General features: G+C 54.5%; 52 protein-coding genes across 52 annotated transcripts in view; 29 read left to right on the top strand and 23 right to left on the bottom strand.

The window, feature by feature from the left end:
- A1O7_05469 (uncharacterized protein) overlaps nucleotides 1-908 on the top strand; it is a gene marked incomplete at both ends in the record, with an annotated part of 984 nt that extends 76 nt beyond the window's left edge. The window contains one exon of the mRNA XM_007759479.1: nucleotides 1-908. This exon is cut by the window's left edge and continues 76 nt beyond it. Within this exon, the coding sequence (XP_007757669.1) occupies nucleotides 1-908 (908 nt within the window).
- Nucleotides 909-1,366: 458 nt separating this feature from the next.
- A1O7_05468 (uncharacterized protein) lies at nucleotides 1,367-2,805 on the bottom strand (the record flags this gene model as incomplete). The annotated part of the gene is made up of 4 exons (XM_007759478.1): nucleotides 1,367-1,427; nucleotides 1,493-1,916; nucleotides 2,012-2,726; nucleotides 2,773-2,805. The coding sequence occupies 4 exons, from the start codon at nucleotides 2,803-2,805 to the stop codon at nucleotides 1,367-1,369; spliced, it is 1,233 nt and encodes a 410-aa protein (XP_007757668.1).
- Nucleotides 2,806-5,421: 2,616 nt separating this feature from the next.
- Nucleotides 5,422-6,753, bottom strand: A1O7_05467 (pyruvate dehydrogenase E1 component subunit beta; the record flags this gene model as incomplete). Its single annotated transcript, XM_007759477.1, has 4 exons — nucleotides 5,422-5,893; nucleotides 5,941-6,288; nucleotides 6,382-6,448; nucleotides 6,501-6,753. 4 exons carry the CDS (start codon nucleotides 6,751-6,753, stop codon nucleotides 5,422-5,424), a joined length of 1,140 nt encoding a protein of 379 aa, XP_007757667.1.
- Nucleotides 6,754-7,936: 1,183 nt separating this feature from the next.
- A1O7_05466 (uncharacterized protein) lies at nucleotides 7,937-9,766 on the top strand (the record flags this gene model as incomplete). Its single annotated transcript, XM_007759476.1, has 1 exon — nucleotides 7,937-9,766. One exon carries the CDS (start codon nucleotides 7,937-7,939, stop codon nucleotides 9,764-9,766), a length of 1,830 nt encoding a protein of 609 aa, XP_007757666.1.
- Nucleotides 9,767-10,179: 413 nt separating this feature from the next.
- A1O7_05465 (uncharacterized protein) lies at nucleotides 10,180-11,225 on the bottom strand (the record flags this gene model as incomplete). The annotated part of the gene is made up of 2 exons (XM_007759475.1): nucleotides 10,180-10,848; nucleotides 10,905-11,225. 2 exons carry the CDS (start codon nucleotides 11,223-11,225, stop codon nucleotides 10,180-10,182), a joined length of 990 nt encoding a protein of 329 aa, XP_007757665.1.
- Nucleotides 11,226-12,107: 882 nt separating this feature from the next.
- A1O7_05464 (uncharacterized protein) lies at nucleotides 12,108-15,446 on the top strand (the record flags this gene model as incomplete). The annotated part of the gene is made up of 1 exon (XM_007759474.1): nucleotides 12,108-15,446. One exon carries the CDS (start codon nucleotides 12,108-12,110, stop codon nucleotides 15,444-15,446), a length of 3,339 nt encoding a protein of 1,112 aa, XP_007757664.1.
- Nucleotides 15,447-16,076: 630 nt separating this feature from the next.
- On the bottom strand, nucleotides 16,077-16,877 carry A1O7_05463 (uncharacterized protein; the record flags this gene model as incomplete). The annotated part of the gene is made up of 1 exon (XM_007759473.1): nucleotides 16,077-16,877. One exon carries the CDS (start codon nucleotides 16,875-16,877, stop codon nucleotides 16,077-16,079), a length of 801 nt encoding a protein of 266 aa, XP_007757663.1.
- Nucleotides 16,878-17,717: 840 nt separating this feature from the next.
- Nucleotides 17,718-18,697, top strand: A1O7_05462 (oxidoreductase; the record flags this gene model as incomplete). The annotated part of the gene is made up of 2 exons (XM_007759472.1): nucleotides 17,718-17,976; nucleotides 18,051-18,697. 2 exons carry the CDS (start codon nucleotides 17,718-17,720, stop codon nucleotides 18,695-18,697), a joined length of 906 nt encoding a protein of 301 aa, XP_007757662.1.
- Nucleotides 18,698-19,120: 423 nt separating this feature from the next.
- Nucleotides 19,121-21,355, bottom strand: A1O7_05461 (uncharacterized protein; the record flags this gene model as incomplete). The annotated part of the gene is made up of 1 exon (XM_007759471.1): nucleotides 19,121-21,355. One exon carries the CDS (start codon nucleotides 21,353-21,355, stop codon nucleotides 19,121-19,123), a length of 2,235 nt encoding a protein of 744 aa, XP_007757661.1.
- Nucleotides 21,356-21,862: 507 nt separating this feature from the next.
- A1O7_05460 (ADP-ribosylation factor-like protein 1) lies at nucleotides 21,863-22,601 on the top strand (the record flags this gene model as incomplete). Its single annotated transcript, XM_007759470.1, has 5 exons — nucleotides 21,863-21,940; nucleotides 21,995-22,033; nucleotides 22,086-22,132; nucleotides 22,185-22,413; nucleotides 22,467-22,601. The coding sequence occupies 5 exons, from the start codon at nucleotides 21,863-21,865 to the stop codon at nucleotides 22,599-22,601; spliced, it is 528 nt and encodes a 175-aa protein (XP_007757660.1).
- Nucleotides 22,602-23,458: 857 nt separating this feature from the next.
- Nucleotides 23,459-25,684, top strand: A1O7_05459 (thimet oligopeptidase; the record flags this gene model as incomplete). Its single annotated transcript, XM_007759469.1, has 2 exons — nucleotides 23,459-25,388; nucleotides 25,443-25,684. 2 exons carry the CDS (start codon nucleotides 23,459-23,461, stop codon nucleotides 25,682-25,684), a joined length of 2,172 nt encoding a protein of 723 aa, XP_007757659.1.
- A 1,363-nt stretch (nucleotides 25,685-27,047) lies between these two features.
- Nucleotides 27,048-28,396, top strand: A1O7_05458 (taurine dioxygenase; the record flags this gene model as incomplete). Its single annotated transcript, XM_007759468.1, has 5 exons — nucleotides 27,048-27,194; nucleotides 27,299-27,612; nucleotides 27,665-27,997; nucleotides 28,047-28,254; nucleotides 28,304-28,396. The coding sequence occupies 5 exons, from the start codon at nucleotides 27,048-27,050 to the stop codon at nucleotides 28,394-28,396; spliced, it is 1,095 nt and encodes a 364-aa protein (XP_007757658.1).
- A 193-nt stretch (nucleotides 28,397-28,589) lies between these two features.
- Nucleotides 28,590-29,505, bottom strand: A1O7_05457 (proteasome component PUP2; the record flags this gene model as incomplete). Its single annotated transcript, XM_007759467.1, has 4 exons — nucleotides 28,590-28,866; nucleotides 28,924-29,270; nucleotides 29,339-29,417; nucleotides 29,468-29,505. The coding sequence occupies 4 exons, from the start codon at nucleotides 29,503-29,505 to the stop codon at nucleotides 28,590-28,592; spliced, it is 741 nt and encodes a 246-aa protein (XP_007757657.1).
- Nucleotides 29,506-29,830: 325 nt separating this feature from the next.
- A1O7_05456 (uncharacterized protein) lies at nucleotides 29,831-32,578 on the top strand (the record flags this gene model as incomplete). Its single annotated transcript, XM_007759466.1, has 1 exon — nucleotides 29,831-32,578. The coding sequence occupies one exon, from the start codon at nucleotides 29,831-29,833 to the stop codon at nucleotides 32,576-32,578; it is 2,748 nt and encodes a 915-aa protein (XP_007757656.1).
- Nucleotides 32,579-33,815: 1,237 nt separating this feature from the next.
- On the bottom strand, nucleotides 33,816-35,394 carry A1O7_05455 (MFS transporter, SHS family, lactate transporter; the record flags this gene model as incomplete). Its single annotated transcript, XM_007759465.1, has 2 exons — nucleotides 33,816-35,135; nucleotides 35,194-35,394. 2 exons carry the CDS (start codon nucleotides 35,392-35,394, stop codon nucleotides 33,816-33,818), a joined length of 1,521 nt encoding a protein of 506 aa, XP_007757655.1.
- Nucleotides 35,395-35,671: 277 nt separating this feature from the next.
- On the top strand, nucleotides 35,672-36,394 carry A1O7_05454 (uncharacterized protein; the record flags this gene model as incomplete). The annotated part of the gene is made up of 1 exon (XM_007759464.1): nucleotides 35,672-36,394. One exon carries the CDS (start codon nucleotides 35,672-35,674, stop codon nucleotides 36,392-36,394), a length of 723 nt encoding a protein of 240 aa, XP_007757654.1.
- A 350-nt stretch (nucleotides 36,395-36,744) lies between these two features.
- On the top strand, nucleotides 36,745-37,701 carry A1O7_05453 (uncharacterized protein; the record flags this gene model as incomplete). The annotated part of the gene is made up of 2 exons (XM_007759463.1): nucleotides 36,745-36,767; nucleotides 36,813-37,701. 2 exons carry the CDS (start codon nucleotides 36,745-36,747, stop codon nucleotides 37,699-37,701), a joined length of 912 nt encoding a protein of 303 aa, XP_007757653.1.
- Nucleotides 37,702-38,445: 744 nt separating this feature from the next.
- On the bottom strand, nucleotides 38,446-40,005 carry A1O7_05452 (uncharacterized protein; the record flags this gene model as incomplete). The annotated part of the gene is made up of 1 exon (XM_007759462.1): nucleotides 38,446-40,005. The coding sequence occupies one exon, from the start codon at nucleotides 40,003-40,005 to the stop codon at nucleotides 38,446-38,448; it is 1,560 nt and encodes a 519-aa protein (XP_007757652.1).
- A 4,174-nt stretch (nucleotides 40,006-44,179) lies between these two features.
- On the top strand, nucleotides 44,180-46,237 carry A1O7_05451 (uncharacterized protein; the record flags this gene model as incomplete). The annotated part of the gene is made up of 1 exon (XM_007759461.1): nucleotides 44,180-46,237. One exon carries the CDS (start codon nucleotides 44,180-44,182, stop codon nucleotides 46,235-46,237), a length of 2,058 nt encoding a protein of 685 aa, XP_007757651.1.
- Nucleotides 46,238-46,519: 282 nt separating this feature from the next.
- A1O7_05450 (uncharacterized protein) lies at nucleotides 46,520-48,514 on the top strand (the record flags this gene model as incomplete). The annotated part of the gene is made up of 1 exon (XM_007759460.1): nucleotides 46,520-48,514. The coding sequence occupies one exon, from the start codon at nucleotides 46,520-46,522 to the stop codon at nucleotides 48,512-48,514; it is 1,995 nt and encodes a 664-aa protein (XP_007757650.1).
- Nucleotides 48,515-49,039: 525 nt separating this feature from the next.
- A1O7_05449 (ribose 5-phosphate isomerase B) lies at nucleotides 49,040-49,540 on the bottom strand (the record flags this gene model as incomplete). Its single annotated transcript, XM_007759459.1, has 1 exon — nucleotides 49,040-49,540. One exon carries the CDS (start codon nucleotides 49,538-49,540, stop codon nucleotides 49,040-49,042), a length of 501 nt encoding a protein of 166 aa, XP_007757649.1.
- Nucleotides 49,541-50,296: 756 nt separating this feature from the next.
- On the top strand, nucleotides 50,297-51,241 carry A1O7_05448 (triosephosphate isomerase; the record flags this gene model as incomplete). The annotated part of the gene is made up of 1 exon (XM_007759458.1): nucleotides 50,297-51,241. One exon carries the CDS (start codon nucleotides 50,297-50,299, stop codon nucleotides 51,239-51,241), a length of 945 nt encoding a protein of 314 aa, XP_007757648.1.
- A 261-nt stretch (nucleotides 51,242-51,502) lies between these two features.
- A1O7_05447 (structural maintenance-chromosome 2) lies at nucleotides 51,503-55,182 on the bottom strand (the record flags this gene model as incomplete). The annotated part of the gene is made up of 3 exons (XM_007759457.1): nucleotides 51,503-51,770; nucleotides 51,844-55,098; nucleotides 55,154-55,182. 3 exons carry the CDS (start codon nucleotides 55,180-55,182, stop codon nucleotides 51,503-51,505), a joined length of 3,552 nt encoding a protein of 1,183 aa, XP_007757647.1.
- A 267-nt stretch (nucleotides 55,183-55,449) lies between these two features.
- On the top strand, nucleotides 55,450-56,172 carry A1O7_05446 (uncharacterized protein; the record flags this gene model as incomplete). Its single annotated transcript, XM_007759456.1, has 2 exons — nucleotides 55,450-55,885; nucleotides 55,952-56,172. The coding sequence occupies 2 exons, from the start codon at nucleotides 55,450-55,452 to the stop codon at nucleotides 56,170-56,172; spliced, it is 657 nt and encodes a 218-aa protein (XP_007757646.1).
- A 210-nt stretch (nucleotides 56,173-56,382) lies between these two features.
- Nucleotides 56,383-56,562, top strand: A1O7_05445 (uncharacterized protein; the record flags this gene model as incomplete). The annotated part of the gene is made up of 1 exon (XM_007759455.1): nucleotides 56,383-56,562. One exon carries the CDS (start codon nucleotides 56,383-56,385, stop codon nucleotides 56,560-56,562), a length of 180 nt encoding a protein of 59 aa, XP_007757645.1.
- Nucleotides 56,563-56,942: 380 nt separating this feature from the next.
- A1O7_05444 (uncharacterized protein) lies at nucleotides 56,943-59,150 on the bottom strand (the record flags this gene model as incomplete). The annotated part of the gene is made up of 3 exons (XM_007759454.1): nucleotides 56,943-58,136; nucleotides 58,193-58,596; nucleotides 58,688-59,150. The coding sequence occupies 3 exons, from the start codon at nucleotides 59,148-59,150 to the stop codon at nucleotides 56,943-56,945; spliced, it is 2,061 nt and encodes a 686-aa protein (XP_007757644.1).
- A 747-nt stretch (nucleotides 59,151-59,897) lies between these two features.
- On the bottom strand, nucleotides 59,898-61,225 carry A1O7_05443 (uncharacterized protein; the record flags this gene model as incomplete). Its single annotated transcript, XM_007759453.1, has 6 exons — nucleotides 59,898-60,227; nucleotides 60,292-60,420; nucleotides 60,565-60,622; nucleotides 60,678-60,742; nucleotides 60,791-61,134; nucleotides 61,183-61,225. The coding sequence occupies 6 exons, from the start codon at nucleotides 61,223-61,225 to the stop codon at nucleotides 59,898-59,900; spliced, it is 969 nt and encodes a 322-aa protein (XP_007757643.1).
- Nucleotides 61,226-62,087: 862 nt separating this feature from the next.
- On the top strand, nucleotides 62,088-63,127 carry A1O7_05442 (uncharacterized protein; the record flags this gene model as incomplete). The annotated part of the gene is made up of 3 exons (XM_007759452.1): nucleotides 62,088-62,195; nucleotides 62,248-62,758; nucleotides 62,850-63,127. 3 exons carry the CDS (start codon nucleotides 62,088-62,090, stop codon nucleotides 63,125-63,127), a joined length of 897 nt encoding a protein of 298 aa, XP_007757642.1.
- A 771-nt stretch (nucleotides 63,128-63,898) lies between these two features.
- Nucleotides 63,899-65,913, top strand: A1O7_05441 (uncharacterized protein; the record flags this gene model as incomplete). The annotated part of the gene is made up of 5 exons (XM_007759451.1): nucleotides 63,899-63,998; nucleotides 64,056-64,230; nucleotides 64,315-64,853; nucleotides 64,903-65,735; nucleotides 65,791-65,913. 5 exons carry the CDS (start codon nucleotides 63,899-63,901, stop codon nucleotides 65,911-65,913), a joined length of 1,770 nt encoding a protein of 589 aa, XP_007757641.1.
- Nucleotides 65,914-67,631: 1,718 nt separating this feature from the next.
- Nucleotides 67,632-69,312, top strand: A1O7_05440 (acetyltransferase; the record flags this gene model as incomplete). Its single annotated transcript, XM_007759450.1, has 6 exons — nucleotides 67,632-67,677; nucleotides 67,739-67,763; nucleotides 67,817-67,876; nucleotides 67,932-67,959; nucleotides 68,013-68,358; nucleotides 68,411-69,312. The coding sequence occupies 6 exons, from the start codon at nucleotides 67,632-67,634 to the stop codon at nucleotides 69,310-69,312; spliced, it is 1,407 nt and encodes a 468-aa protein (XP_007757640.1).
- A 2,966-nt stretch (nucleotides 69,313-72,278) lies between these two features.
- A1O7_05439 (uncharacterized protein) lies at nucleotides 72,279-74,306 on the top strand (the record flags this gene model as incomplete). The annotated part of the gene is made up of 6 exons (XM_007759449.1): nucleotides 72,279-72,480; nucleotides 72,535-72,672; nucleotides 72,773-72,852; nucleotides 72,951-73,279; nucleotides 73,325-73,881; nucleotides 73,939-74,306. The coding sequence occupies 6 exons, from the start codon at nucleotides 72,279-72,281 to the stop codon at nucleotides 74,304-74,306; spliced, it is 1,674 nt and encodes a 557-aa protein (XP_007757639.1).
- A 1,550-nt stretch (nucleotides 74,307-75,856) lies between these two features.
- On the bottom strand, nucleotides 75,857-76,541 carry A1O7_05438 (uncharacterized protein; the record flags this gene model as incomplete). The annotated part of the gene is made up of 2 exons (XM_007759448.1): nucleotides 75,857-76,274; nucleotides 76,348-76,541. 2 exons carry the CDS (start codon nucleotides 76,539-76,541, stop codon nucleotides 75,857-75,859), a joined length of 612 nt encoding a protein of 203 aa, XP_007757638.1.
- A 378-nt stretch (nucleotides 76,542-76,919) lies between these two features.
- Nucleotides 76,920-80,993, top strand: A1O7_05437 (uncharacterized protein; the record flags this gene model as incomplete). The annotated part of the gene is made up of 1 exon (XM_007759447.1): nucleotides 76,920-80,993. The coding sequence occupies one exon, from the start codon at nucleotides 76,920-76,922 to the stop codon at nucleotides 80,991-80,993; it is 4,074 nt and encodes a 1,357-aa protein (XP_007757637.1).
- Nucleotides 80,994-82,744: 1,751 nt separating this feature from the next.
- A1O7_05436 (uncharacterized protein) lies at nucleotides 82,745-83,109 on the top strand (the record flags this gene model as incomplete). Its single annotated transcript, XM_007759446.1, has 2 exons — nucleotides 82,745-82,928; nucleotides 83,024-83,109. The coding sequence occupies 2 exons, from the start codon at nucleotides 82,745-82,747 to the stop codon at nucleotides 83,107-83,109; spliced, it is 270 nt and encodes an 89-aa protein (XP_007757636.1).
- A 1,271-nt stretch (nucleotides 83,110-84,380) lies between these two features.
- On the top strand, nucleotides 84,381-85,956 carry A1O7_05435 (L-lactate dehydrogenase (cytochrome); the record flags this gene model as incomplete). The annotated part of the gene is made up of 2 exons (XM_007759445.1): nucleotides 84,381-84,513; nucleotides 84,566-85,956. 2 exons carry the CDS (start codon nucleotides 84,381-84,383, stop codon nucleotides 85,954-85,956), a joined length of 1,524 nt encoding a protein of 507 aa, XP_007757635.1.
- Nucleotides 85,957-86,820: 864 nt separating this feature from the next.
- Nucleotides 86,821-90,848, top strand: A1O7_05434 (uncharacterized protein; the record flags this gene model as incomplete). Its single annotated transcript, XM_007759444.1, has 2 exons — nucleotides 86,821-86,870; nucleotides 86,936-90,848. 2 exons carry the CDS (start codon nucleotides 86,821-86,823, stop codon nucleotides 90,846-90,848), a joined length of 3,963 nt encoding a protein of 1,320 aa, XP_007757634.1.
- A 516-nt stretch (nucleotides 90,849-91,364) lies between these two features.
- On the top strand, nucleotides 91,365-91,865 carry A1O7_05433 (uncharacterized protein; the record flags this gene model as incomplete). Its single annotated transcript, XM_007759443.1, has 1 exon — nucleotides 91,365-91,865. The coding sequence occupies one exon, from the start codon at nucleotides 91,365-91,367 to the stop codon at nucleotides 91,863-91,865; it is 501 nt and encodes a 166-aa protein (XP_007757633.1).
- Nucleotides 91,866-93,070: 1,205 nt separating this feature from the next.
- Nucleotides 93,071-94,750, bottom strand: A1O7_05432 (uncharacterized protein; the record flags this gene model as incomplete). Its single annotated transcript, XM_007759442.1, has 2 exons — nucleotides 93,071-93,401; nucleotides 93,528-94,750. The coding sequence occupies 2 exons, from the start codon at nucleotides 94,748-94,750 to the stop codon at nucleotides 93,071-93,073; spliced, it is 1,554 nt and encodes a 517-aa protein (XP_007757632.1).
- Nucleotides 94,751-96,043: 1,293 nt separating this feature from the next.
- Nucleotides 96,044-97,420, top strand: A1O7_05431 (uncharacterized protein; the record flags this gene model as incomplete). Its single annotated transcript, XM_007759441.1, has 1 exon — nucleotides 96,044-97,420. The coding sequence occupies one exon, from the start codon at nucleotides 96,044-96,046 to the stop codon at nucleotides 97,418-97,420; it is 1,377 nt and encodes a 458-aa protein (XP_007757631.1).
- Nucleotides 97,421-98,475: 1,055 nt separating this feature from the next.
- A1O7_05430 (uncharacterized protein) lies at nucleotides 98,476-100,742 on the bottom strand (the record flags this gene model as incomplete). Its single annotated transcript, XM_007759440.1, has 2 exons — nucleotides 98,476-100,663; nucleotides 100,714-100,742. 2 exons carry the CDS (start codon nucleotides 100,740-100,742, stop codon nucleotides 98,476-98,478), a joined length of 2,217 nt encoding a protein of 738 aa, XP_007757630.1.
- An 890-nt stretch (nucleotides 100,743-101,632) lies between these two features.
- Nucleotides 101,633-104,122, bottom strand: A1O7_05429 (uncharacterized protein; the record flags this gene model as incomplete). Its single annotated transcript, XM_007759439.1, has 1 exon — nucleotides 101,633-104,122. One exon carries the CDS (start codon nucleotides 104,120-104,122, stop codon nucleotides 101,633-101,635), a length of 2,490 nt encoding a protein of 829 aa, XP_007757629.1.
- A 975-nt stretch (nucleotides 104,123-105,097) lies between these two features.
- A1O7_05428 (alpha-mannosidase) lies at nucleotides 105,098-108,459 on the bottom strand (the record flags this gene model as incomplete). Its single annotated transcript, XM_007759438.1, has 3 exons — nucleotides 105,098-105,716; nucleotides 105,764-108,259; nucleotides 108,314-108,459. The coding sequence occupies 3 exons, from the start codon at nucleotides 108,457-108,459 to the stop codon at nucleotides 105,098-105,100; spliced, it is 3,261 nt and encodes a 1,086-aa protein (XP_007757628.1).
- A 220-nt stretch (nucleotides 108,460-108,679) lies between these two features.
- On the bottom strand, nucleotides 108,680-110,218 carry A1O7_05427 (uncharacterized protein; the record flags this gene model as incomplete). Its single annotated transcript, XM_007759437.1, has 1 exon — nucleotides 108,680-110,218. One exon carries the CDS (start codon nucleotides 110,216-110,218, stop codon nucleotides 108,680-108,682), a length of 1,539 nt encoding a protein of 512 aa, XP_007757627.1.
- A 426-nt stretch (nucleotides 110,219-110,644) lies between these two features.
- Nucleotides 110,645-111,655, bottom strand: A1O7_05426 (uncharacterized protein; the record flags this gene model as incomplete). Its single annotated transcript, XM_007759436.1, has 3 exons — nucleotides 110,645-111,053; nucleotides 111,106-111,253; nucleotides 111,391-111,655. 3 exons carry the CDS (start codon nucleotides 111,653-111,655, stop codon nucleotides 110,645-110,647), a joined length of 822 nt encoding a protein of 273 aa, XP_007757626.1.
- Nucleotides 111,656-112,183: 528 nt separating this feature from the next.
- On the bottom strand, nucleotides 112,184-112,879 carry A1O7_05425 (uncharacterized protein; the record flags this gene model as incomplete). Its single annotated transcript, XM_007759435.1, has 3 exons — nucleotides 112,184-112,630; nucleotides 112,680-112,747; nucleotides 112,810-112,879. The coding sequence occupies 3 exons, from the start codon at nucleotides 112,877-112,879 to the stop codon at nucleotides 112,184-112,186; spliced, it is 585 nt and encodes a 194-aa protein (XP_007757625.1).
- Nucleotides 112,880-113,321: 442 nt separating this feature from the next.
- Nucleotides 113,322-113,870, top strand: A1O7_05424 (uncharacterized protein; the record flags this gene model as incomplete). Its single annotated transcript, XM_007759434.1, has 3 exons — nucleotides 113,322-113,517; nucleotides 113,561-113,715; nucleotides 113,772-113,870. The coding sequence occupies 3 exons, from the start codon at nucleotides 113,322-113,324 to the stop codon at nucleotides 113,868-113,870; spliced, it is 450 nt and encodes a 149-aa protein (XP_007757624.1).
- Nucleotides 113,871-113,900: 30 nt separating this feature from the next.
- On the bottom strand, nucleotides 113,901-115,391 carry A1O7_05423 (uncharacterized protein; the record flags this gene model as incomplete). The annotated part of the gene is made up of 1 exon (XM_007759433.1): nucleotides 113,901-115,391. One exon carries the CDS (start codon nucleotides 115,389-115,391, stop codon nucleotides 113,901-113,903), a length of 1,491 nt encoding a protein of 496 aa, XP_007757623.1.
- A 443-nt stretch (nucleotides 115,392-115,834) lies between these two features.
- A1O7_05422 (ATP-dependent RNA helicase eIF4A) lies at nucleotides 115,835-117,240 on the top strand (the record flags this gene model as incomplete). The annotated part of the gene is made up of 5 exons (XM_007759432.1): nucleotides 115,835-115,847; nucleotides 115,901-116,041; nucleotides 116,091-116,473; nucleotides 116,525-117,167; nucleotides 117,230-117,240. The coding sequence occupies 5 exons, from the start codon at nucleotides 115,835-115,837 to the stop codon at nucleotides 117,238-117,240; spliced, it is 1,191 nt and encodes a 396-aa protein (XP_007757622.1).
- A 635-nt stretch (nucleotides 117,241-117,875) lies between these two features.
- On the top strand, nucleotides 117,876-119,612 carry A1O7_05421 (uncharacterized protein; the record flags this gene model as incomplete). Its single annotated transcript, XM_007759431.1, has 1 exon — nucleotides 117,876-119,612. The coding sequence occupies one exon, from the start codon at nucleotides 117,876-117,878 to the stop codon at nucleotides 119,610-119,612; it is 1,737 nt and encodes a 578-aa protein (XP_007757621.1).
- Nucleotides 119,613-119,740: 128 nt separating this feature from the next.
- A1O7_05420 (acylpyruvate hydrolase) lies at nucleotides 119,741-120,510 on the bottom strand (the record flags this gene model as incomplete). Its single annotated transcript, XM_007759430.1, has 2 exons — nucleotides 119,741-120,392; nucleotides 120,455-120,510. 2 exons carry the CDS (start codon nucleotides 120,508-120,510, stop codon nucleotides 119,741-119,743), a joined length of 708 nt encoding a protein of 235 aa, XP_007757620.1.
- Nucleotides 120,511-122,947: 2,437 nt separating this feature from the next.
- Nucleotides 122,948-124,291, top strand: A1O7_05419 (uncharacterized protein; the record flags this gene model as incomplete). The annotated part of the gene is made up of 1 exon (XM_007759429.1): nucleotides 122,948-124,291. One exon carries the CDS (start codon nucleotides 122,948-122,950, stop codon nucleotides 124,289-124,291), a length of 1,344 nt encoding a protein of 447 aa, XP_007757619.1.
- A 3,158-nt stretch (nucleotides 124,292-127,449) lies between these two features.
- On the bottom strand, nucleotides 127,450-129,015 carry A1O7_05418 (uncharacterized protein; the record flags this gene model as incomplete). The annotated part of the gene is made up of 1 exon (XM_007759428.1): nucleotides 127,450-129,015. The coding sequence occupies one exon, from the start codon at nucleotides 129,013-129,015 to the stop codon at nucleotides 127,450-127,452; it is 1,566 nt and encodes a 521-aa protein (XP_007757618.1).
- Between the last annotated feature and the right edge of the window lie 2,674 nt (nucleotides 129,016-131,689).

Below are 131,689 nucleotides of genomic sequence, written 5' to 3'. Positions count from 1 at the left end.
CCGTCGACGACGAGGAAGACCCGTCTATGGACACCTCGTCGCCATATCCAACAACGGACCCCACGGATCCGTCCTCCTCCACGAAAGACTCGTCGTCGAGCCACGCCGCCTCCCCTTCCCAGGGCACAACAAACCTCCTAGGCCTCACTCCCACACGGACGCTCCACCTCCTCACGGCCCTGCAGAAATACTCCGTCGCCCCACTAGGGCTCTACCTAGCAATGCACTACACCAACACGGCGCTCATCCCGCTGGTCACCCCCTCCGTACGCGCCGCGGACAAATACCTCCTCCTCACACGCCCCTTCTACCAGACCCCGCCTCTCGAACCGCTCCTGATATTCCTCCCCGTGCTCACGCACGTCGTCTCCGGGGTAGCCCTGCGTGTATACCGCCGGCGGATCACGGCGCTCCGCCACGGCGCCGAGACGCGCAGCCAGCGCCGCGGGATCGCGTGGCCGAAACTCAGCGCCACCTCGGCGGCCGGGTACGCGCTGTACCCGATGTTCGCGCTGCACGTGCTGAGCATGCGCGTGACTCCGCGGCGCGTCGACGGCAGCTCCGCGTCCGTGGGCCTGCGGTACTTTGCGCATGGCATCGCGGCGCACCCGGGTCTGGGACTGGCGGCGCATGCGCTGTTGATTGTCACGGCGAGTTATCATTTCGTGAGCGGGGCGGCGCGGTTCTTGAGGCTGAGTACCGAGTATGTTGTTGGGGGTGGGGAGGATGGGCGGGTCAAGAGGAAGTGGCGGGGGAGAGTCATCAATGGCGTGGCGGCGCTGATGGCGGGGGTTTGGATAGTAGGCGGGTTGGGCGTCGTGGGGAGGAGTGGACCGGGCGTGGGCTGGGAGGCTAGTCACTGGAATGCGATATATAAAGAGGTGCCGCTTGTTGGGAGGTTGTTCTAGATTCCCGTATTACTGGCGTGTCGTACGAGTTCTGCATTTGGAAGAAGGCAATGGAGGGAGTTTTCGAGCGTCATGTAAAGTTTCATTCACGGGAGCATTGCATTAACTAGACGCAAGCGGTGGCGGACGAGACCAGCATTGTCGCCTCTCCCTCAGAATTCGAGACAACTTCGCCGAAAAGTCAACAGATCCAGGTTTCTTTGCATTCCCCTCTCGATCAGGTGACCGCACAGACTTTCCCATTGCTATAGCAGAGGAACAATGAGCGTTGTACCCAGAAGTTTCCAGCCTCGTCAGAGAACCACTCTCAGACCAAATCCCTCTTGCACAACATCCCCGTATCACAGAACTGTAAATGTCGCACTCGCAATACAAATTGCAGTAACAGCATGTTCGTTGATACAGGTGTTCCGGTGGGCGCGGAGAATGTCATACCGGTCCTGTTTCACTAAGGCACACTACTCGGGCAACATGGGCTGCCAGATGCCCCAGGATATCTTAAATGGTGATTCAATGGCCCTGGAAACCGTCGTCAACAAGTTAGTATCCATTGCCGATTACGATACTCGGTAGATTCCACTTACGTGTCCAAACGTCGAATCGGCAGACCGAAAGCCAAACGGTTCGATCCGGCCCCCTTGTCATCAGCCGACGTCTCGTGAACTGGATTGATAATGTGGAAATGGACGCATTGCAGGCATTTTAGACGATACTTCATCAACACCAGCCGGTCAATGATGGCCTGTGCTTGGTCCCGAGAAGCCACCGCTAGTTCAAGTCTCCTGACCGTGTTGGGTATGCAGTCGACAATGGCGGTCTCAATATCAGGCCACATTATGCGAACCTCTTTCATGTTTGTTGTTCCCAGAAGGAATGCGGACAGGTACTCAACGAAGGCCGAGGTAGGGATTGTGGTCGAGGAGATCGTAAGCGACCGGAGGCTCTCCCGGTGGACTTCATAAAGTGCTTTCATAGTCTTCTGGGTCAGGAAGACGTCTGCATCCATCCCTGAGTCCATAAGTTGGACGAGCGTCAGTTTTTCAGCGGTCGCAGGCGTTCGAATGTCTGATGATCTACGGACTGCATAATCTTGGTCTGGCTACCATGTCGTTGCAGCGTTTGCAGGCCCCGAGGCGGACCCACAACCATGAGCTCCTCAAGGTTCGTCAGTTTGCTGAGCACATCCGCTGTCCTCATTGGACTGGTCTCGGAATATCCAGTCATCTGTAACGAACTTAGCTCCGTGAAAGACCCCAGACAGCCAATATGGCACTGCTCGATGTCAAGTCTCAACGACCGGAGTATGGGGTAATTCTCGGCTGCCCAGTTGAGCAGATGTGTCATGACAATGCTGGATGGTATACTCGTTTGAAGACCGATCGGCCTCAGCAGCTGCAAATGTGTAATGCCAGGCAGTTCTGCGAGGGCAAAAGTGATTTGGTTGATTTCCATGAGATATGGATGCCGATGGATTAGCTCTGGGTTGCCACTTGCAATTGCCGCAAGGTACTCCTGCATGATTTCAGGTCGAATCTCTTCCACGCGCATCCGAAGATCGGTTATGCTTTGCAGAACGCTTTCCGGCCATCGCTCCACAAACTTGATGAGATCGTATTGAGAGTCACAGTAGAGCGGCCTCTGGTAGAAAGATTCTCTTGCCTCGCCGTGCACCTGCTTGTGTACGCACAAAAGGTTCAGATGGTCACGGTAGGGAAGCCTAACCATCAAATCATAAATATTGCAGCGGACCTCGAGGGGAAGCTCGAAAAATGGACTTCCGGTAGAGGCTGCGGAGGTACGGCTTGATGTGTCGGCCAACTGTTGGCGTAAGTCTGAGTTGACAAAGCTAAACCAGGTCACTTACTGCCTCGCACGAGCGCCGCGAGCCTGACGACATCTCTTGTAGCGGCGGACGAGCCCGCCTACTCTTGCTAGACATGCGTTTGTCTGCGTAGGCTACCCGGTAGAGTGTGAGGTCATCGCGCGGCGGTGGAGTCTTGCCGACGATGATGCCTACGTAGGGCGTCCTCCAGGTGGATCGCCCTAGCTACAAGTCCGAGTAGATTCGTGAGGCTTGGTCGATCAGGTATCGAAAAGAGCTTGCACATACTGGGATGATAAGGCCCTGGTTTCAGCATTTGTAAAGTATCGCGCTCCGATAGGGGCCACAAGCAGAAGAAAGACATGCGGCGGCACCCAGTGCCCAGAAACATCCCGATATCAGAGCGTAGCTCCGTTTGCAGGCCAGATCCTCATCCTGATATCAATCGGATGGCCTCTGCGACATTGTCGAAATGTCGATATTTGGCGAAAGATGGTGTGGTGGGGTGGCTCAAGGAGCATCAAAAGTCCCTTTCCCACATGACATACCCTAGCGGTGAGATAACATTCTCCAGGTTAAAGGAGGCGATCTGGAACTGGGAAGCAAGCAACAACTCAGAGCTGAGGGATTTGTCCGGCCGCAGTTGAAGGTGGCTGCCACATGGCGTTCAAGGATGGGATGCGGAAGGACAGAAGCGAACCGAAATGCAAGGGAAAGCTGCATGGCACAACCCCAGCCATGTGGACAACGGGGCCCTCATCTCTACATCTCGCCGGAACTCGACGTGACCGAAGCACTCGGTGACTAGCGTCAATGAGTTATCTGGTCAAAGGAGCTAGAAAAAAGCATGGATATGGAGCAATGAAGTGTGAAGTCCTGTACTCGTACCTATGGTCGGGCGACGTAGACCTGTCGACCCGATATCTTGGGTCCGCATATCTCGGAGATCATCACGTATATGAAGCTTCCAGCGCCATGCGGCCTTTGCCAATCATGACAATCCACTTCGCGCAGCTGCGAGTAACAAGACACGACGATAAGGGGCTCGGGTGGCGAAGCTCGTGGCAGGGGATGTATGCCACTCGATGCGTCAACCACGTGGGAATAAAGTGCAGATCTGGAAATTTTTCTCCATTCTCGCACGGGAGTTATCCTCGTATCCGAAGTTGGGGTATTGTCGAGCTCGCTTCGAGATATTTTAGTTATTTGACGCCTGATCGTTGGACTGACAGTTGGCGTCGTCCTAGACCAGAGCAAGATGACTGGCAAAATGACTTCAGTTAGGGGAGTCCTGCCGCGGCGGCTGCCTGCAGTATAGTATGATAGCTCCGGTTGGCTTCGTGCAAAGATAATTTTCAAAGAATGCTCAACCACGGGGTCTTCTGGCAGAGGCAAGATGCGAGTGGGTCGCCACGTGGGAATGGAAGAGGAGACACAGGATGGCCAAGGAGGGACGAATCTCGAAGAGGCCAAAGGAATGCTAGAGTCCGATCGAACACATGGCCCATCGGCACAATTAGATGCGGGACTCCCCCGACCCTTCTGAGCCCAGATCTGGGATGTCATGGGGACCTGCACCTCGAAGCGAGGGTGAGCGCGTAGGAATTTTTCCTTCCTCTACAGAACGAGTCGTACGGGGTTGCAACAGGCTGGCGGATTGTCCAGACATGGAGGTCCCCGATCCCAAAAAGCGTGAGTTATCAGGTTGACTCGAATTGATGGGCGTCCAGCTGGGGATCCAGGAACAAACGGTGTGCGGCGAACGATGGACACGAGCTCGACTGGAGGACTCCATTCGGGGTCTCAAGCGCCCTCACGGCCTCATGAAACCAGACTGAAAGTGGCGTGAGTTTGGGGACGTGTGAGAAAGCCATCTGACGAGAGCGAGAAGAGGAGGTGAAGGTGAGGTGAGGTGAGGGTGAAGAGTTGGAGAATGCCTGCAATTCCAGACCCCAATCGATGACAACGCTTCGTGTCATTTGCATTTGAGATCCAGCCGCGATCCAGCCTCGTCTGGCCTCATCCACGCAGACGCCGCAGAGACATCTGACCACCTTGTCAGGGATTGTCGACTTCGCAATCAGGCTGCATGGACATCATCAGTTGTCATGTGGCCGCCATGTTCCGGAAAGGTGACCATGCATATCGAAGGGCAAAGCACCATCTTTTTACGACCTCTGAGCGATGCGTGTCACACGTGGTCTCAGACATCTGCTTCGAGCTGCACCAGGAATGCAGGCCACGTTGGCCGTCTTACACAAGTTGTGACGGGACCATAAACTCAGATTGGGATCGTGTGTTCGAACCCACGCGATGAATCTGGCCTGGCAGGTGCAGTCTACCTCATTCTGGCAGGGGCCATCCCGATCGAGCATGAGAATGAGGACAGGACAGGCAATGTCATATTGCAGTGTACTAGGTATCGTTTCACCGAGTGCTTAAGCGAGATCACTGCAGCACGATCCGTGCATCTGGATCACGACCACTTGGGTTGCCGGAATAATACATTGCATTCATGCTGAACCGAACAAACTCATCCTGGTATCCAGGTGGCAGCCACCTGCACCATGAACTAATTCTCATTCCAACCAGCCCCTGCCTTCACCTTACATGAAGAAGCCGCTTGCGCTAATACACACGTGGGAAAATGCTTTTTAGGGACTTCCGCCGAGAATGCCCTACCCGTCCAGACTACACCCTCAGCAACTTCGCGGCATAGCTCGTGATGGTATCAACCTGAGGGAAACTCATCTCCTCCAATTTCTGCGCGTAGGGAGTGGGCACTTCAGCCCCCGTTACGCGCACTGGTGGTGCCTGGAGGTAGTCGAAGCCGTATTCGACTGCGAGGGCCAGAATCTCGGCACCAACGCCAAAAGCCGGGAAGCCAGACTCTACCGCCATGAGCGCACCGGTCTTCTTGACTGATTTTATGATGGCCTCCACGTCCATGGGCTTGACTGAGCGCAGGTTGATAACCTCGGCCTCGACGCCATAGTTCTTCTTCAGTTGTTCCGCAGCGTCCAGCGATTGGCCTACGCAACGTGAGAGTGTAACGATGGTCAAGTCTTTGCCTGGTCGTTCGATCTTCGCTTTGCCGAAGGGGAGAACGAAATCGCTCTTCTGTGCCTCTGCACTCATAGGGAATGCCTGACCGTACAGCAGTCTACGTGGGTTAGCATGGTTCCAGCACGACGCGTCGCCTACACTTACTCATTCTCTAGGACAACCACAGGATTTGGGTCGCGGATAGCTGCCTTTAGCAGACCCTTCGCATCCTCTGCGCTCCAAGGTGCAACGACCTTGAGACCAGGGATACTGCCATACCACGCCGAGTAGTCTTGTGAGTGTTGAGCTGCGACACCAGCCGCGAAACCGTTGGGTCCTCGGAAAACGATCGGACAAGGCTGGATACCGCCAGACATGTAGTGCGTCTTCGCAGCCGAGTTGATGATCTGATCAATTGCTTGCATAGCGAAGTTGAACGTCATAAACTCGCAGACAGGATGTAGACCGGCCAATGCTGCACCGACGGCAAGACCGCAGAAGCCGGATTCAGTGCTGATCCCTCGTTAGCATCGAAGACAGATTCAGGCGGAGGGCGCAGCAAAGTCTCTCGCGGTCTCGCTGTCGCAAGGCTTATGGAGGACTCACATTGGAGTATCAATGACCCGCTTGGGTCCGAATCGATCCAGAAGGCCCTTGGTGACCTTGTACGCGCCTGTTGAGAATCTTGAGCTCCAGCGTTAACCTGCGAATAGAAATGTCTTTACCATTGTATTGAGCCACCTCTTCGCCTAGTATGAAGACCTTCTCATCTTGCTCAAGCTCCTCGGCCAAAGCTTCGTTGAGGGCATCACGGACTGTTACCGTCTGCTGCGCCTCTGAAGCATAACCTCTAAAGGAAGCAGGCAGAGAAGCCCAGGGCGCGAAGTTACGGATTGACGGTCGTATCGAGGAGGAAAGTGCAGGTCGCTGAGAAACAAGCCGTGAAGCCGCCCTGAGGACTGATCTGGACGCGGCCATTGTGAGAAGGGAAAAGTGAAGCCGACGAGTAGCTCGCTGCAAGGCAAATGTGCTTGCCGGCGGTCAGAGAGAGTTGCTTGGTTTGACCGTGAGGAGTGAAGCCAAAAAGTGCTGTAGATCCGGGTTGAATTGAATTGGATTGGATCGAATTGAATTATTTAATTAGATAGAATCGAGATGCGGACTTTCAACACGGACTCAGGAGCTTCGGCGATCCGTGGATTGGGATCCCAACAACGGAAACTGACATCCATCCCCGAGAGCCTGTCAGCCCGCTTAACTAATTCGGCCTCCTTGGCAATTTTGCTTCTCTTCTCTACTTCAGCTCCTCATCAGACCGGCCCTGCGAATCACTCGTTTGTTCCAGGGTTCTTCTGCTCGCTCTCACTTAACGTGGTCCCAGCACGGGACGGTGTGCAGGGTGCTACCTAGGTATCCTAATAGCTCTGATTGGTGGTGTGCATACCAAGACGAGCTGAGGGTATTATCATGAGGTCTGCAAATATCCAAGTCAAGGGCCTGGATATCTTGTAACTCTGTTGATCTTCTGACATGGTCTCCTTCCGAATGTATTATCTCAATGTGGCAAGATGAGCAGCCGGTGCAGGATGATGATGGGCTGTATACAGTAGCTCGCTCCGACCATGTACTCGAAGAGTGGGTGAAAGGCATTGAGACCTGAAGCTGATACGTAGAATGAACCGAACCCGCTGAGCCAGTTCGCCCACAGCAGTCTCTGCAGACTACTTGTCTCTCCAGTAAGTGGCGAGAGGTACGTCAACGTTATCACGGCTCAAGCCTTAGACATTTTGATAGTAAGCTGAGGGTCGAGCGACACGGAGAAGACAGTGAAGTCTGGGAAAAGCCTGTCCGTCACCGCGCTTAAGAGATTGTACTCTGTGCATTCTTGGTGCAGCACAGTCGTCATTGTCGGTAGAGATGAGATACCCGTACTGTATCCTCAATAGCTGAGAGAGCCACCGATGGTTAAGCCTACGGGGACTGAGAACATGACACCAAAGGTGATCACCAGGACACCAAAGGACACAACACCTTATGTAAGCAATGCGGGTGGACCGGAGTCGCCGAAGTTGCCCTGGGAGACTAAAGACCGCGACTCCGAGATGCCGTCTGAGTGTGAGTGCTTCTCCACAAGCATCGCCAGAGTCAACAGACATCGAGAATGCTTCCCTCGGTGAAGCTTAGCGTGGTCCTGCTGGCGGTACCCGCGCTCTGCAAGCAACCAACAGCACCTGAACCGCTTGCCGCTCCCTTGAGAGAATTGGAGTTCGGGCAGCTCAATTTCTTACACACAACGGACACCCATGGATGGCACGCCGGCCACCTCTTAGAACCCTCTTTCGGGGCCGACTGGGGCGACTACGTCGACTTTGCTTCTCGATTACGAGAAAAGCTCGACGGGGACGGGAAAGACCTGTTGATTGTCGACACTGGCGACCGTGTCGAGGGCAATGGCCTCTACGACGCCTCGGAGCCCAAGGGCCTCTTCACCTTTGACATCTTCCGAGAACAGCATATGGACATCATCTGCTCCGGGAACCATGAGCTGTACAAGCAGAACTCGTCCGAGAACGAATATCGGATCACTGTCCCTGCGTACGCGGACAGCTATCTGGCATCGAATCTCGACATTCGGGATCCGACCACAGGCGAGCTGGTGCCCCTAGCTCCCCGGGCGAAGAAGTTCATCACCCAGAACCAAGGTATCCGTATCACGGCCTTTGGCTTCCTTTACAACTTTGACCGGAACGCGAACAACACTGTGATCCGGCGCGTGGAGCACGCGATCCAAGAACCGTGGTTCCAGGCCGCGATCCGCGACCGCGAAGTCGACCTGTTTGTCGTGATCGGCCATTCCGCCGTGCGCTCGGCGGAATTCGACATGATATTCACGGCCATCCGCGCCGCGCAGCCGGATACGCCCATCCAGTTCTTCGGCGGCCACTACCACATCCGGGACTACCGCAGGTTTGACCGCAACTCGTACGGCCTGGCGAGCGGGCGCTTCATGGAGACGCTCGGGTTTCAGTCCATCAGCGGGCTGTCGACAAAGACCAGCCGTTCAGCCTCGACTCCATCCTTCTTCAGGAGATACATCGACAACAACCTCTACTCGCTATATCACCACTCAGGCCACAACGCATCGACCTTCCACTCCGACCGCGGCCGCAACATCACGCTGGCGATATCAGAAGCCCGGGCAGCACTCGACCTGGATCAGACCTTCGGCTGCGCGCCACGTGATCTGTGGATGGCACGGGCACCCTACCCGAGCAAAGACAGCATCTTTTCCTGGTTAGAAGAGGATGTCTTTCCCGGCATCGTCAATGATCCAGCGCGCAGTGATCGTCCGAGACTGGTCATTTCGAACACGGGAGCCATCCGCTTCGACATCTTCAAGGGCGCCTTCACCAAGGACTCGACGTACATCGTCTGCCCGTTCACGAGCGGGTTCCACTACCTCAAGGACGTGCCGTACGAGAAGGCCAAGCATCTGATCAACATGCTCAACCGCGGAGGCGAGATCTTTGAGAACGTCGACCCCTCGTACGCAATGTGGAAACTGGGTCCGCCGGAACAGATGGGCGTGAAAGAAGACGTTATCGCAACAAATCCGCTACAGCTACACGACCTTTCTTCGTTATCTCAGGTTGCGATGGCCAGCGGCGTTCGCTTGACGCCGGGGTACACCACGCGTGATGACGCGGGTGACGATGGCGACGACACGATCCACTCGCCGATCTCGTTCTATCGGGTGCCGAATTGTATTCAATCCACGATCAACCCGAGTCAGGTCGCTCTGGATGGTGAAGGTGTTGTCGTGGACGTGGTCTTCAACGAGTTTATCGAGCCTTGGATCTTGCTGGCGTTGAAGTTCCTGGGTCTGGAGTACACAGACGAGGATGTCGGCAAATACATGCCTGAGGATAACTTGACGACCCTGATTGCGAGGTGGGTGAGCGAGAATTGGAAGGACAACTGTAAGGATTGAGCTGGCTCGTCCAGGCGTACTCGGGATGGAACATGACCTCGGAGTGTACTATACCATGTTGTGACATACCCAGCACATGATAGATTATATGGTGCTAAGGGCCGCCATCGTCATACTCACATTATTTCCGTTGTGTCAAATTGAAGAATATTCTTCCACAGAAAGACTGATCAAAATTGAAGAATCTTCCTCCATGAAAATTCTGGTCATAAGTGGAGAATATTCCTCCATGAAAAGACGGGTCAAATTGGAAGAATATCTCTCCAAGGAAAGACATATCCGCCACCTATACCAAGATACCATCCCTGGGAAGTCGGCCGTGGAATGGCATATCTGCCACCGTGACAGGATACCAATCACTGGGAGCCGCCCTTCAGCCGCCAGTTCCCCGCTGGGGTTTGCAACAAGAGCATTTAGAACTTTTCCTTCAGCCACCCGACAATGGCCTCCCCAAACTCCTTCGGCTTGTCCAAGTGCGCCCAGTGCCCCGAATCAATGACCACATTGGTGCAGTCGGGAATCAGTCCAGCATCGAGACTCGTCTGCAACATCTCCGGGCGGCAGACATAATCTCTCTGGCCCCCGAAAAAGAGGAACGGCACGTTAATAGGGATGTTCTCCTTGGGAATATGCCTGCTCGCTTCGTCCTGCACGCCAGATGTCATCGCGCGATAGTAATTCAGCGGGGCGTCGAAGCCGGGCGGTTTCTTCAACGAAGCGATCCATTTTTGCTTGCGCTCCTCGGTGGCGTAAGACATGGTCGGCTGCCTCTTGTCGGCGACAAGGAAATCTCTCACCCCGTCTTTCTTGCACAGTGTTTCGAGCCAGGTCTCTGGGTCACCGTGCGCGACGTCCCACATACTGTCCAGGTGCGAGCCCATGACCTGCGCGCCGTCCTCGGCGGTAAACAGCTTCCAGTACCAGTAGATGCCGTAGCCGAAGATGCCTTGGGTGAACTGCAGGACGCCGTCGAGATTGAAGGGCTGGTCGGGCGTGGGGATAAGGTAGGAGACAGCCATCAGGACGAGGCCCGCGCACCGGTCTGCGTGGAAATTGTAGAACCGCTGAGCGACGCCGGAACCCTGTGGCCCAATGATGAATGAGATCAAGATGGCTTGCAATAGATCTGACAACTCACCCAGTCATGACCCACGGGAACAACCTTATCGAGACCTTCCTTGTCGACTATCTCCTTGAGGTCCTGCGCCATACCTTGGAAACTGTACGACTCCGTGTCTGTCGGCTTTGATGTTCCGTTGTAGCCTAGACAGTCAATGGCAATGACGCCGTAGCCGTTGGGCAGTAGATAGTCGCGGATGGCATCCTCGAAAGTGTCAGGTGCATCTGGGAAGCCGTGGATCAGCACAAGGGTCGGCTTATTGCCCTTCGCGGGGCTAATGTAGTAAGTGTAAGTGAAGCCTCGGGACACGTCGAGCGTTTTCTTCTCGAGGTTGTCCATGATGGATGCTCTATCTGCGACGAATGAGCGGACTCTGTTGATTCAGGCTGGACGAGAGGGAGGAAGATTCGCTTGTCAGCCGCCTGCCGAGGGCAGAGCCCGTCCGATCTTATATCTTGCTGGCCAGACATGTGACATGGTGCACGCGGCCCAATCCGGCTGTCCATTGCTCCTGTTGGCAACTGTTCAGCTGGGCTGCTGAATCTCGATGCAATGCGCAAAGGCATTACCGTACAAGGATAATGGGGAATGCCGTCGGCCATGTCTAGCCAATCCGCATTTGCGGGGAAACTCGGAGAATCGTCCAATGCTGGGGAGTTGCGCCAGTGGAGGATCACGGACTCGACAAGCACAATTCGAGCTTGGTTGTGTAACACAGCGCGATAGGAGCCCTGGAGAGAAGCGCCGTCCGCCAGGCAACGCAGCTGCTGCCTGCGGACTTGCAGCCTGCAAATTACTAAGAACCATGGATGAGATACGACCGAGGGTTGCGTGTCTTCGTTTACAAATCCCATTTACAGTAATTAGCTCCAAGCAACACGGTATCGCGCTCTCCGATTGGCTCATTGGAAAACACACATGCACGGTTCTGGCTGTGAATTTCGAAGCCGCTCAATGACATCTGCGAAAGGTAACGCACGGATTCACATCTTGCGTGCTAGACACATGTTGCAAAGATGACTGGAGTAGGTCGACATGTGGACGCGTTCACGGTGTGCAAGAGTACGAGATGCCTGCTGCTGAGCCTCGAGATGCCGGAATTTGCTAACGTTTCTAACCCAGGAATTGCAACCGTGCGGTGCACGATATATCACTCGCCGGAGTCATGATTCTTCTCCCTCGCGGTATCCGCACGCTTGTCGTGGGGTAGAGAGCACCTACATGCCACGATTCGGACGCATATGTGCCGCCTTCGCACCACGAAGACAGTCCACCGTCCGTCCTTTCCACTATGGGACCAGAGATGCTCAAGGAGCCTCGTCTCCGGTCGTGGCTCCCACGGAGGTCGATAACGATGAAACAAATACCACTGAAGCAGTGCCTATCGAGGACGAGGTAGAGAAGCACAACTCAGTGGAAGAAAAGAAGGCTAAGCCACCTACCTTCAAAATCGAGATTCCGAAAGTCAATATCCAGTCCGCCATCAAGACGATGCAATTGGCACATACACACGGCCTTACAACTGAAGGAGTGATTCTTGGGTCTTCCCCAGAGCCCGCGAAACCGTCGAGATCTCCTATATCAGTCAGGCAGGACGGGGCCTTGGCCGCTCGTATGAAGAACGCTCATGCGCAAGCTAGACGAGGGGCAGGGATGAAGGCAACCCTGTCCCGGAGACAGAAGCTGCCTTTGATGGCTGAGGACACTCTGAAGGCGCTCTTGGAGCTGGTCAACGACAATGACGTGGCTATCGTCTTGGCCAAAACTGGCTGTGGAAAGACCACTCAAGTCCCTCAGATCCTGCTCGACGACATGATAATTTCCAGTCGGGGTCCGTGTGCAAACATCGTCTGCACTCAGCCTCGGAGGCTGGCAGCGACCTCGATTGCGCAGAGAGTGGCTCAAGAACGTCATGCTACCATTGGTGGCACAGTTGGCTATCACATTCGCAACGAGGATCGGTTGCCCGTCTCTTCCGGTTCTATCACGTATTGTACCACCGGCATTCTTTTGAACAGACTGATTTCCGATGCAGAGCGTGTCTTGTTGGAGCACTCCCACATTATCATTGATGAGGTGCATGAACGTGACATACAGATTGACCTCGTCCTGTCTCTTCTTCGCAACGCAGTCCGTGCCAGCAAGGCAGCAGGGCGACCGCACCCAAAAGTTATCCTCATGTCTGCTACAATTGACCCTTCGAGCTTCCTCGCTTATTTCACGCGACCAAGCCATGACGGCACGACCCTTACCGCTGACTACGTGGATGTGGAAGGGAGACATGCGCACATTGAGAACCACTATCTCCCAGAAATCCTGCTGGATATGTCGCAGGAAGGTGCCTTACAGGAGCCAATGTATCAATACATCCAGGGCAGCCATGTCATGTCCAGTCGACGTTTCGTCGAGCATGAGATGCAATTTGCTGCGAAACGAGCTAAACTTGTATCTGCCTTGGATGGTGGTGGAACGAGAGACAGCGACGAGCCACCGACTTCCGTCGGGGACGACGAGTCCGCAGGACCCACTGGCCCCTTGTATGTCGGTCTGGCAGCGTCGGTAATTGCTCATATTGCGCTCACCAAACCAGAGGGCGACATCCTCGCATTCTTTCCTGGAGCTACGGATATGGAAAATGTGGAGCTCTTGTTGCGTAGCGGCCGGTTTGTCGATACGGGACTTGATGTCCAGGATCCGAAGAAGATCAGACTGTTCAAACTCCACTCACTACGCAGAGAAACCAACAATCACGTCTTTGACCCAGTCCCTCAGGGCTGTCGAAGAATCATTTTGGCAACGAACATCGCTGAGACGTCGATTACGCTGCCAGAGGTTGTTTACGTCGTTGATACCGGCAAGGAGCGTAATAGCCTTTTCGACCCGTCTACGCTTGCGAAAAGCCTGCCATATGCCTGGATCAGCAAGACAAGTTCGATCCAACGACGAGGGCGAGCTGGACGGGTACGCAGTGGCCACTACTATGCCCTCTTCACCAAGGAACGGCATGACTCGTTTCGACCAATGAACCGCCCTGAGATTGGCGAATCCGACCTTGCCGAAGTAGCCCTGCAATTCAAGGCTTTTTCGCAGCACGCCGATGTCGAAGACCTTCTACTTGACACTCTGGAGCCACCCAGCCGTCCCGCTGTTGACAACGCGATCAGACAGCTGCAAGGTTTAGGCGCTTTGACCGGGACTGGCGACATCACCAGCCTGGGCAGACTTTTGTGGCAACTCGGAGTACATCCGGCCCTGGGAAAGGCGATCCTTCTTGGATGCCTGTTTGGATGCCTGGAACCCATGCTGATCATTGCTTGTCACGACGCTGGTAGCCCGCTCATATCGAATCTCGAATTGAGTATGGAGAGAGTACGAGAGGTAAGGAAGCGATATCTTCCTGAGTACGAGACGGACTTTGCTTGGATTATCGAAGCGTTCAGAGAGTATCACGCAGCCAAGATCGCTGGCGACGGCAACCTCATGCTAGAGCTACAGGAGACCAAGCACATCCGACACCGCGCTTATCTTGACATGATGATAACGTGCGAGGGTCTCCATCATGTCCTTGCACGTAAAGGCTTCGTGCCGGCACCACAGCCCGGCAAGACGCTTTTTGAAATGCTTCCCGCGGCTCTCAATGCCCACCGCAACGACATGGTGCTCGTCAAGGCACTGCTTATCAACACCGTGAGTGCCGAGCTGGCTGCCTGGTCTGACGCCCAACCCTCTGGCTGGACAGTCGATAGCCCCGAGCTCAGGGGCTTGACCTCGAAATTCGGGGTCAACGAAGCGAAGACAAATTCGGAGCGGCGTCGGAAGAGAAAGTACCGTACCCACGGCCGTTTGATGGCGTACACATATAAGCGAGAAGCTTCCGACGGACCTGACGACGTGGTTTTCCTAGAACAGGCCTCGATGGTGACACCCCTGATGGCGCTCCTGTTCTGTCAGTCGCTGGCCCTGCAGAGCGAGCACACCCTTCAGCTCAACCGCTGGCTGTTGCTTCAACTTAAGGCAACTGCAGACGTTCCGCCCGCGGTTGCTACTAAAGTCGCGACCATCCTGCTGGAATTGAGGAAAACCATCGACCGCCTCGTCAGCCTTGCATGGTTGGACCTAGAAGGGCTCGATCAAACAGCAAATGGGAGCGACTTTTGGGGTGATTCTCCCCAACGACAAGATCAAAAACATCAACTTCGCCTGAGCCCGACATTGCGAAAGGTCATGGTCGATGCGGTCGTCGAAAGGCTCGTTCAAGCAGCACCCGAGGAAGACTTTTCTGATGATTCTCCACAAGGACAAGACCAAAAATATCAGCTTCGTCTGAGCCCGGTACTGCGAAAAGTCATGGTCGATGCGGTCGTCGAAATGCTCCACGCGGACGCAGCATACTGGTCCGACTTCAAGTCGAGGCGTCGGAAGTGGATCGATCGCGAAGTCGAGCGCCTAGCGAGTGAGAAGATGCAGGCTGCCGCTCTACTTGAGGACGTGAAGGCAGACATCGACCAGATCGACGAAGATGATGACGGACCTGAGGCGGAGGGTGAATCTGATGATTAGGCCGTGTGCAGCAAGTGTTTGAGAAAGAGCCTGGAGACGGGCCCTCTGAAAGCAAGGCACGTGAAGACCGATGAGTCTCCTACGGGGCATACCCTTCTTGCTATTACTTCCCACTCGGTTCGTGTACAGTATTTGTATCCTTATAAAATAGATATAGACGAAACGACGAAAGCTGGGAATTTGTACCTCACACCAAGTATCAGTGTATCAGTGTATCGTAGAAGAGTTCCGCCATCTCTCACTGCTACTGCGGCTTGTACGTAGTGGCAACGAAGTCCCGAGGACTGATATCGTACGAGTATGCATGCACAACATACGGTATCTAGCAGGTGTTGTCGTCTGCCCTTTACTGGCTTGCATTGCCTGCCTGCCTGCCTGCTTGCGTCAATCACCCACCACCAACCTACTTACAGGTACTGCGTCCTGTGCACTGTGCGCTACGTAGGGGTACTCGTGCTTTACTTGGTTGATTGTCAACCTGATTACTTAGGTACTCACTTCTGTGCTTTGTACATTCCACGCAAATCCCTCTCGACTGCCTAACTAAGATACGTGTAGCTCGTCCTCGGTCCTGCCCCTACTCCTCCTCCTCCTCCTCCTCCTCCTGCTGCTGCCGCACCTCATCTCACCTCAATTCAAATGCTCGTCCCAAATCATGGCCCACGTCCTCACCCCCTCGCCCCCCTGCTGCGGCCAGCCGTTCCCATCGACGCGGCCCTTCCCGATCACGACCTCCTCACAAACCCGGAACCCCAACTTCTCATACTCGTCCCTGGAATTCTGGGCAGCCGTCTCCAACCACACAGGCACGCCCTCCCGCTTCGCCTTGCCCAAGAAGTAATCCATACAAGCCCGCCACGCGGCGGTCGCCCTCTCCGCGGGGACATCAGGATCCCTCGCAATCATCGCGAGATGATAAAACGGCCGCGTCTCGACGTCCACGTCCTTGTTAAAGTCCGCCGGGTAGGGATCCTCGCTGGGCGCGCCGCTCGACTGGCTCGGCGCGGCCGGTTGGTCGTAGCTGTGCTCCCCGCTGTCCGGGATGCTGAGGTATTTCGCCTTCAGTCTCCGCGCGGCGGACCGCCACTCCTGCAGGATGGGCCCCGGGTTGCGCCGTGCCTGGGAGGGCGGGATGCCGCAGAAGTCCGGGGGTTCGAAGAGCGCGGCGGCCGCGAAATCGCCGGCTTCGCAGAGCACGACGTTGGATTTCGCCGCGGCGGTGATGCCCAGGGTGAAGTGCTTGGAGAGGCGGGAGGGGGTGATTACTTGGGAGCGATCCGCCGAAGGATCCCTGCCGTCGATCTCGGTGATGAAGGCCGTGGTGAGGGGCGTGGCTAGGTAGGCGCGTGAGAGGAGGGAGATGAAGCTGTCGAGCCATTGTTGGTCGGGTGAGGAGGTCGTGCGGACGTGGACGGAGGCGTCTGTCGACATGTTTGGAGGCTGCGGGAGTGTAGCGTAGCTGTTGTAGAGGTGCGGGAGGAGTCTGGCGGGCTGTCTGTGGTGTGTGGGTGGGTGTTCCTCTCTGCCTCGCCCAGGCCTGTCGCTGCGAGGAGAGGATGTATGGGAGTGATCGGATGGTGAGACTGAGTAGGGACGAGGTATAGGCAAAGAAAGCTGGTCCAGAGTCCGACAGTCGTCTAGTCGTGCATTACCTGCGCGTTATGCGTCTTGTGTGTTTGTGCTGCGTGGTGCGTAGAGAAGAGACACCGATGGGATCAAAAGAGGGACGACGGAGGCCGTGCTTATGAGCTGAACACCGACGTTTGTGTCGAAGTAGAAGCTGACAGGAGAGGGCACCAGGTGCGTCATTGGCCCACGGCATCGTCTGGCCTCGTCCCCGTTACGTGACTGTCCCTGTTGATCTCTGTGCCCACCAAGGGTCCGAACGTTACGGCTACCTCCGCTGGGCACAGTAATCTGTAAAGGGAGCACTGCAAGAGGATCGAAGCCAGGCACCCCCAAGTGCGGGGTGATGGAGAGGGGCCGGAGGCACCAGGGCGGCACTAGCACAGTACCTCGTACCACAGTAGGGGCTTGCTCCAGGAAGCTCGCCCTCGACCGGCTTCGATTAATTATTGTCGCAGGCAGCCAATCGGTGGGCGGTCCCAGTCAGAGCTTTAGGAATGGCCTACCTCGTACACAGTACTAGTAGTTACCACTCCGAGTAATCAGTTAATTAGTCTTCCTTACTGGGGGGGCCCTTTTCGACATAATTGAAGCCTCCAGAGTTTGAAACGCACGAGTACGACATCTATATTACGAGGTCATCTCATGGCGCCCAACGACCGCCGCAAAACCGTCCTCATCACAGGCTGTTCACCCGGCGGCATCGGCCATGCCCTGGCTCGAGCCTTCCACGCCCGAGGCCTCCGCGTCTTTGCGACGGCTCGCACGACACAACAGATCAACGACCTGTCTCTTGTTCAGGGCATCGAGACCTTGCCACTGGTCGTGGATGACGATGAATCCATCCTCTCATGTTACGCGCAGGTCGAGCAGTTGACCGAAGCGCGAGGCCTCGATTACCTTGGTTAGTTTCAGTGCATATGACCTCCTTGTACTCCGTACGGAGTACTGTACTGGGGCTGACTGTCTGCCCACAAGTCAACAACGCCGGCGTCTCGTACATAATGCCCGCACTGGACATCACGCTCGACGAAGCCCGAAAAGTCTTCGACGTCAACGTCTGCGCAGTCATGCGGCTATGTCAGGTCTTCGCGCCCTTGCTGATCACAGCCCGTGGCACGATCGTCATGATGGGGAGCCTTGCGGGGGTGATTCCCTACGTGTTCGGTTCCGTGTACAACGCCTCGAAAGCGGCGTTGCATGCCTACGCCAATACCTTGCGCGTGGAGATGGCGCCCCTGGGCGTCAAGGTGGTGACTGTCCTCACAGGGGGCGTCAAGTCGAATATCAACGCGCATGTCAAGCGCGTCTTGCCTCGCGATAGCGTGTACGGGGCGCTCGAGGACAGCTTCGCGCGACGCCAAGTCCACTCCCAGCAAAGTGCGATGCCGAATGAAGCGTTTGCCGAGAGTGTGGTCAGGCAGGTTCTGCCCGGTACAGGTATTGGAGTCTGGCCTTGGAGGTGGCTTCCCAGCAGAGATGCCAGGAGGAGATGGATTTGGGAGGGTAGCAAGAGTTGGGTCGTGTATTTTCTTGCGGGGGGGTATACGTGGACGGGGATCTTTGACTGGTGGATGACTCGTGCGTTTCAATTGTCGAGGCTGAAGAAGGGGAAGACGGTTTGAGAGTGAGGCACGATATCGCGGCATACTAGCAACCGGCCTGCTGGAGGCAAAACTCATCAGCGCCGTCACGGACCTTAGGCGGCTGCCATGGGTACGACACGGAATCTTGGCAGCACACACAGAAAACAAGTATGGAAGTTTGTGTGATACGTGGCAGCGACATCAAAGCACACGCTGAGGCTTAGGGTGGACAAAGAGTGGCAATAACGGTGAGTCAACCCGGCGCACACTGTTCGTGTATGTCATTCACCAACGGAGTAACATTTGAGGATACTGTGATACAGTGGGGACGGCAGAGCATGCGAATAGTGAAAAAGGTCTGCCGAGACGGAGCAAGCAGTCAAGAAGAGGAGGCCAAAGCAAGACCTTTCAAGACGACTACCACAGAGCCACCTACCAAAGAACCACCCTGTTCTGCGACGTCTACCACGCCCACATCAACTTATGAGCGAGTACCCGCTCCCCGAGCCTCTCGTATAAGAAGGCATTGATCCAACTGTCGTTCGTGCGACTCATCCTGCCAAACACCGCACCGCCCTTCCACGCAACGACCTGCGGATCCAACTCCCGAGGTGGCCGTCCAATAAGGATGTCCTTGCTATATCCTGGTAGCATACCCTTCAGGGACTCCTCGAGATGACCGGCAAGCCCGGGGATGATGCTTGTTCCGCCCGTGAGCATGATCCCGGAGAGAAGGTCGGACGTTTTCTGGCTCGAGCCACGTGCAGCGTGGGTTATACTCGTCACGATTGCAGCTGGGAGAGGGTAGACGGGTAATATGTCGTCACGCCGCTCCAGTGGGAGGACTTCTTCCTCCTCCGGTTTGGGGAGAGGTGGTGCTGTGTTCTGTTGACCGATGCTGCCAGGAGCCACGCCGTCCATGCCGTCCATGATCGTGTCATCGGGCGCCGGGGAACCGTTGTCACCGTTGGGGGCGCGGGCGGGGGAGCTCGCGGCCGACGGTTGCGGCGTGGAGTCCATTTCTTTGATGTTGCTGAAGGAGGGCCGACGGGATTCTGGGTTGAAGGATTCTTGATTGGTGGTGATTCCGTTGGTAAGGAGGCCGTTGGCATGTCCGTTCATCTTCGGTCCCGGTTTGCTGGTGGAGTTCAAGACTTCCTCGGGTGCGATGGAGGTAAGGATCTCTGCTTGGGCGGAAGACGTCGGGTCATTAGCTCTCCCATCGTAGATATCGTAGGATCGGTCAATGAGTTTATGGCGGCCAACGAGTTTGCCATTGTCGTCAAGGACTTGAGGCCTGAACAGGCCCATAGGGGCGAGGATGACCTCGTCGTAGATTTTGAACGTGTACTTTCTCGTGTCTTGGCCGGGCGCGCGGAGGTGGAAGTCGTAGAGCTGTACGGAAATGTCGGCTTCGGTCATGGTGCAGTACTTTTGCTTCAACTCCTCTGCGAGTTGGAAGTCGTATCGGCGGTTGAGATTGAGTTCCGAGTACGGGAAGTGATTGTAAATAATCATCTTGACAAACATGTCCGTGATGTCTCGGCCCCCATACTTCAGATTGACACGCGAGTTGTCAATGATCATGCCATCCTCCACACAAGAAATCGCAGTTTTCTGTGCTCCAATGTCCACGATACAGCATGTCGTGAAGCCCGCACCAAACGAAGAGGCCAAGCTCTCCTGTATAAAGCACACCCGGCCGAACCCGAATTCTGTGATGGCCATGTCAAGTAAACTGGTCACGTACGTGCGCTCGTAGTAGTCGGGTATGACGATCACAATGCTATACTGAGCCCAGTCATCCCTAGTGCGCAAATCCAACTCGAGTTGTGATTTGATCGCCTCCTCGAGGATGATCCGAATGTCGTCGTACAGGAAGCGCTTCGAGTCGTAGTCTTGCTCGTTCATCCAACCATGTCTGATCGGCCAGTACAGCTTGTACCGTGGTGTGGACTTGTCAGGTATTCGCAAGGCAGCCTTGCCTGTGATGTATGCCGGCGAACCGCTCGTGTCGGTCCACTCAATGCGCATGGTGTCGTTATGTTCAGTGATGGTGTCATATGTGTTTCTTCGGTTGTAGCTGGTCACCATATCCCTCGACTGCGGCAACACTTTTCTCTTGTTCATCCGCATCCTGACCTTCAGGTCTTGTGACATGCCTGAGAATCTCTTTGCGAAATCCTCACCGAATCGCTTCTCTGGCTCAGGAGGCGGGTGTCCGTTATCCAGTTTTGCTCTTTTGGGCGCGGGTTCTCCATCGTTTTCCTCGCTCTCGGACTTCTCTGCTCGCCGTGCAATAACCATTGGTACCGTCCTGGGTAACGCGTCATTGGCAAGGCCGATCCGTAGATTTTGGGAGCCAATGTGTATCACAATCGTCTTTGCGCCGCTCGAAGCTTCGTCTTCAGCCCCTTCTTCGCCCTCATCCATATCGACATCCCCATCGGGTTCCACTAGTTGCCCTTGCGCAAGTGCCCGATCCCTATCTCGAGCTTGCTTGATCATCTGATTGCGGTCTTCCTCTCGCTGTGACCGGTAGGCGAGGATCTGTTCATCTCGTTTGAGGTAGTCGGTGTAGTAGTTCTTCTGGTTGATGGCTTGAATGATCGGCCACGATGTCATCTCCATGTTATTATCAGTCCTTTCGAGGCCTTCCTCCCGGAGGAGTGCCTTTCCACTCTTTTTGCCCACCATCTTCGCGGTGGTCGCCGTAGATTGAGGATGCCCTTGCGACGAAAGGCTGAGGTACGGAGGTGTCGACGACTGCGGGTTCAGAATATCGTCTAACTAGGACATATCGTGTAAGGTAGACGCGGAGGGTTGCAGAGTGCTCTCTTGTCGCAAAGCGGATATCTCACATGGTCAGAAATTCGTCTAGATTGGGAGTGTGTAAAGGGTAGCGAGTTCAGACTCCGCAACATGTGGCGTACCATAGAGAGGCCGGAGTAAGTTGGGGAAACAATGCGAGATCCGGTTGTGGCTCGTTGCTGCCAAGTGGCTTGACGAGGCTTCCGCGTCGACAACGTCAACGTCCCACGTCTTACCATGCCATGTATTAATTTCCGGTCTTTGATCCGAGCGACGGAAATCTGATTGTATAGAGTGAGACACGGAAGTTCGCTGGACGTCGAAGATATGATTTTGTTGTGACCGCCTCCTCCCATTCATCCCGAAGCGAACCAAAGCAGACAACATTACAGAATGGGTGGCTCGATATCAAAGCTGCTGGGCAGCCTCATCTGGGGGAAGAAGGACATACGGATCTTGATCCTGGGACTTGTGCGTCGCCAGGTGCAGTAAATTTGGCGCCAACCAGGCCTGACGGTGCACTAGGACAACGCTGGCAAGACCACCCTTCTGTACAGGCTCAAGGTAGGCTCTGTGCGGCAGCACTCTGGTCTCTATCTCTAACACTCATGTCTAGATTGGTGAAGTGGTCACTACAATACCCACGATTGGATTCAATGTCGAGTACGTCGACGGATGCTCAGTGTTGGCCCCTGCGGACTGACAGCATCACCAGATCCGTGCAGTATGGCAATCTGAATTTTGACGTCTGGGACTTGGGCGGACAGACCTCAATAAGGCCATATTGGAGGTCATACTACGCCAACACAGCAGCTGTTGTTTTTGTCATTGACTCTACCGATATTGAACGATTGGAGATAGCAGCGGATGAATTGCGGTCGATGCTGAACGAAGACGAGCTCAAAGATGCCGCCCTCCTGGTGTTCGCTAACAAGCAAGACCAGGTACGCGACAGTCCCAGCGCCACATTCTTGAATAATGCTAACCAACAATACAGCCAGGCGCGCAGGGCGCCGGAGAGATCTCCGAAGCCCTAAAACTGGGCGAGCTGAGAGATCGAAATTGGAGCATTGTTGCCTGTTCGGTGATTGACGGCAGAGGCATCAATGAGGGAATGGATTGGCTTTCGTAAGTTTATTGACGTGTTGCAGGTCGCCATCTTGCTCACCATGCCTAGGCAAACGGTCCAGGCCGAATCATAATGGACTCCATGATATACCCTGCATCAGTATCGGCGCGTTTGGTAACATCATATACTCATGCTCGCGGATCGCCCGCGCCTGCATGTCACCACGATGAACGACATCGTGTAAGACTCGCTGGCTTCCATTCTGCGCAATTATCCTCGTGAAAATTCCGAGTACAGTAAGAATAGTGCTCCACTATCAAGCACTGGGCTTTGAGAGGAACCACCTCGGATCTACACTGATCCAAATTCCGATGTGCTGTAGTTGTTGTGGCCCGACAGCCAAGTTAGACTATGTAACACGCGACGACCTTCTGACGCAGCACCGGGGGGTCCTTTGCTTTCTGCAATTTGGCCTGGCATTTAACAAATCGTGTTGCGGTGAAACAACACTGAACAATCCATTCCGCCTCTCACGCAGTCGGTGCGGAGTAGAAAATGCGGAGAGTACCGAGTATGTAATACAGAGGTCGTGCTTTGGTATTTGCGTTCCGTCTCATCGTGCCGTTCCACGCAACGCCAATTTACTGTTGACTTTGGACTATAAGCGCGGCATCTAAGTCGCTCTTTGCTTACTTCCCATGTCTGCGGCTTGAATCTCACCCATCGCCTCTGTCACGCTGGCTCGCTCAAAGGGTTTCTTCATCCTCCTCGCCTCCGCCGCCCTCTTTGTCCTCGTGACCTTCATCACTCTGGCTCCCTTTCGTGCTCCTCCTCGGCTGGGCGCAATCTTGAATCAGGTCCGACCTTTCAAGCCGACGGCGTCCTCTACGAGCTCCTTCAGACCTGTTACCACATCCAGTATGTCCGCGTCAAAGTTCAAGAAACCGCCTCAGGCACCGCCTAGCTTCACGGCCACTCCGGAGTCGCTGATCAAGGATGCCAAAGACATGCTGGCTGAGTCGAAAAAGGTCACAGATGACATCGTGGCGAAACTGTCCCAGAAGGATGCGAGCTTCCAGAACGTGCTCCTGCCAATGGCCCACGACGAGAACCAGCAGACACTAAAGGCACATATTCTTGGCTTCTATCAATCCGTCTCGACCGACCAAGCACTGCGGGACGCCTCTACGGAAGCGGAGAAACTCATGGATGACTACAGCATCGAGGCAGCTATGAGGGAGGATGTGTTCAACTTGGTGGACGCCGTGCTCAAGAAGGGAGACAAGCTGGATCCCGAGTCTCAGAGGCTGCTGGAGAAAGAGCACAAATCGTTTGTACGGAACGGGCTGAACATCCCGGCAGGGCCGCAGCGAGACCGCTTCAAGGAGATCAAAAAGAGACTCAGCCAGCTGGGCATCGCTTTCTCCAAGAACCTCAATGAAGAGAAAGGTGGCATATGGTTTACCGCCGACGAGCTCAACGGCCTCCCAGAGGATGTCCTGTCATTGCTGAAGAAGCAGGACGACAAATACTGGCTGACGTTTAAATACCCCGACCTGTTCCCTACTTTGAAGTATGTCACAGACAGCGCCACCAGGAAGAGGGTGTTTATTGCCAACGAGAACAAATGCAACCAGAACGTGCCGCTGTTCAGGGAGGCCATTCTCCTCAGAGACGAAGCCGCTCGCTTGCTGGGCTATCCCAACCATGCGGCGTTCAGGATCGAGGACAAGATGGCTAAAACGACCAAGACCGTCGATGACTTCTTGGCTGATTTGCGTAAAAGACTAAGTCAGGGCGGCCTCGACGAAATCGACACTCTCAAGAAGATGAAGGAAGACGATCTAAAGTCACGGCGTGAGCAATTTGACGGCCGGTACTATCTTTGGGACCACCGATTTTACGATCGGATGATGGAGGAGAAGGACTACCAGCTTGATCAGCAGTTGATTTCAGAGTGGTTCCCGCTCCAAACGACAATCAGAGGCATGCTCGAGATTTTTGAACAACTGTTCGGCCTTGCCTTTGTCGAAGTTGTTGGCAAAGACCGAGATGCCATCTCGTCCTCAGGCAAGGGTCAGGACATTGTCTGGCATGAGGAGGTGCAAGTCTTCAGTGTTTGGGACGATGAAGGCGAGGGAGGCGGATTCGTCGGTTATCTTTACCTCGACCTTTTCCCGCGAACAGGAAAGTACGGCCACGCCGCCAACTTCAACCTACAGCCTGGCTTCATTCAAGAGAACGGGACAAGAAGATACCCAGCGACGGCGCTTGTCTGCAACTTCTCCAAGCCAACGGCGAAGAAACCCAGCTTGTTGAAACACGAAGAAGTCACCACTCTCTTCCACGAGCTCGGCCACGGCATCCATGACCTTGTCTCTCGAACGACATACTCCCGCTTCCATGGAACCAACACCGTTAGAGACTTTGTCGAGGCGCCCAGCCAGATGCTGGAGAATTGGTGTTGGACGCCTTCACAGCTGAAGGCGCTAAGCAGGCACTACTCGACATTGTCCTCCGATTACTACGACTCGTGGAAAGAGTCGAACGGTTCACAGACGAGCAAGCCTGAAGAACGCATCCCAGACGATCTGATTCAGAAGCTGATCAAGACGAAGAACCTGAACGGCGCTCTGTTCAACTTGCGTCAGTTACATTTCGGCATCTTCGACATGACGATACACGAGCCGAAAGATCATGCTAGCCTCGAGGCAATGAATATCTCCGAGACATATAATGCGCTGAGGAAGGATATCAGCAAGATCGACGGGCCCGAGGTTTTGGGCGAGGGCAATGGCTGGGGTAACGGACAGGCGACGTTTGGCCATCTCATGGGTGGCTATGATGCTGGTAAGGCGTTCTCTTTTGCTGCTGCTGTTAATGCTGATGCTGACTTTGTCCCAGGCTACTACGGCTACCTGTCGTCCCAAGTGTACTCGACAGACATGTTCTACAGTGTGTTCAAGAAGGATCCCATGGATCCGAAAGAAGGCCGACGGTACAGACACACAGTGCTGGAGAAAGGAGGCAGCCAGGATGAGATGAAGACGCTCATCGACTTCCTTGGCCGAGAACCCAAAACAGACGCTTTCTACGAGGAACTTGGTCTCACCAAGTCGACGCAATCCGGTGCGGGCACGACCTAGACGTAGACTGTATGAGCACAAGTGGATTGTATGACTGTCTTGTGGTTACAATGTGTACAGTACTGCGCCTCGTAGGCGAAGGTCCGGCTTTCTCCATGTCTTACTGCGACTGTAGGAGGGGGCTGCTGGTGCGTGAGCAGCATAGATATCTAGTCAAAATCTAAACAATCGAGCAGGACCAATCCACCAGCAGTGAGGCCTACCAGTGTCAATATCTACCTAGGTAGGTACCTTACTCTTGCTCTTATCGTGTACAGTGCTCCGTGCTGTACCACGCCACGCCCATGTATGCTGCCTCATGGTCCCCGTGGCCGTGTCTGCCTCACATGGCAGATGCAGGAAGGGAAAGGGAAGGCGTGCCCGCCACAATATGAGTGTGAAGAGCAACTTGGCCAATTAAAAGACGCTCCCGCTCTCCTTGCCATGGTCGTCTCTGACCTGCTTGACTGGTATGGCCTTGTCCCCTGCGGATCAAGCCGGTTGTCGTTCTGGTTTCTGCTCCTGGTCGCCCTCGTTCATGGCTCGTTGTTCGACCAAGCCGTCGAGCGCCTTGTCGCATACATATACACACACGTAGCCAACTTACGTACGAGTACTCATGCTGTTACCCGTCCGAGTACCACGATTTGAGGCCGGTCGATCACATCGCATCCCACGTGGCCGCCTGTGAGAACCCTTCGACGGACAGATGCCCGAATCCTACTTGGCGAAAACGGCTTATCAGCACGACATACGGAATATGCGGACGGTGTTCGTCGGTCTCCTGGTATCGGTTCACGGATCTGCGATATGTGATGCCTTCGTTTCGTCGCGCTCGCTTTGGACCTTCCCACTTCAGCGATCACGCAATATGGACCGAGAATTCGTGAGCATCCGCGCACCGCACCTCACCCACTCACCACTGAGCGTGTATTCTGAAAGACCAACGGCAGCGTCGCGATTGTCTTGCAAGTCTCTCTGACTTTTTCACATATGTCGCCATCATCGGAGAAGTGCACATACGCACACGCTGGGCGGACGCTGGCCTGACCCTGGCATATCCTGCCCTGCCCTGCCCTGCCCTGCGGGGTTCATGTTTCGGATCGGATGGTGGAAAGGAACAAGCTTGGATTCCGCAAACCATGCGTGAGGGAGGAATATCCCAAGAATTGGAGAATGGCGCAAGAGCACGCACACACGCTACACGCTGCATGCTGGCTGGGCGTAACTGTGCCGATTATCCATGGCGTGGTATAAAAGACCGGGGTTGTCACGCTTCGATTCTACATTTCGAGGCGTACAACACACTCACTCACTGTTCAGACTGTAAAATCTTTGTACAGGACGAGTACCTTATAAGTGAGATACCCTGTACATTTCGGACATGGCGACGGCGTCTATACCTACCGCACTCAAGGGCGCGGTTGGTGCCTACAAGGACATCCAAACAGTGAGCTATGAAAAGGACAAGGAACTGGCCGGCACAGACAAGTTCGCGCCTGTGAGCTTTCCGCACTATCTTCCTGTCTGGGTGAGTACTTAGTTCCGTGCTTTCGAATATCGGTCCCGGTTGTCGGAATGTCGGCCGGCATCGTTTGGACGAGTACTCCTCATACTGACGGATCGTGACGCCAGGACAACGAAAAAGGCGAGACATATAAGCCACTGGAACCATTTGAGCACTATGAGCACGGCAAAGATGCAGACCCCTCGTTCAAGAACCTCCTCAAGGAGGGAAGCAAGCTGGAAGACATCACTGCCTCGATCGGCGCAGAGGTCACTGGCGTCCAGCTCTCGCAACTGGACAACAAGGGCAAGGACGAGTTGGCTCTGCTCGTGGCGCAGAAGAAGGTCGTTGCCTTTCGTGACCAGGACTTCGCCTCCGTCCCTATCGAGCAAGCGTTGGAATTCGTTCGATACTTCGGAAGACTGCACATCCATCCCACAAGGTACGCTTGCGTTGATGAGGTTTCGGGATACGATTGCTGACCTGTGTTGCAGCGGAGCTCCTGAAGGATTCCCAGAGGTCCACCTCGTCCATCGAGCCGCCGACGACAAGACCTTTGCCGATTTCTTGACCAGCCGAACCAACTCGATCGCGTGGCACAGTGATGTGACATACGAGAACCAGCCACCTGGGACGACATTCCTTTACGCTCTAGATATCCCAGAGGCAGGCGGCGACACTTTGTTCTGCAACATGGCCAAAGCATATGAGCGACTTTCTCCGGCGTTCCAGGAACGTCTGGCTGGACTGCAGGCTGTGCACTCAGGCTATGAGCAAGCCACGGCCGCCAAGAACCGAGGAAGCATCTATCGTCGCGCCCCAGTTTCGTAGGTTTGGTATTTTACCAAAGACTGTGGAGTTACTGACGTGGCACAGATCCATCCACCCAGTCGTGCGGACTCACCCGGCTACCGGAGAAAAGGCGCTCTTTGTCAACCCCCAGTTCACCAGGTATATCGTGGGCTTCAAGCAAGAGGAGAGCGATTATCTCCTGAAGTTCCTGTATGAACACATCGCATGGAGCCAGGACATTCAGGTCCGTGTTAGATGGAGGCCGAACACCGTCGTGGTGTGGGACAACCGCGTAGGTCGAAACGTTGATTCTTCCCTGAAGCTCGCTCACACTCAACCAGGTTACTGCGCACTCGGCCCTCATTGATTGGCAAGACGGCCAACGACGACACATTGCCCGCATCACTCCTCAAGCCGAGCGTCCGACCGAGTAAATAGATCAGAGACTAACAGTAGTCAATGGGCAACCGGCCATAGATCTAAGATAAAATCATTAGCAGAGCATTGTGAAAAGATGGCATGAGTTGTCGAAATGTCTTCAATTTGGATGCCCTGAGCATCATGTTTTCTGTCCATCCCTGACGCCGAACGATGCACATGATATTACATGCTGTTTCGCATACCAGTCTAATCCCCCTCGAGCCTGGCGACCACCGTGCTCATTTGTTCATCGGTATAGATTCGGAAACCCTTCTCGCGCGTGACGCTCGCCAACTGGACGTTCTTCGAGTCCAGCTTCTCCTCCATGACCTGCTTCAAAGTCTTCAAGACGAGCGTCTCGGCCTCTTCCAACGTGAGCGATCGGTGGTACTCTGATTGTAACTCCGCCTGGGCCCCTTCGCTGCCGGATCCGATCGCCTTTGCGTCGTAGCGGTAGAACGTGCCTGACGGTTCTGCGTGGTACCTGTCACGCCGTAAGCATATTGGTATAAATCTCCCGGGGCAGGTTGTATGTGCTCACAATTGAGGCCCCTGGTCCTCGTCCCAGCCTGCAATCAACAGAGCCACGCCAAACGGACGACTCATGATCGACTCTTCACCCTGGGCACCTTCGCCAAACCTCAATGCCAGATCGCAGATCGCCTGCGTGCAGCTCTCCACGCCGAGCTTCTCGTTGAAGTTGAAGGCATGGTTCTGCGACTCGACGCGGGCGTGCTCGATCATACTCCGCGCGTCGGCTTGGAGACCGGACATGGCGCAGCCAATGTGTCTGTCGATCTCCACGATCTTTTCTATGCTGGAGGAGACGAGCAGGGGGGAGGTGACGCGCTTTTCGACGCCGAGAAGGACGCCGTGCGACGTGGCAACCTGGACGGGACGGGACGTGTTAGACTGTAGATTCTGCCGAGAGAGAGAGCATTTGCATTTGAGCGTACTCCGATGGCTGTGGAGCCGAGCTTGATGGCCTCTAATGAGTATTCCACCTGGAACAGACGGCCCTCGGGCGAGAAGGTGCTGCGTTATGTTAGCTCGGATATTTCTGGGTGGATTGTGAAGCCGCTCACTTGATTCCGCGATCATATTCAGATCTTGCGATAAACATGGTAGGAAGTCGAGAACGGGGACGGTCTGGGACAAAAAGGTGTTGCTGGGGGGGTTTCCGTGGTCTTGAGAGGAGTGAAGACCGGGTTGTGTCTCGCAAAGCACCAGATGTTGCAAACGAGGTCGGTGACTTCGGAGGACAGGCAAGCTGGGGGATGCGCAATGCAGTTCAGCCTTGCGTCTGCGTCCGCGGCCAAGCTTTCAGCCTCGTCAATGCAGAGCGCGACGCGCTCCGCTGCCACTGACGAACAGCCCCCCCACCACATACACTGTAACAAGTATTATGAGCACACCACGAAGGCGACGATGATGACCATCCACCGAATATGACCTCTCTCCACTACAGAAGCGCCTCTGCTACTGACCGGAGAAGTACACAGTTTTCGAACGGCACCACGCGCGTGAACTCGAGCAGAGCCACCAGAGACGAGCGACCATTCGCCCGCGACGCCGGCTCTCCAGTCCTGCCCGATGGCGTTGCGGATTCGGTGAATGGCGCACATGGAGCCTCCAACGCCGAGAAGCGAGTCAGTGGTCTCGAACCCAGACGAAGGGAGAAGTCGACCATCACGACAACCGAGGCAATATACACAAGGAGAAGTCCAAAGAAGGAGCCCTCGAATAATACTGCCGCCCGACATGGCGCGAGGCGGAGCGTGGTCAGTCCTGTGCTTAAGCAGCCAGAGGAAGATGCCAGCACGCCTTCCCCGCCATGGGCGCCTTCAGTATCGCTCATCCCCCATTCTTCCGCACCTCTTGCTGTAAGAGTGACGGTGCCGCCGTTGTCGCGCCATGCTCCTGCAGACCTTGACCCTCTGCCGCTTGATCACTTGTCCATGCAGGAACAAGAACATGCACTTCTGGATGATCTACTGTACGTGTTTATGGGCTTCGAAGGGCAGTACGTGCGGTTCCAGGACAGCTACGACCCTGCGGAAGAAAAACACCGCCTCAATGGGCCTTCATTCCACCCGCTTCCCGGCCTTGATCCGAGCTTGCGAGATCTTACTACGTCGATGCTTTCCATGGCCACACATCATTGCGCGATCGAAGCCTTTATCGAGGTGCAGAGTCGCGAAGAATTTGGTTCGGTCAATCACGCCCTCTGTGCAGCAATCCGGAAGCTACTCAAGGACTACTTGATCTTAATTGCTCAGCTGGAGATGAAGGTACTGACAGATCCGAAGTTCACATTGCATCAGATGCATATCGCCGTCATCCCCACCGCGCAGTGTCTGGCTCAGTTGTATTCGTTGGCCCAAGAACTCTTGAAGAAGAACTCCCTCCTCGAAGAAGACATTGACGATTCCATCGACGACTTCGACGCGGACAACATCATCGAGAGGCTCAAGGAAGGTGGGGATCTGCTACCAGGCAGTCTGGCCAAGAAACGATGCATTGGCGGTAATGTTCTGGGGTTGCTGACCACCCGACTGTCCACGTTCTCAGGCGATCCCGCTGCCAGATCAATCCTGGAGATGCTTCTCCGGGAGTCGAGCAGGCCTTACATGGTCATGCTCAACGAGTGGCTTCACCATGGAGGTATCAACGATCCGCACTCGGAATTTCTCGTTGGTGAACGTGCCAGTATCAAGCGCGAACGACTTGATGAGGACTATACCGATGAGTACTGGGAGAAGCGATATTACATCAGAGAGAAAGAAGTACCGCCACAACTGGACGCGATGCGAGAGAAAGTCCTCTTGGCGGGAAAGTACCTGAACGTGGTGCGCGAATGTGGTGGTGTGAACATCAGCAGCAAGATCGTCGACACTCCGGCCACATTCGACGACCCACGATTCCTTGACAATGTCAACAACGCATACTCATTCGCCAACAAGGAGCTGCTACATCTGCTCCTGACGAAGAACTCTCTTCGGAGTCGGTTGAGGTCACTGAAACACTACTTCTTCCTAGACCGGGCCGAGTTCTTTCTTTATTTCCTCGAACTCAGTGATTCCGAGCTGCGGAAAAAGCACCGAGACGTCAATGTTGGCAAGCTGCAGTCGTTGCTGGATCTCGTGCTTCACCAACCAGGGAGCATCGCAGTGGCTGACCCATTCAAAGAGGACGTGAAGGTGGAAATGAACTCTGTCGGACTGACGCAGTGGTTGATCAAGGTTGTCAACGTGCAGGGCATGGACCAGGACAACCCGGATTCGGTGATCGACCAGTACAAAACGCCTGCGGCTTCACAGATCTCCGCAACCGAGAGACTAAAGGAAGAGAAGAAAAAGGAGGAGGAGGGAAAGGACATCATCGGATTCGACGCACTAGAGCTCGACTATCAAGTGCCCTTCCCCTTATCCCTGATCATCAGTCGCAAGACGGTGAAACGCTACCAGCTCATCTTCCGGTACACCCTCGCGCTTCGGCACCTCGAGACTCAGCTGGTGGGATGCTGGTCCACGCACACCAAAGAGAAAGCCTGGATCCACAAATCCTCCGACAAGAAATTCGAGCTCTGGAAGCGGCGCGTATGGACCCTCCGGTCCAGGATGCTCGTCTTTGTCCAGCAAATGCTGTTCTTCGCCACAGCGGAAGTCCTCGAGCCGAACTGGCAGAAGCTGATGAAAAAGGTGGACGACGCCGAGCGAGACGACTCCGCGGAAGAGATGAGCAGACCCGCCGGACTCAACCCAAAAGCCAAACCGACAGTCGACGAACTGATGCAAAACCACGTCGACATGCTGGATTCATGTATGAAAGACCTAGGCCTCACACAGGCCAAACTCCTCCGGCTACACACGAAGCTCATGACGGGTTGCGGCATGTTTGCGTCCTACGTCGAGCACGTCACAAAGTCCATCTACGAGGCCGACACGAGCATTCAATTGAAGGCAGCAGGGCCTAAAGGAGGCGCGACGACGCCTGTCCCCACGCCGACGGATTCAGCGCGCATGAAGAGGATCGAAGAGTCGATCCGCAAATACGAGGAGCATTTCAACAGACATTTAAAGATCCTGATCGATGCGCTCAATTGGTTCGCCACGACGGAGACCGTGTCGTTGCTCAGCCTGTGCGGGAGATTGACGAATGCGGAGGTGCAGAAGCGGGATGACTTGTTTCTTTGATTGTTGCCAACGGCCAGAGAGACGCCGTAGTTTGCAACCTTGCCACTGGGATATTCCTTACGACCTTTATGAAAAATGAACTCGGGATTGGCATGGAATGTACTGGATGGATCGGACGTGGGAAATGTGGTGGCAGGTGCCGCCTGGTGTGCTTTTTTGGCACCAATGCTAGTGCGGCCTTTGCACAGACTCCTGGCTAGTACGCAGTAAGTCTGTATTCAGTCAATCGATGAATCAACCAACAAACACTCGAAGAAGCACCGTGATGGTGTGGCGTACTTCTAGCCGGGAAAGAGTGGAAAACCACGCAATGACAATGATACCCATGCCTACCTACACGGTGGATTTTCTTCCGACCGTACGGTAGTCTCTCGATGTGTACCGTTGGTCGTTCTGTTATGAGTTCCAATTCTTACTACCACACGGTCGTATTTCGCTGCGTCTTTCTTGTCTGTCTACCTGTCTGTCTGTCTGTCTTTCGCCACCTGAGTCATGCAAAGTGGATTTTATGCCCCGGAAAATGTCGCGTCCGCGCTGCTTGCTGCGATCATCAAAGGCCTGCCAGTCATGCCGACGAGATGATATTCCCTCCCAATCAGTGCGGCTCTCCTTGTCTCTCCTATGGCGTTTACCCATGAAGTGGTCTATTGAAACATGCATACTATGTGGTCGCTTGCCGGTTCGCACAGCCAATACCGCTATCTCTGTACTGTTAGGCGCGCATGGGGAGGCGTTATAAACTGGTTGGTCAAGGATCGATGCTGTGGGCAAGAGGAGTGAGTGCCGCCTATTGCAACTTGTAGCAGAAATCATTAGGGTGTGTTTTATTGGACGACGTTATGGGTAGACTATAATTAGCAGATATGTAGAGGGATCTGTCACTGTAGCGACCGGCCTCTCCTTTTGATGTACGTGCTACGTGTAGTGCTAAGCATATTTGCGTACCTGTATGTGTATATACCGGTGTATACTCCGTATGTACCGCGCCGTGCCCGTGCGTGTGACTTAGGCTCCGGAGGTAGAGAACAGCGTCACGTAGACTGAGCGCGTGCGGATGAAGAAAAGGGGGAATCTACGGGGTGAGCATGACTTCGGATTAATCTTTTGCATTCGACACATCAAGTGCACTAGGTGGCAAGGCCGGAAAACACCCATAGAACCCACGGGACCGCTTGCTTAATTGTTCAAGGAGACCGACGCTTTGCAGGCTGGCTGGCAGGTTGGCTAACTGGCCGGCTCACTTACTTTCAACGCCCGCCTGCATTTTCGACTTCTCCAAAACCTCATCAACCTGGACGTCCTGCCCGACCGCCTGCTTCATGTCGCCGTCATCCTCGACGTTGAGGCTGACGCCCTTCTTCTCCGGCCCAATCAGCACAACAAGGACATTGTACAGCAGACAGCACGCCGTGAAGATGCAAATCACCTTGCCGTAGTGATAGCGTGCCACGCCCGCCTGTGTGGGTTCCAAGGGGAACCGCTCGCCGAGGGTGGCCTCGATGGTGGAACTCGCGGACGAGACGAGGTTCCCCAGCTGGAACGCCGTGCCGATGGAGAAAGTCCGCAAGGACCCGGGCGACAACTCCAGCAAATGGATGGGCACAACGCCCATGGCGCCCTCGATGAAGAACTGCTCGAAAAAGCCCGCTGCGGCTGTGGCCCTCGAGGAGACAAAAGTATACGGGTACAGCAGGGCCGCTGAGACGAGGAACGTGACGATCAAGGTGGCGCGGCGCCCCAAAATATCAGAAATCCAGCCGCAGGTGACGCCGCCAGCGAAGCCGCCTAGGTTGGCGACCACGTTGGTGATGGTCACGTCGTCGGCCGAGAAGCCGTACTGGCTCTTGAGCATGAGTGGGTACAGATCCTGCGTGCCGTGCGTCTGAAAGTTCAGTCCCGCGAGGAGCAGAACCATGTACACGAGGAGAAGCCAGTGGTTGGTGAATGCGAGTTTGAGCTCGCGCGCAAAAGTCGACATGGTGGCTTTACTACTTGCGTTGCGTACCCTCTCACGGTTAAGGTACGTGTCCGTTTCCGGCAAGGTAAGTCTGAAGGCGATGATCAGGACGGGCGGACAGGCACCGAACCAGAACAGTGGGCGCCAGCCGTGTGAAGTCGTGTCCACAAGGGCGCGTGCGAAGACCGTCGCGAGCAGATACCCCAAAATGTATCCCATCTGGAGGATGCCGGACACGATCCCTCGCGCCGCAAGCGGACAATCTTCCAGGGCTGTGGCGACGACGTTGCCGTATAGACCACCCATGGCGATGCCAAACAGGGCACGACAAGCCAGAAACTGCCGGAACGTCTGACAGAAGCCGGTGCCAAGTTCGATGACAACGAACATGGCGTTGACGATCACAAAGGGCCACTTCCGCCCGTAGCGGTCGCTGGCCAGGCCGAAGATGATTGCTCCAATAGAACGCACCATTAGCACCAGGGTGATGCCCCACGTGATGTCTGTGTTGGTCCTGTCGAACTCCGCCGCAAGTTGCGTAACGGTCAAGCTGACGGTGAAGAAGTCGAATGCATCCCAGGTCCAGCCTGCCATGGCAACCTGTCGCTCCAGAGTCAGCTACTCTTTACTGACTGTGGTCGTTATACCATCCACTCACCGCAAAGAACAGCCAATTCTTGCGGGTCAAGAGACCGAGCAACCTGATAGGGTTGGGAGGGATTGTTAACGTTGGCTTCAACGTCGAGAAACGTGTTGATAGATACTTTGAGGTGCCCATTTCGACGTCGGCCTGGTCCTGGAGGCTCATAGAGCGTTCGACGAAGGCCTCGTCGACCCTCTCCTCGTCGAAGGAAACCATGGTGGTTGTCAGTCAGACTGTGGATTTGAGATAGTTGAGTATCGTTACATCCAACCTGGTGCTGTAGCACGGAAGGAGACTGGTACATAAAGAGTGGATCAGCAACGTCGATCCCGTCCATATCAGGAAGCGCACTGCTGGCATCTGTGGAGAGGGAGTTGGAGGAGGGTGAGGAGGATCCTGGAGGAAATGCATCTGCATCTGCATCTGCACTGTTTCAGAAATTGGAGGATTTCCTTTCCCTTCCGACGCTAGATAGAATGGGAAGACTCACAGAATGTCAAGGCGTCCAGCCGAGCTTGAGTCCGTCAACCTGGCTGCTTTGTCGTCGATTGTGGAGGCGTTCCGAGCAGCACTAAAGGCCTCATCCAAGCTTGCCGCGTCGTGGGGAACAGGTGGTATCGTCACAAGATTCGCTGCCATGGTTGCAACCGACACCGATAAGGACGAGTGCACTGGCACGATGGCCTTCTGGGCCGACATCGACGCCGAATACGTGCTGAAGTACCAAAGATGGCACAACTGTGAGCATATGCCGGAGCGGCTTTCCATCCCTGGCTTCGTCGAAGGTCGAAGATACCGCGCGCTTGACGACAGGTCGCACTTCTTGATGTTCTATGATACACACTCCACATCGGTCCTTTCGTCAGAAGCATATATGGCTGCTCTCAACAAACCGACGCCGTGGACCCGCGAGGCTCTGACGCATTTTCGGAACCCAACCCGAGGCATCTTCTCGAGACTGACTGCTGTTGGCCGCTCAAGGAAGTTCGCTGCTCCGTACATCACGTCGCTGCGCTTCGATCTGCCTGACGAAGACACAGAAGCCATTTACGCTCGGTCTTGGGTGCAAGCAGCCTCAGAAGCGGACAACGTCGAACGCGTCGGACTGTACAAGGCCCACGTTGCGATAGGAGACACGGGCACCTCGGAACAAAACGTCCACGGTGGCGGTCCTGGAAAGCAGGCATATCTCGTCCTCATCGAGGAATCTGATTGATCGGCACCCTTGAAAATAGTGCAGAGAGGCTCGATGGGTATTTGACTCCAGTATTGGCGGGCATTCGAGACTGCCCGGTCTTTGGCAAATCGATTGGAAAGCCTCAGACAGAACCAAACTCATCTTTGCATGCAGATGCCGCCCTAAGAACCGCAAAGACTCTCTTCCATTCGTATGTAAGTGTCCCACCGATAGGCGACACAGTCCTCAAGCCTCGCCACCTAGCCGCGTCTTCCCGCTCCTTCGCGATGTCCGCAAGAAAGCATGGCAGAGTATCTCGAAGCACATAACCTGCCCGACACGATTGAGTCTGAGGGAGCAGTTGAGGAACCCTTGTCGCGGCCACCGATATGGCTTCCAAAACTGCTCCAGGGTGTGGATGGGCAATTCATGTTTCTTGGGATTGGCGGTAAAGTAGGCCCAACAATCGCTCGTATGGCGAAACGTGCGACACCATCGAAGCGAGACATAAGAGTAGCAAGATTTCAGAAGCAAGTCCTCGCGAACGTCTCGAGAGCTGGGGCCTGGAAACCATCACCTGTGATCTCCTGAACAGAGATGCTGTTGCCTCTTTGCTTGACGTCGCTAACATTGTGTACATCGCTGGCAAGAAGTTTCGTGTTGATGAGGATCTTAGTTTTGCATGGGCAATGAACACTCATGTACCCGCCGTGGTGGCTGAACGCTTCAAAGCTTCGCGCATGGTCGTCTTCTCGACGTTGTGCCTCTACTCTTTCGCTCCAATAAGCGGCGGCGGATGGGACGAAAGTGTCCAGCCAAGCCCTGCCGGCGACTACGCCATGAGCTGTGTCGGCAGGAAGCGTATGTTCTCTTATTTCTCACGGCGCCATAACACCCCAGGCCGAATTATTCGACGCCATTATGCCATCGATATGCGGTATGGTGTCCTCCATGACATCGCTCGGTGGGTGAAAACCGAGACTCCTATACCGGTCGAGACGGCGTATGCATCAGTTATCTGGCAGGCAGACAGCAACGCACAGATACTCGGGGCGCTGGCCCACGTCACAGCACCAACCAGTCCACTCGATGTTGGCGGAGCAGAGCATATGAGCGTGCGGATGGCGGCACATGAGTTCAGCCGTCGTTTCGGCAAGACCCCGATCTTTGAAGGGACGGAATCAGAGTATGGATGGTACAACAGCACGCTCGCCGCTCAACGCTTATACGGCTACCCTGTCGTGTCTCTTGCCCGCATGATTGACTGGACGGCCGATTGGGTTGGGAAAGACACGCCAACAATCAACAAGCCAACACATTATGAAGAGCGTCGTGGTAACTTTTGAGCAGTGGGAGTGGCCACAGGAGTCAAAGACCGACTGTGAAAGCCACCAGAGCGACTTCAGGTGGATATTCGTCGAATGGTGCGTGTCGCCGTGTACCTAGGTGGACTTGGTGCACCCAGCGTGATTTTTAATCCCTACGAAAACCCAAATAGCTTCTCCATCGGCAAGGGCGACTGCCGAACCAGGGCATTAGTAGCGCATACTAAGTTGGATGGTAAGTCAAGGAAATCCATAGCAGACGGACGGTGCCCATATTGTATCGTGAGCGTGCTCCTGACTCACAAGAGATGACTCTCGGAAATTTGGCAGAGTGAAAATTGAGGCGGCGATGAGAGCGAAGTGAAAGTTGCGTACGAGCCGCATACGCGGCGATGGCGCCAAGAGATGTGAGGCGGGATGCCCCACTCTCCACCGCACAATAACCATGCAGCCATGGTCAGCCTTCACGCCACGATACCCTCTCACGCCTGTAACTATACCTTTGATAGGTAGGTACGCTTGTGGCCTCCCGCGGAGTTAGGAGATCCATGCAAAGTTGTGCCTCCCTCGTGGGAGACGCCCACATGGACCCGTCATCAACTGATAGTGTACCCAGAATGGACGAAGGTCGCGAGACGGGTGGTTGTTAACAAGGCTAAGAAGAGGGCCTACCCTTTCGTACCTACCTAGTTCTGTATCTCGTCTCTCAGATGGTGAAACCCGTTGATTGGCACAGAAGGGAAGATGCCTTCATACTGGTCACGGTCACCTCGTCTTGTAAACACAAGGTTTCAACACCTTTGCTTCTTCTTGTGGTGTCACCTCTTCTTCAGGACCGCCCTTCTTGGTCCTGCCCTGCTCGACCGTTTGATACTCTCTTCCAGTCCATTTCAGACCCTTGTGTTTCCCGGCCGTGGGAATCCCGGACTTTGTGAAAGCCATGCTCACGAACATCTTGTTCGACTTGTCCACGCTATCATCGCGCAACTGGAAGCCGCGGCGCGTGAAGACTTTCACAAAGGCCGAGATGTCGGTCTCATGGCCAGCATTTTCAGTGGCATCCTCGGCATAAATCTCCTCCCCAAGAGCAGCATCTTCGTCGTCAACCCCCTTCCTATTCGGCTTCTGCTGCTTCCTCCTCTTACCCACGCTATTGTCAACCGCTTCGCCCTTCCGTCGGCCTACCCTGCCGAACCGGCTCTTCACTTCACTGACCCAGCACTCTCCCCTCCCGTCACCCCTGAGTATTCGCCATGCCTCTTCCACAAAGCTGATCCAATTCGTGCCCATCAAGCTGAGACAAAAGACTGCTATATCCACCTCGCCGTCGCGGAGAGGTAAACTCGATATGTCGGCTTTCGTGACCAAAGTGCTTGGCGCGTGCAGGTCGAAATTGTGAAACCTGAGCTTGTGAGATTTTATCACCGATTGACAGCCGCGAGCAAGAGGGGCGTCGCCGCAGCCTAGGTCGGCAATTGTGCAGAGGGAGGTCTTGGGGCGGCGAGGAAGCGGTGTTTCTCGTAAAGGACGCTGTTTCGTGTCTTTATCGGAGGTTTGTAATCGTCCGCGGTGCCTAACGGAGGCTACGTACTTTTCCACCGGATTGACGGGCCAGGAGTCCTTGACCTGTTGGGAGAAGCCGGCGTGGTACTCGGCGAATAAGTCCGGTGAGCTTGTAAAGAGGTCGAAGGCTGCTGCCGAGGAGGTCGTGTAGAGCGTCTCATTCAAGTGACGGAACCGCGCTGATGTGAGTTTGCTGCGCATTTTGGCCTGTAGTGCTGTCAACTTCGTGAGCGGCGGGGGTGCTGGTGGCAGGGTCTTGAGAACCTCGTCCCGTGTGGAAGAGGTGGTTCCGGCATTGCCATTGCTCAGTCGTGGCTGAGTTTCTTTCGATGTCCGGTCTTCTTTCTTCTGCGCCGACTGTTGTTTGGAACTGGAAATGTCCCTTTGATTCTGCCTGTGCTTGTCGTTGTTCTTGATGCGCTTTTTCCTCTCTGTTGCTGCGGCCTCGTCACCGCCGCTCTTGTCTTGCTTCAATCGCTGGACGTCCTGCTTCCCTGCCTCCTGCCTCTTGTGGTTGGTCTCCCCTCCCTGCGCTTTCTTTGGCTTTGATCTTGCAAGGTTGGTGTCGGCCTGCTCGTTCCATAGTCTCTCGAGCTCACTCCCTGAGACTTTGGACGCCTGGTCGCTATGGGCAAGGGCACGCTTCCTCTTGTTCGAGGTGGCACTCGAGGTCCCGGGAGATACCTGAGCGTGGCTTTTGGATGTAGGCTTTTCCTGAACGAGTGAAGTCGAATCGAGCGACCAACCTGGAACAGAAAACATGGTTGAGGTCTCCGCGGAAAGGGATTACAGTCTCAGCCTGGCATTAGATTCCAGTAAGGGCCATGCAGGTCTCAGATGGAGCCAGGGCCAGATTTGCACGTAGATAACGCAGGGCAGACTTCAGTTTTGTCTTCACAGAAGCAACGCCTGGGGCCAGGTGCTGCGAGGTGCGATGCAGTGCATGGCATGACTCGTGAAATTTTCGTGGCGGGTTTTCGGGGACGCAAGAAAGCCGCAGCTGTTGCAGCAGCAGGGGCGGGGCCACGGGGGCGTTCTGGAGGCTGCGTCGTTCGGTTGTGATTGGGCTCTGGTGGCGCTAACTCCGGAACCGTGCTCAGAGGTCCAAGCCTAACCACCGCCTAGGCGTAAACGTGGGGGAGACTTTGACGCCCCGAAGCCACGGCGATCAGGTTTGCAGCTAACGACACAGGCAGCACTGAACGTGTCCGCGCTCAAGGCCTAACGGGCTTCTGATGATAGAGATGAGCCAACAGTGATACATCCTGTACATCTCAGCTCAGCACACCACGGTCTTTCGGTCACTCCTCCTTGACTGTACGGTTGTGTCTCCAGCTATGCAGTCAGAAGCAACTCCATGCTACCAGCCACGCATCTGGGCTGAAGAAGCCTCGCGGCTTGCGAGATCCGCCCCGGATCCACGGAGATATCAACTGTCCTGGTAGCCAACCGGATTGTGCAGCAGTCACTAATCCCATCCAGACAATAGCTTTGCAGACGGCGAATGATGCGCCAATCTTGCACTCTCGCTACCTCCGCTACGGGACCAGCAGATACGAGTTGCAAATATAGGATCCTCTATCGACGCTTCAGGTAATACCCCTCTTAACTCTTGGGCTCGAATCAAGCTCATCTGCCATCTCTTTGAGTTTCCGGTTTCAACGCGGCGACCTCGGGGACCAGACGCCGTCGGCGGGCATCCCAACGTCTTTGCAGCCTCAATTCTGCATCTGGCAGCAGATCTTCGATTGACACGATCATTTCGTCCTGAAAGGGACATATGTTTCAACGTGAGAACGTCCACTCAATAAACCCGGCCTAGTGCCACCAAAGGCGAACTGGGGACACCGCTGTCACACCACTCATCTCATGCAGTCTGTTGCTGAAGTTGCGTCACACGATAAATCCCAGACCATTAGGCCGCAAGCCCAAAACTTCAATAGTTTCCCCGTCCATGCTTTAGCGCAGGAAGACCGTCCTTTGCGTGTAAGTGGAGCCAATGCTGTGAGCATAGCTTGATGAGTTATCGGGCATGCAGGACTATTCAATCCTGTCGCCTGTCAAGATGTGGCCATGCCCGTAGATGATCGAAGCTAACGGTTAACGAACAGGGGTGGATCGCTGTCATAGCTGGGCGACAACTGCCATCGATCTTCGGTCGTTGCATGTCTACGAGGTACACAGTGCGAGGTTTCAATGTGACCTGGCCTGGCGCACTGTAACATTCGACGCCAATCTTGACGTTGAGCGATACCAAGACGGCAATCTCCAGCCAGGCGATCGAGGTACCCACAAAAGAATGATGCAAGACGCACGTTACACAGTACCCTGACCAAGCTGACGAGATCGACTACGAACTCGTATCACTTTGTACGAGGTAGGAGGTACTCGTACCGGAGTAATGGATGGCAGGATGGACCAAGATCAACACACCCGCCAGAGTGCCGCCTTCAGCTGGACAATCCCGCCAACGACCGGTCATTCACCTTGTCCCCGAAAGACTAGCTCGACGTTGGTTCAAGAAAGCGCACCCCAGATTGGGAAACAAGCCAAGTAACTCGTACGCCCATGTCAACCCAGCAATTCTCATGCTCCAAACCGTCTCCACAATGTCCTGCTATGGAATAGAGGGGCTAAAGCGAATCTGCTGATGCCTTGACACGGACTCAGCCTTACAGGCCCCTCTTAAGCCCCTCTGCACTTGGTTTGTTATTCGTATTAGGCATTCCCGATTAGGTGTGAAGCTTGGATTTGCTGTTGACGCATCCTTGCATCCCATCTGTAACCAGTGACTAGTACTGCTTCCTGCGGCGTACCTAGGCCTGCTCTTACAGTAGACTTGCTGTCACTAAAATCAATACTCCGTACAGCACTACATCTGCTGCGGCCTACAGGGATTCGTTCCCCGAGTGCCTGTGGTACCAGCCTTGAGGGCCTTCTGTCTTCAATAACGAACTGGCCAATCAGTTGAGACTTGGCTGTCACTCTGCATGTGCGACTGCGAAAAGGGTGATACCGGTACTTTGAGCTCCTAACAGTCCGACGCCGTCGACGTTGTGCTGGAGAAGCCACCCACATCGGCAGAACTCTGTATCCTGGGGCAAAATTTTCCGGGTCCACTACGCTTTGCGCCCTCTGCCTCAACCACATCCGACGTTGGATATGAGTAAGGCCGGCGCTTTCTCTTTCGAACAGAAATCACCCGCTATAGCAGTAGATGTGGAACATAATGCCGGCTTCCACACTTAGCTCAGCCATCACTACCTGCGGCCAGGAGGATCTCCCCACAGTTCCTATCCTGTCCCTCGGGATCTTCCAGGCCAAACAAATTGGCTAGCAATCCTGGTGCAACCCGTATCCTCTTATCAAGCCGTCAAGACCGATTTCGGCTTTGCGACTTTCAACTCGTCCGCATCGCTTGAGAAATCGACAACAGCGACCAAAGTTCAGCATATCCATGCCCAATGTCGCCCAAACGAGAGGACGAGGAATCTGTCGATGTCAAAGACCCGAGCATCAAATCAGAAGATGAGTCTGCACCGGCGGCGGTACCCGACGCCACACGCAAACAAGCCGCAAAGAGGCGCACCAAAACTGGCTGTCTGAGTAAGTCTGCACGTCGACGTCGTTTATTCTGATCACTCTTTTGGCATGAGATGCTGATATATTCTCCTGCCAGCGTGCCGCAAGCGACGGTAAGTCCCTCCCTGGGTGCCAGAGAGTCGTCAAACCCCGACGGAGTAGTCATCGACTTTGCACAAATGTCACCTTGATCTAACAAGCTTGTACAGGATCAAGTGCGGAGAGGAAAAGCCAGTAAGCATCACATGACGCCTTACCACAGGTTCACGGCGCATCTCCTCTGACCCCGGTTAGTTTTGCAGGAATTGTGTCAAATCGAAGCGCGATTGTGCCGGCTATGTCTCACCACTCGTCTACAACAAAGGACGTAAAGATTCGAATAGCGGCGATCAGCTCTCTCTTCAAGAACAAGAGACGACCCCTACGATAAATCTACGCTGGCAGTCCGAGCAACCATACGCGGGATCGCACAATGTTTTCCCTCAGGCTGATGGTCCTTCTCCATACCATCAATTGCCATTCAGTGCCATTTATCATGCTATGTCTCATCTGCCACCAAACACCCCTCACCCTCCGGGTAGAGCACAAGACCACGGCAACCAGCGGTGGCAGGCCCGTCAACCACTCCTGAACCGGCCCGGCCTGGAGGGGTTCAATTCATTGGGGCAATATGCACCGGCTCTCGATCTTTCGGGCAACTTGGCTGAGGACGCTCAATCTTTCTTTCCTTTTGATCCGCAAATGCCCGGTCAGCCCATGTATCCTGGCGGATACCCTCAATCAGCCACAACTCAGACGCCAACATCGGCATTGTCTTCCAGCAGCCATTTCTATCCAGTAGAGCATGCGAGCACTGCACAGCTTCAGCAAAGATCGGCTTCGTTGTCACAACCATACGGCATACCACCTATTCTTGTAGAGGGTATGTGGCCAAATATTACGACATTCACTGGTACCTATGTGTGCTAAGCTCTTCATAGAATCTGCGAGTGGACAGTATGGTGCGCATGGTGGCCTACAACATCCAAGATATGCTCCTGTTATAGCCTCCGGCCTAGCCACGGGAGCTGCAGCCGGATTCTATCATCATGAAGAGGAGTATGAAGACCCCGACGACCCATTTGACGTGGACATGGAAGACACAGATCTATCATATCATGACGCCGCAAACAATCTCACGGACATACTGGGTCGATCCGGGCAAGCCGATTTCAAAGCTGCAAAACTATATATTCCACGTCGAACCGAGTATAAGGCGGTTGCAACATATGGGCTACCAATAACTAAGTCACCGCTTCGAGACGAGAGAAACGAGCAAATATTCTGCCATTTTGTCGAAATAACCAGCAACACCATGTCCATATTCGAGAGACACCATTTTAGTCCGATCGCTGCGCCAGCCAGGACACTCTGGAATTTCACGATCCCTGCTCTAGCGTTGGGCCATGCAGCACTTGCACACGCAATGCTGGCTCTCGGAGCGTTGCATCTTGCAAAGTTGAACAACACCTCCGAGAATCCTGCGATCAAGCATTTTACCTACGCCGTCCGTCGAGTCGGGAGGCTGTTGGGGCTCCCTCAACGACGCCACGAAACTCCGACCCTCGCGACAGTTATGCTTCTTGGGTATTACGAAGTTGTGGCGGGTGATCACTCGCGCTGGAATCTTCACTTATCAGGCGCTGCCAGGCTGGTGTTGGAGCATGACTATGCTGGCTTAACCCGTACTGCAAGGCGAATGCGCCACGGTGCGAAGGCGAGACTGAGCCAGTGGACAGCTCAATTTGCCTTGACGGAGGAGAATTACGCTCGCGTGGCGGGCATCCCGCTTGCCCTCCTCGATGATGCTGACTGGGAGGTCGACCAAGCACTGATTTCTCGGCTGCTAGGCGTTCGCGTGGACTATGACCATCAATATCAACCGAACTTTAGCCTACGCGCGACTTCATCAACTCTCAGTGAGAAAGATGTGGAAGAACTGAAGACGAAGATGAGTTTGAGATGGTGGTATTGCAAGCAGGACGTCTTCCAGAGCATGGTCTCTGGTGATCCACCACTAATGGCTCTCGAAAACTGGATGTACTGTCCGCCCAGAGGTCAATTCGGACGCGCCGATGCCCCATATGCCACATTCGATCACTTGCTGCTTGTTATGGCACGTCTGTGTGATTTTGGAGGCAAAGATCGAAGGCGGAAGCAGAAAGCGGTAGCTGCTCAAGGTGGACAATGGAGACCGCCACCATGGCTGTTTGGATCGCAGAGGCCGCCCATGCCACCCGGTGGCCATGGTGGTCCGGGCTCCTCCAAGTCATCTTCAGGCTCGCTCGCTGGCCGGGCTCCTGCTTCCGCCACACCGGCAGGAGCTCAGGATGGAACAAGATCCACTCCTCCGAGTGCGAATGAGGGTAGGGCCAGGCAAAGCAAACCAAGCGCACCCGGTGGAATAGTGCCAGGACCCAAGCAAGGCGCAAGTCCACCCATGCTAGGGATGATGCCACCACCAGCGGAGCCTCCAGAGCTGGATTCGGCTTTTCAATCGATGGATGCAAGCATCAAGGATCCCGCCTTTGCCGTCGTGCGCGAGCACAAGGAATCCAGCCCGCCCACGAATCTCGAGGATGACACTGCAAGAGCCATGGCCGAATACGAGGAAATCACGAAGGCGTTTGATCTCTTCGCGCAATCACTGGGTCCGGATTTTGAAGCGCTAAACGACAGCTCAAACCGCATCTCTTCACCGTTCGGGCCAGCACTGGTGTACAAAAATGCGGCGATTGCTTGCGTGTGGGCGTGCTACTATATGGCGCGTATCTCACTCCAACGATTACACCCTGAGATGCCGCCGGCCGCGATGGTGGCTGCGGGTGTAACCGCACACCTCACCCACGACTACGCGCAGAAGGTGGGCAAGATATGCGCCGGGCTCTACGCAACGCAGCACTATGGCCAGACTGGTGCTCTCGATCCCAGCTTTGCCGGTGCGTTGATGGAGAGTACCTTCTTCCTGCTCTTTGCTGGGGTCCAGTATACCGACGCGGCACAGCGCGGGTGGACAATCAGCAAGCTTAAGGACGTCGAACGGCGATGCGGATGGCGTACGTCTGGAGCTATCGCCGCAGGGTGTGAGACTGCGTGGGAACGCATGGCGCAAGCCGGAAGGGGACCTCCGTATGAACGACGGCGAGATATTCGGAACTTGGACTCTCGGGTGAGCGGCATCTCACTTCGATCAGACACCTCATCGCCTCAGAGCGGACAGCATTCAGATGTCGCTGCTGATCAACACGAATCCGAATTCGTCAATCATGACCGCAGCCTCATTGACCGATCAAGCTCCACTCGAGTTCACTGGGCACTTGGCTTACTCTCGGTGGAGGAGGATATCAAGAAGATGACATTGGACGACGACTAGGTCGGGGGCTTCACTTGGCTGTGCATGCGTACCTGCCCACCAACGGTGAAGTGAAGTGCACTTGCCTTGAAGGCAGCACGGTATCCGCTGCGCCTTTACTGCTTCGATCTCAGTATTCATCACACCTTCACATTCGCTTCCACATTGTGTTACTGCCTGGCCGGAGTCACATAATATGACATACCGTCTTTCTTGTAGACATAGCAGGCAGGCCGAGCCTTGTATCTGCTAGGAAGCACCACACCAGGATCGATCTACCGGGGTCAAGGGTTAGCTTCAGCTATGGCACATTCACCGAGCGCATCCGCCCCTCTGTATATCATCGAGACCGCACCAAGCGAGGACACAGCATCCTTCGGCAAAGGAGTCACTTCTTATTTCGACATCTTACCCAAACGTGATGGCTCCCCTGCGACCCGGTCACATGCCTCGCCACCCGACATCAGCCCTGGCTCTCAGCCCCAGCTGCTCCCTGTCCGACGTCCTCACTTCCGCTTTCATTCTGAATATGAGGCCCTACACAAGAGGATCCATGGCCACATCATCGCACAGACCAAGTCCCTCGAGACCCTGACCTCACCAGGCCGTAGTTCGCCACCATCTCAAGAGACATCTTCGGCGAAGATCACGCCGGGTCGGTCCATCGAGCAGTCTCCCCGTCGTGCCTCCGTGCAGACATCTGACTCTTCTGGACGCGGCTCTGCAGCGGTGCGATCCCCTTCGCCGAATCACAATCTCAGATATGCTCCACGCCAACCGAAAGTCAGCCAGCTCCGAGGAACGTCGTCTTCGTTGGCCTCCAGAGTGGAAAAATGGAATGCCGCAAACGAGATCGCCCAACGACGATCGTCGACCCTATCTGAGAGTGTTACAAGAGATGGCAATATCATTGTTGTCCGTACAGATCAGGCTCCGTTGAGACCACCACCATCGAAAAGTGCTGCTGTCACAAAGATGACCAAAGCCAGTTCGATAAAGGTCGAGACAGAATTCACAGAGTCTGGAAAGCCGCCAGAGATAACCCAAGGGATTCAGCCCTCACAATCAGCGATCAGCGAAGAACCCCAGCCTTCAGACCAGAAGCATCGATCTACCTACCATCATCGACGTCAGTCAACATCTCGCAGAAGCTCAATCAATCCTAGACATATCTTCTCAGCTCCGTTGCAGCTCCTGCACCGTGTCAGTTTGACCAAACGCTCGAACTCACCAGCTGTGACGCAGAGACCCCAACCGTCTTCCACAAGAAGAACCACCCAATTGCCAGATCATCCCTCCCAGCTCAAGCGGAATTACACCTCAGACGTCCTGCAACGCGTGAGTGCGACTTTGCAGGAAATCAAAACGGCAGCACCAGCCACGCTCTTCCCGCCGCAGATTGCCCGGCCTTTGACCTGGAAAACCTTCTCAGACAAATCGGTCCCGCAGAAAGCGAAGAAGGGCCAACGCAATGGACATGGAGTCACGTCATCACTGGACCACAACAGCAACATCCATAACAGTGGCAGTGGCAACCACTGCTCAGACGTCCAGTCATATACTTCGAGTCAGAGATACCTCCGCATGGGTACCATGCCCACAAATACCCCGGACGAAAGAGCCACATACAAGATCAAACGAAGTCGGAGCGCAGACACGGAGGAGTTTCTGAAGGTTGATATCAGTATCAGAGGAGGCACGAATTACCTACCGAGCGAGGCGCGTCGCATACACACGCCACCCCTGCCCGAAGAAGGTGTAGACGGCCGCTGGAAAGGGTTTTTCTTCGACTACAACGCGCCGAGACGAGCTAGTAGCTTCCAAGCCCCTGAAATTGTCGTGGAAGACGCACCAAACACCGGCAGTGGCAGTCTCGACAGCGTGTCTGGGGATTTGGAAGGAAACAAGCCGATACCAGAGGCGAGACCCAAACTCGAGAGATCCAGAACCAAGAACAAGCGCATCCTCACTAGTGAGTGGGCTGACGTCAAACTGGCCGAGATCGATCTGCTGGGGAACGAGACCAAGCAAGATGACATACAGAGCGCCAAAGAAGGGTGCCGGCGATTGAACTCACCGGCTGTTCTATCGAGGAATCGGACCAGGATCATGTACGAAGGGAAGGAGGTGGAGCCTGAGATGTTCGACTTGACCATTCCGGAGCATTTGCCAAGCAGTCCATTGTGTCCCAGGCATCCAAGGTATTGGCGGGTCGTGAAGCGACGGGGGTCACAATTCAGGGGGTGTTGGATGCACGGGATCGGTGTTTATGAGGGGACGAAGGGCAAGGCATCGTGATGGTAGTGTGCCAGCGGTCATGGCAAGTGATGAAGGATAGTAGTAAACGAGCTGTCACGAGGAATCGTTGGTACTCCTTGGGATGAATTGGAAATAGGAGCGTTTGTGGTTGGATGACTGGGAAGAACGCATCGAGTCCATGTTGTCAAGGAGTACAATGAAAGGATTCCCATAGACAGCATAGGTGAAGCGCTGGCGACGGCCGGACAGCCTGCCACGAGACGAGAGGATGGCCTCGGGACAGGTTTGATGAAACAGCCTTGAAAATTCCCTATCCCCCGGACTTGTCGTGCAGATGCCACGTTAGCGCCGATAACAACGACCGATATCTTGCTCGCCTTCACCACCTCGTCAACGCGACAACATGAACCCGTTTCCTGGATCCTGCACGCCTCGTCAAGACGGGTCCGACCCATATCTCGCTTCCTGCGTCAACGCGGACCAGACAGTATCATCCCACGTTTTGTTTTCCCTTTGATATCTCGCCCATGCATAGGTATACCCGCTCCGCTACGCCCCGCAGGCTCACAACTCCCCAAACTTCTCCTCATACTTGGAAATATGCGCCACCTTCTCAGCACTCGGGCTCTGCTCATCAAACCGCAACTCCACCCACTCATCCACCAACTTCTTGGCCAACTCCAGCCCGATCACGCGCTGCCCGAAACACAGCACCTGCGCATTATTCGACAGCACGGCCCGCTCGACACTGTACGGATCGTGCGCCGTCACGGCGCGGATCCCCTCGACTTTGTTCGCCGAGATGGCCACCCCCAGGCCGGTGCCGCAGATGAGTAACGCGCGGTCGGCTTCTCCGGCCTTGATTTTCTTGCAGGCGTCCACGGCGAGGTGCGGGTATGCTGTGGCGTCGTCGGCGTCGACCACGCCCACGTCCAGGACTTGGGTGACCCCTGCGTGTTTGGAAAGGACGTCCTTGAGCGCGGCTTTGTAGGTGTGTCCTGCGTTGTCGCTGCCGACGACGATGCGGAGGGGGGTTTTGTTGGTGCCGTTGGTGGTGGAGGTCATTGTTGTGGTGGTCTGAGGAGTGGTGGGATTGATGGAAGAGGGTACGTGTGTATCTATGCGTATGTGAGACTGTACAGTGGTCGAACCTCAGTGCTCAAGGCCAGGGCTCTGGGGGATAGTGGGACGTTGTTTCGTAGAGCTGGGTGATTGCAGTATATTCGGTGACTATGGGCAGGCAATTATAGGTATGGCGAGTGCAGCTCAGAAATCAAAATATCATCAAATCATATTTTTGTTGAATGAGATCAAATATCTAGTGGATCTGTCTCTCTTGTCGTGGCCGACGGCGTGCTGGCCGTTCAGATGCCGATGGGAAAGGAAGGGTCTGTCCTGCTCGCCTCCCACCTCTCGCCTCTCACCCCCTCCCCTCCCTTTGCATGTGGCGTCATTTACGGAGCACTGCATGTCCAATTCTGCGAGCTACAGCGGGATTGCCGTTTCAGGACACCCGGGCGGCTAAATTGCAGCGCGGACAACGTGGGGCCAAGGGGTGGAGTGCACCTGCCTCGCGAGCCTGGCACCTGGCCACGTGCTAACCTTCTTTTGTGCGGGGATTGTTCGGCAAGGACTGAAGCAGTGCGATGAGACATACTCCGTACTCATTGTACGAGGTACTCTACCCCGTATTCGTCTCGTATATCGAAATCGAAAGTCTGAAGTCAAGCCAATTTCCGAACCATCGCAACTCCACGCCGGACTCCGCGAGACACTGTATTGTGACACAACCCACCTCTGTACTCCCGCCGCGTCCACGCAATGTCCTCACAGACACAAACCAAATACCCATCCCTCCCTTCCAAACTGATCCTCACGTCAACAAAAGCCTACTTCTCCCCCTCCCGAACAATCACATACCTCCACTCACTGCTCGACCCAGCAAACAACATCCTACCTCTGCTCGAGCAACACCGCTCGCAAATCCACTTCGTCTTCATCCCCGACTTCCTGACCATCTACCCGTGTTCTCAAATCCTGGGATCCCGATACCCCTCGCCAGTATCAAATCCCGACGATGATGCCACCACTGCCCACGCGGACTCCGAGCCGCTCGCGTGGCCCATCACCCTCGGCGCCCAAAACGCCTACCCCTCGCCCTCCTACGGCGCTTACACGGGCGAAATCGTGCCCCCGGCACTGAAATCGCTCGGCGTGCGCGTCGTCGAGCTCAACCACGCCGAACGGCGCCGCTACCTGGGCGAAAACGACGACAGTGCGGCCGAAAAGGCCCGCACCGTGGCCGACCTGTCCATGGTCCCGCTGGTGTGTATAGGCGAGGTGGAGCAGCCTGATCTGCGCGGCCCGCTCAGCGCCAGCGTGGGCAAGGCGATGGCCCAGCTACGGCCGCAGATCTTGGCCGTACTGGGGGCCGTGCCAGAGGACGCGCCCGTGATTTTCGCGTACGAGCCGGTCTGGGCGATCGGGGCGGCCGAGCCGGCGGGGGTGGATTACGTCGGGCCCGTCGTGCAGGCGATAAGGGAGGTCGCCAGGTCGGCTGTCCCGCTTAGGGGCGGCGAGAGGACGGGCGGGGTGAAGGTTGTGTATGGTGGGAGTGCGGGGCCGGGGCTGTGGAGTGGGAAGGCGAATGGAGGGAATGGGCTGGGGAGGTGGGTTGACGGGTTGTTCCTGGGACGGTTTGCGCATGAGATACAGGGCGTGAGGGCCGTTGTGGAGGAGGTTGTCGAGAGTTTGGGCGAGAGTTGAGCTCCGCAGACGAGAAAGGATGTGATTGGAAGTCTCAAAGGTGGGAAGATTGGGGCAGCACTATGCATGGAGCACGCATGCCAGCTATCAACGACGCGATACCACCGCTATGAACAACAGACTTGCCACACCACCTTCCAAAACGCCGTCGCCAACTTCAACAGACACCCGTGTCATCCAGTCGTAAACTCATCCAAGCTGGGAGACGTACAATTCATGGAAACGCCATATACTATACAACACAGGCACTCCCCGAGATCATCACCCCTTGATCTCCCCGGGCGTCATCACAGACACGACACTCGTGCCTTCACTAAACCTCGTCCGGAACACACGGTTGGCATTCTGAAACATGCCGTCCTTCAAACTGACGACAATGAACTGCGACCCTTGGAATCTCGTCTTTATGATGCGGCCAATGTTCTGGGTATGCGACAGGTCAAGCGCCGCGTCGACTTCGTCCAGAATGTACATGGGCGCCGGCTTGAACTGGAGCAGGGCGAGAATGAGGGATAGAGCAATGAGCGATCTGTGAGTGAGACAGGGGGGTAACCAATTAGCACGGCACATCAGCCAGACGGAGCAGCAGAAAACAAACATACCTTTGCCCACCGCTCAACTCGGCCAGACTCTGCTTCCACACCTTCCCCAGGCAGACCTTGACCTCCAGCCCTTCCTGGATGCGCTCGAGATTGTCGTCCAGCGGCACCAGCTTGGCCGTGTTGTTCCCGGGCAGCAGATCGGAGAAGATGTTGCCAAAGTCCTCGGTGACCGTGCGCCACGTCTTGATCAGCGCCTCCTTCTTGTACTCGTCCAACGTGCTGATTGTCTCCTCGATCTTTTTCTTGTCGCGGATCACCGTGCGCAGCATGTTCTTGAGAGAGGCCTCTTTCTTCTCGACACTATCGATCATGGGCATCACCTTCGGGTTGATTTTCTTCTTCATGCCTTGGAATCGCTCCGTCACGTTCTTGAGAGTCGCGCGGCTTTCCGCGAGGTTCTTGCCGTGGAAGTCGTAGGGGCTGCCCGCCCGGCCGAATTGATCCTTGTTGTCCTCGATCCAGTCGTGCTCCCTTTCCAGCGCCGCGACAAGCTGCGCTGCGGCTTGTGCGTCCCTCTGTGCCTTGTCCACGGCGTGGCCCAATTTCTGTGCCTCGAGCGCTTCTTCGGCGATCTGTTTCGACTTTTTGGATTTGGCTTGTTCCAGTTCGCGCAACTCGTCGTCAAAGCCCGTTAGTTTCGCTTGCTCGTCGACGAGTTCACCCTGGGCCATGTCGTGGTTGCTTTTGACGCTGGCTTCTTCTTGGCGCAAGGTCTCAAGTTCTGCCTTTTGTGTCTCGATCGTGGCGTTGACCTCTGCAAGCTGCTCGACCGCGGCGTTCAGATCACCCTCTGCTTGCTCGCAGTCGATCTTAGCGTCCTGCAATTCCTTCTGGAGTGATTTGATGGCACCGGAGGTCTTCGTCAGCGACTTCTTCAACTCGGCTATCGACTTCTCCAGCTCTTTCAGTTTGCTGCCTTTGTTCTTGCTGAAGTCTTCCATGTCTTTCTCGATCCGCTTGACGTCCTTGGATGCTTCGACTTCTCGCGTTTTCGCATCGGCCATGTCTTGCCTGAGGTGGACAATTGTCGCCTTCATTTCCTCTATCGCCTGGATGATGGATGATGAAGAGTTGCCCGAGATCTGCTCCTCTGCCAGCTTAATTTCGTGAGTCTTCAGATCGAGCTCCTGCTTGACTGACTTGATATCAGCCAGCTTCGCTCGCTCCTGTCTCATCGTCTCGTGCAGCTGTTGAAGCTCTGACTGGTGTTTTTGCAGCTCTTTCGTCACTTCATTCAGCTTCTGAAGAATCACGAGTACCCCACTCGAGTTTGGCGAGCTGCCGCCGGACAGCGTCCCGGAAGGGTCATATACATCGCCTTCAAGTGTAACGCTCTTCAGCCTGACTGCCTGGTCAAAAGTCACTTTCTTGGCTGTTTCGGCATCCTGGCAGATCAGCGTGGTGCCAAAGACGTAGTCCATGGCGGCAGAAACCTCGTCTTCGTATCCAATCAAGGACAGCGCGAGGTCGACTTTGCCCGGTGCTATTCGTTGTGCTGCTCCAACCTTCTCTGCTGACGCTCTAAAGGCGGATATCTTGTTCAGAGGAATGATGGTGACTCGCTTCTTGAGCTTTCCATTCTGGAGAAGCTGTGTGCCAGTCTCAGCCGTGTCCACGACCACATTATACAGCCGGCCACCTGCGCAAATTTCCAACGCAGTGCCAGCCATCGACTTGTCCTTGTCCAGGGTGAATAGCTGGGCAACCAAACCTTTGACTCTTGTCCGATCGAAGTTGGGTGAAGGGTCGCTGAAGTGGAAGTCGACGTTGGCCACTTTTCGCTTCAATTCGTCGGCTTGTCGCGACAGCTCACGGATACTCTTCTGAAGGGTGACCTCGTGCTCTCGCATCTTCTGCTCTCTGCCAGGCTCAAAGCCCAATCTTTGCAGGTTGTTCTCCAGCTTCTGTGCGTCCTTGCGGAGTACCTCCAGGTCCTTCAGGAGATCGGCGTTTTGTTCTCGCGCCTTTTTTGCTCGTGGTTCCTCTTCCTTGATGCGCTTTTCCAGGTGAGAGATCTTCAGCTTTGCTTGTTCTTGCTCCGTTGAGGTCGCAGTGAGTCTCGCCCGAGCTTCCTGCAGTTGACCTTGGTAGCCGCTTTCTTGTCCTTCACGGGAAGCAACTCCAGTCTGCAACGTCGATAGCAGCTCTTCTTTCTTCTCGACTTCCGAATTTTGAGAATCATGTTCAGCTTTTGCACTGTTCCATTGTGACTGCAACTTCTCCAGACCAGCCTTCTTATCGCTGACTTGCTTCTCCAGGCTTTTGACAGTTTTGGTGACCTCTTTCTTCTTCTGTTCTTCTTCAGCAACGCTGGATTGCTTCAGGTCAAGCACCGTTGCAAGTCGGACCAGTTCGTGGCTCAACTCTTTCACTTGAGCTTCTATTGCTTGGAATCGGCCTCCTTTGCGCATTTCCTTCTCCCGAACAGCTCGTACGCGCTGAGAATCTTCGTCCAGGTTTTCGATTTCGCGCCTGAGTTTGACAGCATTCTCCTCGAGGTGGGTCACTTTTGCTCGTTTAGCTTCGTGCTCTTGTGACGCGTTCTTCATCTTCTCGCCAGCTCGTACATAGTCTGCCGCGACAACCACTCGAGTTAATCTTTCAAGCTCGCTTTGTGTTTTCTGGTAGTCCAACCACGCCCGCTTCTCGCCTCTCAGTTTGTCGAGTTTCGGTTCGATTTCTTCGCGCAGTAAGCCTTCTATCTCCACCACTTTCATCTCCTTCTTCGCCATGGTCTTGACTGCCTTCTCTTTTCTATCCTCAAACATGCGCGTTCCGGCGGCTTCTTCGATCATAGCCAAAATCTCGGCGGCCTTCATGTTCAGCACTTTCGTGATTCGACCCTGCATGATGATGAAGTTCGGGTTGTTGATGTTCAATCCGACGCTCTGGAACAGATTCTGCACTGTCGTCTGCTGAGCGCGATGTCCGTTGATGAGGTACTTGCTAGTTCCGCCCATGACAATCTGTCGCGTCACACTGATTTGCGCATACTCTTCAAAGCCGATCGGACTCGTGCTCTTGTCACTATTGTCAAACACGATCGTGACGCTCGCCTTGGTCACGCCCGCTTGACCGCGCTTGTATATGAGGTCTTGGAGGTTCTGCGCTCGGACGGTCGACATGTTGGTGATGCCTAATACGAAACATATTGAGTCGAGAATGTTGGACTTCCCGGAGCCGTTGAGGCCAGTCACGGCGTTGAAGGTCCTGTCCCAACCAGAGATGACCGTTCTCTGGCTGTAAGACTTGAAGCTGCACGTTTTTGTTAGTTGACGGCAGCATCTTGGAGAATCATTTAACAACTCACCCATCAATGACCAGTTCTATGATCTTCATACTGCTTGTTAGTCAATGGCACCCATGCGGTCATTGCAGTTTCGAAAGTGCAAGTGCAATTGTTCCATCTGTCGCACTGTTGACTATTTCCGGATAAGGCTAAAGCGAAAGATTCCCAAAAGGGGAAAGCTCGGCACGTGCTTGGCGCGCATTTCATGCGGAGTCTCAGTCGAGCTTCACTCTCAATTCACCAGTGACTCACAGCCACAGCCAACTCAAGGTTCACATTGTCAGTGACTCATTCTCGCTGGCGTACCGGCTTCCATCATGGCGTCGCTCGCTAGACCTTTCCTCACCCCGTCGCATTCGACCAGTGTTCCTCTCTTCCTGGCTCCCGCCTTCGCTCGCCCATTCCCCATTTCATTATCCGCAACAGCACAGTTCTCGACCTCAACCCCGAACCAACGTGCTTCGGCGACAAGGAAGCAAGCTGGCATTAAAGCCGCAACATCAGGGAAACCGAATTGGGCTTTGAAGGCACGGCCCAAGATCGACCGCAACAAGAAGAGAGGCGTGAGCGCAATCCGCCGGACAGGACCGAGAAGCACGCGCGGACTATGGAACTACCCATTGCCGGTACCCGTGGCGAGAGATCATCGGGGCACGAATCCAGAGTATGTTGAGTCGCAGGACCACGGCCTCTGGGGATTCTTCGATCAGAGCAAGCAGGCACTGCTGGATCCAGAGCAGGAGTCCAGCCACGGTAAGTCCGACTGACACGTGAGAACGGAAATCGAACGCCGCGACTAACTCGCTGGTGTCAATGCAGGTCGCCCGTGGGAGTACAAGGAACTGTCCCTGAAATCCTTTGACGACCTCCACAAACTCTACTGGGTATGCGTAAAGGAGCTGAATCGGAGCCTTACGCGAGATAAAGAACGTACACGCCTCAGGGCAGGTTTTGGTGATGTGGAACATCAAGAGAGAATCAATGTCGTGAGTTTCCCTTCCTCTTCTGGTCTGCACATTGTGCTAGGGAAAATCCAATGATGAATCCAACCCCTTTCACTCGCCGATATGAGTCTCCCGGCCCTGGAGGTAATGCTTAAACCTCCTCGGCCATGATTACACCTACCAAAGGTTTCTGAGAAAGCAGCAGCCAAATAGATGCAGCATAGTATTATCCCTTGACACGTCCATATTGGGGTCTAAATAAGCGATTTGCTAATGAGCGTGCCGGTCCACCAGATCAAAACAACCATGCAACTCATCCGCGAAGTCCTCGTCGACAGGCAATTATCCTTTCAACAGGCCAACGTGTTAGTCAATCAGAAGACTGTCGCCGACATATTTGCGGAGGCAGAGGGAGCAGCGCTCGAGGATGACACCGCATCGTCGGCGCAGGAGAGCTATCCAAAATCTGCACCCGCGGGGTCCTGAGGTGGAGCAACGTTCACTCTTGTTGGCAGCCCAGTCCAGCAGGCCCTGCATAACCACCATCTATAGGTCCCAACAGGCTACTCTTAGTGACAGAAGCCCTCGCTGTGACCATCACGAACCATACAAGTGCGCAGAGCATATAGCATGTACTTATAAACTCTCCGACTGGTTGAGTTCCTGTAATTCTATATGATTTGCAGCACCGACAGGGGTATACCCAGCAGAACATTATTGTGCGAAGCAAACCAGGCCAGTGCCTCGAAATCTCCGTGCCTTTGACTGCGCATGTACCTTTGCCAATGCCCAAGCCTCCCTTTGCACCATGTAACGATCAACACAGGCAGCGCCAGGGCTCAGCCAATGACCTCGACGTGTCTCGGTCACATGTATGCTTCGAAATCACACCATTGCTCAGAACCCACCACCCCGCCATCATACCCCGTGGCCAAGCTGAACAGCGCGGGATCAATGGTCGTCGAGGTCATGGAAACCAAATCATCGGCGCCCTCTGTACTGATTTCGAAGGGTCCCTGGGCCCCTCCTGTATGTGCGTGTGCGTGTGCGTGTGCCGGGGTCTGGCCTTGACCCTGCCGTGCCTCATTCCCGGCAGGTGGCATTCCCACCCGCGAATCCCTCACGGGCAGAGCCTGCCTCACTGCCAATTCGGCGCGCAGCATCCTCAGCGGCTCCCACAGATTATCATTGCCCGCAAGATAGTCGATCGAGGGCCTGTTCTGGAACAGCAGTTCGATGCGGTGCCTCGCGGCGCGGGCCTCGAGCGAACTGCTCAGTGCCTCGTGGCGGAGAACCATCGAGAGCATGGTGGCGACCGAGTGCCATGAAAAGGCACGGATGATGGCCCAGTCCAGGCTGTAGGGCGTGTAGAAGTCGATCAGCGTCTGGGTGGCCTTGCAGTACTCGACGGCAAGCTGGTACATTTTGGCCTCGAGGCCGGGGCGTGCGGGGTCCGCCGGACCGGCGATGGTCCCTGCCTTTGCGTTGACGAGTGGTTGAAGCTGCATCAGTCGCAAACGGCGGAAGGAGTGGTCGAACAGGTCCTTCGCCAGGCGGTGGAGGATGTTGGTCTCCGTGTCGAGGTTGCGCATGTACAGGATGTCCATGCGGTGGTGGGCCTGGCGGAGCACTTCGTTGTGGACGGCCAGGTAGCTGCGCGTCGTCGTCGCGGGCGTGTAGGGATGTTCGAGGATGAATTTCGTGAGGGACCCGAATTCGTAGTGCATGAGGGAGATGGTCGCGTCCGTGAAGTTGTTCCGCGGTTGAGGCTGGTAGGAGGAGAATTCGGAGGTATCCCATGCGGAATCGTTCTCGTTGAGCGGAAGGGAAGTGTCGGAGTCGCCGCCGGGCTGGAGAAGCGGTTGGAGGCCGTGGTTTTCGACGCACCAGGCGTCTAGGAGTACCAGGTGGTGCCATAACCGTCGACGCAGTTCAATCTCCCAGGGGTTTAGATGGAAGTGTGCCCCGTCGCGATTGAGGCCCATTCGTCTTGCCATGGAAAGGGCAACGGCGAGGAGAGTGCTGACGTGGAGCATTTCCCCGGTCCAAAACAGGAATGTCTGTTGGGAAGAATCAGGGAGGTGCTATATCATGTGAAATGAGTCATAGAACTCACAATATATAGCAAGAATGTCTGTAGTGTCGATAGGGATTGCGTTGTCGTCAGGTTCAATTGGCTTAGACCCTGCTCGACATGCGACCGGTAGCGCGACAGCAATCCCTTTTTCGACTCGTGGAACCGATACTCAACCATGGTCGAACAAAGCGGTAACAGTCCCAAGGCATATACGGCGAACAGGCGGACTTGGAACTCGGTCGGATTTGCTAGGATGCCGCGGCGAAAATGATTCAATTCGAGGTGGAGTGTCGGCTTGTGCAGAATCTTGACGAAAGGGTCGACCTTTTCGACAAACGTCTGGACCAAGAAGTCGCTCTCCCGAGTCGATAGATCGACGAGGGCCGGTCGACTAGTCTCTTCTCGAACGTAGGGAAACAGAAACGTGTCTCCGTGCGTCTTCGCTGCATTATTGTCAGCGACCAACAGCCACGCCGGACGACCAGAACAAGAGCCCCTGTTCATATCCGTGCAGCTTCTGTAAATCGCACTTACGCTCTTCCTGCAGAGTGAACTTCAGGTCTCTGACCTCGTCATACATCGCGGCCCAGAAACCTTTGTGAAGGTAGCGGGACCTATCCTTGTCGAAGACGAGCCTGCCTTCTGGGTTGCCGACGGGAGACGCTTGACTCCCAAACTTCTGGGCGATGTTCTCGGTCATGATCTCCATTGGGTTGCCCTGTTGGGGCCGACGACTCAGGTTGCGCACAAGTTCTTCGAGTTCAGCTATGCGTCTGGCTAGCGGGTCATTGGAAGTGGGCGTCCGTCTGTGCACCAGACGGCCCGTATCCTCGTAGATGCATTCGACCCCGAATCGTTGACAGTTCGCACATGGCTCTGTCTTGGAGCACTTGACTTTTCGCCGTCGGCAGTCGAAGCATGGTAAATCTTGAGTGGCCGTGGCAGAGTGTTGCGATGGTTGGTTGCTGGAATGGACGGGGGTACTCGAGGAACTCATTGCAATACGTAGCTAGATTCCCACACCGGCATCGTGACCGCGTCTGTTCTACGGTGTGCGAGACTGAAATATGCATGCGCGCGTTGCCAGTGGTCACAATGCACAGATCGGCAAGTTCATACTGGTAAGCCAGATGATTTGTTTGTCAACATGACGCAGTACGAAGCCAGTCCACTTTCGTCGTCAGGAATTCTTCGGGCAACGATCAGCTCGCCAATGCGGTCTGCAAGGCCAAAAGCTCCTGCGTGAGGATAGTGGACTGTGGTGTGGGCTTCGATATGAGGTTGCGGGAGGTCGGAGCAAATTCAAGGTCCGCACGCCGGCGCTGATAGGGCTGAGGATTACGTGATAGTCAACACTGACTAAGGGTCTGGACCCGGGGCTCTTCGTGGTAGGTGCTGTACATGTCTCTGTTCGCAAATCAGCGCCGAGCTGGAAAGGACCGAGAGAGTTTCGATTCGGCCTGTTCGAGTCGAGATGAAAAGCATCCGAGTCTGAACGTGAAGAAGCAAAAGTCCACGCAAAAAATTGGTGGAGTCGTCTGATTGGCCCAGATCATGTAGACTATCGCTAGGTGGCCTAATTAGGGCACAGAATAAACAAAGCATTAGGGCGTCTAGAGATTTTCGAACGCCTCCTACCAGTACCAACTTAACAAGTCACCCTAGATGCCGTTACTGTCGTATCTAACTTGCACACTGTACGCTCATCATACCCCATGCAGCGTGGTACTACGTTGAACCCTCGCTACGCCAGGTCCTCCTGCATCTGGACCAGGATCGACGGGTGCGTGGCCTTGAAACCCAGTCTGGCGGCACGATCACCCTGAACAAGCATATTCGACGCCACGAGAGCACCTATTTCCCCCGCCCCGGCCTCTGCAGATGGCACTCTTTTCGGCTCTGGCGAGGATAAGTCGCCCTTTCTATGCAAAACCTTCGCCAAAGCAGTGCTCATGTCCTTCCAAGTGACCCTTTCGCCGTGAAGGATGTAGTATCGGGAGTATGCGCTACCTGTGGGCGTATCGGTTCCAGCTATCCCTACTATCTTGTTGAGAAACGGGATAGCATCGGCGATCTGTGGGCGTCCATTAGCTCGCGCCGTCGCTACCAGGACAGCGTCTGACCCAGGCGGGACTCACATGGACTGTGCTTGCGACGGCTGTGCCATCACCGACATAGGGCGCGTAGCCTAGCTGTTTCGCATTGGACGTGAGGATGTTGTACGCAACACCCAGGTTTGGGACCGGGCCGATGTTGGGTCCGTATGTCTGCAAACTGTCAACACCTCTCTTAGACTAGCCAAGAGCCGCGAAATAATGAACCCAGAAATCGGCGAGTCCATATCAAACATCTTAGCTAGGGAGATGCGCGGTCGACAAGATACGGTTGTCGGAGGGACAAGGGCGCCTTACCATTGCAAAGCACACAATGTAAGTGATGATCTTGCCCCGTTCCCCTGCCTCGAGTACGCTGCCCACATGTTAGCACTGGAGACACCCTGTCGACAGGGATGGGAAGCTCTTACGGAACATCCGTAGCCCCGTTGAACATGGTTCTTGTTATCTGCCGAATATCTTCCTCTTTGTCATCCTGGTTCCGTCAGTAGGCGTGCCCCTCAGCGCTGTTGGCCATACTAACACTCCAAACTTTGCTGGCAGGGTTGAAATTGCCGGTCTTTCCATAATCGATGAAATTCCCCGTGCCCGAGACATGGACGAGGGTCCCCTTTGAATCCTGGGTTCGCTCTTCCATGCCGGAGATGACATTGGCGATGAAGCCACCGTCGAATGAGGTGATGGCGTTGATGACCAAATCATGCTCCTTGCTCAGAGAACGGACGAGCTCCGTGTCCGAGATCGAGCCATGCACAATACGGTCTGCTTTGGCAACCGACCTGAACCATTCATCGACGTTGGTGTTGCGCAGGAACACAGTCAGGGGCCAGTCAGGGTGTGCCTTCTTGACTTCAACCGCAAGGCGGGCTTCGAGACTGTCAGCGCCTGGTACTATAGCCTGCAGGGACTACCCACAGCCAATGAGACCGGTCGCGCCGAAGAGGAGAACTGAAGGCATTCTGAACCCAGCAGAACTCGAGCTTGAAGTGATTGCAGTCCGACAACGTTGGAAGATGGCGGTCTGAAGCTGGAAGTCGGTTGGTGGTGCGAACTCCGCCGTCGATGCAGTGTTCTGAAGACCTGTGCAGTGTGATATCTTTGGTGGTGAATGGAAGCATGTTGTCGTGTTGTTGCCCGCTTATAAGCACGCTTTGTGCTAGGTACCGCTCGGTGGAGCAATTCTCGACCCACTGCAATCATCTCAGAAGCCGTGGCCGGCTGAAAAAAGTCCTCCGCTGTGGTTGATGGTGCGCATGTCATCAAACAAGACAAGTCTCAATATTTCGAAGCATCGACTACTGCATGTGGTTGTTTAGATAAGCATTCTTCGGCGGAGGCCCAGTGCTCGCCGAGCGGGCGAGCCAATAGACGCGGAGGACTCGGTGTGCTGATGTCTAATAGCCGCATTGGAAACCCTTGGTCATCGGAGCTTCAGCTCGTTTCTCTGGCCTTTCGCCGACTCGTATGAGGGTGGGCCTTTGTCAAGGTCCATAACGCCTGCAATGTCAGTCATCAGAACTAGGCGGCGAGTGTCGAAGTGATTGCGATGACAGCTCAGCGGAGTTCATCAAGTCCCCGCCTGCCAACCGCTGAGAAAGGCCTCATCCCACGACGAGTCCTGGCATGGGACCTAGGGTAACATGTGTTCTGCTGCGACAATGCCCTTGGCCACGCAAGAAACCTTGGCCTCAGATAAAAGGGACGGACAAGCCAGTCCCGAGCAGAGGACGACTTCTTCTCATCACTTCCACCATCGTTGATTCTCAACCACCGACTGTGTACCGTATTTTTCACCCATACCTGAAGCTTCTTCAAACACCATGTCTCAACAGTATCTAAAGGGCAAGACAGCCATAGTCACTGGCGCGGGAAAGCCGAACGGAATAGGAGCAGCATCCGCGATCGCCCTAGCTGGACAAGGTGCCAATGTATAGCCAGAGACACCCTCCATCTCATCCATGACTAACCGCTGGATTGCAGGTGTTGATCCATTACAACAGCTCCGCCGGACCTGCAGAGGAAGTCGTCAGTAAGCTCAAGGGTCTTGGAGTCCAAGCGGCGGCCGTCAAAGCCGATGCCTCGAGCGTCGACTTCGGCAAAACGCTCGTCAACGCCGCTCTGAAGACCTTCAACACCAGAACCATTGATATCATCGTCAACAATGCCGGGTACGCTGCGCCCAATGTCGAGGGAATCAAATCCGTCGGTTTCGACGAATGGGACACGACCTTCCGAATCAACGTTCGAGGTCCATTCGACCTTATCCAGGCGGCACTTCCGTATATGAAGGAAGGCGGACGTGTCATCAATATTGGGAGCATTGCAAGTTTCCCCGCCTCCGTCCTGTTCACGTCAAAGACATGTTGTCCCATGTGCTGGCGGCCAAAATCAGCCACAAGACGCATAAGTCGCAAATCTCGTCCTAAGAACAATGCTAACTTTGCGGAAATGCAGATCTCTCGCCTGGGCTCGTGGATGTTGCCGGTATACTGTAAGTCTAGAGAATACCAACGTTGACGTGGTCTCGACTGTCCCGAGCTTTGTGTCTCAAAGATTCTCTCTCAAGGCTAATGACCACGTAGGTGCTTCCAAAGGAGCGTTGACCTCCATGACAGTTGCCATTGCGGAAGAGCTTGGGCCCAAGGGCATCACCGCCAACGTGGTATCGCCTGGGCCCATAGCCACAGATCTCTCCATGGAGGGGTCACCCATCGGAGCAAGGCTGAGGAACAACCAGCACATCAAGCGGGAGGGGAAAGCGACCGAGGTTGCTGAGACGGTCCTTTTCATCGCGAGCCCCGGGGCATCATACATCTCCGGACAAGTCATCCACGTCGACGGCGGCATCGCGTTCCCCTGAAAAGGCCAGCCGTTATCAGCTCCTAGGTAGTGTATGGTTGCGCATGTCAGGGAGGCCAAAGGAAAATATCCGCTGATAACCTTGATGTACATATCGCGGTTCTGGGCTCTCATAGAAAAAACAGCACACTGGTAAAAGAAAGTCCATAGATCTAGTCTTATCATTCGAGTTGCTGCATGAGGTTGCCGTGACTCGGCAGCAAACCGAGAGGAAGAGCGTATGCCGATACGACACCTCGCGGGCCCGGAGACCTCCTTGAACAGCTGTGAGATATCATGGTCTTCGCGTCTCGGTCTAAAAGGAAGATCGGGCTAATATCGCGTTTGAAGAAAATATTGTTTTTTGATCACGTCGCCGAAGTCAATCTTCCATAAAGACAAGGCGCGCAATTCAACGCCACTACAACTACGCGTGGGTGACGGGTGGGGAGGAATACCGAATTTCTGACATCAAGAGCCCTGTGCTAGAGACAAGCCCGCACGGCTGCCCCCCAGGCGCCACTAACTAAACTCCGCACAATAGCCAGAGATCCGTGAATAAGCGATTAAGCGGTGCTTTCCCCCGCAGCCTCGGTCGATTTCCCCAGCAGACCCCCCGTTCTACCCCTACTTGGGTACGTATCGGATGCTCACGACGTTGGACTTTTAGCAAGAAACCATACTTCACTCATCGAAGGACGAGGCTGTCAGCACCTTTACATCTCCCCACCTCATTCTCTCACTTACTATAAACCGTCAGTCTGATCTGAACCTGACCTTACCTGGTTTCACCATGACCTCACCATCGACAGTATGCATGGGACAGTACCTCTTCCAGAGGATCAAACAGCTTGGGACACAACATATCCTGGGAGTTCCTGGAGATTTCAATCGTGAGTCCGCTGACATCCCATTAAAAGCAAATGAGGCCACTGACACAGACTTTTCAGTCACTCTCCTAGATGAAATCTACAATGTGGGGGGCTTGAAGTGGATCGGCTGCTGCAATGAACTCAATGGTGCCTATGCTGCTGATGGCTACGCGAGGATCAAAGGCTCTCCGGCCGTGCTTGTGACAACCTATGCCGTCGGCGAGTTGTCGGCCATGAATGGCGTTGCTGGCGCGTATGTCCGAGCACCCGAGCATCATGTCTGAGGGTGTCTAGTAGTCCATCTAGAGCCACTTGCTGATCTAAAGTTCGAGAACAGTTACGCAGAGCACGCCGGTATGATCCATGTCGTCGGCATGCCCGCAAGGTCATTACAAAAATCCCGAGCAATGCTTCACCACACCATGAAAGCCAACATGGACCACGCAATCTATATCCAAATGGCCGAGCCCATCCGCGAAACCCATGCCTACCTGATGGAGGACAAGACAATGGCGGAGGAAATCGACAGGACACTCATTGCGTGCCTGCGAAGTCGACTCCCTGTCTACATCTACGTCCCTGTCGATTCAGTATCAGTCCCGCTCGACGCAAAGCGACTCGAGACACCATTAGACACGAGCGTGCAGAACAAAGACAGCAAGGTGGAAGACCAGATCGTCAGCAGCATTCTTTCCTTGGTAGAGAAGGCTACCAGCCCCGCCATATTAGCTGATATCATTGGTGTGCGGCACGGCGGCCGCGAGTTGATCAGAAAGCTGGCCGAGCTAACGCAGTTCCCGTCTTACTCCACCCCTCTGTCGAAGGGAGTGATTGACGAGATGAAACCATATTACAACGGTGTTTACAATGGAAAAGGTGCGTGGAACGCAGTCAACTAGCTGTGAACTGGACTAAATCCAAGCAGTATCGTTCCCAGGAGTCGCCGACAGCATTGAAGCCTCAGATCTCGTTCTCAATATCGGCCCGCTTCCATCGGACTCAAATACCGGTGGTTTCACAAGAGAGATTAAAGATGAGCACCTCGTCTGGCTGGGCCATGACTTCTGCAAAGTGCAAGATCAGACCTTTGACAGCGTCCATTTCCTACCTGTTCTGAAAAAGCTGGTCGCATCCTTAGAAGCCGATCCGCAGAAGTTCAACCTCCCGAGGTCGCAGAAAGCGCCCAGAGTAGATGTACCTGTGCTTCTGGACCAGAAGTCTGGCCAGATCAAGCAAGCTTATGTCTGGCAAAGACTTGGCCGCTTCCTTCGAGAGAATGATATCCTACTGGTGGAATCGGGCACAGCACAGTTCGGCATGCCAGACGCAATCTTCCCTCCCAACGTCAAATTAATCACCCAGACATTCTGGTCATCTATCGGCTTTACGGTTGGCGCCTGCTTCGGGGCGTTGCTTGCAGCAAAGGAGATGAATCATACTGGGAGAGTGGTCCTCATTGTCGGTGAAGGCAGCCTCCAAATGACAGTGCAGGAGATCGGATCATACATTCGCTATGGTCTCAAGCCCATCATTTTCGTCATCAACAACAACGGCTACGCTATCGAGAGGGCGATCCACGGACCAGAGCAGGGATACAACGACGTGAGCACGATGTGGGACTACCAGAAGATGCTAGAATTCTTCGGCGCCAGGCAAGATCTCGGCATCAAGACAAAGAGTCGAGCGACAAGGACAGTGGAGGAGCTGGAGGCTGTCTTGAATGACGAGGAGTTTGCAAGTGGTGGAGACACTTATCAGGTAGGTCTCATTCCCAGAATCATCTGCCGGACGGTACTAAACTTATCTCGCGCAGCTGTGTGAAATCGTCATGGACACATTTGACTATCCATGGAGACTCAGCGAGCAGATCTCTTTGACCAGAGAGAAGATGAAGCGCGAAAAGGAGCAACAGACCGCATCTACAGGTGAAGAATGAGTCTGCCGACAGGATGCTCAAGACGCAACAACAAATACGAAGGAACGACCAAAATATCAGCTTCGATGGAGAAGTATTCAGACGAGGTGCTCAAAAGAGCGCACCCATTTCTCGGCATTGAGTATGCCTAATTAGATCAATACGAACTCGGTGGGCATCCCAGCTTATCACGGTGGGCATCCCAGCTTCTCTCGGTGGGCATCCCAGCTTCTCTCGGTGGGCATCCCAGCTTCTCTCGGTGAACATATATTGGTGAATTTACTCCGTATCTGAAACGAACGCAGCTGGTCCTCATACTGTGTGAAAGTTACGCGTCAGCAAGCGCGTCTTGCGCCATACTGTACGTCATCGAACGCGATCATGCCAAGACTTGCCTCGTCCATATCCGACGTCTAGGGACGTGGATGGTTTCGGCACCTTTTGACGCTTTCCCATCTCCTACCCGGGTGGGTGCCGGGGTGGTAAGGTCAACCTCCGTCATTGGCGAGGAGTGGATTGTTGCTGTCGCTTGCGATGGTTGTCAAGCGTTCGCCGACCTCGCTCGAGTTGCGGGTGCCTTGGTTCTTTCAGGGAGCTGGCTTTGACCAGCCGTAAGGATCTGACCACGCCCTGTAGAGGGGTTTAACTACGACAAGCCAGCCTCGACGATGCAAGATCCTGCCTTGCAGCTCTACGGACTTCAAACCCTTCAGTCGCTTCTGCAAAGGCTCGGGATGAGAGAGGCGAGTCCGTTCTCGCATCCTATTATCGCCCATAGGGGGACCTGTTTGAAGGTCTCTGATGTCAAGACGCAGAACAAGATATGCCGGACAGGTAACAGTCCCAGGAAATTCCGATAGATTTAATCTCTGGCTCATATCGGTTTGTCCGGAAATCGACACCAGAGAATGCCGCAGCCTGTTTTGTCTCGTGGCGGTTCTCTTCTGTCGAGGCATTGGATTGCGTGACACGTGGAAGGTCAGAGCGACGGGCAATCAGTCAACCGATTGCATACCAGATAACTTATGGCATTAGGATCGGTTGCGGCAGCCCCGGGCATGCGAGAAAGTCCCAGCTACGCCGCAATCAATCAACCAGCGAGTCTATGTTCCAGATGAACATTTCTCATACTGTCCATGCAGAAAAAAACCGAGGGTATAGGCGTGCCTGTCGCGCAGACTATTTTCGATAACAGGTCGATGTTGGGGTCTCCTGTCGCCGACTCCCCGAAGTACGAAGAGACTCATGTTGGCTTCTGAACATTGAGGTGAAGACCGCAATGTACAAAAGCCCCGCTGTGATCCAGCATGCATTTCAAGGCTGTGTACAACAGCGCACGGCAGGGCACTCTTTTCGTCGTACTCACAACGAACGTGACGCTCTTGGTGCCGGTGCTGCTGCTTGCAACGACGCCACTCAAGAGTAGGATTTTTCGTAGACATGGGCCAACAGCACTCTACAACTCACCTAGGTAAAATTAAGGAAATGAAGGTACCATAAGCTGGCAATTGTGGGCCTCCACATAGACTTCTATCTGCAGGGATACAAGCTGAGCTGGACTTAAGGTGAAGCGGGCCTAAATATCGAGATTCAGCCTTGGCACCATGACCTCATTCGCTGTGATGCCTGTGGTGGCATAGCGCGACAGCAGTGTTCACCGACCATTTACTCTTTGTTAGCCTCACCATACTCCTGTTATCTTCTGATATTCCTCCGAACGACATTCTTTCCGGCCGACGATGGAGGAGATCGCCCCAGAGTATGATGTTATCGTCCTAGGCACAGGTATACCCTTCAGCTAGCCACTTTACCCCGCCATCATCGTTGACTGACACTCAGCCGGCAGGCTTAACGGAATGTGTGCTCTCCGGGTAGGACTCGATTGCGTCCCAAGATCCGCCCTCTCTTGCTGACACCACTACAGAGTGCTCTCCGTGAAGGGCAAGAAGGTCCTCCACATCGACCGCAACGATCACTACGGCGGGTATGGATCGTGCGCACCTCGAGGTCAACTAACAAGGGCTGACGACGATGTGCAGGGAAGCCGCATCTGTAAACATTGAGGCTGTAAGAACGGTGTCGTCACAAGACCATGGCTTCGTCTGACATCGTCCGCGCAGCTGTTCAAGAAATATGGCAACTACAACAAAGGTGAAGAGCCCTGGAAGAAGTACGGCCGCGTCAACGACTGGAACATCGACCTCGTTCCCAAGCTTCTGATGGCCAATGGCGAACTCACAAACATCCTGGTCTCGACCGATGTCACGCGATACCTCGAGTTTAAACAAATTGCAGGCAGCTTCGTACAGCAAGGCTCGGGGCCCCGAGCCACCGTCGCCAAAGTCCCCTCCACCGCATCTGAAGCACTGAGCTCGCCCTTGATGGGCCTATTCGAGAAGAGAAGAGCAAAGAAATTCCTAGAATGGGTGGGTGCCTTCGAAGAAAGCAACCCAGCAACACATAATGGTGCGGACACCGAGATGAAGGAAAACAAACGAAAGAGGGCTAACACTTGCAGGATTGAACCTCAACCAATGCACCATGAAAGAAGTCTACGACAAATTTGGGCTGGAAGCCACAACGCGAGACTTCATCGGCCACTCAATGGCTCTGTACTCAACCGACGACTACATCAATTCCCCTGGTCAAGCCAAAGAAACCGTCGAGCGGATTCGGTTGTACGCCAACTCGATGGCGCGCTATGGCAAATCTCCCTACATTTACCCGTTATACGGGCTCGGAGAACTCCCCCAGGGCTTTGCTCGTCTCTCCGCTATCTACGGCGGGACATACATGCTCAACACCTCGGTCGACGAGTTCCTCTACGACGGGTCCAAAATCTCAGGCATAAAAGCCACGATGCGCGATCGCGGGGACGAGAACGAAGAAGGAATGAAGTTCACCACGAAGACGAAGATGATGCTCGGTGACCCATCTTACTTCCCCGGCAAGGTGCAAGTAGTGGGGCATCTCCTGAAGGCGATTTGTATCTTGAACCACCCACTCGAGAAGACCGGCGATGCCGATTCTCTCCAACTTATCATTCCGCAATCCCAAGTCGGCCGCAAACACGACATTTACATCGCCATGGTGTCCGCCGCCCACAACGTCTGCCCCAAGGGCTACTACATCGCCATTGTCAGCACCATCGCCGAAACTTCCGCTAACCATCACCTCGAACTCCAGCCCGGCCTCGAAAGACTGGGCAGGATCGAAGAGAAATTCATGGGTCCTCCGATTCCGTTGTACCAGCCGCTCGAGTCTGGTCTCAATGATCAGATCTTCATTTCCAACTCCTTTGATGCAAGTAGCCACTTCGAGACAGTCACGGAGAATGTGCGCGATTTGTATAGACGGGCCATGGGCGAGGAGTTGAAGGTCGAGGGACTGAGGGAGGGACAGACCCTGGCGGAGGAGTGAACAGTCCGCTCGGCTTCGGTGCTAAGACATGCCGTTTGGTTAGGTGTCGAGTGCGATGTTCCGCTCCGAGGAACGTGATCCCTCAGGTTCGATCAGCAAGAAAGCCATACCAGGGCATACGCGGAGCGCAGAAAGTATCAGGATCGGATACAATAGGGTAGGATATCGAGAACCGGATTTCCAGATTCAAAGTCACGACCTCGGAGAGAGGGCGCCCGCATGCGTCGAGGTGTGTATGAGAGTACGTGTATAGGCGTTGTGGTAGCGATAACGACAGCGCGAGCAAGAGACAGTAATACGATACTGAATACGCACTGGAGCGGGCCTGTCGAAGGTGCAGGATTTCCTGTACAGTGTACTCGCATACTGTATGGTAGTGTGACACGTGGCATGTGGCTTTAGGGTTCAATCTCCGTTGCTCCTCACCGCCGGTGCCCGCATACTCTCCGGTAGGAGGTGTCGCTAAACTGTGTACACAGTACGGAGTAAGTCAGACCACCGTGTAATGCAACAACCGCGTACTGCAACAGCCCCGCATTTACACGTCATATATGATCGCCGTCGTAACTATTTAAAGATCGGCGCCAGCGACGTTGTAAATATGAAAGACGTTGCAGAGGCTTGTGAACTCGGTCTGTTGGCACCTCTCAGAGGTCAAACGGGCCTCTTTATCTCTATCGATCCTCTCCCACTCCTCTTGGCGCGCGATGGCACGGTCTTGCGCCTCTTTTATCTCAACGATTGAAGCAAAGGACTTGTTCGAGTCGATGTTAACTCGTGCACGCTTAGTGGTGGTCTTTTAAGCAACTTAAACCGATAACTGCTGAATTTAGAGGGTCTATTACGCTGATTATAATAAAAGCTAGTTGATCTTATTGGCAGCCTTACGCATAAATAACCGAGTGCCTTTTTAAGCTGCAATATCCGGGATAAGGCTGATCGCCTGTGCCTATAAATGACGCCCGTTACGCGGCGTTACTATATAAACCTCTCTAGATAGTTTACGCTTATAAGATCGTAGTGTTTATAGTGCTGTAGTAAGGGTTTTAGGGGTTTGCACTAGCTGCGATAATTAAAGGACTTTACGGGGGTTATATGGGTATAGACTAGTGCCTTTCCATCTACCTTTTATATATTAAGGCGTCAGAGTCATCGCTCTAGCTATCTTATAAAATTTAATAAACTCGAGGCGTTATACGGGTGTAGTTTCGACGAATCTTAAGATATTAGTAATGCTTTTACGATAGTTGCTTTTAAGGACTGAAAAAACACTAATATTAAGAGGTTAAAGGACGTGCGATGAGTGTGAAGGCATATAAAGCAGCTAAACATTATAAGTAAAGCACTTGAATATAAACGCAATAGTAACGTGAGAGTTATAGTTATCGTAGAGGAGTAATTAGGGTGCTATGCTATTTGCGGTTTAAGGGAGGAAGATCTCTTATAACCAGCTTAACCCGACTATATTTATTATAAAGGCGTTCTCAGTATACTTATAGTGCTAATTCGAGGGTGAGTTATACGGGAACTATATTAACTAGAGGTCTTTACCTTTAAAAAGCACCAGCGGATCGATAAAACGACCCTCCGCCGAGCAGGCCTCGATTATAGTGACCTAGTTACGATTTTCAGGCGTCTTACGATATAAACGTCTCTTATTAGTTGCACTAATAACTCTTTAGTTAGTATAGACCCCTATAGCTAGTCCGGATTCATCGAAGTTCTATATATTAGCTGGTTTAATCTAATGACGGGTAATAATAGCGCGGAAGAGGGTAAAGAAGGTCTAAAGGGTATCTAGACTAGTATTTTCAACGCGCAGGTACTCGATCTTCCTTTCTACCTTTAATTTTATCTCTAAATGACGATTAAGAAAGCGTATTAACCAGTTTATACCGACTAAAGTTAGGCTATCCGAGGTCTTTAAGATAAGGCTAGTAAACTCGCGTACTTAAGAGAAGGTTAGGGGGGCGCCAGCGTAGTTAAGATTAATAATCCATCGAATAAGAAGATCCTCTTATATAGAGGACAGCAGCTATTGGTCTTCTCTTACTGATTATCGAGTTTAGCCTCCTTTCAGTCGACGACTCATGGTACTTAAGTTAACGCGGTATGCTGTCGCTGCAGATCGAATCGAGGGGTAATCGCCGCGTTCGAAGGCCCGGATTGCCTCCTGGAGGGTTTCTTCGGCATAGGAGGGCATGCTGACTAAGTATGAACAAGATAAGAGAGGTTTGTGGTGTGCTGGTGTGATATGAAAGAGAGAGGGTTGTTAAGAACGCGATTTGACGCGTAAATGCGAGGCTGTTGCAGTACGCGGTTGTTGCATTACACGGTGGTCTGACTTAGGTGTGATCGAGCTCGACAGCGCCGAGGACCCCACCTTGCCAAGCCTATGCCAAGGAGACATCGTCGGCGCAGCAATTGGTTGGTCTCAAACACGAGCGATGCTTGCTCCTCTCAAGCTAAGTCGGCGTCTATTGGCTTTGAACTCAATAACCCTGCGTAATAGAATGGCCTCCCATTTTGCGGGGAAACGGAGTACAGATGTTGCATCCATGGCCCACCCAAGTGTCCCGGATTTCAGATGGCAGGCGTTGTGTACAAGCGCAATCGTGTGCAATGTCACTATCGCCACTCTGAGTATCAGGACTCACCAGCCCATCTGCCCACCGTGTCCAATTAGAGTCAGATCTTGACACATGGCCCCGTGTCGCTTCATGCTGTTGTGGGTGACAAGGGCATACACCCTCGCCAAACTACTGCAAGCCAGCCATCATGCTGTGCCACCTGCTACTTGATCTGTTGGCATGCGATGTTCACGCCTTCCTATCAGAAAATGACGATCTGGGAACTGCCTGCAAATAAATGCAACCCTCCCCCCTCCACGTTTGACCCTTGAAATCTGCCAGCTTTCTGGCACTCTCTCTCGAACTGCGCCATACTACTTCTCTTCGTCCTCGAACATGGCAGAGCATGGAGAGAAAGATGCTGTCACTGCTAACGAGACCACGAGGCATGGCGTCGACCCGGAGAGGCTCAATGATCCGAAGATGCAGAAACTGGCAGGTGAAATCACCTACGAGGATGAGATCGACCCCGTGGAGCGACAACACAATCCGCTTGCCCAGAAGCTGCGTTCGCGACACATGCAGATGATTGCAATTGGTATACCCATCCTCGCCATGCTCTGAAGGACGCTGTTTTGACAGATGTTAACAGGCGGTTCGATCGGAGCTGGTCTTTTTGTCGGCTCGGGTGGTGCTTTGCGAACAGGTGGCCCTGGCAGTGTTCTTCTCGGCTTCATCATCATCGGCTTCATGTTGCTCTGCACGATGCAAGCGCTGGGTGAATTGGCTGGTGAGTCTCCCACAGAGGCGGGCCCGCTTCTGGCACACTGTTTACAGGAGCACGCTGCCCTCCACAGATTTTAATGCTCGGTTCGCTAACACATCGACAGTCCTGTACCCGGTGAATGGCGGTTTCTACACATACATTACCCGCTTTGTCGACCCGTCACTCGGTTTCGCGGTCGGATGGGTAGGTGTACCCATGTCTCTGCAACAGTGTCGTTTGTACTCCGGCTCAAGGGTTTCCCCTTTTTGGTGTATTGCTTGGATGCTGACGCTCGTTGCTAGGACTATGCCATTGGGTGGCTAACCGTTCTGCCCTTCGAACTCACCGCGGCTTCGATCACGATCCAATATTGGCGCGACGACATCCATGTCTCTGTCTGGATTACTGTGTTCCTGGTCTTTCTGATCCTGGTCCAAGTCTTCGGCGTTCTTGGGTATGGCGAAGTCGAGTTTGCGCTGTCAATGATCAAGATCATTGCTTGTATCGGCTTCATCATCTTCGGCATCGTTGTTGACTGTGGTGGCGTACCTTCTGACAATCGTGGCTATATCGGTGCGCGTTACTGGCATAATCCAGGCGCATTTCAGAATGGATTCAAGGGCTTCTGCACGTAAGTCTCTCCTCGAGTCCGCAACATTCATTCTGACCAAGCCAGTGTTTTCGTGACAGCAGCCTTCGCATTTGGTGGAACGGAGCTGGTCGGACTTGCGGCCGCCGAAGCAGCGGACCCTCACCGCTCCCTTCCCAAGGCTACCCGACAGGTCTTCTGGCGAATCGCAACATTCTACGTCCTCTCGCTGTTCATCGTCGGCCTGATTGTCCCCTCGGATAGCCCTGATCTCCTTGGTGCTAGTGGAGCCAACACCAAGGCATCCCCTTTTGTGCTGGCCATCAAATATGCCGGTGTCAAGGGCCTGCCTTCCGTCTTCAACGCCGTCATCACCATCTCGGTAATCAGTGTCGCGAACAGCTGCACCTACGGCTCTTCTCGCACCATGCAGGCGCTCGCGGCACGAGGCATGGGCCCCAGATTTCTGATGTACGTCGACAGGCAGGGTCGACCTGTGTGGTGCATCGTCGTGCAGCTCCTGTTCGGCTGCCTCGCTTACATTGGGGAGGCCAATGCGTCGGGCACCATTTTCACCTGGCTGCTCTCGCTCTCCGGCTTGAGTTTCTTCTTCCTCTGGTTCAGCATCAATCTCTCACATATCCGTAAGTTGCTGCGCGAGACCTATATCAAACTGACGCTATACTCATAAATCCCACTAGGTTTCCGCCACGGCTGGTACCACCACGGCTTCACCAAAGAGCAGCTGCCCTACCAAGCCGCGTTCGGCATTTGGGGCTCTTACATCGGCGTCTTCCTGTGTGCGATTGCGATCATCGCAACCTTCTACACCTCGTTGTTCCCGCTGGGCGGCAGTCCTGATCCGGAGATCTTTTTCGAGAACTTCCTTGCCGCGCCGATCGTCATTGCCTTGTACCTTGGCTGGAAGGTCTTCTCGCGGGATTGGAAGCTGTTCATCCGTTCGAGCGAGATGAATGTCACGACTGGTATCAGACGGGGTAGTCTCGAATTTGCGACACAAAGCGGGCGAGTACCTGGGTGGAAGAAGGCGCTCAGGGCGTTCATCTAGGTAAACAAGGTCTGTGAGTGTCACGGAGGGGGTAGCTTCTTCGTCTTGGCGTGGATCATTATTTATTTGAAAACGTCGGTTGAAGAGTAACCAGCTCAGACCTACTTGTATTTCCCTGTGCCAGCAGGCATAAGGACCAGAGTGTTGTCCGCTAATACTTGCCTATCCTTAATTGCTGGTGAAAGTTCCCCTCGCGTCTCATCAAATCCGAGGCGTAACGGTTAATCTTGCCGTTCTCGTAATTCTCACATGTCGCTGTTCGGGGGGGGATGGTCGTCACCGGCTCTTCCTCTACGATTGACCAGATCGTGGTGGTTCCCATCGCGCTGAAGTACTGGTGGGGACGTTGATCGACTCATGCCAGGTTTGTAGAGTAGGGACGGGTGGTCACTGTCTTCATATGCCCGTGCCAAGTGAGAGGGATGGTGAAGCATGTTCATGTTGCCGAAAGACTTACTTCCAATGCTTAGAGAAGATAGAAGGAGTTGTTATCTGGGGTCGGTTCGGGACTGCGTTGAAGGGACCAGAAGGAGGCTCGAGATCTCGAGAATGCCGGGTTTGAAAACAGTCTCCTGGGGTGTTGCCAGCGAGAGTGAGATGGGCCTGGCTCCCAGAGATCGACTCGCGAGTCTTTTCGAAATCGTGAAGACGGTGGCTAGGTCGGTGCGCTGACGACTCGTCAAGATACGAACCGTCTCGTTCAGCGGGGACGGTCTCCAACACTGCGACGGGCAAAGGGATCGAACAGCAGTGCGGCGTTTCAGGTAGTTGTTGCAGCGACATGTCGTCCCCAGGGGCCCCTTCAATGCCATGCGAAAGTGAAGTTCACATGTGACTCCTCCAATCACGACCCACCCTGCCACCATTCATCACATATATTTTGAACTTGTCAAAATCCTGGCAACAATTCCTCACTGGCATCCGGTCAAACTAGCACCGGGCTCGAAGGCGTGTCTGGGACGAATTGCGACAACCACCGACCCCCGACATCGACTTCGAATCCCGCTCCCGACTCGAACGACTCGACCTTCCGACCGGAATCGCACAACGTCCGAATACCGCCCGATATCCCTAAATCCCGCCCCCCCCCCCTCCCTGGCTGCATACTTGACATGAGTTCAAATCGGTGTTCATAGGGACACGAGATGGGAGTAGACCGGTGGCCACCGGATATAGCCCGATCAAATGACTGTTGCCATAGCCTCCTGTTCGAACGGGGGTTGTGGTACAGTTTTTGTTTTTGTTCCTTTCGCTGAGCGAGGCTGTTGTCTGCTGTTAGCAGTGAATTCTGGCTAGACTCGACATAGGGTCTTGCGTTCGAATAGAGGGGTGGTACAATTTTTGCTTTTGTTCCTTCCGCTGAGCAGGTCTGATGCTTGGTGTTAGCAGTGAGCAGTGAGTTCCGGCCTAACGACAGAACTTCACGGACGTCAAGCGAAGTCTGGCAGTACGTTTTTTTCCACATGGGCCGGATAACAAACTCCTGTTTGAGTGTAGGTTCTTGATCCTCCTGGTGATACACGGTGATACAGTCTGACATCTCGACCTGGTCACGAGGGTTTATGGTGGGTCGCCAGCTCCTCTTTCACGATCTCAGCGAGGACTTTACCCTCATATAGCTTGCCGTCCAATTCACCACCTTGTTTCAACAGCTCCTTCATCACAGCACCCTGCTTCAACTCTCCTCCGTGGGACGACAGGGCTTCAATCTTGGATCTCACAATATCCCGTAAGTCCTGTGGCTCTACCATCTTCACACTCCCGACAAGCTGTTCGATGACCTCTATCTCTTTGTCCTGCTTCTCGGCCAGATCTGCCCTGTTCGCGGCCTCGGCCTCCTTCTTCGCGTTCTCCGAGGCGGCCTTCCTTTTTCGGAGTAATGCGAGGACTTGCATGTCTGTCTTTACCGGCGCGGAGGATGAGGCGGCTTGATTGATCTCCGAGATGGTGCCGCGGAGGACGGTTAACCTTACCTTTTCGTTCAGCACACGTTGATCCTAGGACGCGGACGCGTACAGGGCAGGAGCTTGCAGGTGCTTACCTTGCTGTGTCTTTTGCACGCATGGCGGCTTTCAAGTCATTCTTGATTTTGGACAGGAGAGGTGAAGCTGTAGCTTCCGATGCGGTCGACGTTGAAGACCATCTTGCGCTGGAAGCGGCGGCCCTGCGGATGCAGCTAGAGCATGCTGTCCGAGCTGATACAAAGAGCGGCGCTGTAGCGCGAGTTGCTGCCATGTCGATATGACCCTACCCAGATAGCAGATATTCACGGACGTGATCACGAAGCAAATCCCGAGAAATTGTTGACTGCGAGTCATTGTACCTGACACTAGTCCTAATCTGGATTTAGGCATTACTCTGCCTCGTTGACCAGGCGCGTTTTGCGCTGCAATGTTGCTCTACAAAACACCAGCGACAGTCGTTGCAAGGGCAGGAGTTTGGTGGGATTTGGGCCGAGAACTTTCACCTTCTTCACATCTACAGGGCTGATTGCTTGCCATCCTGTACCAACAGTTACAGCTTCTCGTCGCGCCTTCCCGCGGGCGCTGCCGCGTTAATGCCTGCTCAAATTAATTAAGTCTCCAGCCGCTCACAACCTCTCCTCCGCCAAACATGGGCTCGGTAGTCCAGCAGACGCCAGTGCGGCCTGTACCAGGAATATGGCCTCAGACTCCAGCGCCGCGCCCTTCACTGACGACCGCCTCGTCCTTCCAGACACCTCCTCGGCAGTCGCTCGTGCCTTCTCAATCCTCCACCAGCCTCGTCACCACGACTCCCGCAGGAACTGTGGCTCAGCCATCAATACGACCGCCAGAAGCCCTCGAACCCGCCGAACGAGCTGCACGCGCCATCAATGAGTCCTTGTCGCAGGAATCGCGGTTCCCAGAGGTCGACAATTACCTCACCCAAGGCTACTCCGCGGACTATGAAGTCCAATCCTCCACGACATGGGCACCGTTCCAGAAGGCTGGCACATACAGAATCCCAGACGAGATATTTGAGCAATACAACAATGCGCAGCTGTCCACGAGCATGGGTCTGTTCGCTGAATTGAGGATGGCATGGACAACGATTGACAATGCCCTGTACATCTGGGATTACACTGTATCGAAGCCGGATCTCCTGGGTTTCGAAGGGCAGCCGCACAGTATCCTCTCTGTCAAGCTGGCAAAGCCTCGTGCCGGCGTCTTCCTACCACACATCACCAACATCATCGCCATTGCAACAACTGCGGATGTCTTCTTGTTGGGGCTGGGAAAGGATCCGACTGGCGGCGCATCTGCTGGTCTCTCTCTGTTCCAGACGGGCATGTCGGTCTCGGTCAAAGGCCTTGACGTCAGCGTTATCGCGGCCTCTGAAAAGACGGGAAGGATATTCTTTGGTGGACGGACGGACAATGATATCTACGAGCTGACATATCAGCAAGAAGATCGGTGGTTTGCAAGCAAATGTTCCAAGATCTGCCACACAAGTGGTGCCACCAAATCCTTGACCTGGACGTTCAGCAGCTTCAGTGGCGGTCAGAAAGAATCTGTGAAGCAAATTGTGGTCGACGACAGCAGGGACCTGCTGTATACACTCTCTTCCGCCTCCAATATCCGCGTCTTCCACATCAAACCTGAAGGTGGTTTACCGCTACTGGTCACCAAACCTGCTGCTGAAATCTACGACAACATCGGCCACATCATCAACCAGAGTGAGACACTGAACAACCGAGCCACGATCGTGTCGATATCACCCATCCCAGCTTCTGAAGCTTCGAGGTATCATCTTGTGGCTACCACGGTGACCGGCTATCGCATCTATCTAAGTGCCAAGAGCGCCACAAGTTACAGTTACGGCGCGCCCGCTCGATCTGGTGCTCCGATCAGTGTGCAAGCACAGCATGTCAAGGTTCCACCCATGTCGCAGAATACTGGAGTCGGGGTTGGAGGGACGGTAAACGTCCATCAACCCATCAGGACATTGACGTATACTGGTCTTGCCGCGCGATTTCCGCCTGGGTACTTCTTTTGCTTCGTGGCTAGTCGGCAGGATTCGCCTTCTGATAACTTGTTCATCTCTGCTCCGGATGCAGGCAGGCTGCTAAGAAGCTCTGAGCCTGGCCAACCAAGTCGGACCTCTGAGTCTGCCATGTGGCTCGAGCTCCGTAGCCGGGCAGAAGATGTAGGTCTGGTCACACCATACTCTGCCCCGATTTCGAACCCAGTTGGATTTGGCAACGACCTAGCGGTGCAGTTCGACAAGCCGGTTCCAGAAATTGCGATATTGACAAACACAGGCATTCATGTTATCAGAAGAAGGCGCTTAGTCGATGTCTTTGCGTCTTTGACTCGCATAGGTGGTGGCCCAGAGGGGTTCCAGCACGAAATCACCAACTTCATCCGAACGTACGGGAGAACTGAGACCCTGGCGACAGCACTTGCGGTGGCTTGCGGCCAAGGAATGGAAGACACGGGCAATGCTCAAATGCTCCGGATTAATGATCCAGAAGTCCTTGAACTTGCTCGCAAGGCCTTCATTGAGCACGGCGGAAAACCGAGCATAAACCAGAACTCCATCACTGACAGATCCATGCCTCTCATTGACGCCGTACGTCCTTCGCCTCGTCATGCAGCTATCGCTCTGTACCTGTCACGCATATTAAGATCGACGTGGAAGAACGCGATCGCTTCAGAAGTGACTACCCCGGCAGGATACTCTATAGCGCCTGCGGTGCCCCTGGAAAAATTGAGAGATGTCCAGGAAGCACTGTCTGCTCTCCAGCGATTCTTCCAGACAAACAAAAGCTTCATCAAGGGCCTCAGCGGGCCCGATGACCTCAACAGCACAAGCACGAAAGATGACGAGATCGCTTTGAAAGGCGAGCACCGTGCCTTGCATGCCATGGTCAAATTCACATCTGACACGATCGAAGGCATCTCATTCGTTCTTGTCCTGTTTGAAGAGAGAGTGGCCGAGATAGTGCCTTTGCTTCCTGAAGCTTCCAGGCCTGAAATGCTGAAGTTGACTTTCGAGGAACTCTTCACCACAAAGAAGGGCTACGAACTTGCAAAAGAACTAGTAAAGGCTATTGTCAATCGAAATATAGCCAAGGGTTCGAATGTCGAGACCGTGGCTGAAGCTCTCCGCAGAAAATGTGGAAGCTTCTGCAGCTCGGACGATGTTGTGATTTTCAAGGCACAAGAGCAGCTGAGACGAGCTACAGAGGCCGAGATGAATTCAGAGGTACAACGAAACCTCCTCAACGAAAGCCTGAAGCTCTTCGAGCAAGTGGCACATTCTCTACCTTATGACTATCTGGAATCCGCTGCGAAACAATACACCGCTCTGCAGTTCTATGCTGGGGCAATACAACTTGTGCTCCGGGTCGCACATGAGAAAGACAAGGCCAATGAAGCCCTGTCCTGGATGGCTGAAGGTCGACCAGACGCAGACGCGCGGAAAGCCAAGTTCGACCTCAGAAGCCAATGCTATGATCTTGTTCATGCTGTGATCGCGGCCGTCGATCAGAATGCGGAGCAGGGTCCTGGCTTCGTCGACGGCCAGCCCACAATATCCGCCACAAGGAGAAATGAGGCATACGATGTGATCAACCGTTCGAAGGATGAGGCATTCTTGACGAATCTCTACGATTGGTATCTGCAGCAAAAGTGGTACGATCGCCTTCTCGCAACAGAATCTCCGTTCATTGTCACATATCTCCAACGGAGGTCATCGGAAGATATCCTCTATGCGGATCTGCTGTGGAAATACTATGGTCAGGCCAACCAATTCTCCGAGGCGGCAAAAATTCAACTGCAGCTGGCGAGAAGTTCGTTTCCGATTTCTCTGGAGAAGCGGATTGAATACCTCAGCAGAGCGAGGGCGAATGCGTCGACATATACGCCTGGGGGCAACCGCAAGATGAAGCAACAACTGTTGCAAGAAATCTCCGAGCTACTAGAGATTGCAACCATCCAAGACGAAATCCTTCAACGCCTACAGGATGATGCTCGACTCGGAGACGACCGAAGACAAGAAGTCCTGGACCAGGTGAATGGCCAGATCCTGGACATCACTACCTTGTACAACAACTATGCCGATAACGCCGGCTATTATGACCTTTGCCTCCTCATCTACCAAACCGCCGATCATCGTGACCCAGCACAGATCAAGCAAACATGGCAACAGCTCCTTCAGTCGGTGCACGACAAGACCGAACAAGATCAGACCTGCTTACCTTTTGAGGCCATTGCCGAGGAAGTGAGAAGTCTAGGAAGCAAGTTGCGTGTGTCTGAAACGACCTTCCCCGTGCACACACTACTGCCGATCCTAGAGAAATACTCATTCGAACATCAACGCAATGTCGCACCGCCGCACTGGGTTGTCGATATTTTCCTGTCGCTTGAAGTCCCCTGCGAACGGCTCTTCGAGGTTCTGGAGATGAGGTTCTTCTCGGGCGAAGCGCCCTTTGTGGGCTCGAGTCGCAAATACATTGCCAGCGACCTCGCATACGTGGTCGGCAAGTGGTTTCATGAGTCGACGAGAGCAGGCACCGTACTCTTTGGTAGCGAGGCCTCAGCAAGCAGGGTGCAGGAGACAATGGAAGCCATGTTGCAGCAGGGACATGCTGCAGGATTGGATGAGGAGACGACGAGGTTGGCCCGGGAGGTGGTTCAGAGGTTTGCACAGTTCCTCGGGTGAGAAGGGAGAACATGGCTTTGTACGAAGACGCGATTGACCTCCGTGAAGCAACCGGCATATTGGATGTAGCACAAAAAGCGGCCGAACAATCTCAATGAATCGTGAAAAATCGTCAGTTAATTAGTGCCCATATGCTATTGTTCCATTCCTGTAATTAATAGACTGCCGCTGCAAGCGAGGCTCGTGTGACGAGGCAGTCATATGGGACTCAAGCATACTGTATATATCAACATCTCCCTCGCCTCCCGTGGCCATAACAATCCCCGGCCTTGCGCCTCGCGGGAACAATCCTGATAGACCTGTTTAAAACAAGTCTCTTCGAGATGGTCACGTCTCTGGATATGTTCTCCGTAGGAGGCCTGAAACATCCCTAATCAGGCAAAGGCTGCTTGCTCCTTTGCTGCGCCAACTACATCCTAGACCCTACCAGCTCCAGCTTCCAGCATCGTGTCTCTTTCCGACTTTTCTTCGGAGCATGTCCGTCGTGACCCTGCCTGCTGAGCATCTTCTTTGATGCCCCGGGATTTTGAGGACATCCTTTCTCTGCTCGAACGCGCGCCTGCTGTACACCTACTTTCGTCCGCCCTTGACTTCGAACTTCTCCCTTTTTTGGCGGGACGCGCGACAACGCCGACTTGCTACCTGTGCTCAGCTTCCACGCCCAAGCTACAGTAGTCTACAGGCCAAAGGTAGAGAGGGTCGAGTCCCTAGACACCAGCAAGCCGAGTCAACGTGGCTACAGTACCAGGTACGCAGTAGAAGGGCGTGGGAATACGACTACATCACCGCGAGTCAAGCACAACACATCTCAACTCAACTCAGCTCACTCAACTCGGCTTTACACGGCACAAAAGACAACACAGACACCTCGTAATGGCGACTTTTAAAACGCCACGCCGGCCCCTGACCGCGAGGAAGCTGGATATCTTGTACCTCGTGTTCTTTGTCGTGCATGTGCCGATCATGTTTTGTGCGTAAGATGAGATGGTTTCTATTTTCTGTTTTGCGTATGTGTTCCTTCTCAGACGGTTCTCCATCTTCTGCTTGCGCTTGTATCTCTTCCAAGATTGGGATCCAACCTTGGGTCCTATTCTACCGAGATGGTTCTCTACATGCTCGCCTTTATATCCTTTCTGAGATCGGGTTCGGGGGATTGGGTCCTATGATGGCGCGCTGGTATACTACTTGCTGGCTGGTACTTTGTGTCTGTTTGCGTGGAAGCCCTTGGGTACAGGGTGCAGTACTGCAGGGATCATGCCAGAGGTGCGCTTGTCATCGAAAAAGAGTCGACAGAGGAGATCTGGAGAGGACCTCTGGATGATGTCCAGCATGAGCTGAGAAGTTCAGGAGACTGAAAACGGATCTGGCGTTCAGTCGCGCCACATACTGGCTGTTATTGTCTCTTCTCTTCCTTTACCTCTCTCCCTGATCTCTCCCAACTCGGGCCTAGCTTCACATCGATGCGCGCCCACCGCTGACTGTCCTTTAGTGATCGACCTCTCTTCCATCCTCCCTTCCTTCCTGGTCACACCGATCTCTCGCACGTTAGTCTCCTACCACCTCGAACGGTTTCAAGATCAATTCTTCACGTCCCCGCCAGCCTGGTTCACGGTCTACATGTGGCTTGAGCTGGTGTATCATGTACCTGTTAGTTTGTGGTTAGGGTGGGGCTTGTGGAATGGTGAGTCCGATACAGTACCAAGGCTGGATCACAAGCGCCTCCAATACAGTCTCTTGCAAAGCACTGCACCATGCTAATATCTCCTCGCTACGTCTGCGCAGACCATCCCCTCGTCCCGCTCAATCTCCTCGTCTTCGCGCTAGAAGTCGCCATCACGACGCTCACGTGCCTCGCGGACATTTCTTCGTGGACGACGTACACTTCGGCGCAGAAGAATGATTTGTACGGGCTTTATGTGCCGTATCTGATACTCGGTGAGTCTCAAGTAACTGCGTCTATGAAGGATTGGGTGCCTTCGTGCCGGCTGGCGGCTTGAGTGGTGGCTGACTTTGACTCACCCCTACTGTAGCCTGCCTCATGGGCATCGACGCGTTCATGCGAGTCAGACGCCAGGTTCTTCACGGGCTCATCCAATCAAAGGGCAAGGCGGCGTGACTTGCGCGCAAGTGATGCTGTTGTAACCCACTTCGTCGAGAGTCGAGACTGCCACTTCAGGAGCAGAGAGCTTACCGGGCTGTGTTAGCGAAGCACGCAGCGGCGTGAAGAGGGGGTGTAGGAACACAATAGCTGGATGTTGTGCTTCGATGGGCTCCCCCTTCTCTCCCCTTCCAGGTGAACTATCATCTACATGTGGCGGGTCATCTGGTCGTGATGCATCTGGTTCCTGTCTCTGAGGTGGCAATAACAATCAGGCAAGGTCTGGTAGGAGGTGGGCGAAGAGGCCGAAGAGGAAGGTGAAAGCCACCTGTAAGTTTTCCGAAACCATGTATGGATTCAATCAAGAGGGACTCTGCTCTCGGCAATCCGTCTACTGTATCGTAGCGAAGCAAAGCGAGGGTATCGAGTTGCAGAACCGTGCCTCGTGCCTTGACGTTAGCTGCCCTCAGCCAACTACCTGAAACCATGCTCTCTGCCAACTGGGATCGATTTTTCTCATGTGCACCTCTCATCAACGCTCAATTATGCATCCACGAAAGAGGATCTAACCGCGCTGTCCGATGTCCTTTTCTTTATTGTTCCTCAACCCAACTCCGTCATAGCTATCCGAGCAAGTCGCCCGCAAATCAATCTCGATGGCAGTAATGACATTCGTCGAGTTACCCGCGACAGTTGAGTCCGGCTCCCTAGAGCCTCATGAATGTTCAAAAACTTGAGTGGGTTTGTGCGAAGCATGCAAAACATGTTATATAAATCGAACCGTACCCAGAGAACCCATGATAGTGCTGCAATGATAGGTCATACCTGTTCAGAGAGGCTTCCACAAGATTTAGCCCCACCTGGATCTGTGGCACAGAAAGCCGCCTTGGAGGACGGAGGCATCGGTAATACGAACTCTTAACAAGTGAGCTCGTGTCGATGCGACTGCCGGCCAAGCTGCAGGTCGTCAGTGGCGGCGGGCGGCGTGAAGACCACGGCGTCATGACCGACTCGTTCTTTTCCCCGCAACACAATTACATTCGATCGCTGTGAATCCGCCAATCAGCCGCCGGCTAGATGGATCACTCCCAGGTCCAGACAAGAAAGTCCCTGCTCAGACATACCGATTTGCAGAGCTTCGCGCCAGCATTTATACTTCTCTTTGGCCTTCTTGTTGTCCTCGCCTTTGGCATCGTCTTCTTCTCGCCTACCCCACGCGCTGAGGTGCCCCAACGACCTGACCCCGACGTGGAACGACAGCCTCTGCTCGCCGACCGGACCAATTCAACATGAACCACGACGAAGGTGAAAGGCCCGATGTTGGCACAATAACTGGCGATGAAGTGGCAAAGCACAATTCGCGAGATTCGTGTTGGGTCATTGTACACGGCAAAGCATACGATGTGACAGAATTCCTGCCAGGTTTGCATTGACCTTCCACTTTCTCCATCGAAGCTTACTGACGTCGGTCTAGAGCACCCCGGTGGTCCCAAGATCATCCTGAAGTATGCGGGCAAAGATGCTACTGAGGAGTTCGATCCCATTCACCCCCCAGATACTTTGGACAAGTATCTGCCGAAGGAGAAACATCTGGGGGCTGTGAACATGGAGACGGTTCAGCAAGAAGAGAAGGAAGAGAGCCCGGAAGAGCAGGCAAGGCAGGAGCGCATCAAGAATATGCCACCTCTGGAAGCATGCTACAACTTGATGGATTTCGAAAGTGTCGCCAGACATGTCATGAAGAAGCCCGCGTGGGCGTATTACAGCTCTGGTGCCGATGACGAAATCACCATGAGAGAAAACCATTCGGCCTTCCACAAGATCTGGTTCAGGCCAAGGGTACTCGTTGATGTTGAGAACGTAGACATCAGCACAACCATGCTCGGCACGAGGTGTGACATCCCCTTCTATGTCACAGCCACCGCTCTGGGCAAACTGGGAAACCCAGAGGGTGAGGTCGTTCTCACGAGAGGTGCAAGGAAGCACAATGTCATCCAGATGATTCCGACTCTGGCCTCGTGCAGCTTTGACGAGATCTGCGATGCCAAGGAAGGCGACCAATGTCAATGGCTGCAACTATACGTCAACAAAGACCGAGCGATCACGGAAAAGATTGTCAAACATGCCGAGGCTCGAGGCTGCAAAGGCCTTTTCATCACCGTCGATGCTCCCCAGCTCGGACGAAGAGAAAAGGATATGCGTAGCAAGTTTGACGACACCGGCTCCAACGTCCAGAACACGAGTGGGGAGAACGTTGACCGATCGCAAGGTGCGGCCCGAGCTATTTCCAGCTTCATCGACCCCAGCCTCAGCTGGAAAGATATCCCCTGGTTCTTGAGCATCACCAAGATGCCCATTATCCTCAAGGGTGTCCAACGGGTAGAGGACGTCCTCAAAGCCATCGAGGCTGGCGTGCACGGCGTTGTGCTTTCCAATCATGGCGGTCGCCAACTGGATTTTGCCCGCTCTGGCATCGAGGTTCTTTCCGAGGTCATGCCTGTTCTCCGTGAGCGAGGCTTGCAGGACAAGATCGAGATCTTCATCGACGGAGGTGTCCGCCGTGCAACGGACATCATCAAGGCGTTGTGTCTCGGTGCCAAGGGTGTGGGTATCGGTCGACCGTTCCTCTTCGCGATGTCGTCCTACGGTCTGCCTGGCGTGGACCGCGCAATGCAGCTTCTGAAGGATGAGATGGTGATGAACATGCGCCTCATTGGCGCGTCGAAGGTTGAAGATCTGACGCCCGACATGGTTGATACCGCCGGTTTGAGGACCCACACGGCCATCGTCCCCCAGGATACACTTGGCATCCGTGCTTACGATCCACTGATTACTCCGAACGAGATGCTGAAGGCAAGACTGTGATTTGTTTCAATATACAGTGGAGTTCGGAAGCAGGCATAACAGCGGCATTTGACCGGGATTTCGTGTACTGTACAATGCTCCTAGTGGGGACCACCACCAGTAAATACCGGGAGAGGGTAGAGTCCAAGGAGCTGCATTGGGGGAAGATGAATTGTGTCAGATGTATCAGATCTAGGCATTTGCTCTTGCTCTTTGCTCAAATCAATCTTCTTCAGAAAAAAGGGCTTCTTCATCCCAGACAACTTGCTCATGTATTGGAAGTCCGGGTTCGAGGCAGCTAGAAAAACGTTCATGCGTGTACACTGCTGGTACCAAATGCGATGCACACCGAATAGCTTAAGAGCACATACTGAAAGTGAGATGACCACTACCTCGGGACTATAGTATGTATACTTTAGTTTAGACTTCATGACATAGAGTTTACTCCTGCATCTGGAAAACTGTTTGTATACCGGGTCCCAAGCAGGCTCTTCTGCACGAGACGGAAAGAGGTACGGAGTACTTTGATCGAGCTGGCATTGATAGGGCTCGTGGCAGCTCAAGAAATCACTAACTGAAAAAGGCTTGGGTTATATACTACTAAACGGTAAGACGTAGAATGGGACATTATCGAGATGGGTTATTATGTCATAAGTTGTGCCTCAGAAGACCGGCGCGCCTGACACGCTGGTCCTGTCGTGCCTGTGTACATGGGTACTGCCTTGTGCACGCCAAAGGACGAATTCATGTGCCCTGGATCCGGTGATCTTTATCATGCGGCTGTAGTGACATGCACTGCAGCATTAGACCGTGTCAAGGATCTCGAACATGTCTCGAATCTGAACGCTATCCTGTCCAACCCGAGTATGCCGACGGTCCGGGAATATGCTGATCATCCACCAAACCGGCGCCGTGAAGGTCGGTGAGGTTGTAAGGTGAGGAAGTCAACTTCTTCAAGCCCACCGCTGTACGTGTACTGATCGAGGGCGGGAAACTGCAGATATACCGTGACCTACACTCCCAGCCTCGACCGCATCCTCCCTCCTCCGACTCACCTCCATGTCAAGATCAAGAACACAGTCGCCGCACCACTCCGCGCGGCATACCTGCATGGCCCGTACACTCTATACGTTGCATGCTACCCATCGACATTCAACCCATTCCGAAAACACGAGACTGTGCATACCGAGGGAGCGCCAGACTTTGAACCACAACTGAAAGCGGGAGGACATTGGACTGCTAAGCTCACGGTGCCAGAGGAAGTAAGGGAGGATGCCCAAAGATACAGCACCGACAACAGGCTCAAGGGTGGGGGCGAGAGGAAGTCCTTCACGTGGATAATAGAGGTCGCTTCGCAGATTATATTCTCCAAGACAGCCAGCGTCGAGTATGAGCTTCTGGTGGGACGAGATGAGAAGTCTGTGGATTTGGGATTTCACGGTGTCATTGGATCTGGTCAGGGCGCTCCGGGCAAGCTCGAAGATCACCAGAGGGGCCGTTCAAAATCTACACCAGCGCATCACAAGGGCGTCTTCTCCAAGGCAATCAGGCTGGCCGTGGATGATACCGAAAGTCTTTGGAACACCCCTCCATTTCCAGAATGGGAGACAGACGACCAGGGTCAGTCGCAAGTGGCCATAGAGCAGGGCCCGCAGCACGGTGACAAGCGAGACGCGGCCGCGAAACCGGAGAAGAAGCAGAGGACCCAGAAGAAGATCCACTTGGTTCTGCTAACGCATGGTATTCACAGTAACGTCGGTGCGGATATGCTTTTCATGAAAGAGAGCATTGACAGTGCAGCGAGGCAGGCCAAAGAAGACGCTAAAAAACGACGAGAAGAGTTGAGGGCAAGACGCATGGCAAGGGAGAATGACTTCGGCCGAACAGCAGTTGACCAAAGGGCGAAGTCGGTGCCGGATGCAGCTATTCTAGGTGACACTGTTGGAAACGACCCGGGTCCGAGCACGTCGACAGAGGATGAAAAAGAAGAGGAAGCCGAAGAGGAAGATGAGGAAGAGGTTTACGTACGAGGTTTTACCGGCAACACGGTCAAGACCGAGAAGGGGATCCAATACCTGGGCAAGCGTTTCGCGAAATACGTCCTCTCTATCACCTACCCGGATCAGCCATACCTGCCCGTCAAATCCTCCATGAACAAATCTCTGTCGAAATCGCTATCCGCGCCCATGTCGAAGACGCCTGGTCCGCAAGACCAGGGTAGTACCCAGCCAGCACACAAGAACAGTAGCATCATCAAGGACGAAAACCACCGGTCCCACAATCTCCCTTACCGCATCACATCCATCAGCTTCATCGCGCACTCCTTGGGTGGCCTGATCCAAACATACGCAATAGCCTACATTCAGAAGCACTCACCCGAGTTCTTCGACCTCATCAAGCCAATCAATTTCGTCGCTTTGGCTTCTCCTTTCTTGGGGTTGAGCAATGAGAATCCCGTCTACGTAAAGTTCGCTCTAGATTTTGGACTTGTAGGACGGACTGGTCAAGACCTCGGTCTCACGTGGCGAGCGCCAACGCTAGCAAAAAGCGGTTGGGGAGCCGTGGTCGCTAATTTCACAAATGAAGCCAACAAGAAATCACCAGACGAGTCCGACCCTGCTGCGAAGCCTTTGCTCAGGATCCTCCCCACTGGACCGGCGCATGTGGCGCTGAAGAAGTTTCGCAACCGCACCGTGTATTCCAATGTGGTCAACGACGGCATTGTGCCATTGAGAACTTCCTGTCTGCTTTTCTTGGACTGGCGGGGCCTTGGTCGTGTCGAGAAAGCGAGACGAGAGAGCGGCCTCGTTGGCACGATGGTCGGGTGGGGTTGGGCGGAAATGCTGGGCCACAATGCCAGCGAGACGAGAAAGACCTTAACGTGGCAAAATCTGTTTAGCGATAGTGGCGACGACATGGGCAAGGCCGGAAAGTCGTCTTCAGACCCTGAATCAAAGGTGCCCCAAGCGGAGACAAGTGAAGGCTTCGATCACGATCAGCGAGCGTCGGAACCCGAAGACAACCAGTTCTTGGAGAGGAACGAAAGCCCTGTCGCGGGACGCACAGATGTTCGATCTGGTGCAGGTGCCACGTCGGCACCGAATCTATGGACGGAAGTTTTGAATTTCTTCAAGCCACATGCAGGAAGGCAAAAGACACCTCCAGGCAGCCCCTCTCGGAGTCCCAAGAGGACACAGAAGATTTACAAGAGAGGTCAAACAATGTCTTATCAGCAAGGAGAATCTGAATCCGAAGAGCCTCCAAGAGAAAAATCTCAAGATGGGGGAACGAGCAGTGCTGCTGGCAAAGCCCCTGTCCGAGGAGCATCGCTATTCAGCAATGGTTCTACAGACGATGGCAACGCGAACGTTGAAGCACCTCCCAGGACAACGTTTTTTGAGTCAGCAGGAGATCTCCTGAACCCACCACTGCCGCCCAAGGACTTCATACTTGACCCTGCTGCCCGGCCGAGGACAATATTTCACGATCGAGTCTACCATCCTGGAGACATCCCACCACCGCCAGCTAAACCCCCGCGGACATTCGGGATTAGACGTTCCGCGTCCAATCTTGCAGCTCAAGCATCTTCGTCGTCACAGCTCTCACCAGGCCCGGCATCTCCTTCAGTCCCTCGTCCTGCGTCAGCCAATCACTCTGGACCACCTTCGCAGTCGAAACCAGACCACATTCAACCTCAAACCCACGATGTGGGTAATATGAAGATCGAGGAGAAGATCGCTCGAGCTTACCACAAGGATCTGTCATGGCGAAAGGTCCTGGTGCGGCTGGAACCTGACGCGCACAATAACCTGGTCGTGCGGCGCATGTTTGCTAATGCCTACGGCTGGCCTGTCGTCCGGCACCTGTGCGACACTCATTTTGCCTATACAGCAGCCGCGAAAACGAGGGACGAGGATGAGGAGAACGTTGAAAGGGCGATTGCACAGGAGGAGCCGCTCACTCGTGGCGAGCAAAGAGGTGAAAGTGTTCGCGGGCAAAGGGAGCTGCCCGACGAGAAGGAAGAAGGGAATGCCATCAGCAGCAAGAGGACGAAAACCACTGATAATATTGGGGTCGAAGAGGCCAGTCCTGAAGAAGTCGAAGCTCTGCAGACCGACTTCCAGAAGCTGAGCACGACATGGAAAAAGCATGATAGTCCAACGGCGGCTACAGCAGGGCGGACGAAGCGTACCGACTCTGAGGCTCGTGAGGCAAGAGACGATGTCTCGGAGCTTGTTTCCCGAGTTAGTGCTACGGGCGAGAGCTATCACAGCATGAACTCTGGTAGGGCGGCACTGTCAAGACTCGCAAGGCAAGACAGTGCACGGTGGAGCGACCGCTTCTTCGAGGGCGGCGATGACGGCGAGGAGGACGAGGACGAGGACGGGCTGTTGCAGGAGATACGGAAAGCGAGGTACAGAGGTGAACTCAATCGAAAGTTCAACATCGACTTTGATGTCGAGTCGGGCCCCAGTGACTCGGAGACTGGAAGGACGCCAGCAGAGAAGATTTCCAACGGTCCACTCACAGTGAGTCCGGCCAGTACTAAGCTGAGCAGAACCAAGGGCAAAGGCAACGGGAAAGGAAAAGAGTCCGAACACATGATTACTACACCAGATATGCCTCTGTCGGCAGAACCTGCTGAGCTGGAGCCGCTTTCGCACTCCTCCGCAGGGACGAATACGCCCAGACACAACACAGCGAGCGATGTTGAAGAAGGCCCAGAGCTGGAGCCGGGATCTATCACTTCACCGAGCACGGCGGCTGCTTTGGGTCTGTCCCTCAATGAGAAGATTGACGAAACCCGGAAACCACAGACGACGTCTGGGGGTACGGAAAATGCGGGAGGTGTTGCGGAACAGGTGGCTCTGGCTACGACAAGGAGTCGAGACAGCCAGGAGGACAATTCGTGAACAGACAAGAGGGAGCAGCCATTCGACGAAGTGAGGGACAAGTAAGAGGAGCAGGAGACTGAGGCAAGGTCGATTTTGGCCTTGTGCTCAGCTTACTTGGCTTACTCTTCAGTCTCCATGCCCTAGGCTATTGAAGAGGGATTGGCCTCACTTTCGTGGATCTTTCAACAATCTGGGCCACTGATACTCTCAGATGTCGCCAGTATCTCAACTGCATTCTAGGGTCCTGCCTTCTTGTCGGTGAATTTCTTCTTGGCAGGCACGTCCCGGTTCAAGGGGACTTGATTTCATCCTCACCTCAAACTCTTTTCACCCCCACCCAGTCCCTCTACCGCCATTCTTTCTAGTCTCACCACACTGGCTATCCTCCAAGAGCACTCACAACGCCGCCACCTTCAGGATGGTCAGGACAAGCCAAGCTGGTGGCAAAGAGCAACTACCTTCAAGTCTCAAGCAAGCTACGTGAGCCTTATCAGCCCGTGGGTATTGTGCGGTATTGATTGGTCACATAGGGACATGTCGAAACCCCCGGCTATGAACGGTCGAGGTCGTTTCTCTTCTCTAGTTGAGGAGCTAGTTGGAGCTGCAAGCTCAGCGGACCGGACTGAACCACACACGAAACAGGCCTTCGATGAACTTCTCGACGATGTCTGGATAGCCCCAACCTCAGAAAAAGCCAACATCGTCGTATTGGACAAATCTACTATCGCCTCCGGCAGCAAGCGCTTCATGGAGCGAGTGACCGAGATTCGACAAATGGATACCATTAGCCTCCTCAAGGGAGAACTACAGCGTGCCCTGGCGAAAGTACACGAATGCGAGGCAGCTTTTGAAACGACATGCGGGTTGCCCAACGATCGACGTAAGAGACGTGCACAAGAGGCGGTCGACGAGCAATTGGGGCAAGTGGAAGCGGCAAGGAAACGCTTTCGGGCGAACGCGACGAAGGTCGAAGAGAACGACTCCGAGTTAGAAGAACGACAGGAGTCGCAAGAACTCGGCACTATCACGCTCTGATTGCGGGTACACTTGATGCTGACACGCCCAGAAATATCAATGTGTTGGTAGGGCCGATCGTGACTGGGACGACACGTATGACTGTCAGTTGTGCGATATCATGGAGCCAACGAGCGAATCTTGCACTTCTGCATCCGACCAGATGCTAAGTTAGACCACGTGTTCAGCTAGACGACAGAATGCTTAGTACGAAAGAGATCAAGTCACCCACTGGGGTCAACTGCGCAAATTTCTGTCTCATTGGTGCCACGCTTGCCATGCCTGCCAGAGGGCAGTCATACTGCAGGAATCCTACCTCCTCTAGTTGGGGAGAATGGGAGGGCATTGAGGCAAGTGCCCTCCAGAACAGGCAGGGCATGCCAACCAGACTGGGACAGAACATGGCGAGAGAAGTAAAGCAGGGCATATCGACCATGACAGGACACCCACGAGGTGAGAGAAGGAAAACAGGCTAGAGCAGGCCAACCAGGGACATTATCGTGATCGAAGAGCAGAAGGTACATCAGCATAAGCATGGCCTAGACTAGCCGTGGTACCTGGTATACGGGCTCCTTAAAAGCCAAAAACACACTTCGCTCAATTGGAACCTCGACTTGAACTCCCTGACGCAGACGCGATGCTTCCAGGCAAAGTAGGACTGTGGATATGTCTTTCGAGATTCCCGGTAGGGCCGATGCATAAGCCCATTCGGACCCCCTGCGCCTGTTCTGTTCGCGGTTTCATAAGGCGCGCAGGACAGACACCATGGGATCGTCAACCTCTCGATCCCCGGTTTTCTAAGGCATGGGATAGTGTGCGATCGTCAATCTCCCGCGCCCCTTTATTCCCCGTGTTCACAGGGCACGTTCAACCTCCTACGCCTCTCCCTTTCCGTTTTCGTCAGGCGCAAGACAGTATGAGATTGTCGAGGCTCCTGCGCCCCTTGCTTTCCCGTTCCACAAGACACAGGACAGTATGGGAAGGAGAGAGAAGAGGGAGAGAGTGAGGCAGGCAGGCAGGCAACCAAGACTTTCCCAATGATGACCATTCCTATGCCCCATTATTATTTCTGTGCCATCGCCGTCACGGAAACCCGCTCCGCCAGTCCCCACATATTCGCACAACCTTTGGCCCCCACCTCTGTCTGTGTGTGCGCGTTTACCGACGACGCAAACATGGCCTCAACCAAACGAGCCGGATCAACACAGAAGTCAGAGCGCTCCACGTCACAACTTCTCCGTCCGTTCCGCCATACCCACCTCCGCCGCGGGCACGGCCCCCGCAGGCGCAGGCGGGAGCACATCGGCGCGCGTCTCGTCGGTGAACTTCAGGTCCTCGTCGATGTCGGTCGTGTCCTTGACCTTGAGCCAGATGACGGGCGAGGCGATGACGAGCGAGCCGGCCAACATGCCCCAGTTTGTGGCGAACTGGGCCATGAACGACACGCCGTTGGCGTCGAGTTGCGGCGAGATGGCGCCGCCCGCGGATTGAATGCCCTTGTAGAAGCCCGTGAAGCAGGCGAGTTTGCGGCCATTGTTGGTGAGGGCCCCCATCAGCCTACACACGTTAGTATGAGACGTCGTCGAGGGGAGAGGCTGGGACGGCGGAAAGAGACAATATGCAGAAACAGGCACAGATAAGGACAGGCAGGCGGGGACGTATACGGAGAGTGGGCGGACTTACCAATAACTCGTCGTCTGCCACACCGAGTCATAAGCCCCGTAAAACATGTACAAGAACATGGGTCCCACGTAGCCCGGGTCCGTAAAGTCCTTGGGCACAAAGTTGTCGTCGCCCAGCGTGCTCTCGCGGGTGTATCCCTTCTGGAAGTCGTAGCCGCCGCCCCAGATGACGAACGTCAGCACGAACAGGGCGACCATGACGACTTTCGCGCGCGTGGTGCGGCGTAGGTAGGTCGTGTCCAGCAGGAAGCCGAAGATCCAGGCGCCGATGATCTGCGCGAGGTAGTACAGCACGTTGTTGAGGGCGCGGGTGCGGATGTTGAAACTCGGCAGGTTGACGTCCTGGAAGTGGTACGTGTAGAACCAGTTGGACGCGAAAAACATGGGGAACATGAGCACAATGTACCAGTCGGTCAGCAGCACCTGGAACATGCCCGTGATCTCGGACTTCCACGTCGGGTTCTTCATCATGATGACGCGGCTCCCGTCGGACCGCCGCACGAAGAACGGGTTGCACAGGAAGCCCGCCAGGACGAAGCCACACGCCATGAGCACGATAAAGGCAATGTACGTGCCGTCCTGCACTTTGTCGCTGGTCGAGTGCAGGTTCTGGCCCAGCGGGATCAGCGCGCCAATCACCGCCCCGAGGTTGAAGATGCCCCAGAAGGCCGCGATGTATTTGCCTTTGGAACCTTCAGGCGGGTACGCCATCATGACGGCCCCCTGGGCGGTCCAGAGGAGACCGGCGCACACGCCGAGCAGACTGCCGGCGAAGATCAAGAACCCGGCGTTCTGGTTGTGGTTGTACGACAGGATCGAGGCAATGTAGAGCGCGTACCCAAACCCGCCGAGGCCCAGCGTCAGGCGCAGGCCGATCCGGTTGGCGATGCTGCCCGCGAAGAAGCCCACGACGGAGAAGGTAGAGTACACGGCCGTGTTGGCGTTGTTGATGTCGTGCGCGCCGACCTGGCCCGCAGCTCCCAACCCGTTCACGGCGTTGAACATGCCCGGGCACAGGAAGCAGACGAGCGCCACGAAAACGATCTGGAACGGCGGCGACGCGTAGTTGGGGAGAGTGATGGGTCCGAGCTTCAGTTTGCGGTACATCCACGCCGGGCCTTCTTGGTGGTGGATGTCTTCGCCATGGATTTCCGGTGGCGGTGAGTCGGTACCAGTCGTCGTCTTCTCGGTGGCCGCCATCTTCTCGTTGGAGATGTCGGACATTGCAGATGGTCGTGTGGAAGAAGGAAAGAGGAGTGAGAGAGAGAGAAGTGAGAAAGATCAGCGCTGCGAGTGAGGCTCTAGATCTACTGTGGTAGGGTGGGTATGTGAATTAGTGGCGGGCGGAGATGACTGGGTCCGGCAACCTTGCGGCGTCTCGGGGCTGCTTCCTAGTGGAGCTTAGAGCTTGAGCTCGCAGACCTGGAGCTGGGGTGTCGCGTGTACTGGGGAGGGAGGACTCTGGGGAGGCGCTGAGAGGAGTGATATACAAGTGACTGGCTGGTTGCAAGGACAGTCAGGAGGTGGTATGAACAACACGACAAGAGGACTAAGGCACGCTAGGCCACGGTTACAGTACCTCGAATATCAGCAGGTCAAACGCAGCACGCGATAGAGAGATAGAGCCGTAGCATTGTCGCACAGGAGTGCAGCAACAGGAGCATCGGAACAAAGGGAGGGGGGTGGAAGCACGCGACAGCTAGCTCCAATAACCACTGAGCGCGTGTTGGTCGCTTCTCCAGATTCCATGCTGACCAGGGAGCGAGATAGAGACACCAGGGACGAATTGCGGCTACGGGCACGCTTTCTGTAGCCAACGCACGTGATCGAGATAGCCCCGAGATTGCAGTGTCGCATTCTCGCTCCGCCTTGACGTTGCATTCACCTGCTGTCCAGATGCTACCCTATTACTCCGTACTCCCGCCAACACAACGTCTCATTCATCCAGATCTCGTCTGCCATCGTTGCATCCACGCCGCTGACTCTGGACTACCTCAGTCGTGAGTCTCGAGACTCGAATCTCACTGCGAACAAGCTCCCTGCGTACCACCAAATTGTCACCATTGTGTCGCCGTCGTGGCCAAACGTGCCTGCACGCTGCAACATGACAGGAGCGTCTTCTTCCGCCATGACACCGGCTTGCAAGCCTCGCCTATCGTTCTCCAGGCACGCGCCTTGCTGCGAACTTCCCACGAACTCTTTTCCCTTTGTCAGTCGCGCTCAATTCCGTAGGCTGCCGTCGGCCAGGCGGATCCTCGAGCCTCAAGCCCAGTAGAATGTTCGGTCTACATCTTTGTCACAGGCGAAGAAAACTGATTGTATGACGTGACCCTGGCTGCCATCTGGGGTTACAACATCAGCGCAGGCATATTATTCTGGTCGATGGCTGTTGCTGGATTTCCCTTCCCTATTCTCGTAGGGTCAACCTACAAGCAATCGTCCCTTCCTTTGGTGTAGTTGCCTCGTGTTCTGCCATCTGTTCCCTATCTCCCGAGCCTTATCATCCCATCCCTCGCCATGCCGACGTCATACCCTGGTGTTACCAAGTTCACAAACGGCTATCTCCTCAAGCATGGCCAGCTGGTATCTGGCGACCTCTGGGTGTCGTCAGAGACCGGACACATCATCAGCCCCCAATCAGCCTTCTACTCGTCACACCTGCGACCCGACAAGACCGTGGACCTTGAAGGCCGAATATTGTCGCCAGGCTTCATCGATGTGCAGATCAATGGATACCACAACTTTGACTTCTCGACACCCGACGCCGAGTTCGCCTCGAAACTCGTGGACACAGCCCAGCGGATGATCAAGACCGGTCTCACATCCTTTGTCCCAACCGTCATCAGCACCAAGCTCGAGGCGTATCGCGCCGTGCTACCTCATCTCGGCCCCCCGACAGACGATAGAGATGCCAGTAAAGGCTGCGAGAGCCTCGGGGCGCATATCGAAGGCCCCTTTCTCTCGCCAGTGCGAAACGGCATCCACAATAAGGACGTCCTCCAGGAAGCCCAGTCTTGGGAAGACATCGAGGAGTGCTACGGCGCCGACAACCTGCGCAACGTCCGCTATATCACGGCTGCACCGGAGCGCGGCGCCATGATGTCGCTGATCTCCGATTTCGTCGCTCGCGGCATCGTCTTCTCCGTCGGCCACTCGGACGCCACCTTCGAGCAAGCACAATCTGCCATGGCAGCCGGCGCCACGATGGTGACACACCTTTTCAACGCGATGCGGCCATTCGGCCACCGCGACCCGGGCATCTTCGGCCTCCTCGGCCAGTCCACACCCTCCAGCCCCGTCACAACCCCCAAAGCAAGTCGGCCAGCCAGCGCGTCGACTTCTCCGGTCCGCTCGCCGCGCTCATCCCGGCGCTCGTCTCCTCGCTCGAGTCTCAGCATCAGCACAACCATGTCCGAGATCGAGGACTCGGAGCGCCGCTACCGACAGCCCTTTTTCGGCCTCATCGCCGACGGTATCCACCTGTCCCCTCAGACCCTCAGGATCGCGTACTCATCACATCCGGAAGGCGCCATTCTCGTTACTGACGCGCAAAAATTCGCGGGCTGTCCTGACGGAGCGTATTCGTGGCGCGGTGAGGATCGCTTCATCAAGGAAGGCAAAGTCCTAAAGTTGGAGAGCAACGGCCGCATTGCCGGCAGTGTGGTCGACCTGATCGACTGTGTCAACAACTTCAAGCGCTGGACCGGCTGCGGGACGGCCAAGGTGCTCGAGACGGTGACGAGCACGCCGGCCAAGATGCTGGGCAAGGACGTGGAGAGCCGCAAGGGCAGACTCGAGGTCGGCATGGATGCCGATTTGGTGGTGCTCGAGGAAGGTCTTGACGGTGATCTGACGGTGCGGCAGGTGTGGAAGTTTGGCGTTCAGGTTGTGTAACGCGGACACGTGAGGGCCTTGTGCACTCCTTTTTCCCAGACTGAATTTGGTGGAGGCTAGGACGGTAGAATCATATGTGGATGATATGTTTGAGGGTCTTTGAGTTTAGCGGTCATGGACGGGGCAATGACGGACGCTGTTGCCGTCACCATTAACTACCCAAAAGTCCGGGTCATGTCATGTTGTGTTCTGTGTTGTCCAGTTCGGCGTCTCTTCAAGAGGATGTGTTCCTAGCTAGTCTCGCATGACGCTTGGGGTCTCTGTTGAGACGGAGTCGGGTGCTTTTGGCTTTGAGCATATCGTCTATAGACACGGAGAGACTATGACTACCTTGTCTTGCTTGTAACGGGTGTGATGCCGCCATGATCGAGATACCGAGGTACAAGGTCGCATACGTTGCGTACGATGTATAGTATCATGTATCATGTATCATGTATATTACCATCTGATCCGTGAGCTTGTATCGTCTATCTTATGTTACAGTGGCTGGCAACCTCAGGCTATTAGTCGACTGTTCTCCGGGATGCAATAACATAAGTAATAAGTGATTAAGACGAGGTGAAGATGATTGAGATGAGATGAGATATAGTATTAATATAGCGTATAGAGTAAAGCAACAGAACACAAGAGTATATAATAGGAGATGAAACAGAGCACGCTCGGTCCATGCTGCTACACACACACACACACACACACACACACACACACACACACACACACACACACACACACACACACACACACACACACACACACAGGTTCACCTAAGTCCATATATTAAGCCGCATGCCTTTCCATACCATGGCTCTTAGCCTTCACCGAACGCGCAACGCACAACGCCCATCAGTCCGCCCCACAACTGCGTACCGAACGCGAGTCATTCAATCTCTCGTTCAGTCTCGTTGATAGACTGATTGGTTCACTGATAAGCCGCACTCCTTTCCATCCATGCCCATGGCCCCTAGCCCCTAGCATTCCCACAACGCACAACGCCCATCACTCCGGCCGCCACAACTGCGCACGTCCCCGAACGCATGTCACAGACTGACTGAGTGCTACTGCTCCAGCTTGGAACTCCCCTGCCGCTTAGGCCAAACACGCCGACTCTCCCTCCTGCAAAACCCACTCCCATCACGACCCTGTCTGTCCACGACCCGGGGCAGCCCGACAAACCGATTAATCCAATTGATCACCACGAGATGCCACACCAGACTATTCTCCGGCTTCAACACCCAATGGTTCTCGTCCGGGAAACTCAAAAACCGCGACTCGATGCCCTTCATCTGCAGCGCGTTGAACGCCGCCAGGCCCTCGGAGATGGTAAGTCGATAATCCAGCTCGTTGTGGATGACGAGCATGGGCGTGTCCCAGTGCTTGAGAAACCTCGAGGGGTCCCACCTGTCGTACACCTCCTGGCGCTCCCAGAGGGGCCCCCCCAGGTCGTGCAGCGGGAAATACTGCTCCTCGCTGGCCAGTTGGCCCGTCATGCTGAAGACGCCGTCGTGGCACACCAGCGCCTTGAACTGCCGGCCCAGCGCGTGCCCTTGCATCCAGTTCATCATGTAGCCGCCGTACGAGGCCCCCAGGGCCACGCTGCGCGAGGTGTCCACAAACGGCAACTCGGAGCGGATGTACTCAAACCCGCGGGCCAGGTCGTCGTACGGCAGGCCGCCCCATTGGTTGCGGATCGCGTCCGTGAAGCGCTGGCCGTAGCCCGTCGAGCCCGTCGGGTTGGGACACACCACGACGTACCCTTGCTCGGCGAAGACGGCCGGGTTCCAGCGCGTGGACCACTGGTCGTTCCATGCCCCTTGGGGTCCGCCGTGGATCAGGTACGCGAGTGGGTACGTCTGGTCGGCGCGGAAGAAGGACGGGCGCATCATCCATGCGTGCACCGGGTGGTCGTTGGCGCCGTTCCACCAGATTGAGGAGACCTGTTCCGGCGAGAGGCCGAACATGGAGCCGTTCCTGCTGAGCGAGGAGATCACGACCGGAGGGCCAGAGAGCAAGGGGTCGGGGTTGACCAGCGTGTACACGCTGTTATCCACCAAGTTGTTGCTCGACACGAGTAACAAATTCGACTGGGCCGAAAGGGGCGCAAAGTCGATGATGTACCCGCTGTGCGTGAGCTGGCGGGGGCGCCATTCTTGACCGGCGTTGGCGTGCAAGTCGAGCGCGAAGAGGCATCCCCGGCCCGTATCCTCGGCCTCGAGTAACAGCATGTTGCCGTCCGCAGACCACTTCATCGCGGTCGGCGACCGGTCCCAGCCGCAGTGGCCGTCGGGCGTGCGCATCAGCTCCGAGAGCGACACGCTCTCGCCTGTCGACAGCCCGTTCAGCCCCTGCACGAGGACGACGCGGTTCTTGTCGCTCTCGTACCCGTCCGTCGCCATCTGCAGGAACGCCATCGACTGCCCGTTTGGCGAAAAGACCGGGGACGACGCCGCGCCGTCGAGCCCGGGGAAGTGCAACTTGTGGAAACTCGGCGGAGGAGCCACCACATCTAACCAATCTTTCTTCGGGATGAACCACGCGTCACACTTTGTATGCGTGGCGGGATCCAACAGAGGGTCCTTGGCCACAATGACCAACCCGGTCGGGCCAATGTCGAAGTGATCGACCCCGCCAAACGGCGGGATGGGACATTCCAGGTTCGTGCCCACGAGCGCATTCTTGAAGCCATGCAAGCCATACCGGCCCTGCCGCGACGTGACCACGGGCTGCGCCTTCTGCAGGACAGCCGTGAACAAGGAATTGCGCTGCTCCGTCACCCACGAGTCCCAATGCCGCACGAACAGCGAGTCATACACCCGCGCCGAGGTGTGCGCCTTGGGCGCGTCCTTGGGGTTGAACAGGCTTCCATCAGGATTCGCTTGGCCCGCGACCGCGAGCGCGACTTTGCCCGGCTCAATCACAAAAAGTTTGAGACTGGATACGGGCCCCGCCACCGTGCCGGCCGTGTAGGACTTGCCTGGCAGCGTGGCGTCGGTGACGACAAAATTCGTGTTGCCGTTCTCGGTCTCCTTGAGCCAGACGACCTCGTAGCCACTCCCCAGCCATCGCGGCTCGCTGGCCTTGGCGTCCTTGGTGATCGTGGCTTCGGTGCCTTGAGTCAGATCGAGCGCCCGGATCTCACTCGTCCGCGTGTGCGTGTCGAATGAATAGCTCGACTGTGTGAACAGCGCGAGCTTGCCATCTGGACTGGGGATGGCCGCCGACCTGCGCGGCGCGCTCAAGAGGACCCTAGAGGACGTGAATAGACAAACACGTTGATAGTGTGGCAAGCAGCTTACTCAGGTGTATATTGCTTGCGGATAGTCATGGCTTCGACGCCAGCGAGGCTGGAACTGAACAGGGCCGGAACACGAGGATGATGGAACGGCGAAACTGACTTACACAGCGGCCGACTCCTAACAACCACTTCGAGTGTTCAGACTCTCCTTCTTGACGCGGCGTGGGTCGAGAGTCTGTGGTGAGGCTACAGTACGAGTACGGTGAGTTGAGTCTGAGCCTGTCTGGCCTCTGGCCAACGGAAACGCGGGGGGAAGCTAGCCCTGTTCAGCGCGTGGCCTGCGGATTGGTGCGTCCGCGGTGTGGGCCCGCACGTGCCCATGCTGAGCGTGGAGATCGTCCTGGGCTCGCCGGTCACCGCCATTGTGATATCTCTCGCAGAGGGACGTTGGAGCGACAGGGGAGAAGGGAAGATTGAGGTCGAATCAGTATATGCGGCAGACAAGGCTTCGGAGCAACGAAATATTCAGCCGACCGCTTGCGAGAGAGCGCTCGGGTGAAATAGGAAGCACAGTCCGGATGAATATATCTCCCGTTCCGGTCGTAGCGGGTGACCCTGTGTCACGTGCGGGTCCAGCCACTGCAGAGCCAACTCATTGATACACCTCGAAAAGAAAACCTCAGAATTATATAGCATTAGGCACCATTGATACACCCAGAGAGAGCCCATCCCGTCATCTTTTATACATCCCCAGACTCTCCAAGTCACCAGCTTGCCCACATATCGTGACCTCAGGACATCCAGCCCTTGGTCCGACCTCGACCCAGGAGGAGCCGTCACGGACGGCCTCCCCAGTGTCCATTCATGCTCGGAAAATATTTCACCCGCGCCTAGCAGTAGATGTGACCATGGTCAGGAGAGATGTGACCGTAGTCGGTAGAAATCTTCGAGGCTTCTCGCCGCCGAGGTTCTAGCATCCCCTAAAACGCCTCCTCGACCGGGCAATCCACACTGTCATGCCCGTCCTTTTCACACAATGCGCACCATTTCTCGGGGTCTATGACCCCCGTCGTCCGGCCGGCTAACATGCCCGCTTGCGCGCCTGTTCCTTCGACCAGCTTCGAAGACCCAGTAGCGGGCGCAGCGGAGGCGATCGGTTCGTCGACGGGAGGCGGTGTCTCCGGGCGTCCAGGGTCATCGGCTTGACGAGGCGTCGCGGGTAGATCTTCCTCCGGAGGAGGATTGAATGTCGGATTGATGGCTGAGGCGATGGCGTTGTTCATGAATTTTCGACTCATCAGCGGAGCAGGTCTGTCCAGGTCGACGGGGGCCGAAGGCCGCTCCTCCTCATATTGACCACTTGGCGCCTCCTTGCCGGGTTTCCGGGGCGAAGATGTTTGGCTAGTCAAGCCCTTCTTGCCCGGACCAAACATGTTTGAACACGTGAGGATGTCGTGCCCTCCTTCCTCGCAGATTTCACACCACAGCGCTGTACTTTCGGTCGCGCTCACGTCCGTGACCCCGTCATCCGACCGCTCGCGTTCTCCATGGTTGCGCTGTGTAGGAGAAGCGCCTCGAGACGGAGCATCATGCCAACTCTCCGGCCCCACTGGTTGGCTATCTTTTCTTTCGTGGACAGTCCCACCGTTCTTCTTCGGGCCAAGCACGACAGTCCGCTGACTCCCTACCGTGCCAGTGCTGAGATGCTTTCGATCCAATTCATGACTGTTGCCTCTCGAGTGAGGACTCCGCATAGCGGTATGCAATCCAAACGCTGCTCCGCCCACCGGCATGGGAAACTTGCTCAGCGTCACGCTACTCCTCAAGTGCTTCACTTCCTGCGCAAGTTCCTCTTCATGCGCAGATTTCTGCTGCAGGAGCTGTTCCAGATCGCGGATTTGTCTTTGCAACGCGTCCTCTACGGCCGTGCTGTCGTTGCGTTGGTGTCCATTTCCAATTCCAGAAATTGCGCCATTTGGTCGCTTGGGGCTGGCGGCATTGAGGTTCTGGATGATGACTTTCAGGCCGCGAATCTCGTCGTCTTTGGCCATGATTTGCGCTTCAAGGGCTTGAACATCCGAGGACGAAGAGTACCCACCACCGCCGTTTAGCTGTTCCTCCGTCTTCATCCGTTCACGTTCTCGACGCAGCTCGCTTCGCGACCGCTCGACCTCGCCGCGCAAGAATTCTACCTCTCCTCTGGCTTCTGCTTCTCCTCTCCGCGCGTCTTCCAAGCCCTCTTCGAGCTCTTGCACGAGCTCTTCCAACTGCTTAAGCTGTTGAGCCACAGTTTCGACGTCCTCGGAACGATCCTGAAGGTTGCGGACTTCCTCGAGGAGTTCATCTACCCTCTTCTCATAGACTCGTTCAGTCTCAGAACTTGCCGTTTCCAGGGTGTCGATTGTAGATCGGAAATCTGCCCGGTTGGCATCGAATTCCGCAGTCAACAGTTTGATCTTGTCATTCTTCTCCCGCAAGGCGTCGCGGAGAGAGACGATATCACGCGGCAAGTCCTCCTCGTCTTCTCCACCCTGGCGTGTCTGTTTCCCTTCCTCTAAACTGGGCATCAGTTTCTGGATCTCATTGAAATTGCGCTCCATCTCGACAAAATTGGTGCTCTGATCCCGGATTTGCCGTCTGGCTTCAGTGAGTTCTTCATTGAGCTCTTGTATCTTGGCCTCGTATTTTTCGGTGTCGGCTTCGGCTCCCGGTTTTCTGCTGAAGTTTGGCGTCGGTGTGGGTGTGAACTCCGCTTCATTTTCCGGAATTTCATCGAAGCTCGATTCAGGGCCCAGGGAGGAGGAGGGACTGGCTGCTGATACTGAGCTGCCTTGCCGCAGACTCTGGCTGAAGTTGTTCCGTTGACCCGGTCGGGCATAGGGTCCGCCGACTGCGCCTCCGTTTGTGCTTTTGGCCAGCCCGATGCCACTAGGCCTCGTCTTTGGCGTCGCCAGACTTCTGGGAGTTGGGGTGTTCACTTTCCGGAGCGGACTCGATGGTCGTGGAAGCGATTCTCTTCTGAGTGGTGGCTTGAGTCCTGGGCTAGCCGCGCCCGACGGTCTCATTGCTCCAGGGCCGATGGATTGGCTGAAACCGGGCTTCGCCATGCCTGTTGTCCCTGCGCCAGGTGTCCTTCCACCCTGATTAAAACTGGCCAGTCGCGGCGTCCCGGGTCCGGGACTCGCTCTCATGCCGCTGAGTCCCAATCCTACGCTTCCGCCGCCACCTGCGCTGCCAGGTTTCTTGACTGCTTTTTCAAGTGGGAGGAATATGCCCGAACCGGGGATTGTGGTTCGGAAATAGTGTTTGCCATCTACTTCGCCTGAGTTTTTGCCTCGCCCGGCGTATTCTGTCGCTAGTTGGACTCCTGCAAATGTTCCTTTCTTGCCGGCCACCGGTCCGATGAACTTGACCGTGCCGTACATGTCTCCGGGCACCATGACAGAGTCTCCGACGTTGATGTTCGCCATGCTGGGCTAGGGGTATTGAAGCGACACTCAAAATCGAGGTATTACTGAGATGCACGGGCTTGATATTTCCAACGACTTTCTGCCGCACCTCTTTTTTGAAAGTTGCTGCGGCACCCTAAGCCTCGACGAATATTGTGGTACCCATCCACCTGCGCTGAATCTTGAGGGGTGCGACGTTAGACGCGCTGATTGCCCGGTAGGCCAAGTATGGTCGACACGGATTCAAAGGGGGTGGCAGGCTTGCTGGGGAAGCGAGTAGTCCTAGAGGGAACGTGGTGTGCACCGGTTCCAATGCAGGCGCGGACGGTGGTAGATGATTGTGGATGGTGGGAAGTCGTTGATGCCACGTCGCTGACATGAACACGTACAAGAAGCGTTGTCCCGGGTGTTGATATCCCGGCGGTTGTCGCCTGGTGCACCAGGTCCTGTGTACTCGTAAACAAAAGACCGAGCAACACAGCAAAGGGTCGTGCCGCTTCAAAAAGTGAAAGGACACGCAGGACCAAGGCCAGTCAGTGGACAGTGACCGGTAACTGGTCGTCGCGGTTTCGTGCTTGACCAGCGACCCTGCATGCGCAACGCGAAGGGGTCCGTTGAGAAATTGTCTGATTTGCTTAGCGACTGCGAGCTAAATTCGGCTTTCAAAAGGAGCAGCGACTCGGAAGCTGCCAGGAAGCCCACCAGGCAACCCACCGGGCGACAGACTCGCTTCATCTTGCCCGCCCACCAGGCGAGAGACTCGCTTGCTGATGCGCCACCAGACACAGTTTCCACCCCCCGACTTCTACATATCATTTGCCATGCCAGTGGAACATTGAGTAGTCCGGAAAGGATCAGATCGTTTTACGGTATGTCCGTTGGACAGTGGCTGCGCGTGCTTTGGCACCACAGATGGACATTGGGGGCACCTCACTTTCAAGTTTTGGAAACCTCAGACTCAGCCTCTGGACACCTCAAACTCCCTGGTGCTGTAAATTACAACTGCAGCCGGAACGTCTTGACCTCAAACGCCCTCAGCTCAATCGCAATGCTGGTCTTGTGCTTGCCCGAAATTTCTAACTCTTTGCTATCATCTTCCAACACATTCGTCTCATATACGTTCTTCACGGGCAATGTCGTCTCAATCACTCCGCGACTCTTCCCACCTAGACTCTCGTAGATCCTCACGATGACGCTTTGTCCCTTGCGCCGGGTGAGTTCGCCGCGGGAGACGTCCTCGTCGTCTTCACCGCGCTTGATGCAGTCGAGCACCAGGGATTTGGCCCCCGTGACCGACACGGCGTTGAACAGCTCTCTGGCCGGCTTGTCATCAACCAGAGATACCAATGTCAGTGGGTGGTTGAAGTTGTAGGCCGCACGGACCGTGTCGCTGCTCAGTGCTCCTTGGTGGGGCATGATTGCCCATTTGATGTGGTGACGGCCCATATCAGCGTGTGCATCGGGAGCCTTGGGCGCTCGCAAAAGTGACAATCGCATGAGATTGCCACATGTTGCAAAGCCATATTTCGAGTCGTTCAGGATCGAAACTCCGTAGTCGGCTTCCGACAGGTCTGCGAACTTGTGGCAGCACACCTCGAACTTGGCCATATCCCAACTAGGACTGTCAGCATCTGCGCTGCAGGGCAGGAACACAAAACCTACCTTGTGTTGTAATGCGTGGGACGGCGAATGATGCCGTATTGCGTCTCATAGCTGGCCTCGGTATTGGTCACGTCTACAGGGAACTCGACCTTCAAAAACTTCATGGTCTCGCGCCACTCAACCTCGGCTTCTACGAGGAGGTAGCCCGCTTGGCCTTCGCTGTCGGTGGCGTCCAAGCTGATGGTGGTGTTGACCCAGCTGTCCTTGCTGACTTGCGTCTTGGTCGCCACGCTGACCCTGTATGGTCCATCCTCCACAATCTCGGACGCTTCTGACTTCAACTCCTTCCTCGAATCCAGGTGGAACACCTCCACGTCCCACGCTTGCCAGTACAGTGGCTTGTCGTCAAAGATCACGAGCTGGTTGGCCTTGCCGCCCTTCGCGAGAACCTCCCGATTTGCCCTTAGATCAATCAATGATGTGATGACGCCGGCCTCGATCTCGACTTTGAAAATGCTGTTCTTCATAACAAACACGCCCTTCTTGATTTCTTCGACCGAGGCGGTCGACCGAATAGCTGAAGCTACATGCGTCTTGCATACGCCGGGTCCGCCGGACACGTATGTGTATTGCTGCTGTTGAGACTTGGCATTAGCGTGTGGAATCTTGACCAATTCAGAGCGCTGCCAAGGTGCGGTGTTCACTGCCGCCAACTCGGCATTGGCCTTGAGATGTCGTGATAGTCCAAGAACGGTGAGGGCTTCCTCCTTCACTTTCTCTCCCAGTTTCGCGTTGTGGGCGTATAGTTCGTCAGAGTCGTCGTAGCACATCTCGATCGAGCTGCCCGGCAGGCAGTCGTGGAACTGGCAGAGAAGGACGTTTTCCCACATCTCATCGATTTCCTTCTTGGGATACTTGTAGCTCTTGCTCTTCAAACTGGCTAGGGTTGCCAAGTACTCGACGTCATGGAGCATGACCTCTTGCTTTCGGTTGTTGAGCTTGTTGTTGGCCTGTGTGGTGTACGTGCCTCTGTGGAGCTCAAAGTAGAGCTCGCCATACCACGTAACAAGTTCGGTGCCCTCGGCCAGTTTCTTTTCCAGGTTCGCATAAAAGTCATCGACGGAATTGCCCATGTGCACCCGGGGAAGAAGTCCAACCGTATCACTGATACCACGACATCGGCGTAACTTCTCCAGCATTTCCCACGTTGGACCGCCTCCACCATCGCCTTTGCCGAAAACCAGAAGCGACGTATTGTCCTGGTCCAGACTCTTATGTTGAGTGACACTCCGTCTGACGTCTCCGAAATGGGCATCTGCGGTGTACGTCTCGCTAGGGGCCATATGGCAAATGACCTGGCTTCCGTCCAAGCTCACCCAGTTGAAAGTCGTGTGGGGGAAGTTGTTGATGTTGTTCCAGCTGAGCTTTTGGGTGAAGAACCGCGTCATGCCAGCCAGCCGGCATATCTGAGGCAATTGACCAGAGTAGCCAAAGGTGTCCGGGAGCCAGAAGGTCTGACATCGTTCGCCAAAATTGCTCTCAAAGAACCGTTGGCCATACAGGAACTGTCGGACCAGGGACTCGCCGCTGGGCATGTTGGTGTCGTGCTCAACCCAGCTGCCACCGATGGGATGGAATCTGCCTTCCTTGACCTTTGACTTGACGCGATCGAAGACATATGGATAGTAAGCTTTGAGCCACTTGTACTGTTGTGCCTGGCTGACGGCGAAGCGGTGCTCGGGGTACCGATCCATCAGGTCACATTGGTTTGACCAGCTTCGCGCGACTTTGCGCTTGGTCTCGGCCCACGGCCACAGCCAGCATGTATCGATATGGCAGTGCCCAATGCCAAACACCAGCGGCTTTTCGCCCGACTCGTAGATCTTGGCTGAATCAACACCCTTGCCAATATACTTCTGTGCGATCTTGCGGCCTTGTTCGATTGAGGCTTGCGATCCGTTGGCAGCAATAAATGCATCCATGATCTGGTTGCACACCTGGAGGGCTTCGTGCTTCTCCCAGCTGTCCCCAGGGAACTCCCTCGCAGCATCACCGATGATCCAGAAATCAATGTACAGCTGGCGGGCTGCAAGGTTGACATCCACGATCTGCGCCTTCCACAGAGTGTAATGCTTGTTGGGATCGGGCGGCTGAATGCTGTCTCCGCCCGGCGCATTGCCAAACATGCCGTTGCAGGCCATCTCGATGTACAATGTATGTTCTTTGGCATCTCGCCAGCTGTTCGGTAGTATCCATTCTGTCCGGTCACCTCCTGTCAGACCTTGCAGAGGCTTGCCGTCATGCGTCCACACCATCCCTTCATTGCCTGCGTCCCAGTGGAACTCGAGGTGTTCGCCATCACACATATGCTTGGGCACCGTCAATTGCACCCGAAACCAATGAGTTGACCAGGCCGGCCCAAACGATTCGCCTCGCCGCGTAGGTCGGAAGGTATGGGAAGTAGCATCTTCGAAAGTCGGTCTTGTGAGATTTGGCGGCGAGTAAACCGACAACTTGACATGCTCGTCGTCGTCACAGCGGTTGTGATACAGTTTTCTGGCACCGGCTCGTCAGCGTTCCTCCATATTGCACCGGTCGAAGCAGGCTCACCCTATGAGGTTCTGGTGTTCATATTGTCCACCAGAGGTGAACTGTCGGAGACGGTCCGTGTATATTGACTCGATCTGCTTCCCGACTGGTCGTTGGACGAGCTTCGGGTAAGAGCTCGTGGCCCGGGAAGAAGTCTCGCCTCCCATAATGTAAATCCAGGCTCAGTAACAGTGAACGACGAAGTGAGCGTGACGGCCTTTGGGAACGGAACAAGCTACATTCCACCGTCTTGAGCATTGGGGATGAATTGAAGAATGCGGGGTACATAAACTGCGGTGTGACATTGACCCCTGCCAGTTTGGGTCGGTCTTCTATTTGATGACCAGTAATTATTGTCTACAGGGATTGTCTATATGAACTCCCGGTCTAGATCCACGAGTCCTCCCTCTCAGTTGTCGCGTGCTGCAGGGCGTTTATTGAGCTACGTGTCTCGGCCGTGCCCAGCAAAATGATGCTGTCCTTCAGCTTCCGTTGTCTCTTCTGCGATGACTTCGTCGTCAACTTCCGTAAGCTTGCGACCAGGCCGTTCTGTCCTTTGTGGTACGCAGAAGCTAGACTCATCGATTTCCCCCTCTGCCGACGTGCACGCTGTGCTTCTTGAGCTTGCCGAGCCTGGTATTCCGCCTCTCTCTGCTGTTTCTTCTGCAGCTTGCCCGAAAAGATCTCGGCACCATACACTTGATAAGGCGTGGCAGGAATAGCCAGCTGCCTTTCGCGTGGCGGATTGCTAGTGTCTTCTGGCCATTCTTGGCTTTCTGCCGCACTCTTGTGAGAGAGTGAGCGGAGAAGAACGCCGACACCCTGTTGAATACTCGACCTGGCAAGATCTTTAGGTACGCTATTTTGATCCCGGCTCTCCCTCTTTGAGCTCGGCGAAGGTGCTTCGGCGCCCGTCGTGCCAGGCTCCAGGTCTCGCCGCGGTAACGGGCTGCTGGGCCGGAAACTCTGCCTCGGCCACGACTCCACTGGGGAGCTACGCGGACTCTGGGTGACAAAGCCATCCTCCAACCAGTTCTGTGACCAGCTCCTATTATGCCCATGATTGTGCAACGGGCTCTGCTCGTGATCTTGGTGGCGGGCAGGGTTGAACTCAGCAGGCTTCTCCCAATCATCAAAGGGAGGGCTTGGAAGGCTGGAGCTGCTCATCGCTAGTGGTGGCGGGAGGAGGTCAGAGTTACTCGCATCGGATATCGATACTGAGACCGCATCTGGCAAAGGCGGGGTGTGTGACATCGAGATGGACATCTCAATGGATGAGACTTGCGGCGAAGGTGGAGCCAACTGGTCATAGGCTGCTTGTCGATGCATGTCCGCCGAAGACACTGATTGCGGCAATACCAGTTGATCCCTGCGCTCCAGAAGCTGACGGGAGAACTCAGTAAATGTCGGAGCGTCCTTGTTCCTTGGTATTGCATCCGACTGCGCAGCCGCAGAGCGAAGGGATGCGGCCGATGGAGCCTCGCGTGGAGCATCTTCCACTATCGGTCGGGGAGGAGGACTCTGGGTCAGACTCAGTCGCCTGATGAGGAGTGGCGCAACGGTGTCTCGGTAGGCTTGTGGTTGGTGCAATAGCGGCATCGGCGGAATGTCGTCAAGCTCACGGTACTCGCCATAAAGGCGGAGTATATTGGTGATCGTAGTGTCAGTACTGTAAACGCTACCCCGATCAACGCTGTAGACGCTTGACGACCTCCGCTTCTTCTCCTCGAAGGGTTCGAGTGGCAGTGGTTTGTCCAAGTCCGACGGTGTCGATCGGCCAGAGGCATGATGCGGTGCGACCTGGAGAGAATGCGGCGGAGGAGAGATTGCGAGTTCGAGACCTTGCTTTTGCAGTTCGAGGAGTGCTTGAGATGGAGGTGGAGAGGTCAGATGCATCCGCAGGGTAGAACTTGGATGGGAGCTCATCGTAACCAAGGATCAGCGCGAGTCGGCATGACATTCTTCCAGTACGATTCAGATGTGGCCTCGTCGCGATGTTCCAGACATCGTAGGCATCTTGATCGAGGCAGGGACAATCTCTCACCCGCCCACGACGACTCGGTTTGCCTGCTGCAGACGGTGCTGTGCGGCACGAGACAAAGAGACCGTTTTCAGGAGTACAGGAGACTTAGTCCCGTGCTCGGTATGTCTTCCATTGTTCCCAAAGCTGCGGCGGCGATACTGAAAGGCCACCGAAGCCTGGCAACGGGTTCGACGCCATGAATGAAAACGGGTTGATTGATGGAAGGTATTTTTAGCGCGAGAGGAGGGCAAGGTTGTTCCACATTCCACCGCGTGCCACTACGAGGGATGATGAAGGGCATGGCAATCTGCAGCGTAAGGTATGTTACCTTACAGATTGGCGGCTTTGCGCAAATCTTCCTTTGTCAACTCGTCCGTCGGCTTCCTCACTTCACCCAGACGCCCGACTCTTCGCAGCCGACAGATCATATCTTCATCGCCAAAATGAGAGTTATGTTCGAATTCGGGTTCTTGGTCATAGGCGTAGCGTGCGGCGTCTACCAGGATCCGGGCCGTCATACCGAAGACGCGATACCGCGAATACTTGTCCAGGCGGTCAGCAGCGGCCTTTTGCCCTTCACTCTTCTTCGGCTTTGAAACGAGCTGGTTTGTGACAGGCACAAAGAAGTTGTGCATTCGCCATTGACTTTGGTGCCAATCCGTCCACGATCCCTTGTACCAATCGCTGGGCTTGCCAGGAAGATTCTCGCCCGGCAAGTCTTCCATGTACAGAAAGTTCCTAATGATTGTCAATGCAACCTTTCTATCCCATGTGCCATGTGGATACATACCTGAAGGGAGCCGAAAATACAGCGGCAACCTCCCTTGCATCCAACCTGGGAAGCAATCTTTCTGCGACATTGGCGTCCTCTCCCGTCTCGGGATCGTATGAATGCAGAAAAGCAACGCAAGGGCGCACGACAAGCTCCGTTTTCGCAACTATGTACCTGTTAGAACCTGTGATGCGATATTGTGAATCTAAGAATGAATGAAAGAGGCCGCAGAGCTGAAACACTGTCACATTGATGCGGATTGACAGGGTAACGGGCACGATATCACAGGTAAAAGTAACGTACGATTCGTCGGCATCTCGCACAAGTGCTCGACTCTAAACGGCGAAGGCAAAGCTGATGCTTTCCTAGGAAGACCTATCTCTTCCGAAGCCTCGCGCCTTGCACACTCAAAAGCAGTTTCACCTTCTTCCGCCTTCCCACCCGGCAAAGCTGCGTGGCCGGAATATGAGCTCAAGGTACTGGCGCGCATGGTGATGACCACCCTCAGCTCGCCGGCAGGATCCGCAAACAGCAGGATCAGTACAGCTGCTTTGCGCGATAACGGCATGGTTGGCCATACTGTGTCGGGAGACTTATACGACCTGAGGCGGTCAATCGCTCTCTACGAGTCTGTCAGAGTTGACCGGCCAGATCTATGATGTAACGGGTACATACCGCTGATACTGGGGAGAGGCGCGGCATGCTGTCACTAGACGTGGTGCTGCTTCTGCGCACCGACAGCAAGATGTGTCGAGGCTTTCGGACAGCGGCTCGAAGACGCCCGGAAAGCATTGGACGGTTATATCGATGTGATGAGAGTTGAAAATGGTGGTTCCAAGGAAGACCGAAGGTAGCACATAGCCGAGGCATCGAGGGGCTCAAGCCTCTCTTGCATTTGGGCCTGCGACGCTCAACCCCGAATCAAACTCCCCATCCACACCTCGTGTCTTCGCTCCCTCGTGCCCATAAACCGCCATTATTGCAGTCGCGATGGATTTGGTAGATGTCTTCGGGAATGGCAATGCCCTAAAGGACATCAGTGTCCCTTGTGCGTGTGTTGTTTGGCCTCGGGACGACGCGATACAACTCGTCGCATTCAGTCATCCTGGATACTTTTCCGGCCGCCGCCAAAAGTAATCTTCTGGCGCTTGGTCGACCTCGCATCCGTCTTGGTGTCTGTATCGTCTTCGCCTGTACCAGCCGTGCTCTTTTTCTTTTTCTTGTCACCCGTTTTCTCCGCTGTGAAACTACCTGTAGGTGTTGCTGCATGGTTTGGGGTGCTTGTCGCGCTGCTGGGAGAGTCGGAATCTCGCATATAGGAGACGGAGGATCTCGAGAAGACGCGGTCAGCATCGTTGATGGCGGCTCTTCGACGTGCGCCCACTCCTCCGCCCAGTGCGCTGCCTGAAATCGTCCCTGCTGAAGCGGTTGTCGAACTGGACGCCTTGATGTAATTGTCGAAGCCCTTCACAATATTTCCTGCAACGCTCGTTTCTTCCAGGTAGGCGCTTTCTTGACGGTGGATCTGGTCCTCGATAGATGCCTTGGCTTGATGAGCCTACAGCTTTGACAGCGTACAATAGACGACTCACCAGGTTGCGATCTAGAAGTCTCTTTTTCTGTAGCGTATCCCGCAGGTCTCGTCGCAGTTTCTCATAGTCTGCAGAGCCATAGTCAGACCATAGTCGCGGAAAATGCAGAGACTTAAACTCGAAGACTCACACGGTAACCCAGGCCGATCGGAGTTCGTTACAGGTTTGGAAGCCGTGTTTGGCGGTATGTTTTCTGCCATAGTATGTAGCGGATTGGGCCGAACCAGATCACTCCGATGCAACGCCCGGGAACAATTTTATGGAAGTTGAGAAGTCGAAGAAGTCAAGCTGATGAAGAAACGAGCAAATTGTAGTGGGAAGATGGATGCGTGCCCGCGTCGGGTGGTGACTGCGCCCTCACAACCCTCCGCACCTCGAAGGACTGTGTACTTCATACTCCATATCCTCTTCTCCTTCTATCCTCCAAACCCACCTCACCCTCTGCCACTCTCCCCAGCACGGCATTTCGACCCCGCCAGCGAACGTGAGACGTAGGGTGTATCTGCACGATGGACATGGATCACGGACATATGGGACATGGAGGGATGGACCACGGCGACATGGACATGGGCGACCAGTGCAGCATGAACGTGAATCCTCCTCCCTTTAATCTACTTCCAGGTCGATACTGACAGCACCAAGATGCTATTTACCTGGGACACCCGAAACCTCTGCATTGTGTTCCGCTGGTGGCGAGTTGCGGGTCCTATGTCGCTGGCTCTGTCTCTGCTTGCAATTATCCTTCTGTGCGCTGGGTATGAAGGAGTACGAGAGGTCAGCAGAAGGGTCGAGGCGCGGCAAGCCGCACAGCTGAGCACACACAGCATCAGCGCATCAAGTATGTCTCCCCTTGCTAGCTATTGCCATTGGCAGCCACTGAGCTACGGAAAAAGGTGAACACGAGTCAAGCTCACTGCTCCGAGTAGGAAGGGACACCAAGGGGGCGGCGGAACGACAGGGAACCATCATCCGAGCAACACTATACGCTGTTCAGGTCTTCTATTCCTTTTTCATTATGCTGCTGTTCATGACCTATGTGAGTTCAGCTGCCTTCGGACAGCGAAACGGCGGTGAATGCTAATAATGGAGCAGAATGGTTGGGTGATGCTTGCAGTTGCGGTCGGCGCTTTCGTCGGTTACATTGCCTTCTCGAACAAGATGCCATCCACTAAGACAGTCGCGTGCCACTGAACTCATCAGGAATAGAAGCGGGGGCGTATATTATTCTATGTCCTCTTCATCGATGTCCTCCCCGAATGCGAAGCTGAACCCTTGGCGCTCTCCGTCAGCATTGCCGGGATCCGCCACTACCTCTTCCCATTTGCGCTTCTTGTTGTCGCGCTCGTCGAGTGACGCTGCAAGATCAGGATAAGATTGCCTCAAACGCTCCATGAAGAGCCCATATGGGTCCTTGACGTCGTCCTTGAAGCCGGAAACTTGGTCTGGTTTCTCCTTGAGGAATCGAATTGCTGATCTGACATGAGCCCGGGGTACGAAGTTCTGTGTGATTGCAATTGCCGGTTCGAGGTTGACGACCAGATGCCACCAGCCACTCGGCACGTGGAGCACTTCGCCTTCCCGGCAGATTCCTTCAACACAACCAATGGTTTGTCGAGCTTCGGCGTGGAATCCGAGTAACCATTCGGCTATACTCAGCGGAGAGGTTACTTCACTTTGATCTTCGGACATGTAGACACCAGGTGGTAAAACGGAATTGGGAAACATGATCCAATACTTCGAGCCTCGAATGACCGCGTTCCAGGCTGACGTTGCGTTCGGGTCTTTGTGAAACGTCGAGCCGCTGTATTTTGGCCCGATTATTAGCCATCGATGATCTGGGCGTTGTTCCTGCAGGAGCGTAAAGAGGTCCTCCTGGAAAGCAAGTGGAGGCTCATAAGCGTTATGCACCATTGGGTCTTTGCTTCCAACTTGCAATCCCATTTTCTCGACAAAGCCTCGGTCAAAGAGATAGAGGGGCGACTCATCTTGAGTAGTGTTCATGTATTTCACGTACTTCTCAAAGGGCCATGTGACAGACTCACAGACAAAAGAGATGTGCCCGTATTTAGACAGCAAGTGGGCTTCGTTCCATTCCTCGAAGACCTTCCACCTCTTGACAGGATGTGTCAAGATGAACGGTTTATCGACCCATGAGTCAGTGAACTGGGCAAGCGACAGGTCTGTAAGGCGCGCAATCTCATTCTGCCGGGGTATGTTCGAGACATAAGGGGACAGGGAGATCTGAGAGCACAGGAAGGGCTGATAGAGTGCATCAGAGAATAAGGATGAGCAGTCGATATTAGCCAGTTTGGCTGATGGAAGACCCCTTAGAGACGCTCGAAAACTGCCACGCCACTCAAAGTCCCGTGTCGTGTTGTTCACACCAATGTCCCTCCACAGCCTATCTTGCGCAGAGTAGGCATACAGTCCCCGACACGTAGACCCCAATGCGACTAGATCTTGAGAATCCAGATACTCCAAGACTTCCAGCAGTAAGGCGCCAGGCAGACGTCCGAAGAAACCCATGAAAGCTTGGGCATTAGGCTGGGAAGCATCTAGTGTCAACTCATTCCCAGACGGCTTCACACCTAGCGGATGTCGCTGGGACGCGCGAGCGGCTGGTTCCAAACCAGTTGCTTCATTCTCTATGCCGGAAGAACAGGGTATCTCTGGGAGTTCGGCCTGTGTCTGCAAAAGGGTAATTTCGCTCATCTGTTTGGAGTGCTTCCGGTGTTTCTGGACAGCGACAGCACGTTATGTCAGAACCCCAGACCGTGTTCTAGTGGCTGTAAGCTGAAAGATGACTGTTTCCATCAATGCCTCTTGATGTCTGGAAGGCGGTAGACGTGAGTGCAGAATTTGAATAGTCTGAATCAGGAAAAGCGCCACCCTTGGTGGGGAAAAGCCTTCTGTGGCGCCTCCCACTGGCACTCGGTTTACCTGCCAAGATTTCAGTCGCCGCAAATGATACAAGTCTCATTTTTTTCTTCAACCCGCTGCCATCACAGCATCTTCCGCGACTTCAGAAACTACCACCACATCAACCCGGATTCTCACTACAGAGAATCCTCTGACATAACAAAGCACCACACTTCAACAACTCTCAACAGATTTCGAGGCTTCCGGCGTCGAAATCTCCCATTGTAACCGCAATCATGGCCGACAAAGGTGAGTTTTGCCTCACTTGACCGTTTTCCAACCCAGTCGCCTAACCAGAGTAGGTCTCGAAGAAATCAATGAAAACCAGATCGAGTCAAACTACGATGAAGTCGTTGACAGCTTCGACAACATGAACCTCAAGCCCGAACTCCTGCGCGGTGTCTACGCCTACGGCTTCGAACGCCCATCCGCCATCCAGCAGAGTGGGTACCAACAAAAAAAACAGTTTGAATCAATGCTAACAAACACCAGGAGCCATCATGCCCGTCATCAAGGGAAGCGACGTGATTGCGCAGGCACAATCCGGCACAGGAAAAACTGCTACCTTCTCCATCTCAGCACTCCAGAAGATTGATCCCAACCTCAAAGCGTGCCAGGCTTTGATCCTTGCCCCTACCCGTGAACTCGCTCAACAGATCCAGAAAGTTGTGGTCGCGATCGGCGATTTCATGAACGTCGAATGCCATGCTTGCATCGGCGGCACAAACGTCCGGGACGACATGAAGGCACTCCAGGATGGTCCTCAAGTCGTGGTTGGTACTCCCGGCCGTGTCCAGGACATGATCCAGCGACGTGTCTTGAAGACCGACAACATGAAGATGTTCATCTTGGACGAGGCGGATGAGATGCTTTCTGTAAGTCCTGTTCAGCTTTATTTGAGTCCAAAGCCTAACATTTGATCGCAGCGCGGTTTCACCGAGCAAATTTACGACATCTTCCAGCTCCTCCCGCAATCCACCCAGGTCGTCCTCTTGTCTGCCACCATGCCTCAAGACGTTCTTGAGGTCACCACCAAGTTCATGCGCGATCCTGTCCGAATTCTCGTCAAGAAGGCTGAGTTGACCCTCGAAGGTATCAAGCAATTCTATATTGCCGTTGAGAAGGAGGAATGGAAGTTGGATACGCTCTCCGACCTCTACGAGACAGTCACCATCACTCAAGCAGTTATCTTCTGCAACACTCGTAGGAAGGTGGACTGGCTCACCGACAAGCTGCAGGCACGTGACTTCACGGTCTCTGCCATGCACGGTGATATGGAGCAGGCTCAACGTGATGTGATCATGAAAGAATTCCGATCGGGTTCTTCTCGTGTCCTCATTGCCACTGATCTCCTAGCCCGTGGTATCGACGTCCAGCAGGTCTCCTTGGTCATCAACTACGATCTTCCCGCTAACCGCGAGAACTACATCCATCGCATTGGTCGTGGCGGTCGCTTTGGGCGAAAGGGTGTTGCCATCAACTTCGTCACCGCTGATGATGTCCGCATGATGCGCGAAATCGAACAATTCTACAGCACTCAAATCGAGGAGATGCCCATGAACGTTGCTGGTAAGCTATCTCCTCCCCACTTGTGCTGTCTATTCCGACCACTTGCTGACATTCTTCCTCAGACCTCATTTAAGGTGGCACCCTCCTGCTCGCAACAAAATCGATCATCTCCGAGCCTAGCATGTGGATGGCGTTTGTTGCTGCACCTGTTCGCGACTGACTGAGAAAAGTGGGATGAAGCTTGTCTCTGACTACTTGGCTCAAGATATGTCGCTTCATTGAAAAGTCATGTATTTTCTCTTTCATTTTAGGGTCACCAGGACGCTTGCTGCGGGCATACGAGCGCGGTAACGACGGCCGAAGTGTCCTATGTGTGTGGCAGACATCGCGGGCGTTTCTGCTTCCTTAATTTCTTAGCTGGCAATGGCTGTTGGCTAGGGTTCTCAGACTGCACAACACGGATCTGCACAGCATTCTGATGTGACACGAAATGGGACGATGGACTATTGCGCTTCATGATAGACAGCTAGAGAAGAAAACATTGAAATCCCTTCACCAGCCCCTGTGGTTAACTCTTTGCACTCCTCGCTCCTTCCATTTGTGCAGAGCCAGCGAGAGCAATCGCAGAGCCTGATTCCTCTGATTCTCCCTCTTACTTTGCTCTCATCCTATACGTCAACCTGCTCGACCTGACGCGAGTACTCTTCTGCGCACTCGCAACTTCAGACTTGTTCATGCTCCTTCCCGAGGTGGCGTATGATCATATCGATGCCTCTCAATCCGCTTTCAGATCGGCAATTCACTGTCGCTTATGGCAGTGACTTGCTCAGAGCCCACAAAATTTGTCGTGAGAACGGCATCTTGCAAAAGCAGCTCAAGGCTTGCATCGAACAAGTCGTTGCTTTGTGCGAGGAAGTGAGAGGTCTGGAGGCCAAATATACCACCGACGTCGAAGATGAGCGTGCAGCGAGAACCCATCTGGAAGCACAGGTGCAAACATTACTAAATGACGGTCAGAAAGTTGTTGCCGCGCAGCAGCAACAAGAACAACACATTCAAGTCACCTTCGAGAGGCTTCAGATCGCTATCAACGAGAAAGCTGACGCATCGGTGGTCGAATCGCTCCAGAATCGGGTTGATCAGCTTCACGTCAGTTCAGTAACAGTAAATTCCACATTGCCGCCAGCCAGCCGTGTGTCCGAATCAGTCCAGGTATTGGACTCTCAGAAGTATTACCATCATGAAGAACCAAGCATTGCTGCTTGGCCCTCCGATCGTCTCAGAGTCCATCAAGGGCCACACGAGACTGTACCTGATGACCTCGATTTGGACGCGAACGCTGAGACGATTAGCTATGGCGGTCACCACCAATGTCTCCATGACAAGAACGACTCGCTGAACATGTTGCCAGCCCCGACCGTCGAAGCCACACAGCTCGCCAGAATCAAGTCTCTCCGCCAGAGGAGATTTGATGAATGGACTACCTACTATGATCAAGGCCAGAGACTATTGGAGAACTTGCCCGACAGTTTCGAGGAGACAGTCGTACGCAACTTCGTGGGCGGAATCTTCAAAGACTCTCATAAGAGACAATGTCAGCAATGGCTTGATGCGAATGGGTGGACGTGGGCCAACGTTACCACATTTGGAACCTTGTGCTCACAGGTTCTGGCGAACAATGCAATACATTCGGCAGGTAACACGCATGCACTATCCTGGCCACCAAGCCAAATCGACGACATACATGACACGGCCGGCGCAAATAACAAGGTCGGATCCCGTACGGATAGCAAGAAGGCCCAGAAACCAAAGACTCGGGGGGCAACAGGGGTTGAACCTTTGCGTCGGAGCCAACGTCTTCTCCAGCATCGGTTGAACACATCCTCCCACGAAACCCCTGTTTTGCCGTCGATGACTTTACACCCAACGAAAGCCATTCCCCTCAATTCCAGCGTTGGTGCCGCCACGAAACCCGGGATGAAGCCTGAAGCTCGAGCCAAGCTCAAGAAGAAGCCACAACCCGAGGGGCCCGCCAGCACACAAGTACAAAAGGGCCAGCAACAGCGACCTGGGAACAATTCTGCTGAGTTTCCCAAACCTGCCAACGTCAATCCACCGACGGAGTACACATGGCAGTCAAAGAGCCACAGCAGCAGAAAGAGAGCAGCCGAGTCCATCCAGGCCGTACATCCAAGAAAGCGACTGAAATCAAAGAGGGGAAAGTCTAGCAAACGTAAAGATGCTAAGTTTCGGGTGCTTTCAGCAAAGTCAGATGTGGCAAAAGTGGCAGCCGAAAGCAGCGATGACGAGGGCTTTTTATATGAAGCAAATCCCTCCGAGACCGCCGACCGCCACGAAGGAGGGGACGTTCTGAGGGACCGAACTCATGCCGAACGTACAGGTCATGGTGTACAACGTCAATATAAAACAGACAGAACGCAGAGACGGTTGCCTCTGCCGCCACCTCCGGAGATTCCGATTCTACCTACCACGGATGAAGAGTAGCAGCAGGAGGTTATTGCAGACCATATCGACCCCTGCGGAGATGCGATGACTGATTGTTGCTGATAGAGAATCAAGATGTTCATTCGAGTCGAGCGGTGAGGCCCTCAGTGCAAGAATCAAGAGACATATCACGTCTCTTTGAAGACGTATCCGTCCACGCTCTCATCATCGACAACCTCAACTTCGATTCTTGCCTCGACGACTTCTTGATTGTCCACCTCCAAGCCGCACTTTACTATGTCTCCGCCCTTCATGGGACCGACACCTTTAGGTGTACCTGTCAAGATGATGTCGCCTTCCTCGAGAGCCATAACTTTGCTGATATCGGAAAGCATTCGGGGAATATTGAAAAGCATCAGATTGGAGTTGTCCTTTTGTCTGATTTCTTCGTTCACACTCAACCACAAAAGGACATTATGCGGATCTGGAATGCGATCGAAAGGGATCTCATGGCTTATAGGCAAAAAGGTATCAAAGCCCTTGGAGATGCTCCATGGCAGGCCCTTCTTCTTTGCCTCATCTTGCACATTTCGAGCTGTCACGTCAATGCTCAAGAAGTAGCTCTGGATGTGGTCGAGGAATTTTGTGTCATCTGCCCGCAGGTTCTTCAAAGGCTTTGGGGTTTTCCCAATCACAAGACCCAGCTCAACTTCATGGTGTAGAGTAACTCCACGTGGGCGAATAATGGGGCCTTTGTCCGGTAAAAGGATCGAGGAGGGTGGCTTAAGGAAGAAGAACGGTTGGGCTGGTCGTGCTGAGTTCAACTCAGTAATGTGGTCCCTGTCAAGATGAAGGTGTTAGTCCGACGGGCGGCCAGAATGAGCACGGAGGATGTGGCATACGCATAGTTGCGTCCAATACAGATGACCTTGCGGCAATTTGCTTTGATGCTGGCCATGGCTCACAATTACCACCGCGGTCGCTGGTGGGAAAGGTTTCAAGAGTCGGCGTTGGCAGGCTCTGCAGTGCCGTCAGTGCTCGAGAGAAAAACCGCAGATGCACGATAGGCTGCGAGGTGCCCCTCACCAATGCTCGCTGGTACCAGCCCACCTCTGGGGCATGGGACTCGCCGCGCGGGGGCGATACGGTGCCTTGCATATGACGAATTCTCGGGGACGTCTCGGACTTAGTTAAAGAGTGCAGTCCGGGTGTCGAGGGCGTCAATGCGGTCTCTGGCCCTCGCTCATCGCTCCCTTCTTCGGACGAGGAGAAGGCGGCATGAACCATCGCCCGGTTAGGCAGTCACTAACATCATCCAGCTTTCCTTTCGTCCTCTGTTACCTCTCTCGTCTACCTGTCGATTTCGCCGACTTCCTACGACCGGGAGCCGCACGAGGCGCAAGCCTCGACACCTGAAACCTCGCTGCTTGGCCTTCCGCTGCTACAAGGTCGGAGGCCTCAGGGGCACCAAAAGCGGCAATTTCGCGCCGATGCTGCCGCCGCTTCAAGATCTCACCATGCTCATCGCTCTTCTTTGACTGACGTCTCTGACGTTCGGTCCCAGTGTTCCAGTGCCTTGGCTGTTGAGTTGACCTGCTGTATGTCCTCAACACCGTTTGAGTGGCTCATACATGTCCGCAGGAGATCGATCCTTGAAGCGCAACCTAGCTCGCTACTCCTGCTTTCGTCTTCGTATTGTGAGAAAGAGACACACCTTGAGCTCAAGGTCCATGATCAGAACCGAAACCGCCAGCTCAGTCTGGTATTGCGGCATTAACTGAAGCGATCATCTTGACTAGCAGCTCTTTTCACCAAGCGCACGATCTTGCAGCTATGCCCATGGTCGTAACAACGGCTAGCCTCAAAAGTAGTCGTCCTGTTGACTGCATATCGTGTGCCACTCGAAGATGGCGAATCGGGCAAGGCCGTAGCCTGTACGATTCTTGGTACACCTGCGACCGTCTCTTGAAGTATTTCTCGACAAGGGGCGGTTAGTACGCGTTGGTGAACCATTACTTTGGGAAGCGTCCATATGCACTGCGAATCGAGTGATGAAATTTCTACGACAGGGTGAGATCTCCCTGGTTTTTTCCTTGCCATTTGACGCGAGCGAAGTAGATATCGTACGGTGGCACTTCCAGAGGTGTCGTGCCTATCAGCGGCGTCATCTACCTGAACGCAGGAACGCGACTTCGGGCAGTAGATGCACTGTCTATGTACTCAGCTAACGACTCTTTGGCAATCAGCAGCTACCCAATGCATTGAGGACAAGCCGGTGGTCACTCCTGCTTGTCGACGAGCAGGAAACTCTATCCTCCAGGCTTGGCGTTTTGTATCTGATTTCTGGCAAGAGTGAGCGCCGCTTTGGGAATATGGTCGCCTTGATATCGGACGGATCGTTTCCACGGAGATCGCTGGACGCCGCGGCTCTCGTTCGGATTCACTTGCATAGGCGTGTGCGCAGCTGACTAAACTCCTTGTCCTTCGGGTTCCTGGTTTCGCAGCTACGAAAGCTCCAGATGCCATCCTTGATTACCGCTTCCAGTAGCGCAAGCCGCTCGCGTTGAGGACCGAGAAATACGAGTGAGCCTTTGCCAGCCGCGTTGCGAGCAGTTGGAATGGGCCATGTAAAAGAGCTGTACGGAAAATGATGGCATCGTGCACAACGACATTGGGGATTGGCTGAATTATGACCTGCGGCAGTCACCGTGGTTGGCTCGCCTGCGTTTGGAGCCAAGGCACGGCTGCATGAAGGGACGCCCCCTGTCCTCGAAGTCCATATTGTCCCCTCCGAGGCTGCCGTTCAGATCCAATGCCAGGCCATACGTCAAGGGGTGCCGCATGTGTCTATGGTCCTTCTCCCGCTGCGCTATTATGTCGAATGGCAACACGGACCCCATTAGTCGTGCATGCTTTCACGAACTCACGCTAGATCTCACACCTTCGACGATGGAACCATCCTTGCTGTTCGATCGATCAGGCTTACTGCTCCTCCAGCCGGTATTCATTCGGCATGACACGCCAGACGGTCGACCTAGATATGGACGTCGAGCCCGTGTCTGGCTCACCGATATGCACCATGGACGACCTGACATGCATATCGTACAATGTCACGACGAGGGCGAGGACGAGCTAGCAGTACCAACCCTGATTTCCTCTGGGTCAACCGGACACCAGACTCGGAGAGACTGTCGGCAACTCGACAGGAACGTGATGAGGTCCGAACGATTACTAGCCACGCCCGACAGTGGCGCGCCGCCTTACGACGCCAGCAACGACTCTACAGTGCTCAAACACAAGCAACGCACGCACAAAGCATTGTTGGGTGGGGCAGGCAAGGCACCGTGTCCGAGACGAGTTCCGCGGAGACCTCGGCCGCTCCATCACCAGCGGCCATGACACAGGTCACCGGCAACAGCACAGACCCCTTCAGCTACCTTGAAGCGCCGGACGATGCGTGGTGGTCGCACAACGCCTTCCAATTCGCGATAGAGAGCTGGCTGCCTTCTGTATTCCACGACTTGGATGTGCTGGAGGAAGCAACGGCTGGATCGGATTCCTGCCTTGCAACGATCGACCGCATCGTGCGAGGCTGCCTTGAGAACAGAATGCACATGTTCTCTCTCCTTGCCGCGAGCAGTGGGTTTATGAAGTTCGTTCTCAGACTACAACTCGACCGGCACGACACGCCTGAATACTGCATGGGCAAGGCTCTGCAACATCTACGGCACCATCTGGCGGCAAGTGATCCCCAGCCAAACGAGAGTCTCATATTTGACCTAATGGCACTGTCAACCTTTGAACGGTACGTCAACAACTTTGAAGGAGCCCGAACGCATTTTCGGATGGTTCAGCACCTTGTTCGATTACTCGGTGGGCTGGGGGTGATGGAGCTGCCCATGCGGCTGCTATGTTGGCTGTGGGATCTGCTGGTTGCCGGCTGTGCTGGAGAGACTCCGCTGCTGCCCCTTACATGGGATCCTGGTTCACTTCCACAACAACGCATGCAGAACGACATACTTCCAGACCTTGCGCAAAGTGGAATCATGCCTAGTGGCTCTGGGCTGCTTGAGTACGGGCCGCTTGTACATCGAGAACTCACCCCAATCATCGGCGACACCGTTCAGTGGTTTCAGGTCCAGCAGTACAACTACATCCACAATTTTTTCAGATCCTCCGTCGAACGATGGGCCACAAAACAATCACATGCCCTGGTCCATCGCTTGCTTTCAGTATCACCAACTTCGCCGGGTGATCCACTTCAAGGCGTGCTTTCCGAATGCATCAAGCAGAGTATTTTGAACGTGATAGCCCAAATTGAGGCTGCACGAAGGTCGCAAGCCGATACAAGCTCCATCAGAGATTACACAACTTCCTCATGGTCAGACGTCAATCGGCTTTACCACTCTCTCTCGATGCTGGTCCAGTCCGGGGAGAACTGGCAGACCCAACACGGAGAACTGGTCCTCTGGATGGCCTGTCTTGGAGTTCAGCAGACAGTGTCAGCAGTGAGAATACCATCGACGCAGTCGCTACCGTTGGGGGGACAGGAAGATGACCTTCACGCCTGGTTCGTCGCGTTAGCTAGGCAGATCCTTGACAGTCAGCGTCGAGAGGGACCACCTGCCCATTACGCTCGTACAGATGAGCTGGTGCAGGTCATGAACCGGTATATCCATCGCTGTGAGCCTTCCGGGAGGCCGAGTGTCGACTTGCTCGAAGTGGTGTTTGAAGCATGATTACATCGAAGCCTCCTAGCCCATTACATACAGTATCCCAATTAGGTCTCCGCACTGACTTTGTGGGTAAACGTGCCCTTCCTCCGGGAAAACCATATTCTCTGTTGCGGGCAATTCTGCAACTCCACGCGATTGAATGTCTCATGTTGTGTTATGTCACGATACACTGGGTAGGGGAGACGACAAAATTCGCGCCCCGACCCAAGGTGCGAAGTGGATTGGAGAAGTACGCGAGCGATACCCAATGTGGAGTTACCAGGTATTATGTAGAAGGTACATCTAGGTACTACGGTCTACGCCTGTAATTGCGTTCTCGAGACACACGCCGGATCGCATGCAAGTCGTAAGCGGCAGCACTGCCTTCTGTACACATCGGTGGACTCCTAACCTGTTCAGAGCGCTTCACATGAGAGCAACAGAATGGCTATATTGGGGGTTGTGAAGCGTCGAGGGACCACATGGCATGTTTCAACAGACGATTACAGGGGTAGACCGTAGGATGTTGATGAACGCGGCTTCACGACGAGCGTGCATGTATAACGTAAGTTAGGATATGGATGTATAGCTAACTACCTAGGGAGGTAGACACGAGCTCTGTTCATGATTACTGATACTCTCCTCTCCACAAGAGACCGGTCTTCTCGACAGAGCCAGTACAGACTGTAACTTCAGGTGCTTGTAGTATAATGTATGTATACCTAGGTACCGACTGTATAAACTTGCCCCGTACTCCCTGTTCATACCGCGCCTAACTTGTGTGAGTCAATGAGGGAGTGTCCTCTCATCCGTCCTCTTCTTCACAAACAGTGCTGTAAACTGTAAACCGGGTTGTTGTCTGTTTATTGCAAGCACGTCCCACAACCTTTATAAGGTACTCGATTCGCCGTACTCCTGTACATCACTCACGGCTAGTTTACCGCAAACGACGACTCTCTCGATGTATTATTTCGGTGCTACGGCCTTGCGAGCATCAGGTCCACTAGATCTGTGCCATGTAGGTATGCAAGCTGAGGCATAATCAGACACAGGCATTAACCACTTGCATCGATGTTCCTCGAGGCGGACTACAGTAGCCCCTCGACAGGCCCGTCAGTTCAGGACCGCTGCGTGCCATCGTGTGCCGTGTGAGTACAGCCCCTCCAACGAGTACAGCGAGCACAGCGGAACGGGAACAGGAACAGGAACAGGAAAAGGGAATACTCCCATACTCCGTGGGATCGAGAGAAAGGTCGCCACGTCTGTACATCTGTATTCGTGATCGAATACGCTACCTAATAGCATATGTACTGTACCAGGACTGTAGAAAGGGTGGTGACGCTGTTCCGGACCTGCTGCTATGTACTTCTACCTACACCTAATTAGCCCTAATTACACCAAAACCGACACACATGTGAGGCCAGCACGCATGGTATCGTGATTTGGTATACTCGTCCGGTCTTCCTACCACGCAAGCCATCGCCTCCAAATCACCCCTTTGGCCAATGACTGTATCTTCTTGACAGGCAGCTTCAGATCATCGCGTGGGTGTTGTACCCTGGTCCGCACCGGATGCCGACGCAGGCAAGACTGGGATAGGGCATTTTTGCTACCCCCATGTCCTGTGTCGGGTATGCTGTTCCCTTTCGTGGAGGGAGAAAAACTAGATTCAGCTACGGACGGATATTGACCGTCGGCGCTGAATGAGCAGCTCCACGCCAAACGCGAAGAAATGCCTCAACCGCTCTTGATCATTGGCCTGGAAGCTGCCACACGATGCTGGAGCAGTATGTGAAGGCGTACCGGCATAAGTATGCACAACTTTGGGGACGGCCAACGCTCCTCTTGGTGGAATTTCCTCGATCAACTTTCAGGCAGCATGTACTGCGAGCGACCGTTTCTTCTAGCTCTTGCGCATGGAGTAGGGACGTGCCTCTGACACTCCGAGACCCACTCAGCTGAGCGGAGCTATTGCAGCTGGCAGCAATCGGTGAGGGAGTCAAGCTCAGCCCGGACTCCTCCATTTTGGTATGGGAGAGATGGAAGGGGGACTCTTAAACCGTTATTCTGGGAGAGCCAGGGCTGGATTGAGGCGTTGAGAAGCATACCGCCTCGGAACGGAGATTTAACGAAATACGCTGTCTGCTGAGGTAATTAGATCTCCTCCGTTACCAGCGAGTGCTGGGCTAGTTGGCGAACTGGCCGTTGCGCGCTCGATGAGCTGTCGACGCTGCTTCCATCACTATTGACACTGAGTGGTGACTTCTAGCCCGTATGAACTCTGGCTTACACCAGATATGCCGCCCACGTGTGGTGCCATCGTATTCCTGCCTCTTTTCAATCTTCTCTTGCCATTTGCTTGGACGGTATTGTGAATCGATTAGCGGCACCTATGGCAAGAGACAGAAGGAGAGAGAAGTCAAACGAGATGCATGGCCGCCCAGGCGCATACTTGTGGAAGAGCACAAGGCGACAGATATGGAGAGATGACTATGAGATGACGGCCCATATTGCAACAAATGTTGTCTCAATATATGAAGCTCTATGAGTAATATATCCCTCAGCCAAGCAAGTAGCTGTTGAGTTCATCGAGCTCGTAGACAGTAGTCAGCAGGTCGTCATGTTGTGTCTAGCTCGAATAGAGGCAGTAACCACAAAGGGGTATCTCAGCCTGCGACGGCGGTGTTTTCCAGACATCTGCGGTCTATTGTCGCACCACGGGCTGTCTTCAGGGCTGCCAACCACGCGTGGCCCGGTCTGTCACCATCCCAGCCTCCGGCACATGTAAGCCCGTGGCCGTCTATCACCTCAAGATGTGAACACTGCATCAATCATGTCGATGGGCATGGGCTTCTGGCGCATAGCGCGACGCGGTGTTCGTCGAGCACTTTGGTTATGAGAGCCTTGGCGGGAAAGTGGTGGCAGGGGGCCGAGTTAGGATGACACCTTGATGGGGCATATCTGGAGAGCCACGTTCGCCTGGGGCAGGACAGCTTGTTGTATGCTGTACAGTCCACGCCGAGCTTGTACGAACTCTTCTGAGATGTTCGGAACAGCTCAGATCTGCTGCAGCCCGGCTGGCCGAGAGTGCTGGTGGACTCACGGCTTGACCAGCACCATGTGAGGTTCCCAGTTGGATGTTGTGTTTGGCTTTGCTCAGTTATTGTCGTCATTCCCGGAGTTCAGGGAGCGTCGGCCAGAGCCACGGCGACAGCAGCACCGAAGACTGCCGCCTCGTTGGTAGGCTCCAGCACAATTTTCTCCGCAGCATAGGTACTCCCAGGCGATGACGCTGCCTCGATCATTTGCCTAATAAACCCTTCGCACCGATCCTTAAACCCTGGGTATTTGAGGATGACGCTCCCATTACATGCGATTGAAGTTTTCGGAGTCCCGTTCGGCGTGGTGGGGTTGACATCGGTGTCTTTCTGCAGAGCCCAGAGCCCATGTACTGCAACCGCCATGTAAGCAGATGCACGGTATGAAATTGACTCGGCCGCAGCACGGAGGAATTTCACTTCTTCCAATGAAGGAGCCTTCTTCAGCGCGAACGCTTTCTTGATCGTTGCGATGGACTGCTGCATGGTCTTCGTTGTGTCCATTTCAAGCCTCGCCATGACCTCCGTATCCAACGAGTAGGGCTCTCGCAATGCCTCCGGCATCACGCCATTGAACAGCTCGCCGGTCCCGACGGCTTCGATGACGATTAGTCTCAGCAATTCACCCAGGTAGCGACCGGTCGTCATGTACTCGAGAGGCTGAAAGTCGGGTCTCGAGTGCTGTTTGTTGAGCAATTCGTCCCACCGGGTCTCTGTGAGAATAGATCTGCCAAACATCGACACTTCCGTGTTTGTGATGACTCGGTGGGCCTGATCAAACCAGGACTGATCCCGCACTCCAAATTTTGACCTGCCCATGCACCCAGTCGGCAGATACGCAGCAGCGTTCGTCCCCGTACCCAGAATCAACGCCATCGATGTTGCGGGATCGAGATATGCCTGAGATAGAAGAGTGGCAGAAGAATCATTGACGATGGCATCGACGCGGACATTCACATTCCTCCTCGCGCAGGCGGCTTCGATCAGTTCACCCAGATCCATGCCAAGTGTCGTCTCAGCACATGCGAACCCTTTGCCCATTCCTTGCACTTTGCCGCTACGGTGACTCGTCTGCTCGATTGGAAAGCTCCAAGCTAGGCCCATTGGTAGTGTCCTTTGAGACGACAACGCCTCCTTTGTCTTGTCCAACATATCTGCGATCCTGCCGGCCATCCAATCAAAAAACTCTGTGCCAGGTAGTCTGCGGATGTGTTCATCGATCTTCGAGCTCGCAATATGCTTGATCACCATTGGGTTCTGCGAATCCCTTCCGTGCAGCTCGACCAGTGCGATCCGGAGAGTAGAGCCGCCGACATCCAGAGAGATATAAGTGCCCGTCTCTCTACCATCCGGAAGTGCATAACAATAGGAAGGTAGCATACAAGCCTCGCTCTCCTGCAGTTTTGCCTTGTACTGGATGCGGAGGGCCGAGGACATGGAGAGCATACGGCGCAGGGTGCATGGCGATCTGAACAGCCGCATGACATCGTCCTTCAGCGACTCGAGGGTATGCAGGCTGCCGACGGTTTCGACGACGGTGACCTCGGGGCTGGAGGACTTGACCGAAACCGCCATGGTCTTGAAAGCGGAGGGGAAGATGATCGTTCGCAGGCGCCGCAGAATGCTGCGGAAGAATTCGAGGAGGGTCATGGTGGAAGAGGACGAAGCCGGTCGGGGCGCCCCAGGGTGTTCAGCTGCCTTCCTAGCGATAGAGGTAAATCATATTGGGCTTGAGGTGCCGACTTTTGTTCGCGGTCGGAGAAGAGACACACGGTGAAGCGGAAGTGAGGTGAGAGTGAGATGTCACAATCAGAAAATTCTACCCGTGAAACGTCGACCCCAGGAGACTGTGACAGACACCGTGGGAGAGGACGCAGAGGCTGAATTGTGTAGGTAGTGGTAGCATAGCATTCATCACAACACAAGATGGGGCATTGTCGTCAAACAAAGGTTAACCTTGAGGGCAAGAAACGGCTAAATGGAGACGGGTGCAACAACAATGATAGGCCTGCGATAAAATCACCGTGTCGAGGCAAATCGGGCCTCATGGTAAAGGGCCAGAGGAGGATGAGGAACCTCACCTCACATGGTGACAGTGAGGACGGGTTTCGACGGGCCTTGACTGCGTTGCCTTGCGTTGCGTTGCGTTACAATCTTGCTAGAGAGCGCGCAGAGTGCTACGGTAGAGTCGCAACTCACTGTCCAAGCCACTCGGTTGCAGGGCAGCGGCAACCAGGGCCAACAGGGCCTAGAGTTGCGCCGAGCTAATTACATGTACTCCGTACACGTTACATTTCAAGGTCACGCACGCTCTTTTCAACGCCAACGCGCTCCGGCCGTTCCTTTCTGGCTGCTTCCGGCGCTTTGGAGAATGCAACTCATTCCATGCGGTTATCTCATCTGATAGGATTCAGCCGTCACCACTGCAGTGTGCTGCTCCTGGTGGGCTCATCTGGGAATACTATGTCAGAGCGCTGATGTGCCTGACGTGCTTTTCGGTTTTCGGTCGACCACTGACACAGTCTGTGCACTTGATGTCTTCGTTGCTCTTGTTGCCGGTTGCCAGCTCAACCCGCCCCTGCTTGACCGCTAGACCCAAAAGCTCACGTGTTTCGCTGATGGAGACCGACGTAGCCTTGTCTGCCTCTCCAGTATCTCTTCTCAACAGCGCTGGGCATTCTGACAAGTGCCTGAACGAGCCTCTCATTCATGAAGGTGGTGTGCTACTGTTTGAGACATGGGAGCGGCCGAAAGATATGACTTGAGGCCGCTTAGACATCGACTGAGACTGCCCGGCCAGTTTGAGATCAGCCTCTGTGACTTTTCAGCCTCCCTGGGAATATGCTCGTTTCTCTACGTGACCTGGACAAAAGGGGATCTGTCTCAGTCTGGATAAGAGAAGGGGATCAGCACTATGCGGTGTTAGCCCACTGCCGCATCTGCATGCTTATACGTAGGTGTCATTATCGTACAACCTCAAGGGTCGCGCCGTTGTTACACAGGACGATCTGACCTAGAAGTCTAGGTGCAAAGGGGTTGCAAAGGGTGGCGTTTCAGTGGCATAGACCCCGACTACATGTCCAACTATGTACGTCCTAAGGCGCGAATGTGCTATGGCACACGCAGGTACTGTACGAGTACCCGGCGAGACTGCTATATCGTATGTGTGGAGGGCCGCGACTACGATACCTTTGCTCGCAGCTGTCCGGCGCATTTGGCTATCGATCAGGGTTTGTCAGTTTTGTCATGAATGCGTGACCGAAATCGATGTCCTTCGAACACAAGGTGGCTTGTTCTCGATTGATTTGATCCCCAATCTGACTGAGGCTGTGGAAGGGCAAAGTCCAGCTTCGGCGTTGGTTGTATGCAAGAAGCCGAAAGGTGCTGCAAACCATTGCGGCCTCGTCCTGACCGCTATTGATGGTGGTTCATCAATCACAATTCCATAATTAGTGAGCAGCTACAATTCCATGGCTGACTACAGCCCAGAGTCGCATTCAATGACTGTTTCTCTTGTGCTGTAGCCAGCAAATTGTCTGCTACAACAAACAGGCTGAACGGACTGGACCTGCGAGCCATCATTATCCGGAAATGCACCATGATGGATCCCACCTGTCAGTGATGCACGCCAATGCTGCGTCTACTAGGTACTCCCGCACACTTCCCCTGTCGCTGGAGGTCGAAGCCGATGGACAAGGGTTCATCACAGAGTATTGAAGCAGTTCATCCACGGCTCATCATCCGGCTCGCCTCTATTCGCTTAAGCTCGTCTCGGCCTGCTGAGCCACAGCCCCGGACACCTTTGTCGCATAAGGGCACCCCGGCTTCCTCAGATTTGCCCGACGAGTGCGCTGAGCCCGAGTACTACGACACCCGCAGTTCCAGCTGTCGCAGATGACAGCTCGTCACGGTCCTGCTTACTCACGAGGAAGAGGTGCAATGCCCAGTTCCCCTCGATGATGGTCAGACGCGTGGAAGAGTTTTGTTTACTCGGCCTCGTGTTTCAACGCCTGGGGTGGTACCATTGAAGCTCCCGCGCGTGGTGGTTTCGTGGTCTAGCGGCTTCAGCATGGCGTCTTGTGGCCCAGTCATGGTGAGTTTGGCCTTTGGGTATGACAACTTCCGGCCGAGTTCCAAGGACCCGCGTGGAGCTTAGCGACGACCAACCACCGGTTTTCAACAGCCTTGTTGTGCCTCGTATGACGGACACCCCGGTTCCCTGCCACCTCCATGCTTCAAGCCCCTGCCCTGTCCGATGTTTGACTTGGGAAAATGCCCTCGTCTACCTCACCTTCTAGCATCATCCTCGTCCCAGGCCCGCGTG

This window comes from Cladophialophora yegresii (genome assembly GCF_000585515.1).
Source record: "Cladophialophora yegresii CBS 114405 chromosome Unknown aczIN-supercont1.4, whole genome shotgun sequence".
Taxonomy (NCBI): domain Eukaryota; kingdom Fungi; phylum Ascomycota; class Eurotiomycetes; order Chaetothyriales; family Herpotrichiellaceae; genus Cladophialophora; species Cladophialophora yegresii.
This window is presented reverse-complemented; position numbering and strand designations above follow the sequence as displayed.